The sequence below is a fragment of the Haemorhous mexicanus genome, chromosome 24, assembly GCF_027477595.1.
Source record: "Haemorhous mexicanus isolate bHaeMex1 chromosome 24, bHaeMex1.pri, whole genome shotgun sequence".
Lineage (NCBI taxonomy): Eukaryota > Metazoa > Chordata > Aves > Passeriformes > Fringillidae > Haemorhous > Haemorhous mexicanus.
Window position 1 is genome coordinate 5335613 of NC_082364.1, and position 107109 is coordinate 5442721.

Below are 107109 nucleotides of genomic sequence, written 5' to 3' on the forward strand. Positions count from 1 at the left end.
GCACCAGAGGGACTCCACGGGGTGAGGAGTCAGAGCTGCCAAGCCCAACCTTCCTGTCTGGCCTGTTGGAGCATTCCCAGGCATGACTGCAGGATGGGTAAACAAAACCATTACGTTTTAATGGGCCTTGGGAACGTGGAGAGATGAAATAGGGATGGGATTTACTGCTCTGAGCAGGCATTTCATTCACACCCCTGGTGCTCCAGGTCCAGACTCAGAGCAGATAAGGAAGGGAGAATTCTGATCTGACAAAAGGGATTGACACTAGGAAGGCAAATATAATTTTAAAAGCAGCAATAATTACAGAACAATGAATAAATAATAAATAATAATAAATAACAAATAATTCTATGTAACATACACATACACAATAAATTAACAAGCAACATGCAATCATATATAAAATGACGTATTTCCCTGTATATTATTTTGTATTATCTCATATTATTATGTGTCTATACATAATAATAGATTCGATAATATCTATAATATCTATTAGAGAGATAATATATCTATTATAACATAAATAGATATTATGTTATAATTTGTATCACCGGTGGCAATAAGGCCCCGAATGAAAGCAGCCTCTACAATAAACACACACGCTTCAAAACCCGGTGTGCAGAACACCCCGAAAACGATTAAAACCCGTACGGGCAGCTCCAGCAAAGCACCGTTATCCCGTTATCCACATTTTTTTCAGTCCGAGCGGGAAGATGGAGGAGCTCACGGACCGTACCGACAGCACGAACCGCAGCCGCGGGCACCGCCTGCGCACACCCGGCCCGTCCTCCGCATCCCGCGGCATGCAGCGGCCCCGGCCCCATCGCACAGCCGCTCCCGCGTCCCCTGGGGACGGGGACAGCGACGGGGACAGCGACAGGACCCTTCCCCAGCACCCACCTGCCGGGCCGCGCTGCCGGAGCCGCCCCGGATCACGGAGCGAGCGGCGGCGGCCGAGGGGCGCCTGGCGGCCGGGAGGAGGGACGGCAGGGATGGGGATGAGGAGGAGGAGGAGGAGGGATGGGAGGAGGGAATAGGGACGGCAGGATGGCAGGAAAGGCGACCCGCGGCCCCGCAGAGCATCCCTGGGAAGAGGCGCACATCCCTGGAACCCGCACATCCCTGGAACCCGCACATCCCTGGGAAGGGACGCACATCCCTGGGAAGGGGCGCACATCCCTGGGAAGGGGCGCACATCCCTGGGAACCCGCACACCCCTGGGAAGGGGCGCACATCCCTGGGAAGGGGCGCACATCCCTAAGAAGGGGTGCACATCCCCGGGAAGGGGCGCACATCCCTGGAACCCGCACATCCCTGGGAAGGGACGCACATCCCCGGGAAGGGGCGCACATCCCTGGAAAGGGGCGCACATCCCTGGAACCCGCACATCCCTGAGAAGGGGCACACATCCCTGGGAAGGGGCGCACATCCCCGGGAACCCGCACACCCCGGGGAAGGGGCGCACGTCCCCGGGAAGGGGCGCACACACCCCCGGGGAAGGGGCGCATCCCTGGGAACTCGCACACCCCCGGGGAAGGGGCGCACGTCCCCGGGAAGGGGCGCACACACCCCCGGGGAAGGGGCGCATCCCTGGGAACCCGCACATCCCTGCCCTCCCTGCTGCGTCCTGGGATGCCCCGAGCTGGAAGGGATCCACCAGGATCGTGAGCCCAGCTCCTGCTCCTGCACCCCGGCAATCCCAGCCTGTGCCTCAGAGCCGTGTCCCAAAGCTCCTGGGGCTCTTGGGGCCGTGACCCTTTCCTGGGGAGCCTGGGCAGTGCCCAGCACCCTCTTTTCCCGATATCCAACCGAAATCTCTGCTGGCACAGCTCCAGCCTGTCCCTGCTCACAGAGATCAGCTCCCCCCGTGAGGAAGCTGCAGAACCCAAAGGTGAAACCAGCCAGGTGCCCTCAGCCTCTCCTCCTGTGGCCCCTCCAGACCCTTCCCCCGTTCAGCCCAGCTGCCACACCAGCTCGTGTCCCCACGGGGCACACCTCCAGGAGCACGGTGGCAGCCCGGGGACACAGAAAGCAGTGCCACACCCGCCCCCCCGCTGCAATGGCCCCGTGTGTGCCGCAGAGATACGGGCACGGAGCACACCCAGCGTTTGCCCTCCTCGGCGCGGTGAGCAGACCTTCTGCAGAGCTCCGGGCTGTGTCAGGGCAGGCGTCGCCATTCACCTCCTGGTGCTCCAGGTCCAGACTCCGAGCAGAGAAGGAAGGGAGAATGCTGATGTGACAAAAGGGATTGACCAGCTGGAGAAGGCTGTGGAAAGAGGAACGAGTTGTAAAAATACTGAGGTCTTTTCCACTCCTACTCATGAAAAAGATATGTCTCCACACCCTGGGAATTTTGGGATCCAGGGGAAGCAGGAGATTTCTGGAATAAGATGATCTTTAAGGTCCCCTCCAACCCAAACCATTCTGGGATTGTATGAACAGCCAGGAAGAAAAACAGAGATGTGAAAAACATCCCCCGAGGGGTTTTGTCAGCCAGAGCAGAGCTGTGCAGCCACAGCAGGCCGGGAGAGCTCACACCCTGCCCTGCACATCCCCTCCAGCCCCTGCTCATGCAGCAGTTACAAAGCTGGGATTCTGTGAGCAGCCAGCAAGAAAAGAGCAGCAGAGATGTTCACAGAGAAGCCCTCAGAGCAGCAGCAGGTCCAAGGTGACATCCCCCGAGGGGTTTTGTCACCCAGAGCAGAGCTGTGCAGCAGGCCGGGAGAGCTCACACCCTGCCCTGCACATCCCCTCCATCCCCTGCTCATGCAGCAGCTCCCAAGCCCAGCAGTTTCTTCTCAGGGCAGGCATTCAGCACTCCTCATTCCCTCTGCTGCTTCCCACATCCCAAGCTCAGGGTTTGAGCAGGACACCTAAAGCAGCTACAAAAGTTCCTCCACCTTTCATGAGTTACAGCCCAAACAACATCTCACACCCAGAAACGTGGGGTTTGGTTTTTTCCTTCATCCCATCAAGTTTTACCTTTTGAAATGCCCAGGGTGGGAGTGCCTTGACCTGCCTCTTCCAGCACTCATAATTAGTGCTCTCAGCTGGGTGCTCACCAAGATACAGATCTTACTTTTCCAGTTCAGGCCAGGTGCAGGTTCCTACTGCTACAAAATGCTCGTCCTCCTGCTATTCCAGCACATCCTGGTGAGCATTAGTAGTGCATTTGCCTCTCTGACAAATCTGAGGTCTCACCTTGCCTCCCTCCACCCTTGCTGGCCCTCCAGTAGCCTCAGGAACACCTGAGCTGGAGCTGCTTTAAGGACAAAGAAAAGTGTGGACAGACAGGAGATTCTAGGGCTGATGTTTTCACACTAGGAGCATGGGTAGGTGGAATACTAGGGAAATAAAATTCTTGGCTGTGAGGGTGGTGAGGAGCAGGGATGGAATTCCCAGAGAAGCTGTGCCTGCCCTGGAAGTGTCCCAGGCCAGGGTGGATGGGGATTGGAGCAACCTGGGATAGAAGCAGGGGATTTTTGGGATGAGATGAGATGATCTTTAAGGTCCCTTCCAACCCAAACCACTGTGGGATTCCGTGAGCAGCCAGGAAGAAAAGCAGAGGTGTTCACAGAGGAGCACTCAGAGTCCTTACAAGGTACACATCATTCCATGCAGGAGGTGGGACACACAGAAATTGTGGAGGTTTGTTTTTGGTAAACTTTGTATGGTGAGCTGCAAGGCAGCAGTGAAATCATCTCCCTGTGGACTGTACCAGAAGTGAGGTGCAGCTTTATACACCAATTTTCCTGTTTGCTTTGTGCAGAGTCAGCCATTTCCATGGGCTGCACTGGCTCGTTTGGCCTGCAGATGAACAGAATTCAGCAGAACAGGGCAGGAGCCTCTGCAGACAGCTGTTTGCTCACTGCTGCCTCGTTCAGTACAGCCACAGCCTCCCCAGCCCTCCTGGAGCTGTTCTAACCAGAGCCCACAGCTCTGAAAAGCATCACAGAATGTATTTATTATCTTACCCACACTGGGAAACTCCTTGTCCACAATTAAAGTGGGAACAAACAAGAGCTGGAAACCTGGGAGTTCAACAGGCCGTTACTAAAGCTCAGCTCTGGTGGCTGCACAAGCCCTCAGGGGTATTTGACAGATCAAAAGCAGGAACCTCCATGAAAAATCACATTCTTTGAAATAAGAAATGCAGTGGGCTGGTGGAGCTGGGTGATTTTCTAGCATCACATTAGAGAGTTCAGCAGTAAACCTATCCTTGGGTGAGATTTGGCAGATGAGAACCTGAGGGCACTTCCTTTACACCAAACCTCCCCAGGTAACTCTGGTTGCACAAGCAGTCTGGGTGCCCTGGGATGCTCTCCAGTACTGTCCCCCAGCTAAAGGAAGAGGTTTTCCTCACTTGAAGCCAGTCCTGGTTCTCCTCCACTCCACACAGCAGAGTCCTGGCCCAGCAGGAGCAGAAACAACCAGAACCAGCCACTCAGGGGGGACTTGGGACATTTTATAACCCCCAAGATGTTCTCATGCTTTTGCTTCTCTAAACAAACCAGAGACAAGTTACCCTGCAACCCTTCAAAGTGGGCATTGCCCCAGTGAAACCAGAGAGGCAGAGAAAAAACAAAAGCAGCCTGGGGTGGAGGAGGCCATGGCCAGGATTTAAGTGGTTCTTGTGTCCAGCAGGAGCAAACCCCTCAGTCTGGGGGCTCCTAATCTCTCTGCAGCACTGATTCCTTGGCAAAGCAGGCTGTGGGTGCCCTGCTCACAAACCTGAGCTCCAGCTGAGCCTCACAGCCCCAGCCTGACCTCCAGGGCTCCTGGCTCAGCCTGGGCTCATTTCCTCAGCTGCACAAAGGGAATGCTCCAGTGACTTTGGCATCCTCAGCCTTCCCTCAAGCCCCTTGGCCTCAGCCCTCGCTGCAGCTGCCTCCTCCAGACCCAGAACAAAGGAACACCACAGCCATCGGTTCTTTGTCAAAAGAGAACATGTTTTTATTAGAAGTTCTGTGACTCAGAGGAGTTTTTGGAAGAACACAGAGCCTGGCAGGTGCCCACACCTCAGGAGGCCACTCTGGCTCCTGCTTTCCCAAAAACATTCCCAGGAACTTGCCCGGGTTCACAGCTGCAATGCCTTCAGTTGATGTGCCCAAAATGAGGTTATTTCAGGTTATTTTTTAATCTCTCCAGACACCTCGAGGAGCCCCAGCCACAGGCTGGTATCTGCCCTGAACAGAGCCAAATTCAGTGAGATAAAGGCAGTGGAGGAGCTGCATCCCCACTGCTCCCCTCCCTCACCTCTGCATTTGCTTCTCAGCTCTCAGTGAGGCTTTTGGAGGAGGCTAAATCTGAACTGTGGCCTTGAACAGAGGGAAATTCACATTAAAACCCCAGGGAAAAGGTCAGAACACGATTCTGAGAGGTAAAGAAAACGAGAGAACTGTTCCATGCTCCGAGACCTGCTGGTGTGGAGCAGATGTCACACCCAGATCTGCCTAAACATTCCTGTCACCCCTGGAAATTGTCACATTTTTGACTCATTAGCCATGAATTCAGCTTAAGGGGTTTGCAAATGAGCCAACCCAAGAACAGAAAGAGCATCCAGGGGGGCTCTTCACTACCCTCCCTCTCCCACAAAAATCCTGAATATTCTTCTTAAGCAATCCCAGCCCAGGCCAGCACCTGCTCACAGAGTTTATTGGCACAATCTAATTCCTGACTCTTGTTTGCCAGGGCCTGAGTCAGTCCCAGAGAAATCCCTCTGCCCTGAGATCAGCACCCAATGGAAGTGTTAAAAAAGGAGTAAAGGAAATGTGTCATTAAAAACAAGGAGGTAAAACATTGCCTCACCTTGAGTACCATCACTTCACACTCAAAGGACAACTCCACTACACCCCTGCAAGCACTTCAGCCTTGTTCAGAGTCTTTCACTCGAGCATTTAGCCAAGCACATTGTCCAAATCCAGGATTATTCAGGAGGGTGAGGCTTTGCCAGGTCACTCCCCTTACCCAGTCCCACTGGCAGGAAAATGGGATTTTTTCATGTTTTTCTCTACTCTGCATTGGAAATGAGGACAGAACATACAAACTGTGCAATTATTGGTTGCAGATTGATCATCTCTGGCATTGCTGGAGAACTCAGGGAATCAGTGCCAGGCTCCTCAGTCTCCACTCCAATCCCTCTTCTCTCAGCTTTCCGTGTTCCTAGCACCGATCCATCTCCTCCAGGGGCAGCAGAAAGTCAATTCCGTGTCATTTGAGGAGCTCTTTTCACAGGAACAAGCTCCAGCAGGCAGGCCCCAAACCCAGGGGAACATCCTCCACAACCCATCAACGAGCAGCCAAGAAGTTTCCACTCCTACTCCTGAAGAGACTGTGCCTGCAGGGAAGGTGCTTTTTCCCACAATTTCCTCCTCACAAAGCGACAAATTTCAACCATGAACCCCAAGGACACCACGTACATGGCCAGGCCCCCGGCCTTGAGGAGCCAGTTGGGCTCAGGGGATGTCACCATGCCGTACATGATCCACGCTCCCGCCCCGATCCGCAGCACCAGGAAGAGCAGCACGAAGAGGAAATCCACCAGTTTCCCCAGGGAAGTGTGGTAGGAGCCCATTTCCCTCAGGAACCAGCGGGTCTGGAGCAGGGGGTTGGTGATTTCACTGACAAACACCACGGCGTTCACCTCCGTGGCGGATTTGCCCAGCCCCAGCACCAGGATCATGCCACAGATGCTCAGGGTGTGGTGGAGCAGCATCAGGTCCCCCTCGGTCTGGAAGTACAGGCACCAGCCCAGGTCAAAGATGAAGTAGCCCAAGGTCAGGGACAGCACGTGGATCTGGAGAGGGGTGTTTGGTGAACCTGGAATGGAAGATGTGCATGAGCCTGGGGTTTTATTTAAGGGGCTTTTCTGCTTTACAGATCAGTACAGGTCGATTGTGCTTCTCTCCTCCTGAATTTTCAGCCTTATCCAAGTGCCAGGAATTAGGGACATTCGGTTCTGCTTCCCCTTCACACCCCAGCCTGCCCAGCACACCCATCCCACCCCGCTGCTGTTTCCCTTCTCCTTCCAACTTTTGGAAAAGCCAGACCTCCATCAGCAGCACTATCTGAGATTTAACGAGCTAAACCAAACAGCAAAACCCTGCAGCTGAATTTCAGGGGTTATTATAGACCCTTCAAGATGTGAAAGCACTTTAGTCTCCACACCTTGCTACACCTGATGCTGCAATAAATTCAACCTGCCAACCTGGAAACTTCCAATTTGTACATGGACAAGCCAAAAAAAAAAAAAAATAGCAAAAGGATGAACAGTGAGAAGTGGTGGAAAAAGAAGCAGCAGAATAAACAAAATCTGGCTCCTAACACACAGCTGTAAGGGGAGAGATCAGCCCCTACCTCCACCTGCGACAGGTGAGCACAGGTGAGGGTGAGATTCCAAACATACCTGCGTGGGTCAGAGGCCAGGGGCCATCCAGGAACATGACATAGCCAGAGAGGCAGGTGACAATGAGCCCGTGCAGGAGGGTCACCAGGCGGCAGCTCCACTTGCAGGAACGCTGCCTGTTCCAGCGGCACAAGCAGCTGTAGAGACACAGCCAGGCCACAAAGCTGCAGGTCACCTCCAGGACGATGGGAACCATCCTGCTGGACACGGAAGGACAGAGCCCCTCAGAGAGCCGTGCTCATCCCGGCCACCCTCCATATCCATCCATATCCATCCCGGCACATCCACGGAAATCCCGGACAGGGTGGGGAAAAACCCCACAAAAACCGGAACGAGCAGAACAAACCCGATTCCCCTGCCGTGAGCACCTCTTCCGAATCCCCCAACGGGAAAACCACAACCCCAACCCTCCCGCTGCCGAAGAGCCTCTGCTACCGGCTGGGACCAGACCCCCTCCCCATCCCCCTCCCGGCACGGGGGTGGGGTACCCGAGACCCCCAAATCCTCACCCCGCTGCGGCTCTGCGCGCCCGGGACCTGCGCCCGGCTGGGGCTGCCCGGGCGGGGAGGCGGTGCTGCTGCTCCTGGAGCTTTTTATCGTCCCTGCCCTGCCCTGCCCTTCCCAGCCCTGCCCAGCCCGGCCCAGCCCGGCCCAGCTCGGCCCGGCCCCCGCCGCATCCCCGCTGGCTCAGCCCCGCTCACCTGCCCCGGGGGCGGACCGGGATGCGCCGAGCGGAGCTGCGAGCCCCGGGGCAGGGCCAGAGCCGGGGCAGGGCGGGCAGGGAAGGGGAACGGGGCGGGGGAAGCGGGAACAGGCGCTCGGTACCTCCGCCCAGCCCCGGCCCGCCCGGCTGGAGCCGTCCCGGAGGGCGCCCAGACTTTATTTTGGCTTGGCGTTTTCCTCCCTGGTGATGGAGAATGAAGCTGGATCAGGCTGGATGGGAGGTGCTGGTGCTCTTTATCTTCTTTTCTTCCTTTTCTTTTTTTTTTTCCTATTGTTTTGCCGAGTGTCCTGGAGTCTTCTTCCAGTCTTTCTCCCCGCTGGGGGTGCAGGGAGCGCCTTTGTGCGGGCTGCAGGGAGGGGAGGCTGAGGCGGGAGGGCTCAGAGGGTTCGGGACGGGCTGGGGGTGGTGCTGGACACTCGGTGCTCAGGGAGAGCTGACACAGAACGTGCAGAACAGGATGAGCGAGCCAGGAGCTGAGCTGGGGCCAAGCTCATGGCTAGGAGTGAGTAACCAGGACAGGGCTGTGCTTCTTCCAAGCCCTGCCAGCCAGCTGGGTGTCAGCACTGTGTCACCCCTGAGTCAGTTTGCTTTAAAATCTGATACTGTGTCCCCCAAACAATCTCAATTTCCTCTGCAGCCAGAGCTCTGCACTGGGAGTGAAACCACTGAGAGCACAAGAGATCTGCTGTGTGTGCTGCACTCCACAGGATGCTCCTGTGAGTTAAACACTCAAATATCCTTTTAATTGGGTAGTAGATTACAGGTTGCTCTCATATTTGAGCTAAAACTTGCTGATTTTTGTCTCTTTTTCTAGCATTTTGAAGCAGGAGCCCCAGCACAGAGGAAGAGGGCCCCACTGCAGTTTGAGCATCTGTGAAGCTGAGCCTGAATTTAAGCTAAAATGTGTTATTGGACAGTTAGGATCCATTCCAGTTCTACCAGAGCTGGAAATCCCGAGGCTGTGAGCATCAGGAGTGATGAGGGACCTCGGTGACATCATTTGGGCACTGGAAAATGCTCAAAATCTCCCTTCAGGTGACAGGGAAACCTGGGAAGGACAAGGAATATTCCCCCAGCTTGCACTCCCTCTCCTCACAGGTGGAAATCAGAGGAGGAAAGAAATGAATGAACGAAAAATGAATTAAATACCAACAACAATTTGTTCATTTTCCAGTTCTCCCCCAGCCTTGCTTGAACTTGGGAAGTGCTAAATGTCAATTTATGAGGTAGCCCAGCTGCTGGTGGCCCAGCAGCTCTCCCTGGAGAGGGGCAGGCACAGCTCAGCTCAGGAGGTCACCGAGTTCCCACAGGGAGCAGTTGCTCCCTGCATTGTTGCCCGTGGCCGTGGGAGGTGACTCCTGCTCCTGGAAAGCTGGAATTTCCTGCTCTGTTGATTTGGAATCCCTCAGATGCTCTCCTGCGAGGCTGGAAGCATTCCTGGGTGCCAGGGGAACGAAGCTCTTCCCCTTCCAGCTGCAGCTTTCTGTGGAGCAAACAAACTGCTGGTGTTTGTTTTCCCACTCGGGGCCAGTTTGTCAATAAATCCCAGGGATCTGTCCTTGTGTTTATAAACTTTGGGGAGGAGAGGAACCCTCAGGATGTTTTTGCACAATGTCTGGCACAGCTTGGCCTTGATCTCAGCGGAAATATTCACGTGCAGGTGCTGCTGTTCAGCTTTTAACACATTGGTGGTTTCCCTGCCAGTTTTCAGGAACATTATTCCAAAATTCACACAGGTGGGAGCAAATGGCTTGGAGGAATTCCTGAGAACCAAATGGAATGGTTTGGAAGAGAAGCCAAAATTGGATTTTAATGTATCTTCTCAAGGCTCTAAGAGCATGTGGTTGTACAGTAAATTGTAAAGAGATTATTGGAAATAGCTGATTTAAACTTTATTTTTGATCCCTTTTGACCAAGGGGCTCACAAACCTCTGTGAGCCTGGACCAAGGCACTTGACTCTGAAGGCAAAATACAAATTACAGCTCAGCTCCCAGGAGTTAATTCAGGAATTCCTGGCTAAAGCATGCAGGCTGAGGTTATGAAGACAATCAGAGGTCACTGTTGAAATAATTGCTGATAATCTGTGAAATAATTGGAGATTTTCACAGTAGAAACAAGCTGGAAACTACAGCTGTGCTGAGCTTTGGGTTAATAAACATCCTGGGTGATGGGTAGCAGGAGAATCAGCTGGGAGGTTCATCATTCCCTAAATTCTGCTGTTTGGCACAAATTGAGCTCTGGGAGAAGGAAATTGGATTTTCATCACCATTGCCTATCCAAGGTCATGCAGGAAGTAAAATAAGAGAGAGTGGCCCAAAGGTTCAGAATGGTGTTTGAATTTGTCCTTCTCTGCTAATCTTAAATGTCCATATCAGCCAAAATTAATTAAAAATAAAGGAGACAAGAGTGGAATTGTAACCATGATTTTCCTGGGGATAGGCTGTGAAAATTGTCTTCTCCTTTGGAATCTTATGGAATTCTCAAGCACTTGCACACACCAACCTCAAGCAATATTATGTGAACACAAAAACACAGAACAGAAAATAAATTCCTTACAGGAATTTAGGCATCTCAATAACAGCTTGTTATTAAAACCCAAAAAAGAGAAAAAAAATAAAAAAGAGAAGGTCAAGACTCCTTTTCATCCCATTCTTTGTGTAAATCAACACAAATCACAATTTCCCCCAAAGTTTCCAGCAATAACAAGACCTGGACACAAGTTTTGCAAAAGACAATTTTTTTTTTTTTGGTTGGTTGGTTGGTTTTTTTTTTTTAAAGGAAAAAATAAGATAGCTCTAAAATACTTTATTAAAAAAAAAAGGAAGAAAAAAAACAAAAAGCACCTTTAGAAAGGGAGCAGGAGCAAAGCAAGTGGAAGGGGAGCCCGGGGCAAACCAAGGCTCCCACCCAGCCACGGGGCTGCGGTGAAATGAACTCAAACCTCGGCTCAGTTTGGGGGCTGTGCGTGACAGGAACAGCAGGAGGGACCCTCCTTCCTTTTGGGGACCTCTGGGACGGGATGGGGACAGAGACAGAGAGAGAGGAGAGTCCTGCACAGGAGCCCTGCCCGGGAGGATGCGGAGCTGCAAGCGGAGGAGCCATGCGAGGACAGCCAAGGACTGCAGGGACAGTGCCACCGTGGGGGCTTGGCCAAGGGGACAGTGCCACCGTGGGGGGCTGGGGCCGAGGGACAGTGTCACAGGGGGGCTGGGGAAGGGCTGGGCTGCAGTTTGAGTCCCTGCACAGCCCCGTGCCGGGGGGTCCTGGCGCGGCCGGCGGTGGAAGGCGCTGGAAGGCGCCGAGCGCGGCTCGGCCGGGATGGAGGCAGAGCTGCTCCTGCCCTCGCTGCTCGAGCTCTCAGTGGAGGTAGGTGGGCTGGTTCCATCGGTACCAGGAGCTGGTGGCAGCACAGAACAATAAAAAGTTTCACCTCGGGGTAAAAACCATCCTGATTTCCCTCTCAACCTTGTCACAGACATATTTTATGAAAAATCCCTTTTGCCAGGATCTTTCCTCCTGAGGAGCTTCTGCCTCTCCATGCTTTGCTGCTTTGGAATGTGATTTGGAGAAATGTTTCCATTCCATTGAATGGAAAACAATTTCACCCAGCATGTGAATAGTTTTTACTCGATGACCAATGACAGCCACCTGTGTCGAGGCTGTGAGCAGCCACAAGATTTTATCATTCCTTTCTATTCCTTGCCAGCCTTCTGCTGAAATCCTTTCTTCTAGTCTATTAGTAAGTTCTAATATATAATTTTCTTTTAATATAATCTATATCATAAAATAATAAATCAGCCTTCTGAAACATGGAGTCAGGATTCCCATCTCTTCCCTCATCCTGGGACCCCTGAGAACACCCCCACACAACCTGACCTTGGTCAGCACATCCTGCAGCAAGTGAGAGTGCAGAAATCACAAAATCACATCCTGACACTCCTGAGAACCCCAGAATATCCTGAGCTGGAAGGGACCCACCTTTTTTTCTTTTTTTCCCCACAAAAACTTTCAAACCTTTGGTACATTTAAACCTGGCATTGCATTTTGCACAGAACCTATTTTTCCAACCTGTTGGATCAAACTCTGAAGCCTGAACATTTGGGTCAGACTCTGACAGCTTTCACAAGAAGCAGTATTTTTTTTTATTCTGCTAAGAGACACAAATTAATAGAACTTGTATGAAGGCAGGAATGGGACACTTTCTAGCATTTAAACTCTGGATTCAAACCCATATTTTACAGCTTGGGTCTAGCCCACAATCCAACTCATTTGGCAACACTTTCTCTTCTAATTGAGATATCTCGTTCAAATTCAAGTATCTAGCTCAGATATCACCAAATCCAACTTCTGTCCCTGCACAGGACACCCCAACACTCCCACCCTGTCCCTGAGAGGTCACAGGTGAAGCCTCACACAGGAGCACTCCACACTGCTGGAATCCCTGAGGGTTTTCCTGTTCTTCCTGGAGATCCCAGGGTTTTTCCCTGATGCCCTGGCTTGGTTTGGGGTTTTTTGTGGCTTTTTCTGCCTTACCCTGAAGAGTTGAAGCCAGAAGAGTTCATGGCAGCTTTGGAGTTGCTCTGGGCTGTGCCAGGGCTGCTGGCATGGAGGGCACTGCCAGGGGACGAGGGCCTGCTGGAGTTCCCTGGGGAGCACGAGGATGTCACTGCAAGGGACAGAGCACAGTGAGCCTGGCATCTCCTCCTGCTGCCCAAACATCCCCACCCCACCCCTGCACCCACCCCGTGGCTCCTCTGATTCCCTGCCCTGGGGAACATGGGGGGACCCAGGAATGTCCCCTGCTCCTATAGAGGGGAATTTCTGGTTTCCAAGGAGATCTGACACTGACCCATCCTTCATCTGGCTCTGATTCCCTGCCCTGGGGAACATGGGGGACCCCAGGAATGTCCCCTGCTCCTATAGAGGGGAATTTCTGGTTTCCAAGGAGATCTGACACTGACCCATCCTTCATCTGGCTCTGATTCCCTGCCCTGGGGAACATGGGGGACCCCAGGAATGTCCCCTGCTCTTATGGCTGGGAATTTCTGGTTTCCAAGGAGATCTGACACTGACCCACCCTTTTATTTAGCTACTCTGATTCCCTGCCCTGGGGAAGGTGGGGGACCCCAGGAATGTCCCCTGCTCCTATAGCTGGGAATTTCTGGTCTCCACCCTTTATCCTTTATCTGGTCTCCACCCCTAGAGATCTGACTCTAACCCCCCCTTTATCTGACCCCCCCAATTCCCTGCCCTGGGGAAGATACCCAGGAATGTCCCCTGCTCCTGTATCTGGGAATCTCAGCTCTCCAAGGAGATCTGACTCTAACCCCCCCTTTATCTGACCCCCCCAATTCCCTGCCCTGGGGAACATGGGGTACCCCAGGAATGTCCCCTGCTCCTATAGCTGGGAATTTCTGGTCTCCACCCTTTATCCTTTATCTGGTCTCCACCCCTAGAGATCTGACTCTAACCCCCCCCCTTTATCTGACCCCCCTGATTCCCTGCCCTGGGGAAGATACCCAGGAATGTCCCCTGCTCCTGTATCTGGGAATCTCAGCTCTCCAAGGAGATCTGACTCTAACCCCCCCTTTATCTGGCTCCAGTTGTGCCTGGCTCCCAAACCTGAACCCCCCAGCCCAGGGTTATGTGGAATTGTTCTTTTGCCCAGTGTTCTCTCCCAGCTGTGTGGGGCCACAGTCCCTGGGCAAAGCCAAGGCTCTGGTGGAGATTGTCCTGCAAACGTGACCCAGAAATGGAGGAGTTGGGGAGAAGAGGGCAGAGCAAGGAGGGAAGGGAGGTTCCCAAGGCTCACCAGTCCCAGGCATGGTGCTGTGCACTGGATTGACGGAGAGGGGCCCCAAGGAGCCTGAGGTAGAGACCTGCACAGGAACAGAGGCACTGAGAGGGAGAAATCACACCCAGCCACTCCTTTCCCAGCCCCCTGGAGTGTGCTGGCTCCCAGGGACCACCACCCACAGCTGGGGCTCTCCTGGGTATTTCCAGTCATGTGCCAGGGTAGAAACACCAGTCCCATATCCAAGGAAATATCTATATCTATATCATCTATATCTATATCTACCTATATCATCTATATCTATATCTATCTATATCTATATCATCTATATCTATATCTATCTATATCATCTATATCTATATCTATCTATATCATCTATATCTATATCATCTATATCATCTATATCTATCTATATCATCTATATCTATCTATCTCATCTATATCTATCTCATCTATATCTATCTCATCTATATCTATCTCATCTATATCTATCTCATCTATATCTATATCATCTATATCTATATCATCTATATCATCTATATCATCCATATTTATATCATCTATATAATCCATATCTATATCATCCATATCATCTATATGTATATCATCTATATCTATCTATATCATCCATATTTATATCATCTATATAATCCATATCTATCTATATCATATCTATATCATCTATATCATCTCTATATCATATCTATATCATCTATATCATCATCTATATCATCTATATCATCTATATCATCTATATCATCTATCATTTATATCATACATCATCTACATCATCTACATCATCTACATCATCTACATGTATATCATCTATATCATCTATATCTGTTCTATATCTATATAACTATATATTTAGTTACTATTGTATTTATATGCATTATTATATACAATATTGTATGTCTCTATCATTATATATCATCGTTATATTATCTCATAAATATCTCCAAGGCCATGGGAAGAAAGCAGAATTAGTGTTGCACGTGCCTGACAGCCCCCTCATCCATCTGAACTCATGGATCAGCTGTGGAAAAGCCTGAAATGATCTCATTTTCTGGAAGTCTCGAGATAAACTTGTCATAGCCACTGTCTTGCTCTCAGCCTGGGCCTTCTCAGCCTGAAACTTCCCAGCCCCCTCTGGTTCTGGGCACCAAAAAATCCCAATCTCCTTCAGGGAGCTTGATTCTCAGGTGACAATGGGCAATTTGGGAGCTGCATCCGAATCAGCATTTATCCTGAAGGCAGCACTTTGTTCAGGAACAGCAGGCTCAGGGGAATAATTCACCCAAGCTCCTGCTCTGGGAATCCAGATGTTTTTTTTGGGGACCAAACTTCCCCTGATGTTTTCCTGCCTTCTGATGGAGGATTCCAAAAGCCAGGAGATTTCAAGATAAAATTCACATTCTGCCTCCCACTCCTGTTGGAGCTGCAGAACCTGAATTTTATCTTGAATTTCTGAAATTTTATCTCTTATGCAGTGAGGAGGCTGCTGCCACTTTTAAATGGCAAAGGCACCAAGCAACTCTTAAATGCAGCTAAATTGAAATCAGTGTATGCAATCCTCATCCCCCATCAATTGGGAAAGATTTCCTTCATCAATCTCAAGGGAAAAGCTTTGGGATCATGATTTGACTAAATTATCCCACAATTAAACTAATCAATTCCTCCTAGGAAACTTTTCTTTCCAGTGTTTTCAATAAACAGAATTATCACTTAATGAATTGTTATCATTTAGCTGATTGTTTTCAATGGATGGAATAAGAAGAAATGTTCTGGGTGAGATTCCACTCCGGTGGCTGAATCCCAAGCCCCTCACCCTCCCTCTTTGGGGAAAGATTTTCCTTCATCCATCTCAAGGGAAAAAGCTTTGGGATCATGATTTGACTAAATTATCCCACAATTAAACTAATCACTTCCTCCTAGGAAACTTTTCTAGTGTTTTCAATAACAGAATTATCACTTAATGAATTGTTATCATTTAGCTGATTGTTTTCAATGGATGGAATAATAAGAAATTAGATATATATATATATATATATATATATAAAAATAATAAATTCTGGGTGGGATTCCACTCTGGTGGCTGAATCCCAAGCCCCTCACCCTCCCTTTCTGGGGAAAGATTTTCCTTCATCCATCTCAAGGGGAAAAGCTTTGGGATAGCATCATGATTTGACTAAATTATCCTAATCAATTCCTCCTCAGAAACTTTTTTTTCTAGTGTTTTCAATAAACAGAATTATCACTTAATTACTTGTTATAATTTAGCTGATTGTTTTCAATGGATGGAATAATAATAAATGTTCTGGGTGAGATTCCACTCCGGTGGCTGAATCCCCTCACCCTCCCTCTTTGGGGAAAGATTTTCCTTCATCCATCTCAAGGGAAAAAGCTTTGGGATCATGATTTGACTAAATTATCCCACAATTAAACTAATCACTTCCTCCTAGGAAACTTTTCTAGTGTTTTCAATAAACAGAATTATCACTTAATTACTTGTTATCATTTAGCTGATTGTTTTCAATGGATGGAATAATAATAAATGTTCTGGGTGAGATTCCACTCCGGTGGCTGAATCCCAAGCCCCTCACCCTCCCTCTTTGGGGAAAGATTTTCCTTCATCCATCTCAAGGGAAAAAGCTTTGGGATCATGATTTGACTAAATTATCCCACAATTAAACTAATCACTTCCTCCTAGGAAACTTTTCTAGTGTTTTCAATAAACAGAATTGTCACTTAATGAATTGTTATCATTTAGCTGATTGTTTTCAATGGATGGAATAATAAGAAATTAGATATATATATATATATAAATAATAATAAATTCTGGGAGGGATTCCACTCCGGTGGCTGAATCCCAAGCCCCTCACCCTCCCTCTTTGGGGAAAGATTTTCCTTCATCCATCTCAAGGGAAAAAGCTTTGGGATCACGATTTGACTAAATTATCCCACAATTAAACTAATCACTTCCTCCTAGGAAACTTTCCTAGTGTTTTCAATAAACAGAATTATCACTTAATGAATTGTTATCATTTAGCTGATTGTTTTCAATGGATGGAATAATAATAAATAAGATATATAAATAATAAATTCTGGGTGAGATTCCACTCAGGTGGCTGAATCCCAAGCCCCTCACCCTCCCTCTTTGGGGAAAGATTTTCCTTCATCAATCTCAAGGGAAAAGCTTTGGGATCATGATTTGACTAAATTATCCCACAATTAAACTAATCACTTCCTCCTAGGAAACTTTTCTTGTGTTTTCAATAAACAGAATTGTCACTTAATGAATTGTTATCATTTAGCTGATTGTTTTCAATGGATGGAATAATAAGAAATTAGATATATATATATATATATATATAAATAATAAATTCTGGGTGGGATTCCACTCCGGTGGCTGAATCCCAAGCCCCTCACCCTCCCTTTCTGGGGAAAGATTTTCCTTCATCAATCTCAAGGGAAAAAGCTTTGGGATCATGATTTGACTAAATTATCCTAATCAATTCCTCCTCAGAAACTTTTTTTTCTAGTGTTTTCAATAAACAGAATTATCACTTAATTACTTGTTATAATTTAGCTGATTGTTTTCAATGGATGGAATAATAATAAATGTTCTGGGTGGGATTCCACTCCAGTGGCTGAATCCCCTCACCCTCCCTCTTTGGGGAAAGGTTTTCCTTCATCCATCTCAAGGGAAAAAGCTTTGGGATCATGATTTGACTAAATTATCCTAATCAATTCCTCCTAGGAAACTTTTCTTTCTAGTGTTTTCAATAACCAGAATTATCAGTTAATTTATTTTCTTTCCAGCGTTTTCAATAACCAGAATTATCACTTCATGAATTGTTATCATTGAGCAGGTTGTTTCCAGCAGGTGGGATAAAAATCCATGTTCTGGCTGGGATTCCCCGGGGTGGCTGGAGCCCCTCACCAGTCTGGAGTTGTAGATGGGTGATTTGATGGGGGATGGCATCGGGCAGCTGATCCTCTTTTCCTTCTGGCGCCGGTTGCAGAACCAGACCCGAACCACTTCCTTCTCCATGGAGAGCTGCTCTGCTATCAAGGAGATCTCCTCTGAGCTGGGCTTGGGGTTCTGCTGAGAGAGGCAGCAGGTTAAAAAAGCCCCAAAACCCCAATAAATCTCCTCTGAGCTGGGCTTGGGGTTCTGCTGAGAGAGGCAGCAGGTTAAAAAAAACCCAAAAAACCCAATAAATCTGCTCTGAGCTGGGCTTGGGGCTCTGCTGAGAGAGGCAGCAGGTTAAAAAGCCCCAAAACCCCAATAAATCTGCTCTGAGCTGGGCTTGGGGTTCTGCTGAGAGAGGCAGCAGGTTAAAAAACCCCAAAACCCCAATAAATCTGCTCTGAGCTGGGCTTGGGGTTCTGCTGAGAGAGGTAGGAGGTTAAAAAAGCCCCAAAAACCCAATAAATCTGCTCTGAGCTGGGCTTGGGGTTCTGCTGAGAGAGGCAGCAGGTTAAAAAGCCCCAAAATGCACAAGGAAATCTCTGAACTGGGCTTGGGGTTCTACTGAGAGAGGTAAGAGGTTAAAAAAGCCCCAAAAAGCACAAGGAGATCTTTGAACTGGGATCTCTAAACAGAGATCTCTTAACTGAGACCTCTGGGCTTGGGGCTCTGCTGAGAGAGGCAGCAGGTTAAAAAAGCCCCAAAACCCCAATAAATCTGCTCTGAACTGGGCTTGGGGTTCTGCTGAGAGAGGTAGGAGGTTAAAAAAGCCCCAAAAACCCAATAAATCTGCTCTGAACTGGGCTTGGGGTTCTGCTGGGAGAGGTAGGAGGTTAAAAAAGCCCCAAAAAGCACAAGGAAATCTCTGAATTGGGATCTCTGGGCTTGGGGTTCTGCTGAGACAAACAGGAGGTTAAAAAAGTCCCAAAAAGCACAAGGAGGTCTTTGAACTGGGATCTCTAAACAGAGATCTCTTAACTGAGACCTCTGGCTTGGGGCTCTGCTGAGAGAGGCAGCAGGTTAAAAAAGCCCCAAAAAGCACAAGGAAATCTCTGAACTGGGATCTCTGGGCTTGGGGTTCTGCTGAGAGAGAAAGTAGGTTAAAAAAGCCCCAAAACCCCAATAAATCTGCTCTGAGCTGGGCTTGGGGTTCTGCTGAGAGAGGTAGGAGGTTAAAAAAGCCCCAAAAACCCAATAAATCTGCTCTGAGCTGGGCTTGGGGTTCTGCTGAGAGAGGTAGGAGGTTAAAAAAGCCCCAAAAAGCACAAGGAGGTCTTTGAACTGGGATCTCAGAACAGAGATCTCTTAACTGAGACCTCTGGGCTTGGGGCTCTGCTGAGAAAGGCAGGAGGTTAAAAAAGCCCCAAAAGACCCAATAAATCTGCTCTGAGCTGGGCTTGGAGTTCTGTTGAGAGAGGTAGGAGGTTAAAAAAGCCCCAAAATGCACAAGGAAATCTCTGAACTGGGCTTGGGGTTCTACTGAGAGAGGTAAGAGGTTAAAAAAGCCCCAAAGAACACAAGGAAATCTCTGAGCTGGGATCTCTGGGCTTGGGGTTCTACTGAGAGAGGTAGGAGGTTAAAAAGCCCCAAAAAGCACAAGGAGGTCTTTGAACTGGGATCTCTAAACAGAGATCTCTTAACTGAGACCTCTGGGCTTGGGGCTCTGCTGAGAGAGGTAGGAGGTTAAAAAAGCCCCAAAGAACACAAGGAAATCTCTGAACTGGGATCTCTGGGCTTGGGGTTCTGCTGAGAGAGAAAGTAGGTTAAAAAAGCCCCCAAAAACCCAATAAATCTGCTCTGAACTGGGCTTGGAGTTCTGCTGAGAGAGATAGGAGGTTAAAAAGCCACAAAAAGCAGAAGGAAATCTCTGAACTGGGCTTGGGGTTCTGCTGAGAGAGACAAAAGGTTTTAAAGCCCCAAAGAACACAAGGAAATCTCTGAACTGGGCTTGGGGTTCTACTGAGAGAGGTAAGAGGTTAAAAAAGCCCCAAAAAGCACAAGGAAATCTCTGAACTGGGATCTCTGGGCTTGGGGTTCTGCTGAGAGACACAGGGGGTTAAAAAAGCCCCAAAAAGCATCAGGGGCTGCTGGAGGACAGGGGTGGGGCTGGCTGCGAGCTGGGGAGGAGCCAAAAGCTCTGTCTGAGGCTGAGGGTAAATATTTGGGTGAAGGATTACGTTCTGTGAAGCACAAAGTGGTTCCACATCAGCTCCTGGGCTCAGGGGGATGAGTCACAGCTCCTGCCCCGGGTACTGCACAAATCTCTTCCCTCTTTGACCTTAACAGCACCAAAATCAGAGCTGGGCTCACCTAAACCTGGTGGCCTTGCCACTGTCCAGGGGACAGGAGCTCAGAAAAGTCATTGCCTCTCTCTTCCCTTTCTCATCTAGAAAGGGAAATAAAGAGCCCAGCCTGCCCCCTGAGCCATTTATTTTCATTCCTTTTGGCTCTGTGGGGTTTGCTCAGAGCTGAAGCTCAGAAATGTCAAAGGCACCTGGCACAGAGGTGCCAAGATAATATTCCCATGGCAGAAAATGCCTTCTCCCAGCTAAAAAGGAGCTGCTAAAATGATCTGATGATGACTGAGCAAGTTTTGATATGAGGGAGAAACCAGGAAAAAACAGGAACAGTTTTGATTTGAGAAATTTCCAAGGCACAGTTTAGTGCTATTGATTAAAACTCTGTTTGATGCCTGAAGTGATTTTTCTTGAAGTTCTTGGAGCTTAAAAAGTAGAAGGGTTCAACTTCTGAACAGGTTCAGGAAAAAGATTGGGAGCAGCAAGGTCTGGGGTCTCCCAAGAGCTGCTCAGTTGGGCACAGAGCTCCTGGGGCACATCTGCACCTCACAGAGAACAGAGCAGGGCGCAGAGATCAGCTCTGGCCCACCGGGTGATAATGGGGAAAGTGGTGCTGAAATGGTGATTTCCTTAGGATAACATTCAGCAGGGAAATAATTGAGAATTTCTTTGGGTTTATCACTTTTTTCTTGTTAACTCCTTCAAGCATTTTTAAACCTATTGTTAAATAATTGAGAATTCCTTTGGGTTTAACACTTTTTTCTTGTTAACTCCTTCAAGCATTTTTAAACCTATTGTTAAATAATTGAGAATTCCTTTGGGTTTAACACTTTTTTCTTGTTAACTCCTTCAAACATTTTTAAACCTATTGTTAAATAATTGAGAATTTCTTTGGGTTTAACACTTTTTTCTTGTTAACTCCTTCAAACATTTTTAAACCTATTGTTAAATAATTGAGAATTTCTTTGGGTTTAACACTTTTTTCTTGTTAACTTCTTCAAGCATTTTTAAACCTATTGTTAAATAATTGAGAATTTCTTTGGGTTTAACACTTTTTTCTTGTTAACTCCTTTAAACATTTTTAAACCTATTGTTAAATAATTGAGAATTTCTTTGGGTTTATCACTTTTTTCTTGTTAACTCCTTCAAACATTTTTAAACCTACTGTCAAATAATTGAGAATTTCTTTGGGTTTAACACTTTTTTCTTGTTAACTTCTTCAAGCATTTTTAAACCTATTGTTAAATAATTGAGAATTCCTTTGATTTTATAACTTTTTTCTTGTTAACTCCTTCAAGCATTTTTAAACCTATTGTTAAATAATTGAGAATTTCTTTGGGTTTAACACTTTTTTCTTGTTAACTCCTTCAAGCATTTTTAAACCTACTGTCAAATAATTGAGAATTTCTTTGGGTTTAACACTTTTTTCTTGTTAACTCCTTCAAACATTTTTAAACCTATTGTTAAATAATTGAGAATTTCTTTGGGTTTATCACTTTTTTCTTGTTAACTTCTTCAAACATTTTTAAACCTATTGTTAAATAATTGAGAATTTCGTTGGGTTTAACACTTTTTTCTTGTTAACTCCTTCAAGCATTTTTAAACCTATTGTTAAATAATTGAGAATTTCTTTGGGTTTAACACTTTTTTCTTGTTAACTCCTTCAAGCATTTTTAAACCTATTGTTAAATAATTGAGAATTCCTTTGGGTTTAACACTTTTTTCTTGTTAACTCCTTCAAGCATTTAAAAATAAAGAGTTAACAAGGTTTGATGCTACTGTCAAATAACTGGGAATTCCTTTGGGTTTAACACTTTTTTCTTGTTAACTCCTTCAAGCATTTAAAAATAAAGAGTTAACAAGATTTGATGCTACTGTCAAATAATTGGGAATTCCTTTGGGTTTAACACTTTTCCTGTTGCTTCTTCAAGCATTTTCTAACCTGCTGTCAAATAAATACCCCAAAATAAAAAAAACCTCTTTTCTTGAGAGGACTCAGTGCCACAGGTTTGCAAGGGCCAGGCTGAGGGAGGGCTCCCAGCAGACAGAAAGATTTTCCCCTCACATCTTGGAATCTCTTCTCCAGCGTGGAGCGGATGTTGGTCTCAATGCTGGTCCTCTTCTTCCTTTTCCGTCCAAACATCTCGTTCACTGAGGGGTAGGAGTTGGGGGTGCTCATGGAGGAATCCAAAGGAGCAGATTCTGGGGGAGGAGGGAGGGGGAAAAGAGATATCCAAGGAGATAATGAGTTATTTCCATTTCCAGATACTTCCTGTGAAACAAAGATGCCTTCTAAAATAGATCAATAAATTAATTTAATTTAAATTAAATCTAAAATAGATTAATTATTCCTGCATTGTGGATCATCCCTTTGATAATAATTAAAATTGCTCCAAATCCATCAATGAGCTTGTCCAAATCAAAGAAGGGAAATGTTTTAAGCCACACACCATTTCTCCTTTGTGAGCCAGATTCCCAGCCTGCTCTGACAGGACCAGGGGTGTTCCAATAAATTCATTTCACACCAAAAAGGATGTGACCAAAGCATTTGGCTCGGGGTGGCTGAGATGTGACCAACGACCCAGACATCCTGAAGGGTGAGGTCAGCACAGGACACCTCCCCAAATCCTGCTGCCCCTGGGAATTCCCCTCTCACTGAAATCCTTCCTTTTCCAGCTCCTCCTCCTGGGCTGATCCCTCAGCACCTCAGCACCTCCTCCCCTCCTTCTCCAGCTCCCACAGGGCGGGGCTGAAGGGATTTGAGGTTCCTGGGCGGATCCTCTCCTGCTGCTGGTGATGCCTCAGGTTTTGGCTTTTCTATTTTTCAGAATTTCAGGTTTCAGCGTTTCTATTTTTCAGGTTCTGTGCACAGAGCAGGGAGACAAAACAATTCCTGCTCCAGCTGGGCACCAAGGACAAATTATCTAAATCTCAGCCCAGGAGCACAAACCCCGTGGGCTGGAGAGAGAAAAACAAGGGTGGGACTGGCTGGGCTAAAGCTGGGATGGGACAATGAACTGCAAGGGGCAAATGGAGCAGAGCTGATCCCAGGGAGAGACCCCGGGAGCGCTCGTGCATTTTGGGACCATTTTGGGTCATCTTGGGTTCATTTTGGGGCCATTTTGGTTCATCCTGGGTTCATTTTGGGACCATTTTGGTTCATCTTGGGTTCATTTTGGGACCATTTTGGTTCATCCTGGGTTCATTTTGGGACCATTTTGGTTCATCTTGGGTTCATTTTGGGACCATTTTGGTTCATCTTGGTTCATTTTGGGACCATTTTGGTCCATCTTGGGCGCAGCCCTGGCTGGGCTCTGGTGCTGCCCAGGATAAATCCCTGCTTTATTCTGTAGCTCTGCCCAGCCTCTGCTCTAGGGCAGCCTTCCCAAGGCATCAGTGGCATTTCTGCCTTGATGTCACCCACCTGCATCACTGAGCCACTTCTCCAGCAGGGGCTTGAGCTTGCACATGTTCTTGAAGCTCAGGTTGAGAGCCTCGAAGCGGGAGATGGTGGTCTGGCTGAAGTCATTCCCGTAGAGCTTCCCCATGGCCAGGCCAACGTCCCCCTGCCAGGGGACACCCAAACCCCACAGTGAGCACAGGGAAAGCCCTCCCAGCTGTCCCAGCCCCAGCAGAATCACAGAGGCACAGAATGAACCAGCCTGGAGAGGAGCTCTCCAGCTGCACCAAGGGAAATACAGGCTGGATATCAGGAAGAAGTTCTTTACAGAAAGGGTGAGAAAGTTCTGGAATGTTCTGCCTGGGGAGGTGGTGGAGTCACCATCCCTGGGGGTGTTTAAAAAAGCCTGGATGTGGCACAGGGTTCAGTTGAGGGGTTGGGGCTGGGTTGGACTGGGTGATCTTGGAGGTCTCATCCAACCTGGTCGTTCTGTGATCCTGTGACCTTTGAGATCATCAAGTCCAGCCTATGACCCAACACCTCCTCATCAAATAAACCATGGCCCTGAGTACCTCATCCAGTGACTCCCCCACCTCCTTGGGCAGATGACTCCAGAGCCCACTCATCCTTTCAGTGAAGGATTTATTCCTCTTGCAGCCTCAGCTTCCCCCCAGGCTGCTTCCAGGATAGCTGCAGCCTTGTTTCCGTGACCTGCCTGCCAGGGAAAGGGGATTTATTCCCCCCAGGAATCTGCCCCCACCCCTGAATACTGGAGAAGGTGCAGACATCAAGGGTTTGGTGGGGACGTGCTGGGAAGGGTCTGTCTCTTCGTGTATTTGGAAGGGAATGCTGCAAAATAACCCAAATTTACCCAACCCAGCCTTTCCTTCACCCACAGCCCTGCCCCAAACTCCCCCCCTCACCTGTGTGAACCCCAGCTTGATCCTCCTCTGTTTGAAAGTCTTTGCAAACTTTTCCAGCTCCTCCAGGTCGCTGGGCTCCTCGGAAGCCCCTGCTGGGGTCAGGTGCTTTGCCACTTGCAAGTGCTGGGGGACGTCCAGGTGGGGCTCAACCGAGGAGCCAGGCAGGCCAGAGCGACCCACAGCCTGCCCAAAACACCCCAAAAAAGATGCCCAGGGTCACAGAAACAGAAAACCACACGGTTCCCAGGGCCACTGCCCTCCCCAAAGCAGCAGGGGGAGTTTGCCACGCCCTCAGGTGTGTTCTCACCTGGGAGGCCAGGCTGGGTCCGGGCTGGGAGAGGAGGAGGCTGCCCTGCTGCTGAGGGAAGGAGAGGAGGTTTGGCTGCAAAGCTGAGGAGATAAACAAGAGACACGTGTGGTCAGTGGGCAGCCCCAGGAGAGCTGGGAGTGGGAAGCTCCATTTGTTATTTCTTGCCCAAAACACCAGAATTTCAGCCCTTAGGAATGTGTCTGGCTCTGAGTGGATTATGAGGAAGAAAAGGATCCTCCCGTGGCTTTTTAGCCTGCAAGGGATCATTACAATAATGATAGGAGTGGAATCTCTCATTTGCTGGTCCCTGCGTGTCACTCATCACACTCAGGCATTTCAGAGACCTCTAATCTTGATTTTAGGTGCCAAGCAGCAGAGAATTTTCTACATCCTTCCTGGGGATTTCTCTCAGTTCTTAATTATTGCAGCTCTTAGAAAAATGGACATCTTATTTCCAACATAAGCCCTTGTGACTCCAACTTTCAGCCACTTGATCTTGCTGAAAAAGCCCCTGATCCTGCAGTTAATCTCGTGAGCCCTCCCACTCTGCTCTCAACTCTACATTTCATTTTCAAATGCCATTTGGAAGCCATCTGACCCCTTCCTTCCTACCCTACTGTATTTCAAACAAATTGAATTTCTTTCCGAACGTCGGAGCTGACACGAAATGATGAAAGGATGAAAGAAGGGAAATCCATAAAGCCAACAAAAACTGGGATTTATGGAGAGTGTGTAATTGTTTCGCTGACAAACTGCCAAGTACAAGCCTATATCTCTTAGAGGGAATGTCCTACAGGATTAGGTTGTGTAGTTCCCTAGAAATTTAGTTGGTCTCAAGTCCATTGTGAGTGAAACCTATAGAATTTAGTGAGGATTTATCACCTTGCTCGGAGCAGTCAATATATTTAATTGATTATAACTGACAATTACAGGGAGAGCCATGGAAATTTATGGACTTCTGCTAATAAAAAGGAAAACAGATAATCTCCAGAATCAATCACTGCCCCCTCTCTCTCTGCCTTTTCTTATTTAATTTAGATCTGATGTGAAAAATCCCATTTATTTACTTAGGCTGGGGCTGGAATAAGCCTCCCCTTACACTGGAACAACTTCAAATTTCAAATCCAGGCTGGTAACGAGGTGCACATTTTTAGCAGTGCAGGTAATTAATCACTGCAATGGCTTTGCCTTGGGACATGGCAGATGCTCTGTCATTTGGAGTCTTTAAAATCATGATGGAACACCTCAGCTCCAGCTCGGAGGGAAATCAAGGGCTGGGTTCAGGAACCACCGGTCTGACAGCTGAGATGAAGATTTCAGCAGCAATGTTTAGGCTGACAGGATTCCCAAAATCTCTGTGGCTGCTCATTCCCACCTTTACAGACTCTCCCACCCCTGACTCCGGTGTTTTACTGGGAATGAGGAATAAGAGCTGGGAATTGATCTGACAGCTTCAAAACACAACCAAACTCGGGTTCATGTCCCTGTTGGAAAGGTTCAGCCCCTGGCCCAGCCCCTTTGGCCACAAAATCCATTTATGGACCCCCAGTCCAAAATCAGGAGACACTCAGAGCATTCCTTGATCACCCAGGGACAATTCTGGAATATTTTCTGCCTTTCTTCAGGAGGAAGAAAACTCCACCTGAACCAAATTCCTCTCCATTTTCACTCCCCACTGGCTGTGCATGCATGTGGCAGAAGGATCATTAATCCCTGGCAGTCAGCCATGCACAGGGAATTGTCCTGCACAAAAATCCAGCTCCTGGCCACAATATCCAGTCCTGGTCAAGCCTGGAACTGGAACGTGGGAGAAGTTGCCAAAAAAAAGTCCCTGAACAGAAAAATTCCAATCTCTCAAAGGCAGCAAGTTCTGCTTTGCAGTAAAAGATGTTTATTATTCATGAATAAAAGCAAGGCAGCAAGGAATAGATTGTCCTGACCGTATTTCAAACCAACAAATTCAAAATTATTTGTAAATATACATCAAGTGCCTCTATCCATCAGTGTCATTTGGCAGAGAGGAGAATTTATACCTTGTCAGGAAGAAATAAATTCCCCACTTGCTTTTGGAGTGTGTGAACCAGTGGGTTCAAGCTGCAGAGATTTAATGTTATAATCCTGAATCTTAGTTCATGTGCTGGGATAAATCAAAGCACAAGCAAAGGATCCAAATCCCCCCTTGGATCTGCCAGGTTATGAATGAAAGCCTAAAACATCCTCCATCCACATCTCCGGGCTGGGAGAAATGCTCTAAGAATATTGGGGGTACAAACAGAATTACAGGGGGTTTATCAAGCCTGGAGTGAGTGCTCAGCGCTCTCCTGGAGCTGATGTTGGGAGCAGGGAGACCTTTCCTGCCCTGTGGAATTCCCAAACCTCTCCCTCTCATCCCGGAGCTGCTCCTGGCTCAGCTGGACCTGTTCTGCTCCTTCCCTGCATTTCCCCTCCCTCCCATGGTCGGCCCGAGCCCTGCTGAGCTCTCTGGAATTCGTGAGGAGCGGGAGGGAGCAGCTCCTTGGCTGCTCCGCCGGAATTCCAGGCTGGGATCGCAGCTGGCCCCAAGGTGGCACTCGAGGAGCGCGCAAGGCTCGGGTGCCAGCAGCATCTCCCGCACGGATCCGGGATCATCCCGGGTGGGAACCGGCAGCACCACCCTGGGAGAACCCGACATCCACCAGAAGGGAGGCTTTTAGATAGTTATCCATCTCTGTCGCCTTATATTTTATATTTGGCGATTTGTATTTTTATATTTTTTATCTATTTGTAACCCTGCAGTTCTTTAGTGCAGAACCCCAAACCCCACACACAGTGGGAGCTGCTGCTTCCCCATTCTGGGCAAACACAACAATTCCTCTCCAGGATTTCAGCTTTTCTACTTTCCATCTATTTGAAAGAGATTTATTATATCTACTACTACTAGCAGTACTACTACTACCACCACCACCAATAATAATAAATTATATTTAATAACAGTATATTATTATATTTTCCCTCTATTTGTAACCCTGCAGTTCTTTAGTGCAGAACTCCAAACCCCACACTCAGTGGGAGCTGCTGCTGTCCCATTTGGGGCAGACACAACAATTCCTCTCCAGGATTTCAGCTTTTCTATTTTCCATCTATTTGAAAGAGATGATATTATATCTACTACTACTAGTAGTACTACTACTACCACCACCACCAATAAATTATATTTAATAATAGTATATTATTATATTTTCCATCTATTTTTAACCTGCAGTTCTTTAGTGCAGAACTCCAAACCCCCACTCAGTGGGAGCTGCTGCTGTCCCATTCTGGGCAGACACAACAATTCCTCTCCAGGCCTGGCAGTCAAGGACACCTCACTGCCTCAGGCCCCAGAGATGGGAACAAAAGGGAGTTGGGGGCAGCAAACTTGGGGTCAATGCCTTCATTAGCTGGAGCTGGAATTGGCAGATTCACCCCCAAAATGCAAATGGACCAAAGTTACAAAAGTGTGAAACCTCTGAGTCCATTTTTTGGGAGGGTTTTGTCTGCCCTAAATGTCCCTGAAGGCCCTTCAATAAACAGAACTGCTTTTTATTCTGTTAATTTTGTCTGTTTTTAGGTAAGCCCCAAAAAGGAATCATCTCAGCTTTTCCTTCTCTTACCTTGTTGTCCTGCCTGAGACTGGGACAGGAGGAACTGGGGGACTGACTGCATGTGCCCAGGAAGCAGCACCAGCTGCTGCAGGGTGTGGAGGGAGCTCATGTCCTACAGAAAAAAAGCAAAAGGAACAATAAAACTCAAGGATCCTCACAAATCCATGCTGAATTTGTGTGATTTGGGGGCTGCAGGACCAAAAGTTTCAGGTGTAAGAGAAGTTTCTGTGCATACAGAGAGCTCCATGTGGAGAACTGCCTGCTTTTCCCTGGAAAAGTTAACTCTCAGTGACATTTCTGAGCTGGAGATTCCAAGGTTTCAGGTGCAGGAGAGGAATTCTCACTGAATTTATGGAATTTGGGGGCTGGAGGGCTGCAGGTCCAGAAGTTTCAAGTATAGGAGAAGAATTTGGTGCAGACAGAGACATCCACGTGGAGAAGTGACTGCTTTTCCCTGGAAAAGTTAACTCTTGATAAAGACATTTTTGAGGCAATCAAACTCTGGTCGTTAGGGCAGTGAAACCTTTTGGATTTCAGTTTCTTCAGACAAAGCATTTCCAGAGTGAGCTGCCTAAAATCACCCAGCAGATTGCAGCAGGCTGTCCCAGCTCGCCAACCCTGCTCCCCACAGGACTGTTCTGAAGACTGGGGGGATTGAAGAGCCCCTAAATTGTGTCATGGATCTGGACACCCCATGAAAGAAGGAGGGAAGGATTCCTGAGCCCCTGTGTGGCCACCTGGCATCCAACTCCCACCAGGATTTACCAAGAGTTCAGTGCTGAACTCCACATTTTTTACCTTAGGGAAAAAAAAAAAAAAAATTCCCTGGAGGAATTAATTTCTCTGCTGGTGTAAATCAATTTGAGGCAACATCAGGCTGAGATTAGGAGTTAATCTGGTGTGGAGCCCTATCTCCAGCACTGGCATTAACCAGACACTCATGAATGAGGAAGAGCAGGGCAAACATCATCAGACATTCCCCACGGTGCTGTCTCAGCCTCCAGTTATTTCCTGTCCAAGGGATTTCCTGACCATGGGGTGGTTTCAAACCCTCAGAGGAAATCTCACCCCAGCACGTGTCCAGCCTAACTTTGAACCCACGAGGAAAAGCCGAGGAGGAAGAGGAGGATTCACTTTTCCAGCTCAGTGTTTTCCTCACCCTCTCTGGCCACAGGAATTTGGGGAGGGGGTCAGGAGCAGCCTCTTTTCCTGGGATCCAGGCACAGCCAGGTCACTCACCCCTGCAATTTGGCTCCCTGGCATCATGGATGATCCCTGCACCAGGTGCCCCGAGCGAGGGGGGAGGGCAGACTGCAAGGAGTCGCTGAGGTCCTCGGTTTTGATCTGCAAGAGAGCAAAGGAATCGTGGAATTAGGGAGCAGGGATGAGCAGTGGGCAGCTGGGATCCGAGGGGCTGCAGGAGGCTCCTCTCAGGGATTTTTCTGCTGTTTCCATCGCTGAAAATCAGGGTTGTTCCACACTCCTGCTCCCCACTCTATCCCATGGATGGTTTTCCTGCTCTGCCAATTAAAACACTTTGCTCAATTAAAACACTTTAGGAAAGCAACCAATTTCAAGCAGCTTTTCAAAGTTTAAGGCCTTTTGTGGAGTTTTAAGACAAGAAGCAATTCCCCTTTCCAGATCACAACTGAAGCCCCGACAGGAGGGCTGGACATGGAAAACCTCTCATTTTTCCCTGCACGAAACAGAGAATGGTACAAGGGGATGGGAGAGGATGGGTCATGGAGGAAAAGACCTCAAAAAGCAGAGTAATCTCCCAGAATTGAAAATGCAGCACTACAGGCACCAAATTAATTTGCTCCATTTCTACCAAAAAGCAACAAGAAATTGCAAGGAAAATCTCCTTCCTCAGTTACAAGCTGTGGAAAAAGAACTGGAAAACTTCCCAGGTGTCCAGTGGTCTTTTTGAGCTACTTTAATGTTCTTGCAAAGTTCTTGTCTCCACAAGAAAAGAATGACTTTTAAATCCTCATTCTTAGAAAAAAATGCACCCAGGGACCAGAACTGAATCCTTGTTTCTGGTTTATTCCACAACCTCCACCTTCATTTCTACCTTTGCTAATACATTTTTAAAAATTAATTTATTAGGAAACAGCAATAATAAAAATCTGTTCCAATGATTGTAGTAGCTGAAGTCTTTTGGTAGTGCTGACTGGGACAGGAGGGAGGGGAGGATTTTGGAAGTTTTTAGGTGAATTCCTGAAAGGTGAGTGAGGAGTGTCCATGCACAGGGGACAGGTAAAAGATACAGAAATCTCCTCCAAGAGAAGATTGACCCAAACCTTTTCTCAACACTGAACAAGGGTTGTTCCTCATCACGGCAAGAAGAGCCTCTAATTCCCAAAAACTGGAAAAACCAGGAGGACTCTACAAAGGACACAACTTGAAACTCCAGAAGATTCATCCTGACTCGAGTGACCATCCCCAGGTCCCACCAGCTCCCTCCAAACCCCACATCCCCAAAGGTGAGCAGGGTCTGCCCCACTGATGGGGCCTCTGGGCCCTGCAACCTCCTGCCAGCAGAGGGGGACAAGAAATCCAGCTCCACAAACGCCATCCCAAGTGAACATTTTGGGGTTGAAGGATCTTCTCTGCCCATTTGAGCAAAGCAAGGAAACACACGGAATAATTTTTGTCGGAAGGGATCTCTACAACCATCGAGTCCGAGCTTTGGTGGATCTCCAGGAGAGGAGAAAAGGAGGAAAACGGGATCACAAGAAGCTCAACAGCTGCAGAAAAGGGAGCTGCAATGTTCCCCTCTGCATTTTGGAAGGTGCTGCTCGGAGGGAAGGTGATTACAACACCCCCTTTCATTACAACTCGAGCTCTGGACACCGCCGAAACTCGTTTTGCAATAGTCCCAGCTCCTTGCAGCAAGAGGTAGACATGCTATGAATTCCAGCTCTTTCCTACCTTTCAGGTTGGCATGATCATCCCTCTTAGCCTGGCAGGGCAAAAAAAAAGAAAAAAAAATCAGGTGGAAAGATCTTCTCGATCGCTATCGGCAGCGATAAGTCACTGAAGGTCAGGCAAAAGGCTCAGGAGGACACCCCGTTACCCCTGAGCCATCCAGTCACTCCAGGCACGTGGTTCTTTGCATTAAAAAGAATCCATTGGAGGCAAATAAGAAAAAAAAATTTTTTTTTTAAAAAAGTTATTAGAAGAAATTTTAAAATTAACGTTTGCCTGCTTCATCCGAGGCTGAGCAGTCCCAAGAAATGGAAGTTTTTGGTGTCTCAGAGGGCCGGGCTGTGGATCCTGCCTGCGCCGTGATCCCGCTGGCAGTGGGGTGTTGAAGAGGCACGAGCCATTTCCAAACTGAAATCAATTTCTGCAGCTGCCAAGCGGGACGAGCTGGCGGCGCTCCAGGCACAAAGGGGTGTGTAGCTGCATCCCGGCATGGCTGGATGTGAGAACGGGAGGTGGGTTTGGCAGAGCACCGGCTCCCGACTCAAAAACAACAACAACATCTCCCACTGCTCCTTCCCCCGGCCCTGGAATTCTCCCTCCTGCGCAGTGGGCGGGAACCCGGGGCTCCTTCTTGACAAATCCTTCTCCCCCTTGCACCTATTTCCATCGGGTTTAGGCTCAAATTTACCTCACCCTCCTCTTCCTCTTCCCTCTCTGCAGCTGGCTAATTGTTCATTAGGAGGTCGGGATCTATCCAAAACTTCGGGGATGGTTTATGCAAATCCCGCTCTTTTGGTTTCTTTCCCTGGCTAAACCGGCAATATTGCCAAGTGTACATTAAAACAAAAAAAAACCAAACCCAAAAAAACCCCAAAAAACCACACACATTGTGGGCGAGGCCACTCAATATCATGAGACTCCCTTAAAATAATGTAAATTTTGAATTAATAAAACGAGGGGAGGAGTTGCCTCCTCCTTTCCCAGTGCATCTGCCTTGGATTTGCAGAAAATGCCTGCAAATATGGGAAGAGTTTTCCTTGATGAACCAAAAAAAAAAACAAAGTTGAAATTATGAAATCCTCAGAGAATCACCTTGTGAGGGTATTTGATGGGAGCTCTGCTGAAATATTCCTGTGAGAAAAACAGTGATTTGGGTAAAAGCAGGAGCAGATCCCACTGGGATTGCTCGGGATCTTGGTTTTATAGGGTGACCATAGATGGGGAAAGGGGAACGAGGAATCATGGAGAGACTTTGTTCCCACTGAACTTCACTCAGAAAAATCACAGTATTTAAGGAAAGGAACCTGGTCTGGTGGAAGCTCCGTTGCCCACGGCGAGGGGCTGCAGTGGGATGATCCTCCAACCCAAACCACGCCATGGAAAAACGAGCAGGGCAAAGAGCAGGACCTGCAAATCCCCACGGCTGGGGTGAGCTGTGGGGGCTCTTGGCTGTGAATCTGCAGCACCTTCCTCCCTCTGGGGCCCGAGGGGAGGCCCAGGGCAGGGCTGGGAGCAGGTAACGGCAGCTGGAGGCACGGGAGCTCCTCTGGGCCAGGGCAGGAATCACACTTGCAAATCTCAAGTGGATGTTTGGATGTTTTCACAGCCTCGAAACAGGGTCAGCCCCCGAGCAAGCCGGGTGAAAAACACAGGAAGGGTGACTGGCTGGAAAAGAGAGAGTCCCTTCCGAAGTTGGCTGGAACAGCTGCAAGGATGGATGGTTTCTTACCTATCTCTGGCCTAAACACAAAAACAAAAAGCAAAACAAACTAAGAAACACATTGAGGGTGATGGAAAATGATCAAAGCTCCGGAGCCTGCTTGCGTAACTGATTTGTGGAAGGTGTTTCATAAACATTTCATAAGAAGGAGAATTATGAAGAAAACATCTCCCAACCTGCCTGCAATTACTGCACAAACTCTTCCTTACCAGTAGGAAGAAGAGGAGAGGAAAAAAAAAAAAAGAGAAAGGTACATCTGTTTTGTAACTGATCTGTGAACTTCTGGCAAACGCTCGGCTCATGAAAACATCCTGCAGACATCTTGGAGAGCTCTGGAAAACTGGGAAATTGGGAAGATTCTCCTCAGCAGCCCTCCCTGCTTGCTGCTATTCCCCTCAGATTCCGTGGGCTGGTGGTTGGATCCCACTGGTTGGGCTGGAGCCCTCCATGGGGAATTCCCAGTTTAGGGATCATGTCAATGTGTTCCCCATCCATCAGAGCCCAGAACCCTCCTTGGGATGACACATACAGTGCTCCATCATCTTCCTCACTCTGCCACCAATTCAACCCTCTCCCAAATCCAGGTCTGGATCTGTCCTATCCAAGCCCTGGCAGCACTCTCCAGCCCCAGTTATCAGGCAGGAACCACATCAGTGGGAGATGGAGACACCCCCATTTGTTGTGAAGCTCCCATTTAGCCAGTGACCTCTTTGAAACACATTTATCTGCCTCCACATCTGCCTTATCTCACAGTCAGAGCCGAGTTTAAGAGTTTGACTCACTCCCAGCCCTGCAGAGCAGAGGGGAGAGGAGCATCAGGTGCACACAGAGGGTCTGGAGAAAAGGAAGAGCTGAGAAGGAACAGCTCTGAGTCACCCCAAAGTGCTCTTCAGCACAGCAGGGCTGCCTCAAGCTGCCTCAATCTGTCCCAAAACCCTTTGCCTGGGGCTCAGGGAGGAGGATTTAAGCTGGAAACAGGCATTAAGCTGGATCTAAGGCTCCTGCAGCTCCCTGAGCCTTCCCACCTTGGGATGGCGTAAGCGCTCCGCTGTGAATTACCCGCACACGTGGGCCCCATAAAATAAAAAACACACTAATAATAAATTATGGCAACAATAATAATAATAATAATGGGGTTGCAATTACTATTTCCACATGTACTATCCTGCACATACAGCAGGGCTTAACAGCCTCCTGAAAGAAGGCAGAAAACCTTTATGGCAATGCCACGATATTCACCCTGCAACGTTTATATCCCACTGAGGGCTGGGAATTTTTGGAAGCTGTCACAGTGGCAGAAGGGAATTCAGCGTGGGATCAACTCCCAAACAGGCTCTGTCCCAAAGTTCAGCCATGGCAAATTCAAATGCAATCCCAAACCTCAGCACACCTGCATCGCCCTCCACGAGGCCTCAGAGTTTATTAATTGAGGTGTGATCTGATAGGGTTTATCCTCAGCTCAGCTTGGGATGGAAATGGCTGTGCTGGAGTCAAGGTAGGGCTGGGAAGGCAAAACTTAAGGAGCAGCCAAGCTGCACACTCGCCAGGAGAAAACAAACAGAGCCACAGGCAGCTCTTGTGGGCTCTCTGATACAGCTCTTCCCTGGAATTCTTGCTTCCAAGCAAACAGGGAAGAGAGAGAAGTCCCCCCCGTGCTGTGCTGAACCTCAAACCATCACCTGTGGCACAGGGAGAGCAGAACCAAAGCAGAGGTGGGAAGAGCACCTGCCCTGCCTGGCCACACTCAGGGTGACACCTGCTCAGGTGGGAGGGTCCTGCCCCACAGCCTGGGGGGCTCAGAGCCTCTGGGTGCTCCCAGGGGCACAGACCTGCTGGAGAGATACTGAAAAAGCAACTCACAGCTCCTTCCCTCTCAGCAGGGGTGTCCAGGCACGTGGTGCCTTCCCTGTGGGCATCCCAGACTGGCAGCACTTTGACAGGAGGTGCCATTTCCTTGGTCAGGGTGCCCAGAACCTCCCCTCAAAGCATGGGGATGATTTTCCCACCATCAAGGCTGGGAGTTCTGCCCTGTCTCTCCCCCAGCCCCGTGGGTTGCAGCACTGCTCCCTGCACCTCTCTCTCTCCACATTTCACTTGCCCAACTCCCAAACCTCTCCAGAACTCCACCTCTGCCTACACCTCCGTGCTTATCTGCTCTGCTCCCACCCTGGGCTGCATCCCTGCCCCTTTCCTTATCACCCTGATTTCACACACACCACTCCATGGCTTCTCCCCTGCCCTCCTGCAAGCTCACACAGGTCCCCTGGAGCCCGAGCACGTTCCTGTTCCACTCCAAATTTGCCTTATTGGGATTTTCTGGGCTGAGAATCTGCCCTCCATGAAAAATGTCCTTTTTTTTGCCCATGGGGAGGAATCTGTGTCTGTTCAGGACTCTCTGTGCCTTTTGGCAGTGATAAATGCAAACACCTGGCACTGTGTGGGTATCCCTGGATTAGTCACCCGTGGGGACAGTGCCCACACTGCCCAGGTAGCCCTTGGTGGGGACACGCTCCCCACCACCTTTTAGGAGGAATTAACTCAGAATCAGGCTGGGGCTGGCTCCATCCCAGCTCCACAGGCCTCTCCTGCTGGTCCCTGGCACTTTTGGCACTGGCTGTCACACCCTGGGCAGGAGAAGAGCAGCTGGAGGGATTGCAAGAACCACAGTAGGCAGGGTGATTAAAAGAGAAAGGGAGAGTGAGGAAGATGAGAGAGTGGGGAAGATGGGAGAGCATCACACAGGGTTTCATTTTGGCTGGGGGGATGAAGTCCAAGCGTTGGGGGAGCTCAGAGCCAGCTCTGCTCCCAACCCACACAAATTCCAAAGGCTGGGGGTCAGCCAGGAGGGTCCCTGCTGGATAAACCCACTGATCCCACAGGGAGCACCTCTGGGGAGGGAGAAAATGCTGGATAAACCCATTGATCCCACAGGGAGCACCTCTGGGGAGGGAGAAAATGCTGGATAAACCCATTGATCCCACAGGAGGAGGGAGAAAATGCCCTGGGATGTCCAAAATTAGAGGCCTTGCTGGGAACACATCACCTTCCCCTCGGTGTGCTGGGACCTGCCCTGGTGCAGGACGGGTGCAGGGCCCCACCCTGGCTGGGTGGTGCAGGTTTGGGGGGAATTCGTGGAGCTCAGCAGATGAAAGGCCTGCAAGGACTCCGAGTCCTTCTCCTCATTAGTGGTGACTCCCTGGGAGTCACATCCAGCCCAGCAGTTCGTGCCACTCAGCCCTCAAAAAAGGTGCTGGGCCACCTGGGCTGGGGCTGGCCAGGGACAGCCGTGCCTTGGGCTGAGCTCCTGTGTGGAAAACAAGTTTTGTGACCCTTCAGACAGAGCCAGGAAACTGGGGCTGGTCCCTGGTGAGCACAGAAAGCGTTTCCTGAAGGACGAGCAGGGAATTTGCACAAAGATCTCTGTCTCTCCCTCTCAGACAGATGTGGAACAGCTGCACCAGGTGTTTTGCCAAGGAAACAGGTGTAGGAACCACGCTGTAAAGGAAGTTTGCTCTTTAAAAGCAGGAGAGCAGGAGTTTGGGAAAGGACTGCAGCTGGATGTTAAGGGACAGATAAAATGCAGCCCAGCTCTGGGCTGCTGTCAACAAATTAATTCAGTGGTTTCAGTCCACCTCTTGAGAAAAACAATTAAAAAGGCCAAATCCTGGCTCCTGATTGCATTCCCCTTTCCCTCCCAATTCCCCCAGCCTGTTTGGGAGTTCATTCCCAGCGAGCTCATCCGAGGTGCCAGAACAAACCCAGCCTGCAGAAGGGGTTCCTCTGCATATCTGTCCTAAGCAAAGCAGGGCCAGATTTAGGCACAGAGGACTTTCCCTGGAGCCAGGGCTTTCTCTGATGCCTTCCCAAAGGGCTGCATTTCAATGAGGAACCTGCACACAAACAAATTTATGCAATCAGCCTGTCCCTAGGACAGAGCAGGGAGACTTCAAAAGGGAAAGGCCAGGGCAGAGCTGAGCTTAGATCCAGTGTCAGACGAGGCAGGTACAAGGCCAGCCCTGACTTCCAGCCAGGGGAGGCTCAAGAGATGAAAAGCAGATGCAAGACTTAGGCTGATCCCCTGGGGCAACGGGGAGAAGAGAGAGTGAAATCTGAATTGATCCCCAGAGGGGAGAAGGAAGCAGGATGTGAACCTCCCCTTGAGAGGAGGGCAAAACAGGACTGGGATGGAAATCTGGAGGGCAGACTGAAACCTGAGCTACCCACGGGGGGGAAAAGCCAAGCAGGAACAGCAATGACATCCAGGGAGCACATGAGATTAGGGGGAGGTGGGAACAGGGAGCAGAATGAAAAACTGTGAGAGAGATCCCCGGGGGGAGGGAAGCCCTGGTGGAATGAAATTAAATGTGCAGGGAGTTTTGCATCCCAGATATTAATAACAAACTACCCAGCGAGCTGGGCCCTCCTGTGCACCTTCAAAAGGATGGAGGGGAGGAAGAACTCGTCTGTGGTTGAGCACAAGACGATGAATCAGAGGATGGGAGTCCATAACCCAGCTCTGCCAGGGAGCAGGCCCCTGGGTTTCAGTCCAGCCCAATGTCCACGGGCAAGTGGCCCACGAAGCATCCCCTGATCCCAGCTGCAATCCCAGAGCTCAGCATCTCTGGGAGAAGCCAGGGGGTCAGGCTGTGTCTGCAAGACACCTCCCCACCTCGCCGAGGCACCGAGGGATGCTAAACCCATTAGCCAAGAGCCTTCAGACGTGTGGGTGGAAGGTACCAAACGAGGTCAGGGTGCTCATTAATGGCACTGAAAAGGGATTTCACATCTCAGGTGCAGTTTGCCCACTTTGAATCTCTCACATCTGTGCCTACAGGACATCAGCTGTGGAGCCCTGACATAACTCACCCTGGTGCCTCAAAGGAACTGCTGGAAATCCCACACAAACCTCCAAAATCAAAGTTTCTTTGGGCAAGGACTGTCAGATGTGAGCAGGGCAGGGAGAGGAGTCAGACAAGGAGGTCCTGAGGGGAGGGAACCCCTTCAGCACCTCCTGGGAGAGCAGGGCAGTAACACACAGGATGCTTGGCCTGGTTTTAGAAAGGAGGAATTTTTAACAGACCCAGCTGGAAAGGCTTTCGAGGAAGCCTGCTGGAAATCCATGTCCTTACTGCATCCCCTGCCTGGGCTGAACCAAAGGCAGCAAAGAACAGGAAAAAAGAACCAGCACTAAAACTGAAACTGGGCCCTGCTCAGGCTGCCCAGTGCCTGCCTGTCTGTCCTAAACTTTGTCAAATCTCCCAGGCAGATCAGCTCCAGATTGATGTGATTGATGATAATGACAGGTTTGATAAACAAATGACAGCCTGTCCTGCAAGGTCAGCCTTTTGCTGGCATGAAGAATGCCTGGCACATTTGGGTAGGGAGCAGAGGCAGATCCTGCCCAGCTCTGCTCACACAAAAACCTGTGAGCTTCACTTCAAGGGGGACAAAAAACTCTGAGCTTCACTTCAAGGGGAACAAAAACCTGTCAGCATCACTTCAAGGGGGACAAAAACCTGTCAGCATCACTTCAAGGGGGACAAAAACCTGTCAGCATCACTTCAAGGGGGATATTTCCCTCCCAGCTCCAGAGAGCAGGCAGGGCTTGCAGAGGAGCTCTCATTCCCTCCCGGGAAGGAGGAGAGCTGGTGCTGCATTCCTCCCTGGACCAACAAGGTGCTGCCATCACCTCCCTGCTGGAAAGCACTGCTGCCTCCAGCAGCCATGCAGTGCCCTCTCTGCACAGAATGCAGCCGTGCAGTGCCCTCACTCTCTGCACAGAATGCAGCCGTGCAGTGCCCTCACTCTCTGCACAGAATGCAGCCGTGCAGTGTCCTCACTCTGCACAGAATGCAGCTGTGCATTGCCCTCACTCTCTGCACAGAATGCAGCCGTGCAGTGCCCGCACACTCTGCACAGAATGCAGCCGTGGGGTGCCCTCACCCTCTGCACAGAATGCAGCCGTGCAGTGCTCTCACCCTCTGCACAGAATGCAGCCGTGCAGTGCCCTCGCTGCACAGAATGCAGCCGTGCAGTGCCCTCTCTCTCTGCACAGAATGCAGCCGTGCAGTGCCCTCACTCTCTGCACAGAATGCAGCCGTGCAGTGCCCTCACCCTCTGCACAGAATGCAGCCGTGCAGTGCCCTCACTCTCTGCACAGAATGCAGCCGTGCAGTGCCCCCTCACTCTCTGCACAGAATGCAGCCGTGCAGTGCCCTCTCACTCTGCACAGAATGCAGCCGTGCAGTGCCCTCACTCTCTGCACAGAATGCAGCCGTGCAGTGCCCTCACCCTCTGCACAGAATGCAGCCGTGCAGTGCTCTCACCCTCTGCACAGAATGCAGCCGTGCAGTGCCCTCTCACTCTGCACAGAATGCAGCCGTGCAGTGCCCTCACTCTCTGCACAGAATGCAGCCGTGCATTACCCTCACCCTCTGCACAGAATGCAGCCGTGCAGTGCCCTCGCTGCACAGAATGCAGCCGTGCAGTGCCCTCTCTCTCTGCACAGAATGCAGTCGTGCATTGCCCTCACCCTCTGCACAGAATGCAGTCGTGCATTGCCCTCACTCTCTGCACAGAATGCAGCCGTGCAGTGCCCTCACTCTCTGCACAGAATGCAGCCGTGCAGTGCCCTCACTCTCTGCACAGAATGCAGCCATGCAGTGCCCTCACTCTCTGCACAGAATGCAGCCGTGCAGTGCCCTCACCCTCTGCACAGAATGCAGCCGTGCAGTGCTCTCACCCTCTGCACAGAATGCAGCCGTGCCGTGCCCTCTCACTCTGCACAGAATGCAGCCGTGCAGTGCCCTCACTCACTGCACAGAATGCAGCCGTGCAGTGCCCTCACTCTCTGCACAGAATGCAGCCGTGCAGTGCCCTCACTCTCTGCACAGAATGCAGCCGTGCATTACCCTCACCCTCTGCACAGAATGCAGCCGTGCAGTGCCCTCACCCTCTGCACAGAATGCAGCCGTGCAGTGCCCGCACTCTCTGCACAGAATGCAGCCGTGCATTACCCTCACCCTCTGCACAGAATGCAGCCGTGCAGTGCCCTCACTCTCTGCACAGAATGCAGCCGTGCATTACCCTCACCCTCTGCACAGAATGCAGCCGTGCAGTGCCCTCACTCGCTGCACAGAATGCAGCCATGCAGTGCCCTCACTCTCTGCACAGAATGCAGCCGTGCAGTGCCCTCACCCTCTGCACAGAATGCAGCCGTGCAGTGCCCTCACCCTCTGCACAGAATGCAGCCGTGCAGTGCCCTCACTCTCTGCACAGAATGCAGCCGTGCAGTGCCCTCACCCTCTGCACAGAATGCAGCCGTGCAGTGCCCTCACTCTCTGCACAGAATGCAGCCGTGCAGTGCCCCCACTCTCTGCACAGAATGCAGTCGTGCATTGCCCTCTCTCTGCACAGGATGCAGCCGTGCAGTGCCCTCCTGCAGCTGTGGATGGCTGCACAGCTCCCCGAGCTGGGCTCAGCCCTCACACCACTCACACAAGCCCTGGCACCTCCCAAAACCACCAGCCCTCCATCCCCGTGTGCTCCCTCTCCAGCAGGCAGCATTATCCCAGGGCTCCTCTCCAGACACCTGGCTCTCCAGAGCAGCTACACAAACAACCAGCCCAGAGTTTCCTGCAGGGGGATGGAAGCCCAGCAGAGCTGGGGAGACCGCAGCACCTGGGCAGGATCCCCGCACGGCAGCAGGGGCAGCTCCCACTGCAGCACCCCCAGCTCCCAGTTTGAGGCAGATTTGGCCAGCGTCACCCAGATCTGTCCCTGGCCACCATCCCAGCCCATCAGGAGGCTGATGATGTCCCTGTGCAGGCTGCCAGCAGCGAAGGTGAAAGTTTATTGCTGTGCCTTTGCATTTCCCTGGCCATAAACAGGAAACAGGCAGCATTAGACTCACTAAATAAAAAAGCCAAACCAGATAGGCGAGGCTGAAGATGCTGCTTTTTCCATCCACACCCTTTTCCCTCTCATTCACATACAAATTACTGTTGCATCCAGGTGGGAGGAGAGTTTGAAGAGGGGAGGGAAAGGGGGGGGAGAGCAGAGATGTTTGCCAAATAGGCTGAGGGATCAGAGGCAGCTTTCTCATAAAGCACAGGGCTGACCCACAAACTGCTAGAAAACCTCAAAATCCACAAGAGCTTCCCTCCCTCCCCGTTTGCAGGGTGAGAGCAGCCCCAGCAGGGAATTGGGAGGCAGGGAAGGGGTCTAACCAGGTCACTCCACCCTTCCCATCCTGCCTGGAGCACTGCACGGGAGGGAGGGAGGGAAGCAGACCTGAAATGTAGGCCATCTACAAAGGCTGGGGGAGAGGCTTAAACGATGTGAGATTTATGATCTTCAAAGTGATTAGAGCCCAGCACTCCAAATAAAGGCAAAGAGAGCTCCTGCAGTCAGTTTGGAGTTGGGTTTCAAACCATCCTGCCCTGGCTTCGGTTTGAAAACTTGAATTGCAAGCTAACAAAAAAAAAAAGAGAGAAAAGACATCCAAAACCAACCTCAAACCCCAAACCAAATTAAAAAACCCACCAACCTCCACCCCTAATGAAAGAGCACAGCACCTGATTTTACATGAAAACACTTTGATATTTCCAGCTCTCCTCTCTTCCTTTTTTCTCGTCATTTGAAATCTATTTGCTGAATTGAGGATGAATTCACCAACAGCTGAGGTCAACCCTAAATGTGAGTGTGGAGCCCGTGTGCATTCGGGCTCCTGCTCGTTTAAGAGAATAATTTAAAATAATAATTATTATTTTAAATAACAATACTTTCAAATAGTAATTATTATTTTAAATAATAACGATTTAAAATCACTCTGCCCATGGCCTTGGGAGGGCCAAGAGAGGGAGACAAAGAGCCTTGCACAGGCCTGTGTCCACTCAGGGACTGCTGCATCCCATCCCTGGCATCACTGCAAACCCCCTCGGGGGGCTCTGGGCAATCAGAGCAGATGAGAAATAAAATAAAACAATAAAACAAACTCATTCTGAGTATTTTGCTTTTCAAGCCTTGCTAAATGCCCAGCTAAGTTGGCTGATGAGTTACACAGCCAAGCTGGAATAAATTCATTGGATTTGGTGGTGCTGTTTTGATGGAAGGAGGAAAATAAAAGTGGAAATGCTGCAAGAACAAAAACAAAAACCAAAAATAAAACCCAAAAACCAAACACAAACCCACAATTTCTTTTTAGGAGGAGGATATTGCTACTGCCTGCAAGCCTGGCTGCCCCCACAGCTCCCCCAGCATCCCTGAGAGGAACCAGAGGATGGTGGGTCAGATCAGCAGGGGTGGAACTCAGCCCTGCTCCACCACCTCTCCTGGGTTAACCCCAGCCCAGCTGCCAGCCCCAGCCCCTCTGTGGTGCTGCCATGGCAGAAGGACCTGGTGCTCACTCCTGTCTCCCAGGAATTTCCTTTTCTCAGCCCTGGTGAGCAGGCTGGATCCTTCTCCGTGCTCTGGGCTGGAGACACAGGGCTTTTTGTTCACAGCTGGGGATTCCAAACTCCTGGAAGATGGCTGAGCGTGTTAAGACACCTTTGGTAGGAAAGGGAGACCCCACCCAAAGCTGCAGCAGCCAAAGCAAACAAACAAACAGATGTGGCTGGCACTTGTCACTGCACAGCCACCAAGGCAGGCTGGAGGCACAAAAAGCCTCGTGCAGGAGGTGCAGCTGCCCCAGTGCTGCTCACAGGGAGCCTTTGGGAAGGGCTGGAGCCCTGGGATTTGGGGAATGCACATGGGAAGGGATGGGGGGCTGTGCCAGCATCAGCCTCGAGCCTGTGCACGGAGCCACAGCCCCTGGTGCATCCCAGCTCCCACCCTGCAGCCGGGCAGGGCTTGGCTCTCCAGGCTCCTCTCCACCTTGCCAGGGCTCAGAGCAGCTCTGCTGGCCACGGGAGAGCTCAGCTCTGGGCTCAGAGGGCTTCTCCTGAAATCTCAGAATGCTTTCCAGAAACCATTCTCCTGAAATCTCAGATTGCTTTCCAGAAACAATTCTCCTGAAATCTCAGAAAGCTTTTCAGAAACCCTTCTCCTGAAATCTCAGAATGCTTTTCAGAAACCATTCTCCTGAAATCTCAGAATGCTTTTCAGAAACCATTCTCCTGAAATCTCAGAATGCTTTCCAGAAACAATTCTCCTGAAATCTCGGGATGGTTTGGGCTGGAAGGAGCCTTAAAGCTCCTTCTCTTTCTAAAGCCCATCCCATCCCACCCCTGCCACGGCAGGGACACCTCCCACTGCCCCAGGCTGCTCCAAGCCCAGTGTCCAGCCTGGCCTTGGCACTGCCAGGGATCCAGGGGCAGCCCCAGCTGCTCTGGGCACCCCGTGCCTGCCCACCCTGCCAGCACAGCTCCAAGGGCTCCAGAGGGCTGTCACCTCCTTATGTGGCACTCAGGGATTTTCAGAGCCACGCAGGAAGGTCTGCAGGCACTCAGGGAAGGCTTTCAGCTGGACAAAGCAGGGGGAGAGGAGCACCCACAGCAGGGACACGGCCCCTCAGCTGCTCTTTTTGCAGGTGGGTTTGCTTGCCCCATATTTCATCTGCTGCCTTGCAGACAGAGATTTGACCTGTGCACTCCAAGACCTCAAACCAGCTCATTCTTGGTGCTGGCTGACACTCCTGAGGCAGCCCCTGGCCTTTGTCCCTGCCCACCAGGGTGCTGCCAGTGCCCGTGTCCCAGCACTGGGGCTCTGGGGAGGGATTTGTGCCCTTGCCACCATCACTGAGGAGCTTTTTGTTTGATCTAAACAATTGTAAAAGCCAGAAAACCCCTCGAGCAAATGGTGATTTAAAGGAACTCTGTAATTAGCTGAACTTCTATGAATTAGGGAGAGGGAGAGCAGAGGTGCAATCTGTCACTGCATCCCACAAGGGGAGCTGGGAAAAATTCTGTGCTCTGTTTAATGCAACTTCTGACCTAACAGCTTTTATCTCTTTGCAGCATGATGAGCAAATAAAAAACAGCCATTCCAGGAAGGAGGAGAATACCTGGGAAGCCAGGGAGCATCTTACCTGCCTGTTAAAGTCCAGCCCATTCTGTTCATTCCCTGCAAGGAAACAAAGAGAAAAACCATCTCAGTGTGAATGACAGCACTGCTGGGAACTTTCCAGAACCTGGGACACACATAACCAAAAAATTGGCCCTGGGAGAGCAGGGAGAGGAGGAGGAGGAGGGTGCAGAAATGGAAGGATGAAGGCTTCTGCAGCATTTAGGTGGTGCCAGCCTTTTGCTGAGGGATAATGAAATTGTTCCTGCCTGGAAGACACCTGGCCAAGGGTGGGGGAAAGCACGAGGGAGATTCCAGCAGAGGTGAGCTGGAGGACATCACAAATGTGCAGGGGAGCCCAGGGCTAACTGTGGGCAAGGCCAGCAGGGAGGTGGCCAGGGCTGCTCAGCCAGGCCCTGCAGGAGCCCTCGTGGCACTGGGTAGTTGTGGGTACCTGGAGGAACACAGGGTGCCGTGGGGTTGTGCTCCAGAGGCGTCTCCTTGATTCCAAAAGAGATTGGCAGGCACAGAGGGAAAAATCAGACAGGTTTCAGCCTGAAGGTACCGCACAGGCCCTCACTCATTCCCCTTTGATGATAAACATCCCCCCCCTCCCCATCACACCTGCCAAATTCATCAAGAACATCACAGAGCAAAGGTTGTGCTCTCCACAGATCCGAATGCTTTAAGGGATTCCACGAAGCTCTCGAGCTGCAGAGGCAACCCCGAGACTCCCCTTCATTCCCCAGGCCTCTCCCTGCCAGTCCAGCCCAGGCTGTGATGAAGAGCCTGGAACTGTTCACATCCCACTGGCACAAGCCCCCAGGCCTCCTGCTCCTGCTGTTTTCCCCAGGATAACATTCCCCACGAAGCAGAGCCCTGATCTGATCAAGCTCCAACACATTTTCCAGCAGTTCAGGGCTCCTGCAAGGAGCTGGGGAGAGGCTGTGCAGGCAGGAGGGCAAATCCAGCTCTCCCATGGACTTTGCTCAGCTGAACGAGCCTTTATCCTTTCCCAGCACATATTTTTCCATGCTCAGAGCATTCCCAGGTGAATCAGCCTGGATCCTGAGGGGGAGCGTGCTTGGAACAATTATCCACGGATGGCAAAACATTGGAGAGTCAGGGATAACAGAGCTTCGTGGCTGCTCTCTGCTGTCTAGAGGCAGCCCTGGAGATTTAATCTGACATTTAAAAAGCACTGACTGTGGAAACAGAGCTGTGGGACTGTGCTATCGAGCAGGGCCACGGCAGAACGAGCTGCTGCCCTCTCAGTTTGACATCTGCTCACCCTCTGCACCTCAAGCAGCTCTGAGCTTCCCCCCAAGCTGAAATCTCCTCACCATCCACACCCCAGCCAGCTCTGAGCTTCCCCCCAGTTTGAGATCTCCATCTCCTCACCCTCTGCTCCCCAGCCCTCAATTTGAAATCTCCATCTCCTCACCATCCACACCCCAGCCAGCTCTGAGCTTCCCCCTCAATTTGAAATCTCAATCTCCTCACCCTCTGCACCCTGAGCAGCTCTGAGGTGCCTCCCCAATGCTAAAATCTCCATCTCTTCACCATCCACACTCCAACTCTGAGCTTCCCCTCCAGTCTGAGATCTTCATCTCCTCACCCTCTGCACCCCAACCCTCAATTTGAAATCTCATCATCCACACTCCATCCAGCTCTGAGCTTCCCCCCCAGTTTGAAATTTCCATCTCCTCACTCTCTGCTCCTCAAGCAGCTCTGAGCTTCTCCCTCAATTTGAAATCTCCATCTCCTCACTATCCACACCCCAGCCAGCTCTGAGCTTCCCCCTCAATTTGAAATCTCCATCTCCTCACCATCCACACCCCAGCCAGCTCTGAGCCCTCTCCCCCAGCCTGGCTGCATTTCTGCCCTGCTTTTCCTGCCTTCCTCCCATTCTGCTCTCTCCCAGCTTTTCCCCTCCCCAATCCCAGCCCTTTATCTCTTTTCCCCCGTGTAATTCCCTCGCTCCAACCCCCCCTGCTCCCTGTCCAGCTCTCTCCAGCTGCTCCCTCCCCAGGAATGGGGTTCATTCATTGCGTTCCAGCCCCAAAAGCCAAGGAGGGCACATCCAGCGATGGGAATGCTGATAGCCTTAATGGGTGATCACAATCAGCATCCACACACCTGAGCAGGACCGCGGGAGCATCTTCAAGGCCTGCAGTTTCTACCTTTGAAACCCCCACGGGGTGTGTGGGGGGGTGTTTGATTCCATCTGGAGGCAGCAGCTGAAGGGAAGCAAAGCCAGGAGGGAAGGAGGAAATAAAAGTTCCCCAGCTGCTAAAATAGAACAGGAAGGAAAAGGTAATCTCCTGGTTTCTTGGAGACAGGAGTTTCACTCACGTTCAGTGGTGATGAGGCAAGATTCAAAGAGCTGCAGGGGAATCCCTGGTCCCAGTGACGCCGGCTGAGTCACCAGCATTCACCCCAAAACTTGGAACCTGAGAGGAGCAGCTGGAACAGAGCTTCCCTGCACGGCCCCACATCCTCCTGTACAGCCTTCCTGCCCTGCTCAGCGCCACATCTCCAGCACAGCCTTTCCCAGCACAGCCCCACATCTCCAGCACAGCCTGTCCTGCACAGCCCCACTCCTCCAGCACAGCCTTTCCCTGTACAGCCTGCCTTCCCTGCACTGGAGAAAGGCTTCTCCATGGGAAAGCCTTCCCTGCACAGCCCCACATCTCCAGCACAGCCTTTCCCAGCACAGCCCCACATCCTCCTGCTCAGCCCCACATCTCCAGCACAGCCTGTCCTGCACAGCCCCACATCCTCCTGCTCAGCCTTTCCCTGTACAGCCTGCCTTCCCTGCACTGGAGAAAGGCTTCTCCATGGGAAAGCCTTCCCTGCACGGCCCCACATCCTCCTGCACAGCCTTCCCTGCATAGCCCCACATCTCCAGCACAGCCCCACATCTCCAGCACAGCCTGCCCTGCACAGCCCCACATCTCCAGCACAGCCCCACATCCCCAGCACAGCCTTCCCAGCACAGCCCCACATCCTGCTGCACACGAAGCTCTCGAGCTGCAGAGGCAGCCCCAGGACACCCCTTCCCTCTGCAGCACATTCCCCAGGCCTTTCCCTGCCAGCCCTGCCCAGGTTGTGCTAAAGAGCCTGGAACTGCTGAAGGCTGTGCCTGGAATTGAAGGCTCTGCCTTTCCCCATCTCCTGCTTTTCCCTCCCTCCACAGGCACATGACACACTCAGACCTTTCCTTTTCTCCTCCAAAGTCACACACAGCATCCTCCAAGTCCCTGCAGATCAACAGGGGGGGATTTGGAGCACCCAGGCCAGGAATTCTGTGAATTCTGTGCCAGCTGAGCAAATACTCCAGAGCCTGGCACGCTCTGGGGTGTCTAAGCCTGAGGGAGCTGCCAGGGCAGCCTGGGCAGACACAAGGAGCAGGAGGCACCTCCAGAGGCCATTCCTGCCCCTCTCTGAGCCACCCATCTTCCTGGCACCAATGGCCCTCTGGAGATGACAATTCCTCCTGGCTGACTCCACAGGGACCCAAGGGCAACCAGTTCAGCCTTAGATGTCCAAGAGGGAGAGATTTACAACTGGGAGGGGTGATTGCTGCTGCCAGTGGTTATGTAAATGGGAGCTGGATACACAAATCTCTGCAGGACCGACCAGTGTTTGGGCACAGATTTATTTGCAAACAAATCTGGCCTCCTTTTTTTTTTTTTTTTTTCAGTTGCAGCAAATGTAAGTCAAGTGATTGCAGCTGCCAGCCAAGGTCTGGGTGTGATAGGGATAACAACTCTGCTCTTTCAGTTCAACTGTAACTTTCCTACAAATGCTTTATAAAAATAGCCTCAGTTTCCTCCCAGTTTCTGTCAACATCGGGACTCACACTGCAGCAGTCATTGCTCTCCTTAAAGGAACGAGCTGTTCAAACAATCTGCACTTAAGATTTAATCTTTTCTAGCTCCAGGAGATAAAAAGAAAGAAAAGTGTAAGTGGCAGCAGATTCTCTCTCCTGCTGCAAACTGCCAGAACTCCGCTCATTTAATGGAGCTTCAGCCCAGCCAACAACTTGATTTTTTTTTGCTGCACGAGCCAGACACAATGGCATCCAGAACCTCCAGAATCTGCTAGATCTGTGCTCCCCTTGCTGAAATTCCACGAGGCTGGGGAATCCCTGGGATTTCAATGGGGAAAGGCAGCTTGGAGCCCCTGCAATTCCCAGCAGCTCTCCCATCACCAAGGCTTCCCCCTGCTGCTCTGGGTGCTTGGAAAAGCAGAGATAAGCTCAGCTGGCTCCCCAAGCCAGCAGCCCAGGGTTGTGCTGCTCCCCTTGGTTCACCTGGCAGCTGTTTTGCATAGCCCTGGCATCAGATCTGGTGCGAGTTTGCCTGGGGAGGTTTCTCTGGGGATGGGAGCAGCGCAGCAGTTCCGGGCAGTTCCCCCCACCCGCTGCCATTCCCTGGAAAACCCGGGCAGAGGGATCCATGGGGAGCTGCAGAGCCAGTCCAGCCCTGCAGGATAAAAGCACCCTCACGGGGGAAAAGGAAAATCAGGGTGGCCTTCATCTTCACACGGGCAGGTGTCACCTGCAGGGAGTGGCACCAGCAGGGCTCATCCCTCCTCCAGCTGCACCCTGAGCTCAGCCCGGGCTCTGCAGGGACAGGGGATGGGGAGGCAACCCCCGCAGGGACAGGGGATGGGGAGGTGACCCCCGCAGGGACAGGGGATGGGGAGGTGACCCCCGCAGGGACAGGGGGACGGGGAGGCGACCCCCGCAGGGACAGGGGGGACGGGGAGGTGACCCCCGCAGGGACAGGGGGAGGGGGAGGTGACCCCCGCAGGGACAGGGGATGGGGAGGCGACCCCCGCAGGGACGGGGGGGACGGGGAGGCGACCCCCGCCGGGACGGGGGGGACGGGGAGGCGACCCCCGCCGGGACGGGGGGGACGGGGAGGCGACCCCCGCCGGGACGGGGGGGACGGGGAGGCGACCCCCGCCGGGACGGGGGGGACGGGGAGGCGACCCCCGCCGGGACGGGGGGGACGGGGAGGCGACCCCCGCCGGGACGGGGGGGACGGGGAGGCGACCCCCGCCGGGACGGGGGGGACGGGGAGGCGACCCCCGCCGGGACGGGGGGGACGGGGAGGCGACCCCCGCCGGGACGGGGGGGACGGGGAGGCGACCCCCGCCGGGACGGGGGGGACGGGGAGGCGACCCCCGCCGGGACGGGGGGGACGGGGAGGCGACCCCCGCCGGGACGGGGGGGACGGGGAGGCGACCCCCGCCGGGACGGGGGGGACGGGGAGGCGACCCCCGCCGGGACGGGGGGGACGGGGAGGCGACCCCCGCCGGGACGGGGGGGACGGGGAGGCGACCCCCGCCGGGACGGGGGGGACGGGGAGGCGACCCCCGCCGGGACGGGGGGGACGGGGAGGCGACCCCCGCCGGGACGGGGGGGACGGGGAGGCGACCCCCGCCGGGACGGGGGGGACGGGGAGGCGACCCCCGCCGGGACGGGGGGGACGGGGAGGCGACCCCCGCCGGGACGGGGGGGACGGGGAGGCGACCCCCGCCGGGACGGGGGGGACGGGGAGGCGACCCCCGCCGGGACGGGGGGGACGGGGAGGCGACCCCCGCAGGGACGGGGGGGACGGGGAGGCGACCCCCGCAGGGACGGGGGGGACGGGGAGGCGACCCCCGCAGGGACGGGGGGGGACGGGGAGGCGACCCCCGCCGGGACGGGGGGGACGGGGAGGTGACCCCCGCCGGGACGGGGGGGACGGGGAGGTGACCCCCGCCGGGACGGGGGGGAGGGGGAGGTGACCCCCGCCGGGACAGGGGGAGGGGGAGGTGACCCCCGCCGGGACAGGGGGGACGGGGAGGCCATCCCTGCCTGCAGCAGGTGTTGGGAATTCCTGCAGGGACATCTGGGAGGGAAGTGGGGAATAGCTGGGGGAGCAGGGCCAGGCAGACACCAGGCAGGGGCTTCAGCCTGGGCTGACTCTGAAACTCTCAGGTGCCTCGCTGGGAGCCAATTGCTGCAGGCTCCCTTTGCAGCCCTGCAGAGGAAGCAGGAGCTTCCAGAGGGCAATTCCTCTGGCCCCCGAGATAGATGGCACAGGGGTGAATCACCCTCTGCAGATCCCTGTTCCCTGCCTGGGGTGAGCAGGTCAGGCTGCAGCCTCAGAGCATCCAATATCTAAAATTAAGATGAATCTCACCTACCCTGGAGATTTTAGCACCCCATGTGAGGGAGCACAATGCCACGGGAGATTGGCAGAGCAGGCTGGGTGCAGGGGGGCTTTCAAGGGGCATTTCTGATCAATTCTCTGCTTCAAATCTCTCCCCTCAAACAAGGTGTGAAGTTAAGAGATTGCCCAAGTGCTGGTAGAGAAGTGTGACAATTACTGTAACTGTAAGCAGTACTTGTCCCACGAGCTGTAAATGAAGCCAAATGCTCACCTGCACTGAAGGAATGCAACATATTCAGCAGGAAATACTCCTCAGGATTTCCACTGATTTTGGAAATTCAGGCAAAAACCTTCATGCTGCTGTTCCCAGCAGCCACACCAACGTTTCCCAGAGCCAGTAGGAAGCCCTGAGCTCTGGGACCTCCCTTAAATCTCCTTTTCCCCATGGATTGGCCACCCCAGATTCCCTCCAGCTGCTCCCACCGGCATTGGAGGGAGCAGGAACTGCAGCTGAGCAGGCACCAGGCAATTCCCTGGATTCCCACATGCTCTGCTGGGATGCTTGATGCTTCCAAGGCACTTTTAAAAAGTGCTTTTTAAAGTGTGAGCAGGATGGGACGTTTCTGAGCTAGGGCTGCAGTTTTGATCTGAACTCTCTGCTCCAAAAACCCCAAACCATCAGAGCATCTCCATGGGAAAGCCAGGGCTGGTGAGCAAAAGTGAATCTTGTGCTGACTCAGGCAGCTCCAGACTCCAGGGGAAGCTTTCACTGAGCACCCAAGTGCCTCATTTGGCTGGAAAGCCCTGGGTTATAGAAATGCCTTCCCTTTGTCAGCAGTGCCTGGGAGCAGCCCCGGGTCCCTGTGCAGCCCCTTCGTGTGGGGCAGGCGAGGGGAGAGCAGGACAGCCCGTGTGGGAGACCTGGGCACCTTCCAGAAGGAAACCCGAGGGCAGCAGTTGTTCCCACGGAAAACATTTCACCTGCAGGTGCTGGGAGAGGGCAAGTCTCTTCTCCTAGACCAGAGGCAAGAGGCAGATCAGACCAGCTCTTCCTTTGCCCCTCTAATTCAAGTCAAACCAGCCTTTTGTTCCCCTTTCCCCTCCCCATCCTTTTTTATCCTCTTCCATAATGGGATGTTTAAGAAAAAAAAATAAAATAACCCAACCTCAAACCCTAATCACCTTCATTTGAATTTCAAATATCCCCCTCCTGGCCTCCCCCACGCCCCAACTGACTTGGAGCTGGGAATATGGAAATTTCTCCTGCTTGCCTTAAATGTGGCTGTGCTATGAAAATCATCAGCCTTATGCAAATCCCGAGCAGCCCCGGTTGCCATAGCAACCAGCTGTTTGCAGCAGCTTTCCTTTACCAGGGACTTGTCCTGGGGCTGTGCATGGCTGCAGGGGGAAGAGAGCAGAGAAATCCTGGAGGCTTTGAGGAAAGTTTCACCAGGGAGAGCCAGCCTTGGGGAGCAAAGGCGTAGCCCAGGACCGAGCTCAGCGTGGGGCCGGGAGAGGCCAAGTTTCCTCAAAAGCCTTTGGCCTGGCAAGCTGCTTCCAGCCCGAGCTGAGCAGGGAACTACAAAAGGCAGGAGGAAAAAAAGCTCCTGAAAAGAAAAATAAAAAAAAAAAACCAACCAAGCTGGGAGAGAGCACGGGCTGAGCAGCCCAATCTGCCATCCCTTACCTGTGCTGGATCTTCTCACCTGAGCTAGGGGCTGACACAGAGGATGGAACCTCCAAACATTATCCCAGCAGGAGCCATCCTTGGAAGGAACCATCCTCTGGCAGGAGCCATCCTTTGGAAGGAGCCATCCTCTGGAAGGATCCATCCTTTGGAAGGATCAATCCTTTGGGAGGATCCATCCTCTGGAAGAGGCCATCCTTTGGAAGGATCCATCCTTTGGGAGGATCCATCCTCTGGGAGGATCCATCCTTGGAAGGATCCATCCTTTGGAAGGAGCCATCCTCTGGAAGGATCCATCCTTTGGGAGGATCCATCCTTTGGAAGGAGCCATCCTTTGGAAGGATCCATCCTTTGGGAGGATCCATCCTTTGAAAGGAGCCATCCTTTGGGAGGATCTATCCTCTGGAAGAGGCCATCCTTTGGAAGGATCCATCCTTTGGGAGGATCCATCCTCTGGGAGGATCCATCCTTGGAAGGATCCATCCTTTGGAAGGAGCCATCCTCTGGGAGGATCAATCCTTTGGGAGGATCCATCCTTTGGAAGGAGCCATCCTTTGGAAGGAGCCATCCTTTGGGAGGATCCATCCTCTGGGAGGATCCATCCTCTAGCAGGATCCATCCTCTGGCAGGATCCATCCTTTGTAAGGAGCCATCCTCTGGGAGGATCCATCCTTGGAAGGATCCATCCTTTGGAAGGATCCATCCTTTGGAAGGATCCATCCTTTGGAAGGAGCCATCCTTTGGAAGGAGCCATCCTCTGGAAGGAGCCATCCTCTGGAAGGAGCCATCATTTGGGAGGATCCGTCCTCTGGGAGGATCCATCCTTGGAAGGATCCATCCTTTGGAAGGATCCATCCTTTGGGAGGATCCATCCTTTGGCAGGAGCCAGCACCTTCCAAGCAGGCTCTACGCCATGGCAGTGCCACCAGCAGCCTCCTGCCCAGAGCCCAGCAGAGGTCAGGGCCCCAGCACCTGCAGGCAGCTCGCAGCCTGCCAAGAGGTGTGAGAAGGGAGCAGGACTCTCACCTGGGAGCTGAGGGCTGAACTCGCTGTGTGGCAGAGGCAGACTGAGGCAAAGGCTCTGATTTTCCATCTGCCCTGGCACGGATTTAATGCAAAATGTGCTGGCACTGGGAGGGGATTTGGCTGGGCTGGGAGCTCTGGTGTCCAGTTTCAGAGCTGCCCTCGCCCTGTCCCCACTGCCAGGGGACCCAGGGTGTCCTGTGGCAGCAGGGGAGGGTGGCTCATGCTGACACCTTGCCATGGGATGAAGGTGAGGATGAAGAAGGGCACCCACAGGGATGGATGCACAGCAGGCTCTCCTCAGAAGGGACACGGAGGGGCAGGTGCATCTCAGCCCCTTGGTGCTTGATTTTCTGGAGGTTTGAAGGGAAGGGTCTCTCCTGTTCCCACAAGGATCCCTGCATGAGGGCTCCCTGCAGGGGAGGCTGAGGGCAGAGCTCAGCTCTCTGAGGGGCAGCTCCAACCTCTGCTCTCTGTGACCAGGGCCCTGAGCTGTGCCAGGGGGATTTGGGGTGGATCTCAGGGAAAGGTTCTTCCCCCAGAGGGTGCTGGTACTGCCCAGGCTCCCCAGGGAATGGGCACTGCCCCGAGGCTGCCAGAGCTCCAGGGGAGTTTGGACAGAGCTCCCAGGGAGTTTGGGGTGTCTGGGCAGGGCCAGGAGCTGCACTGGGTGATCCTGTGAGTCCCTGCAGCTCAGGACATTCTGTGATCCTAAAGCACTCAGAAATGTTACCCAAGCTGCCATGGCCACCAAAAGCCCCAGCAATCCCCCGCACCCCTCTGTCCCCATCCCCTTCCCTCCAGCTCGCAGGCTCAGCCACAGAATTCAGGGAATTCACAGAACTCACAGAATCCCCAGGTTGGATGAGACCCTAAAGATCACCCAGTCCAGCCCCAACACCTCAACTGAACCCTGGCCCCCAGTGCCACATCCAGGCTTTGTTAAACACACCCAGGGATGGGGACTCCACCACCTCCCCGGGCAGAACATTCCAGAACTTTATCACCTTTCTGTAAAAAACTTCTTCCTATCATCCAACCTAAATTTCCCTTGGCACAGACAATCCCCCCATCCCAGGTGATGCCTCAGGTTTAGCTTTTCTATATTTCAGACTCTGTGCTGCTTTAGTGTGAGGGTCTGGGTTCACACCAGGGCATGGGGAGCTCTGTGCACAGAGCAGAGAGACAAAACAATTCCTGCTCCAGCTGGGCACCAAGGACAAATGATCCAAATCTCAGCCCAGGAGCACAAACCCCGTGGGCTGGAGAGAGAAAAACAAGGGTGGGACTGGCTGGGCTAAAGCTGGGATGGGACAATGAACTGCAAGGGGCAAATGGAGCAGAGCTGATCCCAGGGAGAGACCCCGGGAGCGCTCGTGCATTTTGGGGCCATTTTGGGTCATCTTGGGGTCATTTTGGGACCATTTTGGTTCATCTTGGGTTCATTTTGGGGCCATTTTGGGTCATCTTGGGTTCATTTTGGGACCATTTTGGTTCATCTTGGGTTCATTTTGGGACCATTTTGGTTCATCCTGGGTTCATTTTGGGGCCATTTTGGTTCATCCTGGGTTCATTTTGGGACCATTTTGGGTCATCTTGGGGTCATTTTGGGGCCATTTTGGGTCACCTTGGGGTATTTTGGGGCCATTTTGGTTCATCCTGGGTTCATTTTGGGACCATTTTGGTTCATCCTGGGGTCATTTTGGGACCATTTTGGTCCATCTTGGGCGCAGCCCTGGCTGGGCTCTGGTGCTGCCCAAGGTGGATCCATGGAGGAGATCCTTTCAATAAATCCCTGCTTTGTTCTTTAGCTCTGCCCAGCCTCTGCTCCAGCTCAGCCTTCCCAGGACATCCCAGGAGCCACCCAGCCCCTCCCCAGGTGTCCCACAGGACACCCCACATCCCCCCAGAGCTGGGGTGCCCAGCACAGCCAGCCCTGCTGGCAGAGCCCAGCTCCTGGGGGTTACAGGGTGGGGAGGGAAGATGCTGGGGCTGCCTGCAGCTATTCCCTTCCCCGTGGTTGTGTTTGAAGCGCTTCCCTATCGCCCTTTTTGTAAAAGCTTTGGCTTCCCCCCCATAGCCTCAACAGATGAAATCAAAGGGAAGTAGCTCTGCTTGGTGTAACCTGTTTTGATGGAGGAGATAAGCGGGGAACAAGTGTCTGACACAAACAAACAGACAGACAGGGGCAAGTCCCACCTCAGCGTTCTGTTGCATCAGATATCAGGGCTTAGATAAACCACAAGAAGGGGGAGATCTCTGCCCTGGGGCTGCAGGACCAGGGGCGACACTCGGCACTGCCAAGCCCCCACAGTTCCCATCAAAAAAATCAGCGTGGAGCTGGCTGGCATGGCTTTCATCAGTTGGAGAAAAGATGAAAAGAGCTCCCAGCCAAGCAGAAAACTCGCTGCTCTTCGTTACCCCCCATGGAGGCTCAGCCCCGCTGCCAAGGGGTGGAATCAGGCAGGGAAAGGGGAAAAGGAGCCCAAAAGCAGAGGGGTGATCCCTGCTCAGCCTGCCCTGCACCCCTGGGGTGATGGGGAAGGGAAACCAGCCCTCGTGGGGGCAACTGGTGCCTGTTCCCCCTCACACACAACTGAAAAAATTCAGAGCTGAAGTAAATTAATATTCACAGGGCTGGGCAGTGAGAACCCTTGGAAATTATATTTTTTTAAATTACAGGCTGTAAAATGCCATAATTTCACTGTAACCAGTAGATATGGGATCAAAAACCCAACAAATTTCTGGAAATTGTCTTTTTTTAAAAGCCCTGAAACAGCCCCAGCACCAAGGGGTGGAATCAGGCAGGGAAAGGGGAAAAGGAGCCCAAAAGCAGAAGGGTGACCCCTGCTCAGCCTGCCCCATGTACCCAGAGTGATGGGGGAGGGAAACCAGCCCTCGTGGTGCCTGTTCCCCTTCACACACATGATAAAAAAAAATTCAGAGTTGAGCAGTTAAGGATGGATGAATATTCACAGGGCTGGGCAGTGAGAACCCTTAGAAATTATATATTTCTTAATGATGGTTTGTAAAATGGCAAAATTTTACTGTAACTGGTAGATAAGGGATTAAAAACCCAACAAATTTCTGGAAAATGTCTTTTTTTAAAAGCCCTGAAACAGCCCCAGTGCCAAGGGGTGGAATCAGGCAGGGAAAGGGGAAAAGGAGCCCAAAAGCAGAGGGGTGATCCCTGCTCAGCCTGCCCTGCACCCCTGGGGTGATGGGGAAGGGAAACCAGCCCTCGTGGGGGCAACTGGTGCCTGTTCCCCTTCATATTTATGATTTTAAAAAATTCAGAGCTGAAGTAAAAGGGAGGATTAATATTCAGGCAGTGAGAACCCTTGGAAATTATGATTTTTTAAATAATGGTTTGTAAAATGCCACAATTTCACTGTAACCAGTAGATTTGGGATCAAAACCCCACAAATTTCTAGAAAATAAAATCCTTTCTTTTTTTAAAAGCCCTGAAACAGCCCCAGTGCCAAGGGGAAATCAGGGAAAGGGGAAAAGCACCCTAAAAGCAGAGGGGTAATCCTCTGATTAAATGATTAAAGAATGATTTAAAATGATTCATGGTTAAAAAAATTCTGAGCTGAAGAAAAGGGAGGATTAATATTCAGGCAGTGAGAACCCTTAGGAATTTTATATTTTTAAATAATAGTTTGTAAAATGGCAAAATTTCATCAATGTGAGATCAAACAACCACAAGTTTCTGGAAAATAGCTTTTTTTAAAAGCCTTGAAACATTTTCTGTGGAATTGGTGTGGATGAAAAAGAACAAAATTAAAAAAACAAAAGAGCACTGAGCTCTCCAAACCTCCCATGCAAGGTGAACGATTTAAATGATTTTCTCCAAAAAGAAAACCCCCACAATTATTTCAAACACTTCCAAAGCAGAACAATGCCCCAAATTACCCATTTGGGGTTTTTTTTCCCCCCTCTCAGCCTGGAATTGGCTGGGATATGAAAGGATGAGATTCTGCCTCTGCTCCTGCCACTTCCCATCAGACCTTGGATCAGTTTGAGATCAAGGGCTTGGATTCCAAAACCATTTTGGTATTTCACTCCTTCAGTTTTCTTTTCCTTTTCTTTTTTCTTTTATTTTTTCCAACTTCTTGGAGCCAGGTGATGAAAAACCTGCTCCTAGGAGGATTTCTGGGTGCAATCTTCATTTACTAAGAGCCCTCTCCTTTTTGGGGCGAGCTGTGTGGATTGGCTGAATTCGGTAGGAAATGGGAAATTTAATTAATGAGTCATCAGCAACCACCAGGAACCTTTTCCCACATGAAGCAGGGAACCCAAACGCTGCAGTAAATAAAATATTCCTCCAACAACGCCTGCAAAGGAGCACAAAACCTTCCCGGGGAGCACAAAGAGAGTTTTGTTGTTTATAAACAGAAAGGGCTGAGAAAACAACGCGGGGAAGGGTTGGGGGAAACACCTGAGCTGCACCTTGCACAGGTGAGGGATGGTGGTGCCACCCCCCAGGCTCCTGGAGGTGTCCCCAAGGGTGACAGCTCAGCAGGGGGTGGGCTTGCTGCTGGGGACACCCCAAAGGACATCCTGACACTCTGCGGTGTGTCATTGCCCAAAAGATCTGAGCAGATCCAAAAAATCACCGGGAGAGCCTCAGAAAAAAATAAAATTTAAAAAGTCCTCACCAGGACAGGCTCAGAAAAAAATTAAAAAATAAAAAAAATCATCAGGAAAGTCTCAGAAAAAAAAAAAAAAAAACCTCACCGGATCAGCCTCAGAAAAAAATAAAATTTAAAAAGTCCTCACCAGGATGGCCTCAGAAAAAAATTAAAAATCAAAAAATTCATCAGGACAGTCTCAGAAAAAAAAAATTAAAAAAAAAAAATCCTCACCGGGACAGCCTCGGAAAAAAAATAAAAATCAAAAAAATTCATCAGGACAGTCTCAAAAAAAAAAAAAATTTAAAAAATCCTCACTGGGACAGCCTCAGAAAAAAAAAAAAAAAATTAAAAAATCCTCACTGGGACAGCCTCAAAAAAAAATTATAAAATCAAAAAATTCACCAGGACAGTCTCAGAAAAAAAATTAAAAAATCAAAAAACCATTAGGACATACTCAGAAAAAAATCAAAAATTGAAACAATCATTGGGACACACTCAGAAAAAAATCAAAATATCATCACTGGGACAGCCTCAGAAAAAAATAAAAAATAAAAAAATCACCAGGACAGACTCAGAAAAAAATCAAAAGTTCAAAAAATCATTGGGACATACTCAGAAAAAAAAAATCAAAATATCATCACTGGGACAGCCTCAGAAAAAAAAACAAAAAATCACCAGGATAGCCTCAGAAAAAAGTACAAAATAATAAAGAAATCACCGGGACAGCCTCAGCAATAAAAGTGATTTAAACAGGTTCTTTGTGCCGCTCTTTGCAAATGAGGGAGATTTACTCGTCCTGATTTCCCTGCTTGATTTGAACGCTCCGAGCTGCTGCGAATATGTTTTGTTATTTTCAAACAAATGGACTTCACTGTTCTGCTTTCTTTTCTCAATTACCACTAGAAAGAGGCTCTGCAGCTCTCCTAATGCTGTCTGGGATGCTTCAGCTGAAAAAAAATCCAAATTTTATCCAAGCAAACGTGCTGCCAGCTTCTGGTTTAACACTTCTGCCTCCCACTACATTTAATAACAGAATTAAATCCCATTTTTCCTTCATCTTGATTAATCCTGCCACCCCTCAATGAGCACCAAATATTTCAGGGGGTTCCAGCTCCTGATTTCAGGCCCTCTGGCAGCTCTCAGGGGGTTTTGGAGGAGCTTGGGGTGTTTGGGATGTGGTTGGTGCTTGTTGATCCCAACCCCCAAATCTGGGGGGATTTGAGAGCCCCGAGCAGGAGCTGGGCTGGCCAAAGTCAGTCAGAGCTCACGGATGTGAGCAGAAGCAGATTTGATCTCTAGATTTTGTCACATAACTCAGTGATTTGGGTTTCTAAACCACAGGGTGGGCTTGGTCCCTTTAAAACCTGGAGTTCTCTTGCTTACCCAAAATCTCTTTTTTTTCCCCTTAAGTTACCTCAGATTTTATGAGAGGAAAATCATTCCATGCAAAGTTTTCACCTGCTCTTCCACATCCCCTTGGCCCGGCCTTGGGGCTCTTCATTACCCAGAGAATATTTCATTCCTCTGCATTTTCTCCCCCAGTTTTTCCTCCAAAAGGTGTTGATTTCTAAGTCACACAGCTTTTAATCATCTTCATTTGCTGCACCTAGTGGGTGCTGAAATGATTTCTGAGTGTTGCTGGTTTGCCTACCCAGGGATGTGACCCCTTTGGGGGATTGCAGGGCCCTGGAAATGGGATTCAAATCTCAGCCTCCAAATCTCACTTCAGGCAGCCCCAAAGCACAAACCTGATTTTTCAGGTGCCTGTTACACCTGGTGGTGGGCAAACCTGGCAGAAATCAGCGCTCACAGCATCACTGGCACCTTCAAAGGATCCCCCTGAGCCTCAGCTTTCCAGAGCTGAGGAATTTGGGGGCTCCACGAGGAGCTGGAGCCTGCTCAGCATCAGGTGTGAGGTGAGAAACCCAACCCCCTCTGCACCCGCTGCTGCTGGAACTCCCAGACTGGAGTTGGTTATTCCCAAAGTCCCTCCCATCCTTCTCCACACACACAGAACCCCAAAAAGGGGCTGTTTTCCCTGTGGGAAAGCTCCTGGCACAACCCTGGGGATACAGAGGTGAGAGCACCAGGAGTGCTCCAAAGCCATCACTGCAAATTTCAACATCAGAACCACTGGGGACATGGGGGAGGCACCCTGGGAGGGAATTCCCACCTGAGACCCACTGGGGACATGGGGGAGGCACCCTGGGAGGGAATTCCCACCTGAGACCCACTGGGGACATGGGAGAGGCACCCTGGGAGGGAATTTCAAACTCAAACCCACTGGGGACATTGGGGAGGCACTCTCTGAGCAAATTTCCATGTCAGACCCACAGAGGACATCGAGAAGACACTCTGTGAGTGAATTTGAGGACATTGGGGAGGCAGTCTGTGAGTTGGGGACATGGAGGAGGCACCTGTGAATGAATTTCCACCTGAGACCCACTGGGGACATGGGGGAAGCACCCTGTGAGCCAATTTGAGGACATTGGGGAGGCACCCTGTGAGTGAATTTCCACCTGAAACCCACTGAGGACATTGAGGAGACACTCTGTGAGCAAATCTGAGGACATTGGGGAGGCAGTCTGTGAGCAAATTTCAAACTCAGACCCGCTGGGGACATTGAGGAGACACTCTGTGAGCAAATCTGAGGACATGGGGGAGGCACCCTGTGAGTGAATTTCCATGTCAGACCCTCAGAGGACATGGGGGAGGCACCCTGTGAGCCCATTTCCATGTCAGACCTGCTGGGGGCATGGGGGAGGCACTCTGGGATTCGCTGCTGTCACACAGGAGGGATCTTGCAGGGCTGATCAAGATCCCAACGCAATCCTAGCCCTGAGCACATTCCTGATCAACTGCCAGGCTGCAAGAGCAGCAACAGGAGCCCAGAAAAAGCACGGGGGAGAAACTTCCAGCACCCACATTCCTCCTTTTTTTTTGTTTTTTTTTTTCTTTTTCTTTTGTTTCCCCTCCCTGTCCTGGCCCTGCCACCCCAGACCCTCCTTACCTGGCTCCACCTGGTCAGGCTCGTGCCGGGTGTCTGTGGAATCTGCAGCATCCCCGCTCATCTTGATCTCTGGAAAAGGAGGCACAACTGATTTTAATAACAGGTCACAGTCCCAGGCAACAGGCACATGTGGCTTCCACTAAACAGCACAAATGAATGTGTGTAATTATAATAAACCATCAGACTTTCAAATTTCTGATTCCTCAACATCCAGGCACTAGAATATTCATCAGCTCTGAGGATGCACTTTCCCTCCTGTTGCTCTTTGCAGCCCCCTCACTCCTGTCCCCCCTCCCCAGTTTGCTGGGGGGGTTTCACCCCTCTCATCCCTCCTCAGCCACGGGATCAAGGGGTGGATCCAGCACAGGGAGCTCCCCAGCCCTGGTCAGGCTTCCCAAACCTGCTGTGGTGCTCTGGCTGGGACAGCACCCTCCCACACCTGCTGAGATGGGGATCCCTCCAGCTTTCTCCCAAATCCTCCCCTTGCCCTTCAAGATGGCTCAAACCCAACTTGTTTTTCCCACTGCCTCTCCCTGCACTTTATTTCTCCTCTGTTTGTCCCACTGCAGGTGTCCACAACCCTCAAAAGCCACCCAAGATCTGCCTTGCCCCTAAGTGCTGTCCTCTGCATTTCCCCCCCATCCTCACCCAGGCTAAGAAATTTGTCATTTACCCTTGAAGTGATGGCTGCCACCACACCCGGGGCCACTTTCTCCTTCGGGGACAGCTGCAAGAAAAGGTGGGAATGGTCAAACTTCACCCGGGCTGCTCTTCCCCCCCTTACCAGAGGCCAAGGACACAGAGGTGGGAGAAGGGAGGATCTCTATTCAAATTCACACGGACACCCCTTCAGCTTTCCCCTTTCCACGGGAATTTTAACTGTTCCAGACTCGTTGCAGGGGGGGGACAAAAAAAAAAAAAAAAAAAAAGGTAAAAAAGGAGATAATTTTAAATTATTTGAGTGATTTGCATGTGCTTCCTGCAGCCAATCCCGGCCACAGACTCTTCCCATTTGCATCGGGGAATAACAACAGCGGGAAGCTGGGCCGGTGTTTGCTGTGGTTTTGCCGGGGTAGGGAGGCAGGTGGAAGCCACCTAAAAGCACCATGCAAACCCTTTTCCTCTTCCCCAGATCCACCTTTTGTTATTCCCAAAGGGGTGAGAGCAGCCCCGTTGGATTTTTATCCCCATTTCCCTCTTTTGCTCCCACCAAAACAGGCAGGGCTGTGTGTGTGTGAGTGTGAGTGTGTGTGTGTGTGTGTGTGCAGGTTTTCTCCTCCCATATCCAAAGCTGCCCTCGTGTGCAAACAGCAGATAATCTGCTTTTTTGGCCAAGATTTCAAAGCTTTGATCAAGTTGAAAGTCTGTAACTTTCTCCAGCAAATGAATAAAGGTAGGAAAAAAAAAAAATTAGGGATTTTAAACCAGAGCACAGAAACTTTCACATACTTCAGAAACTTCCTTTCCTTAAATTATATTAAGGAGTGAGGGGGGGAAAAGGAGGGAGAAAAGAGTTGTGGGATTTTTTTTTTTTTCCCCTTCAAATAAACCCTCTGCAATTAAGACATGAACGTTTAGTGGGGCTTCTAAGCATTTCTACTGCAGGAAGAGTAATTACCATCAGCTATAAACATCTTCTTGTCTTGTACCACTGCCAAGGGACCCTAACTTAGGCAATCTACAAAGCACAAAGTTTTGCTGGCTGCCAAAAAGTATTAAAAAAAAAAAAAAAAAAAGACAAGTTCTCATAAAATAGAGGAAGAAAAAAAAAAATCTAAAAGCCTGCAGAAATTTGGGTGCTTCCTTTGGTGAGAAAGCTTGAAAGCTTGTTAAAAAAAAATAAAATTAGGGAAAGCAAATATCTAATTCCCGAGAGAGAGAGCTGGAGCAGTTGAGACAGAGCTGAGGAAGAACAGACAGAAAAGCAGAGCAGGAAAAGCTCTGTCCCTGCTGCAGGAGTGACCCCCACACCCCCTGCCATTAAAAACTGGGATGGGTGGGGAGGGAAGGAGGAATTGCTGCTGCAACTTGATTGCATATCACATGTTATCCACCAGGTAAATCCCCTCCTCCTGCAGCTGGGAGATAAGGAGATGCCCTGGGATTCCCATGCACAGGAATTTTATTTGCAGTGAGATTCAAAAACCCCCTGTAAATGGGCACAAGGTATTACAGTTTGAATATCTTAAATTTTATTTGCAGTGAGATTCAAAAACCCCTGTAAATGGGCACAAGGTATTACAGTTTGAATATCTTAAATTTTATTTGCAGTGAGATTCAAAAACCCCTGTAAATGGGCACAAGGTATTACAGTTTGAATATCTTGAATTTTATTTTCAGCGAGATTCAAAAACCCCTGTAAATGGGCACAAGGTATTACAGTTTGAATATCTTGTCGGGAAAAAGAAAATAAAAAGGGAAAAATAAGCAGGAAGAAAAGGAAAGCTCTGCCTGCTGATCTGAGAGGTTTAAGGTTTAGGTCAGATTTTGTATCTGTATTTAGGATTTTTGTAATCAGATTTTGTATCCCTGTGGATGTCAGGGCAGCAGCAGCACCCTCCAAGGGATCCTTGGAACAAGGAGCAGACAAACAGAGCAATGATTTTCCAATCTAATTGCAGCCAACACCTTTTTATGGACACCCAAACCCCTTCCACTCCAGCCAGAGGATGCAAAGCCAGCTTTGACCCCTGCTCCATCCCAAAACCACCTTCAGCCAGGGCAGCCTGGCAGTCCAGCTCCTTCCACACAGCTCTGCCAGCTTAGCAATACACACAGGATCATCAGGCTTGGAAAAAAAATAAAAAAATAAAACCTCTCTGGGAAAAATAGCCCAGCTTAGGACAGCCTAACTCAAACCACAGCCCTATTAGGAGCCGCCAGTGTGGCCTGGGCCATATTAAAAATGTGCTGCTCTGCCCCAGCTCCCAAAGAGAGCAGGGGCAGGGGCAGGCTGGGTGGTTCAGCCAGACCAAAGGAGCTGTGCCCGTGCAGACACTTCTCCAGGATATATCTGCATCTCTATTTGTGCCGAAACAAACGCTGTCAGCAAATAAAGCCTTTCCCAAGCCCTCGCTCCCCGTGGCTGTTGGGGCATGGCAGGAGGCTGAGCCAGCCTGATGGCTGCAGAAGGGGAATCTGATCCTGGAGGAGGGGGAGCTGGGCTTGCCTGCCAGCATCACCCGGGGCTTTAGGTGCCCGAGCCCCTCTGGAGGCTGCAGGGAGGTGAAATATCCAAAATGCCCCGGGAGGGGGTGGTGGCAGCCAGCAGGGAGGTGTCTCAGCAGAGAGGAGGGTGTGAGGGGCATGGGCAGCCCCCTGGGGGCTGAGTCTTCTCCTAAAATCATTAAAGTTGGAGAAAAACTCTAAGATAAAACCTGGTGTTAAAGCTGAGCTCAGCCCTGCAAGCAGCTTGTTAAGAGGGAGCTGCTCAGGGCCCCCAAAACTGAACTGCTTTTGTGGAGGGGTGAAAAAAACCCCTCTCACTGTGCTGGGCTCCAAAGGGCTCCTGAAAGCTCCAGCCTCTCTGCCAGCACGGGGGGGTGAGCAGGGGAGTGGGAGCACAGCCCCAGCTCCAAACCCAGCCCGGGGGCAGTGCCACCAGCTCGGACAGAGGGTACAGGATCCAGCTGGGGAATGTCCCTGTGTGGAAAGAGTCACCCACGAGCCTGGAGGATGGCTGGAGGGATGGATGGCTGGAGGTATGGATGGATGGAGGGATGGATGGATGGATGGATGGATGGATGGATGGATGGATGGATGGATGGATGGGTTGGAGCCTGCAGGGGACACGTCCCCCAGAGACACCAACACAAGCACACCCAGAGCAGGTGCTCCAACCAGTCAGGCTCACATCCTGAGCCAAGACCCTCCTTGGCAGCCTCTCCTCGTGGCCAGGGCTCCCCAGGGCATCCCAGAGCCCTGCAGAGGTTGGGGCACGGCCGTGGAGCAAAGGCTTTGGCCACCTCTGTCACACCACTGAGCCTGGCTGAGGTGGTGGCATTGCTGCACCTCCCTGCAAGCCTGGCTGCGAGCCCACGGGCAGGCAGGGCTCGTGGAGGAGCTGCCAGCCCCCGGGTGTCCCCCGAGGAGCAGCACTCCCACAGGGGTACCCCAGGGAACGAGCCCAGCACAGAGCGATGGATGCATCCTCTCCTCCCTCCAGCAGAGTTTTGTGCTGCACAAAGCCCGGGACAAAAGTCACTAAGGTGGCTCCTGTACCCCAAATGGCACTGCCTGCCCAGGCAGGACGGGGCTCTGGGGGTCTGGCTGCTCCAGTTCCAGCATCACCCCAGCCCGGGAATGTGCTCCTGCCCTGGGATGGAGCTCTGGCAGGGTGAGCCGGAGCTCAGCACAGCTCCGGGGCATCGGGCAGGGATTGCTCCGGTTCCCAGCTCGCTGCAGGGCAGGGGCTGCTCAGAGGGGATGTGAGATCAGATCCCCTCTGGATCAGAGCCCTGCAAGCAGCTCCTGAATATCGCTGCTCATTCATTCCTGACCCAACCCAGCCTCCCTCAGCTCCCTCCTCATTCATTTCTCCCTCCTTTTCCCTCTTTGTCACGAACTTTTCTCCTTTCAGCCCGTGTCCCATCTCTCTCTCGCACACCTCCCTCCAGCCTTGCCGCATCCCTCCGCGGGTTTATCCCTTCTCCCTCCTCCCAGCTCTATCCCAATGACAGGAGGCGCAGGTCAGGCACTAAACTCTGATTTTCCAGGCTCCCGAGAGCCCTCTGCGCTGCTCCGTGACCCCGCCGGGGCTGGCAGCGCCAGCGCTGCTCCCACGTTGTGGGCATGGCTTGGCAGCCCCCTAAACAGATCCGGGCAGCATCCATCCCCGGCAGGAATGTGGGCACTCCACCAGGCGTCCCGGCGGGAGAACAGAGGAGGGAAAAGAGCGAGGAAAGGTCACGGCAATGAGAGCAAGCCCATTTTCTGCCCGAGCCCACGGCCCCGGCTGCTCCGCGCCGCGCTCCGTGCCCTTTACCTGCGTGCACGGACTCCAGGTTCACCATCCTGCCGGCGGGGGGAAATCCGCGGTGTGCCCAGCCTCCTGCCGTCAGCCCCAGGTTGCCAGGGGCTGCCAGTTTGCCCTCCCTCCTCTGCCACCCGCTGCCTCTCGAAGCGGCCGTGGGTCCGCAGCCCAAGGGACCTAGAGCTCCATTGCCTGTTGCCATGCAGGGCCAGGTGAGCATGCGGCGCTGCCACGCCTCGCCCCACCTCCGGCTCCCTCGGGTGCCCTGACACCCAGCAGCCTGGCGTCAGGCCCATGCAAACGCTGCCATTTGCATATTAGTAACTCGGGAATGGATGAGTCCCTGCAGCGCTGCCAGGCTGCGGGGTGGGGTGGGAAGGAGGGCAGGAAGGAAAGAGCCGCGCTCCGCTCCGCCCGCCTCGGCCGCGCTCGGGCAGCGCCCGCAGCACCTGCCCCAAAGCCCTGCCGAGCCCCCTTTGGGCCCTGAGCTCCTCCGGGTGGGCATTGCCCCCAGGGCAGGTGGGCGAGTGAAGGAGCAGAGGTTTGGGGTCACTCTGTGGCGTTGTGTCCTCTCAGGCTGGGCTGGACCCGCCCCCAGGGCAGGTGGGCGAGTGAAGGAACAGAAATTGAATCCCAGAATGATGAGGCTGGAAGAGACCTCTAAGATCATCCAGTCCAACCTGTGCCCTGACACCTCAACCAGACCGTAGCACCAAGTGCCATGTCCAGTCTTTTTTTAAACACCTCCAGAGATGGTGATTCCACCACCTCCCTGGGAAGAGAATTCCAGTGCTTTATTATTCTTTTGGTGAAATTTTTTTCCTAATATCCAACCTGTCCCTTCCCTGATGGAGCTTGAGGCTGTGTCCTCTGGTTCTGTCAGTGCTGCCCGGTGGGAGAGACCGACCCCACCTGTCCCCAGCCTCCCTTCAGGAAGGTGTAGAGAGCAGTAAGGTCACCTCTGAGCCTCCTCTTCTCCAGGCTAAACAGCCCCAGCTCCTAGGGTCACTCTGGCCATCCTCTCAGGCTGGGCTGGACCTCCATGATGAGCGAAGCAGCACGAAAAAGGAAAGTGAAAAGCATCAAAGAAACCTGTGTTGGCTGGAGATAAAGAGCAGGGTTAAATAATCAATAATAAAGATAAAGGCTGGCACATAGAGACCCTGCCCTCCTGATGTGCTCCATCTCCGTCCCCTAAAGAGAGGAGAGAAGTGGCAGCCAGCCTCTTCCTCCTCACCCCTGCTGCTTCAAACCGCAGTAAATACTGCGGGAATTAAAGTAAATACTTCCAGGGAAGCCAGGAAAGAAAAAATCCCCTGACATTGGCTTCTTCTGCAGAAAGAGCCAGAGGCCAGAGCCTGAACTGCGACAGGGACCGAGCCACCCCGACGGAGCCAGGCAGCTGCTCCCTGTCCCTGCCATGTGCCACCCCGGTGACCCCGGCAGCCCTGGGGACAGCCGTGTGACAGGGCCGAGCTCAGCGGCGCTCGGAGCCCCGCTGAAAGCGTTAACGCTCCATGAGTAGCTGCCAGGTACGAGCTATCGCACATTCATCTCTCGCTGGGTAATTCACGTTCCAGGGCTCTCGGCTTTCCCACATGCCGCTCTCCCTCCCTGGAAAGACAGGTTTCTCCGAAGGGATGGGTGGGCGGGCAGGATCTCCAGCCTCACCTGCAGCCCGGTCCGGAGCGGTGGGGCCGGAGCTGCCCGCGGCTTGGGCAGCGAGGACATCCCCGGGGCAGGGCGGAGGAGCCCAGCCAAACCCTAACGAGGAAAAACTGGAGGGAAGCTGGGGGTTCCCGGCTCACCCTGACATTTCTTTCCAGGCCAGGGGAGATTTCAGCCTCCAGGAAGCAGCGAGGTGGCACCGGGTGCCTGGAGCTCCTGGACTCCTGCCACCCCTCCAGCCACTGAGCCCTGGGGCTTTCCTGGGCAGCTGCCGCCCTCTTTTCGTGTGTTTTTCTCTGGGTTTTCCCCGTCCTGAAGCCTGACGCGATCGGGTGTCTTCACTGCGTCAAACAGGAATTTATTTGCTGGTGGCTCCCAGCCAGCTTGAAAGGCTGGCGACCACGGGAGCTCTCCTTCCCCCACATCAGAGCGCCTTTTGTTCACCAAGCAGGAGTTTCTCATCTCTCCCTGCTCTTCCTGGCGCTTTTCCCTTTCTCCAGAGCCCACCAGGAGGGCGGCTCTGCCGGTGGCATCTCCAGCCGGACAGGAATCCCGGGCATCCTCTGGGCAGGGATGCTGTCCCGGCCACGGGCAGGGCACCAGTGCCCTCTCCTGGCCCCAGACACGGCTGGGAATGACTTCTGGCTGTTACTTTGTGCTCAATGAATCAGCGGGGAAAAAATGGAATATTTAGGTGGTTTTCTCCCCAAGCGCATCCCCTTGGGTGCCCTGAGCTTTGGGGATGTGCAGGAGAGAACACAACCTCCTTACGAAAATTAAGGGATGGATCACAGCACCACCACTTCTTTCTGCTGTGGAAATGAGATGATCAGGCAAGGCAGGATTGGTTTTACCCTGATCACTGCTAAAATCACGCCCAGACACCATCAAACACTCTGCTCTACTTTTTTCCCGTGTGGTCATCAATGACCAATCCCCTCCCCTCCTCACTGCAGGCACCGCGTTCTTCCTCTCCTGCTGCTCCAGGTGTCTCTTGGAGGGAGATGAGCTCTGCAGGCAGCACCTGATTTATGGGACACGGCCTTGGGACGGGCCCTGGAAGCACAAACTGCAGGGAGACGCTACAAAAATCCCCAACGTGCTCTTCCGGCAGGGCTGGGGACATCTGCGATCCTGCAGGGACCGGCTGGACCACGAGCATCCCTGTCCCGACATCCCGACATCCCGACATCCCGGGCGCAGCCGCGCTCCGCCAGCACCCACTGCTGGAGGCCGGGGAACTGCACCGGCTACGGCCGCTCCAGAGCCTCGGAATTCCCAACCAAAGCCCACGGGGGCTCCTGGAGATGGGTCCCGACGCTCCCCGAGCGAGCCCGTGTCCGTCCCGACATCCCTGTGCAGGCGGGAAGGGACAGCAGCGCCTGGAGTCCCACCCGCCCTGCTCACAGCCCGCCTGCCCCAGAGCTGAGCTTAACCCCAATTCCCGGGACAAACCCCACAGAGAGCACAGAACAATCCCCTGTCCAGCCCAAAGTTCCCCCTTGCCCGGAAAAGGGTGAAATGTTGGTGGGTGAAGCAGAGAGCGGCAGGTGCTGGTCCCGAACCCGCATTCCCCACGCTAGAGGGAATCAGAGCTCCACATTTCATTTCTCCCTTCAGCAGCCACCGGCAGCTCCGGGCTCGCCCCAAAGTGCTGCCCTCTTCAGCTGGAGCTATTTTAAATTTAATCTATTTTTAATTTAATCTAATTTAAATTTTCCTGGAAGAATTCACCGGGTATATTTTCTCTATTCACCGGGAATATTTTCTCTATTCACCGGGAATATTTTCTCCATTCACCAGGAATATTTTCCACACCCAGAGAAGCCTCGTGGGACCACGGGGTGAGAGGAGCAGCCCCCAGCCCCCAGGACCTGCTTCTAGGGATGGGTTTATCCAGCAGAGCTCGAAGCCCCCACAGCTGCTTGGGATGAGCCAAACCTCTGCCTAAGAACCTCAAACCTGTCTCCCTATGGAGGGTCTGAGGTGCAGCATCACCTCACACCCAAAACTGAGCCCAAAATTTTTGCTGAGCCCAAAATTCCTGCATGTTCTCCCCCAGACCATGGCTTTTCACCAGGTGCAGGTTTGAGACTCACCCCTAAAGGAACACATCTGAATTCACACACAGCGGATCATGCACAGAGAAATTTTTAGGCCAAGGATGCTTTAAAAAATCAGTTTATTTTACCTTACAAATGATAAATAATTTGTCTTTAAAAAAAAAATCATTTCACGTGTGTTTTACTTCATGTTCCAATATTAAAATAGCTTTCCCTTCTCCCCCCACCCCCTTTAAGTGATTGATACAAAAATAATTGTGACCAAATTCTTTCTTTTCTTCTTCTGCAAAAATTCCTGTATTTTAGGCAAAAAGGCACATTGTGAAGGCTTTTCACCAGGAGGCACAGGGGTTCCTCAAGACCCCAAGAGCTTCTCTCCCCTCTGTGCTTGTCCTAATCTGAGTGGAAGAGGACACAGTCCCAAGCAGCACTTCCAGTGCTGTTTGTCTGGTCCCTCCAGGAATATTCCAGGGCCAAGGACAACTTCAGTGTCACCCTTGTTTAACATGTGGGGGAAACCAAGGCACAGCAAAGCAGTTCAGTTATTTAAGAGCTTCTTGTGAATAGCTGGCAGAGCAGGACATAAAACTGGACGTGGATGTAGAATCCTGTCTTCTCCAAAACCCACCTGGGATCATCCTCCCCCCTCTCCAACCACGAGTCTCCAGATGTTTCTTTCTTAGTGGAACACTCACAAGACCAACACAAAAAGTTGGGCCTTCACTAGTCTAGAAAGGGATTAATTAAAGCCCTAATTACCAGCCCTTCAGGGGCACAAGATGCTGGGCTATATCCCCCTGGTGCAGCTTCCATCCACAGGGGGATATAACAGCAAGTCAGGCACTAGGAAAAGCTACAGGCAGGCTCTTGCTTTGGGTGGGCTTCAAAGCCTCCTTGTTCAGGGGCTGTGGTCCCAAAAATCAGCTGTTTTCCCATGGTTATGTCACCAGGAGGTGGTGAAGGCAGCGAAGGGGGTTCTTCAGCAGCAGAGATGTCAGGTCAGCAAGATCCTCGCCCTGCCTGCTCAGCTCGAGGCTGGGAAGTGCCCTTGGAGCTGCAGAGCAGGGCAGCACACCCCTTTCCCTGTGCTTCACCCCAAAACCTGCACATCCTGCTCCGGGGAGCCAGAGCATCACCAGCCAGCGAGCTGAGCCCGCCTGCCACAGCACGAGGCAGCGTCCCGTGGGGAGGGAGGCCAGGAAAGGCCACGAGGAAAGGCACAGAGCACAAGGCACCACCGTGAACAGCATTCCTTCTTGGGAGCAGCCAGCTCCTCGCTGGGGCAGACGAGCCACCCCTGGCTGGCCCGGCTCTAAGTTTCCTCATCCCAGAGGCAGAGCTGCTTTTGAGGCACGTAGTAGTGGAAGGTGTAGCCCTTCTGGCAGCTGCGGATGCCGCACTTGTAGGAGCTGACCCTGCCCGCGGCGTCGCGGCTCTTGCAGTACTTGAGCATGCAGGGGTACCACTCGATGCTCAGCGAGTAGCTGCACATGCACGGCTTCCAGCGCTCGGCGCACAGCCCGCAGCGCTGCAGCTCCGGCAGCTCCGAGCCCTGCGGCAGCACCTCGAACATGGAGCCGTCCACCCCTGCGGGAGCAAGGACACACAGGATCAGGGTGGAGGGACTAAAATCTGAATGGGAACCACTGGAGAAATGAAAGACCCCAAGGAAAGCAAAGTCTGGCATGTCCGAGCCTTGCTACAGCACCTCGAACATGGAGCCCTCCACCCCTGCGGGAGCAAGGACAGACAGGATCAGGGTGGAGGGACTAAAATCTGAATGGGAACCACAGAAAAAATACAAGACCCCAGGGAAAGCAAAGTCTGGCATGTCCGAGCCCTGCGGCAGCACCTTGAACATGGAGCCCTCCACCCCTGCGGGAGCAAGGACAGACAGAGTTCAGGACGGAAAGGAGGGCTACCAAAGCCATCCCCACACAGCCCCAAGGCTGAGGAGGAGGTTGGACAATCCTTCCAGGAGTTGTTGGGATTTAAATCTGAATGGGAGCCATGGGAGAGTGAAAGACCCCAAGGAAAGCAAGGTCTGGCAGCACCTGGAACAGACCTCCCTCAGGGTGAAGAGACATCCCTTAGTGTGAGGAGACCTCCCCCAGGGTGAACAGGCCTCCCTCGGGGTGAAGAGACAACCCTCAGGGTGAACAGACCTCCCTCAGGGTGAACAGGCCTCCCTCAGGGTGAAGAGACATCCCTCAGGGTGAAGAGACATCCCTCAGGGTGAGGAGACCTCCCTCAGGGTGAAGAGATATCCCTCAGGGTGAACAAGCCTCCCTCAGGGTGAACAGGCCTCCCTCAGGGTGAACAGGCCTCCCTCAGGGTGAAGAGACATCCCTCAGGGTGAAGAGATAGCCCCCAGGGTGAAGAGACATCCCTCAGGGTGAAGAGATATCCCTCAGGGTGAGGAGACCTCCCCCAGGGTGAACAGGCCTCCCTCAGGGTGAAGAGACATCCCTCAGGGTGAGGAGACCTCCCTCAGGGTGAACAGGCCTCCCTCAGGGTGAAGAGACATCCCTCAGGGTGAACAGGCCTCCCTCAGGGTGAAGAGACATCCCTCAGGGTGAACAGACATCCCTCAGGGTGAACAGACCTCCCTCAGGGTGAACAGACATCCCTCAGGGTGAACAGACATCCCTCAGGGTGAACAGACCTCCCCCAGGGTGAACAGATCTCCCTCAGGGTGAACAGACCTCCCCCAGGGTGAACAGACCTCCCCCAGGGTGAACAGACCTCCCTCAGGGTGAACAGACATCCCTCAGGGTGAAGAGACATCCCTCAGGGTGAACAGACATCCCTCAGGGTGAACAGACCTCCCCCAGGGTGAACAGGCCTCCCCCAGGGTGCTGCCATGAGGTAAAGCCAAAGGAAGCAGCCACCAAAACCAGCTCTGGTATCTCTGCACAGTCCCCTGGTCAAGGAGGAGGTTGGACAGGGCATCTCCAGGAGCTTAAATCTGAATAGGAACCACAGGAGAACAGGAGACCCCGGGGACAGTAAGCCAAAAGACACAAACCGAGGTGCTTCCTCTGGGTGGTGGATCAGGTGAACGTTACTTTTAAAATCCCAAATTAGGTTCACTCAGGGAGCGCCAGCAGGAGGAGTGAGATCTGCTCACACACAGGCAGGGTGACACACGTGCCTCAGAGCCAAAACAATCAGTGCTGATCCCCAGAAACCTGGCAGGAGCCGCCACGGCAGCGTGCCAGCCCACTGACAGGAGCAGCTCCAGGGAAATCACCTTTCTCCAGCCAGAACTTGACATCCTCCTCGCGGGTGTAAATGGCCTCCCTGGCCTCGGCGCAGACGTTGTGGATGTGGGAGCTCAGCTGGGCTGCCTTGCTGAAGTTCACAGCCACGTCCATGCTGAGGTGCTCCAGGCCTCGCACCTCCTCTGCCTGCCTCACTGTCCGGGGGTTTTTCTGCAGAGGAAATCATCACAATCTCAATCCTGGGCACATCTCATTCCTTACAGATGTGGTGCCAACACCAGATGTGAGAACAGATGTGCACCTGCATCCTACCTGGGTGAGAGGCACCTTAAAATAACCTGTTGGTACTGAAACCATGATGTTTTACCCTTGACTGTGGTGGTGTCTCCATGTTTTGTCCTGATAAATCGTCCCAGATCAGTCCTGGCTTCACTGGGGCAGGGATTTTCACACCCCTGACACAAATTAGGCTCAACTAAACCACGACACAAACGAGGCTCAACTAAATCTGGATCAACACCACTGATAAACTCAGTTTAACACCAAACCCCTGAAGGAGAAGGGGTGGTCAGAGGTGGGTTGAAGAGCTGAGCAGCCAGGCAGGAGCCTGGGGAGGGCAAACAGGCAGGAAAACTCTGAGGATTCCTGGCTGGAGGGGAGGAGGGAGCCCCGTACCTGGCGCAGCTTCGCCATGGACTCGCTGGGGATGATCTCGTTGCGGTGCAGCCGGGTCACAAAGCAGAGGGCCTGGAACTGGCTCTGGCCCCTCTCCAGCTCCCCGAGGATTAAGGCACGGAAAATCTTCACCTCCTGACACAGAGAGAGAAATAACAAGAGTGAGAGCTGCAAATCTTTGGCATGGGCGAGGTGAACTGAAAGGTCGGGGTCAAAGAGAAAGGCTCCAGCCCTGAAACAAAGCCAAAGGTCTCCTACTGGTGCTGCCTGAGCACAGAGGGGTGATCCCAGCTCCAATCCCACCCCAAAGCCTGCAGCACAATCCCTGGTGTCCGTAGAGAATGAAGGGTTTTCCCAATCCCACTGTGGCAAGGCCAAATTGCTGCCAGGTCACATCCCACACCCACGAGCTGAGGGTTCCTGTGCTTCCCCAAGAAGGGAAGCAAAGCCCCAGGGAGCCTCGTTTGGTTCTGCTGAGCAAATATCACACAGCCATCATGGTCATGCCTTGCTGAGTAAGCAGCCCCAGATTCCCCCTGCTGCCTTCCCTCACTTGCTTCTTGACAAGTGGAGAAAAAGTTGCTCATCCCTGAGCGTGTGGAACAGAAGGGAAAATGGAATTGTTAAAGGCAGAAGGAGCCGTGATGATCAGCTGCAGCTGACTTCCTTTTCTGTCCAGGTCACTAATTTTGTCATTTTATATAACATGGACTGCAGTCCTTTCCAGAACCAGCTAGGAAATCACTCACAGTTACTTCATGTAGAGCCCCAGAAATCCTTGGCACCAAACCCTGATTTCTTTGCAGGGATCAATCCCTGCCTCTGGCTTCAGGGGCATCAGTGCCCTCTGTGGGAATCTGCCACCCCTTGGTGCCATCCCATCCCACTCCAAGGGCCAAGCAGGACTGGAACAGGGAGATCAACCCCTGCACAGAGAGCTGGGCAGACACTGGAGGCTGGAGGGCAGAGCTGTGCCAGCTGCTCAGATCCCTCTCCTCCTGCTGGATGGCTCACTGCCCTGGCCTCTGCCAGCCTCCCTGTACCCCAGAAGGGAGCATTCCTCTTTTCCAACCTCTCTGTGCCCCAGAAAGGAGCATTCCTCTTTCCCAGCAGAACTTTCCTGCTCACTAAGCCCACTATTTATTTCCTGCCTTCTCTCCCATGCCCAGAAGAGCAATGGGAATGCCATTCAGTGCACATCTGGACAGCTGCAAGAACAACAGCATTTCCACCCCCCAGGATGGGAGGAATCATCTTGCTGCTGCAATTGTTGACTTTGCACAAGGCAGAGCAGGGCGCTGAGAAGAAAGAGATTCCAAAAATTCTTGTGAAATTGCTGTGGAATTTTTACTTTTTTCCCGAGAGATTTCATGGGGAGGTGTCCCACTGAGGCACTGGAACAATCCACATTCCCCATCCACATTTGGTCCAGCTGCTTTCCAGCTTCCAGATGGGAGCTCCCCCAGCATGCAGGGCCCATGGATGAGTGGACTCAAACCAGCAGCTGACTCTGGCATATTCCTCAGCTGAGGGTTTAATTCTAATTCCCTTTGAACAGGCTGGGAGAAGCAAGCAGGGACAGCCACGTTTGGCATTCAGGCCAAAAACCTCCACAGGCAGGAGATTAAAAACAATGCAGCACTTCCCAGGTTGGAGGCAATTTTTGTAAAATGAGAACGTGCTGAGCAGCTGATTAATCCTCCTGATCCATCTATTTAAGAATTAGCCTTCAGCCAGGCAGCTCCTTCCTCCTCAGGGCTGATGCAGACGAGGAATTCCCAACTCCCTCTGCCCAAACTCCAGGTGCCAGGGATTTCCAGGGCTGACACCGAGGGAGATGCTCAGGGTGGGCTGCCAGCATTGAAACAGCTTTAAAAAAAGCTGTTTTTCAAGTTTTTTCAAGGATCTGGCTCCTGTAGCATTCTGAGGGGGGAAATCCCACCTTTAGCTGGACCTTGCAGTGAGCACTCCATCCTTCTCTTCCCTGCCCTGCCCCAAATCCTGGCCTGGCTTTGGTCCCTCTCTCCCTGCAGCCCCAGCTGGAGCAGGAACCAAACCAGGCTGCTTCAAGAAGATTCCAGAGGGAAAAGAGCTTTCCTAAGCAGATAGGACTCAGTTTCCTCATGCACAAAAGCCCCTTCTTTAGTCACAAAGCTGACATTTATAGGAAATATCAGAAGGAACGTGTAAGACTTATTTGGCTAACAATACACTCATTTATTTGTGTATCTTGGTCAGCAAATGGCCAGGCTGCATGTCTGTCAAATCTCTCTATTTGGTTAAAGAGAGTTAGTTTATATATTTTAAAGTTATAAAGTTTCCATATTTAAAGTTATTTCTATATTAATAATCTATATTAATATAGAAATATATACTTTATTATAATTATTATAAATATAATATAATTAATATAGTTATACATTTGTATTTACATATTATTTTATTGATTTATATTTATATTGATATTTTATTCATAAAGTTTATATATTTACAAGTTTATATATTATATATTTCAAAGAGTTAGTTTGGTTAGTTTATAATTTTCTTCACTGATTCTCATGGGACAGATTTATTGTTTATGCAGGTACAAACTTATTTTTCTTACTAGAATAGATTGTTAACTGCCTTTATTCTTATGGGAACTTATAAGGAACTTACAAGCTAAAGCCAGCTTAGCTGGAATAGCAAGGCCTAAACCATATTTTATAAAATAGAAAATATTTATAAAATAAAGATATATACATATAAAATAAATATAAATAATAACACAAAATATAAAATATTTGCTGTTATTTCTACTTGCATGTAACAAAGAGCCACCAAAGCTTGGAGAGCACCTTCCCCTCCCCAGCCTCCTTTTCCCAGCAGGGAAAGCAGAGAATCAGTGCCAAGGTGGGTCCCCAGCCAAGGCAGCAAACAGCACCTGAACTCCAGGTTCTGCAGAATTTCCCAGCAGGGAACAAGCCCCAGCAGAGCAGAGCAGAGAGGGACTCTGCAGAGAACTCAGGGAGGGGAATCCTCAGCCCTGAGTGGGGCAGTGACAGCTGGGGCTGGGTGACAGACACTGCAGGGGACAGCCAGCCCTGCAGCGAGGCCACAGCGGCTCCTCCAGGCAGGGGGGAAACCAGTGCTCCCAAAATCCTGGTGCTACACCATGGAAACCAGTGCTCCCAAAATCCTGGTGTTTTAGCACAGAAATCAGTGCTCCCAAAATCCTGCTGTTTTAGCATGGAAATCAGTGCTCCCAAAATCCTGCTGTTACACCACGGAAACCAGTGCTCCCAAAATCCTGCTGTTTTAGCACAGAAATCAGTGCTCCCACTCCCCAAATCCCATTGTTACACCATGCAAATCAGTGCTCCCACTCCTAAAATCCCACTGTTTCATCAGGGATATTGGTGCTCCTAAAATCCCATTGTTACAGCAGGGATATCAGTGCTCCCATTCCCAAAAACCCACTGTTACACCATGGAAATCAGTGGTCCCAAAATCCTGCTGTTTTAGCACAGAAATCAATGCTCCCACTCTCAAAATCCTGCTGTTTTAGCACAGAAATCAGTGCTCCCACTCCCAAAATCCTGCTGTTTTAGCACAGAAATCAGTGCTCCCACTCCCAAAACCCCACTGCTGCACCATGCAAATCCATGCTCCCAAAATCCCATTGTTTCAGCAGAAATCAGTGCTCCCCAAATCCCACTGCTGCCTGCCCCTACCCAAGGCACTCCCAAGGAGGAGCAGGGAAATCCTCCAGCTCCTTCCCTGCTCATCTGGGGCTGAGAGCACTCAGCCCCCCCTCCTGGGGTTTTTTTCCAGCAGGGATTTACAAGCCTGTGTGGTCCAGCTCCCAGCCCAGCAACGAACCCACGGCGAGCCGAGCAAAGCAGTTCCCAGGGAAATAAATCACTTCAGTGCCTTCCTCCCTGCAGCCCGTGCAGCTTTCCTGCCAAATTTCTCTGCCCTAAGGACATCAGTGCTGCTCTGGGGACCCAGTTGTGTCTTTGCAGTGGCACAGGCAAAAAGGAGAATGTGCTGCTGGGGACAGGGGGTGACACCAGCACTGCACCGCTGTCAGCAGCCTTTGCCCCAGGGATGGAGCACAGCTGGCCAGAATTCCAGGAGTTTGCACAGCACGGGGAACTTGGTGTTGCATCCACACCCGGGGTCCAGCCAGCTGAGCCACCCTGAATGGGTGGGGATTATGGTTTTTAACCCTTCTGTCTCTGGAATGGAGAATTTGGGTGTGCTGCCTCTTATATTCAGGTATCTGAAAAGGCAAATTGAGGATGTGGGAGAGGACAATAAAAAGGAAATTTTCTGAGCAATAAATACAATTCTACAGAGTAACAAGCACCAGGGTGTTTTAATGACCCCTCCCAAAGGCTCCTGAATGTCCCTCATTTCCTACTTTTGGTATCTGTTCAGAGAAGAAGCTCCTTTCCAGACCACACAGATAAAATCTGTGCTCAGATGCTTTCCGTGCCACCTGGTGATTTGTCACCTCACACGTGGCCCCCTGGCATGAGGAAATTCTGACACCACCACCCCAAAAACATCACACAGCAGCTTGGTCAACACGGAAAGGACTGGCAGTGCAAGGGTTAAAGCACTACCCAGGCTTCCTCCCTTGTGTTTCCAAGCCCAACTTTTCCAGCAATGGAAAGGGAAGAGAAACTTCTCCCTATCTTTGTGCTGACCTTGAAATAAACCCACCCACTTTGTCCTCAGGCCATGTTTAACAACCAGCAACCTCACTCCACTCCAATCAGACACAACACTCAGAGCTGCTGAGCCCCCTCATGATTTTTTTTTTGCAATAAAAAATTTCATTTTTTGCAATACATTTTATGCCTGACCACAGAAAAAGGAGCGTTTTCATTCCCTTCTCTCAAACTACAAGAAAAGAAGGGGGCACCCCTGCTCTGGCCAGAAAATGAGTCCCAGTTTGAGCTCTCACTGCCCAGTTTGTGCTGCACCAAGGAGAAAATAACCTGGTGTGCTCTGAGGACACAGCTCCAGATCTGGAGGCAGGCAGGGGTGGAAGAGCAAAGAAAATCCCAGCCCTGTGGAAGCCCCAGGCACTGCTCAAGTCCCACCAGTGTCAGAGCAAAGCAATGAACAATGATCTCATTTAGCTCCTTTCTTCTCCAGCCCCTGGTCTGGCAACCACAAACTGCCAGCAGAGAAAAAAAAAAAAAAAATAGCAAATAAACCCCTGAGTTTGGACAAACCCCCTGCAGTTTAAGCCAGAGGAATGGAAAACTCATTTGTGGAAAAACCCCAACATCCTGGCCACATCATCAGGCTCAAGGGCAGCAGACAACAACCCCAGCTGCTTTTGGGAACACTCCGAGCCCCACGAGCTCCAGAGCAGCAGGAGTTGTGTAATTTGGGCGAGAGGAGCAGCAGGGTAGAGCAGGAACTGTCTGGGTGCAGCTGCAGCAGGTCAGAGGGGGAAGCCCGGCCAGGCTGCTGCCTGCTCACACATTACTCACCTCACCACAAAGCAGCTCTCTGCTCCTTTATGTTCCCCTGGCTTTTCCCAGCTATTTCCCAGCAAATCCACGGAGCAGACAGAGCCAGCTGCCCTAAAACTGAGGATCAGGAATGCATTTCTGCAAGTTGGATGCTTGCAAAGCCCTCCAGGGACCATCGCTTCCAGGGAGCTCAAGATTTAACCCATGGACCCAAAACACCTCCAGAGAGCCCCAACCCAGAAGAAACTCAGCTCTAAAAAGGGTGGGAGGGAGAGAAGATGTAGCACACACTCAGTCGGGTTTGTGGGTGAGCTCTGAGCTCTCAGGAGGAGCTGAAGCAAATGAAAAATGCTGAAAGAATCACCAGGTCACACCCCTGGTTCCCAAAGGACCTGCCTAGAGGATCTGCAGGGAATTTGGATTTCCCTGGCTTGGGAATGTGCAAGTTTGCAATCCACAGCTTCAGAGCCCTTCCTAACCTCCCTGCTGTGCCATGGCTTGCAATTAATATTTAATATTTTCTTTAACAGGAGTCACAGGGCTGCTTCCCTGCACATGCGCTGGACTATTTGAAACATGCCACATTTGAAACATGCCATCACTTCCAAAATCACCGTGGCTTCTGGTGGCACCTCAGGGAGGAAAAGAGACCTCTGAGGGGCTTGGAGAGAGACTGAGATTGAACAGGGAAGAGGCACCAGAACAATCCCTGGCAAAAAGGCTCCAAGGTTCACAGCAGGCTGGGACACAGCACCTTCCTATCTCATGGGTCTGGGCTTCCTCCTGCTGCAAAGCAAAGTCCACCTGAGCAAAGAGCCAGGACGGGGGGTTGGAATGAGATAACACAGCCAGGCCACCCTGGGCAAACTCTGCTTCCCTGGGCAGTGGGAGCTCCCTGCCTCCAGCCAGGCTTGGCATCTCCATCTCCATGAGACGTGTGGGACTGGGGGCTTCAGCTCAGCAGTATCACCTTCCTGACTCCGGGCTGGGAGCAGAGGGTGCAGGGCTGTGCTCAGAACTGACAGCTGCCAGTCACACACGTCCCACACCACACACGAGCCCCCCAAGACGGCAGGAGCCCACCTGAGGAATCAACTGCACCCCATGGCATCGTGGAGAGAGACATCCCAGAGCTCCAGCAGGACATGGACAGCCCCACACCAGAGCCAGGAACCCGAGATCTCCCCAGCCCTGCCCCTGCTCCCTGCCTGGCTGAGCTGAGCCAGCCACGCAAAACTCTGAGGAATTGTGCAAAACTCTGAGGAATTGTGCAAAACGCTGAGGAATTGTGCCAAACTCTGAGGAATTGTGCCAAACGGTGCTGCTCACAACTCAGCCAGGAGCACCAGAGCTGCTGGACTCGGCTGGGAAGCTGCTGCCCGTCCCCTCTAGGATCCTTCACCCTCTGTTTCCAGCGTGGAGACAGCCCCGGCACAGGGGTGACACCGGTGGGGACAGCAAGCCTGGCTCACTGTCCTGGAGCTGTGTCGGAGAGCTCAAACAAAGCCCCCGACGGTGCGAGAGGATGGATGGACTTCTCCCTGCGCATTCCCAGGGTCCTTCTGGCTCCCGGACCCCCAGTCAAGATTCTCCAGCTTCCGAGTTGGGATGGACTCGGATGGGGAAGGAGGACGGGAAGGATCGCCACCCCCACAAAAAGCACTCACGGAGCGCACGAAAAGCCCTGACCAGACCCTCCCGCGAGGTGCCAGGGGCCAGCGCTCCCATCCCGCAGCCTTTACCCTCCTCCAGCCCCGCCGGGACCACCGCGGGACCCCGCGGCACCCGGGGATGCTCTCCCAGCTCCGCTGTTATCCGAAACCCCCGGGGATGCTGTCCCAGTTCTGTTCTTATCCGAAATGCCCGGGGATGCTCTCCCAGCTCGGTCCCTGCCCAAAACGCCCGGGGATGCTCTCCTCGCTCCATACCGGTCTGAACTCTCCGGGGATGCTCTCCCAGCTCCGCTCTTATCCGAAACCCCCGGGGATGCTCTCCCCCGCCCCGTACCTGTCTGAAATCCGCCGTGAGCGTGACGAGGGCGCCGTCGGCCGCCCTTAGCTCCAGGCTGACGCAGTCGGCGCCGCTGTCGGCCTGCAGGCTCTCCTCCGTCACCTGCCCGCCGGGCAGCCGCACCCGCACCCGCAGCTCTGCCCGCGCCGCGGGGCCGGGCAGCGGGGCCAGCGCCAGCCACAGCAGCGCCGGCAGCGCCGGCAGCCGCGGCCGCGGGCCGCGCATCCCCCCGCGGGCCGGGCTCAGCGCAGGGCGCGCATGGGGCGGGGGGCGCGGGCGGAGCGCGGAAGGCGGCGGGGGAAGGCGGCCCCGCCGCGCCCCCGGCCCCGCGGGGGTGGCTCGCTCGCCCGGCTCATTCAGCGCCCGCTCGCTCGCTCCGGCCGTCGCTCCGTCCCTCCTTCCCTCCCTCCCTGCGCGGGCTCTGCCCTCGCCCCCCGCCCGTCACTTCCCCCCTGGACCCGGGACGGCCCCGCCGAGCTGCGCCCGCCCCGCGTTAAAGGAACAGCGCCGGGCCGGGCGGGGGAGCGGCGAGCGGCGGCCGAGACCGGGCTGCGCACCTGGATCCATCACCCAGAGCCCTGGATGAGCACATGGATCCATCAAATACAGCCCTGTATGAGCACATGGATCCATCACCCAGAGCCCTGGATGAGCACATGGATCCATCAAATACAGCCCTGGATGAGCACATGGATCCATCACCCAGAGCCCTGGATGAGCACATGGATCCATCAAACACAGCCCTGGATGAGCACATGGATCCATCACCCAGAGCCCTGGATGAGCACATGGATCCATCACCCAGAGCCCTGGATGAGCACATGGATCCATCAAATACAGCCCTGGATGAGCACATGGATCCATCACCCAGAGCCCTGGATGAGCACATGGATCCATCACCCAGAGCCCTGGATGAGCACATGGATCCATCACCCAGAGCCCTGGATGAGCACATGGGTCCATCAAACACAGCCCTGGATGAGCACATGGATCCATCACCCAGAGCCCTGGATGAGCACATGGATCCATCAAATACAGCCCTGGATGAGCACATGGATCCATCACCCAGAGCCCTGGATGAGCACATGGATCCATCACCCAGAGCCCTGGATGAGCACATGGATCCATCACCCAGAGCCCTGGATGAGCACATGGGTCCATCAAACACAGCCCTGGATGAGCACATGGATCCATCAAACACAGCCCTGGATGAGCACATGGATCCATCACCCAGAGCCCTGGATGAGCACATGGATCCATCACCCAGAGCCCTGGATGAGCACATGGATCCATCACCCAGAGCCCAGGCTGTGCACATGGATCCATCAAACAGCCCTGGACGTGCACATGGATCAGGGATGCACATTCTCATCAAACACAGCCCTCACCCCACAGATCCATCATCCAGAGCTCCATCCAGGCCAGCCTTGAACACCTCCAGGGATGGGGCAGCCACAGTGAAATACACTCAGAGTTTTCTGAACGTGTTCTTGCTGCAAGTCAGTCGATATTGATGTGACTCCTCAGGCTCCCAGTGCCACAGGTCTGGTGTGAGCCGTGCTGGAGGCATCCCTGTCCCTGAGGATGTCACTGGGACACCTTCAGAGTCCCTCTCCCAGACATGAGGGACCTGTGTTACTTCAGAGCCTGCACTCGCTCTCCAAATGCCCCCAGTCTGCCCTTCACCTTCCCGGCTCTGATCATTTCCAGATGGGCAGATGCTGCTGAAGGGCCCCTTTGATTTCCAAAGGTCTCTCTGCAAACACAAAGGTCACCGTGGCAGCAGGATCAGGGCCTTGGAGAAAGAGCTTTGTGAGCAGGAGCACAGAAATAAATGGAAACATCCATTTAAAGCCACGCTTCCAGGCAGGGAGATCACTCTTGTCCAAACAGTGCTTTTTGTGTGACCTCCCATAAGCTTTAACCCTAAATTTTCACAAAATTGGCTCCTTGAAACGTTTTTCAGGACAATAGCAGTGCTGAAAAAAAGAGAAGGAAAAGTTAAGAGGTGGAAAGGAGGGAGGAAAGCAATGGATACAAAAAGAGAGGGAGGGCCCACAAGGTAGGAAGGCACAGAAAGATCCTCATGACAAAAGCTGCAGAAGGAGAAGGCCCCACTCACACAGTGAATTTATTCAGAGGAGATTATGCAAAAAACCAGGAGGATCCCAGCAGGGGCTGGAGGGAAGAGCCATGAGGTCAGTGGGCACAAACAACCCTTAGAGGACCTCCAGTCCAGAGAGTTCCTCTCATCCCAGATCTGGAATCCACATCCCTGTGGCACTAATGCAGATTTATCTGAGCCCTGGATCCCGGGGTGTGAGAGGTGATTTGGGACCGTCCCTCTCTGTGCTGCTGCAGCCAGGCTGCCTGGGAGTACAGGGTGTTCTTTTCCTCCTGGTAGCTCCTGGAGCAGAGGAAATCATCAGTTTGGCTCAGCAGCTTGCCAGGAATGCTGGAGTGCTCCTGCAGATTGCAGTTCCGACCCGGGCACGGTGGGTTTGAGCCCTGTCCCAGAAATGAACGGACACACAGATAAGAAATACAGACAAGGGATTGAAAATGCTGCCAGGGAACAGAATTAAAGAGCAAAGAGCTGTTTGGGAGGTAGCAGGGAGCAGAAAAACAACCAGGGAGCACAGGAGGGACAGCTTTGCTGAGGTTTGGAAGGGACTGGAAGGTGCCAAGGGACAGATTGGTCAGCAGGTGACAGTGAAGAGAATTCCTGAAGAGCAAGTGCAGCTCCACGACTTTGGGGCAGGCCAAACCAAGGCTTTGGTGTCTTCCTGCCTTTGCTGGGGCAGCTGTGTGGATGGAGCCTCCCCTGAAGCCCAGGGAAGGTGAAACATTCCCCCCAGCTCCATGTACTCCCGGCAGGATCAGCCTGGCTGAGTGTTAATGATCTGCGCCAAGATTTTCTGGTATGTGAGCACATTGCAGCTTTTTACCGGGGGAAAACTTCCATTAAAATACCTCAGCCACGAGGCTGAGGGGGAAAAATGTGCTGCTAAAATCCCAGCTGGGCTCTGCTGTGCAGCTCCAGTGCGTGGGAGCGGGGAGGTGCAATCTGACCCAGGGCTTGCCCCGGTGCCTCTGTCATCCCCGGGGAAAACCACGGGGATTTGGCCAAGCTCCAAATCTCCACTGCCTCTTCCTCAGCTCAGAGCTGGGTTTGCAGGAGCTCCGTGTCATGCTGGCACCTTGGAAAACGTGAAAAACGCCAATCGCTTGTTTTTAAAATTTTAAAAGTTGAATAGTAATCAAATGGTTATAAAAATAGCAATACAATTAGAGAAATAATAATTTGGACAATTTGGATGAGGACAATACAAGACAATAGAAACAAAAAGTTAAAACCCACCAAGAACAAGCTTTTACTGCCTGCACAGTGCCTGAATTTCACATTTTGTTTACTCTGGTGTTAATCCCAGCTCCAGTTGGTGTAACTGAGGTCAGGGGTCAGGCCCAAACGTTCTGCCTTGAGCCTTTTAATGTCCCATCCTTCATTTTTCGTGCCAAACCGCTTTTAAAGCTACACGAAAGAACCATCAGTGCTTTTTGAAGGATTCAATCAGGGCAAGTATTTTGGGGAGCTGAACACACAAAACCCAGCTATTTGCCATTGTTCCCAGCACTACAGAACTGAAAGAGCTCGGGGAGAGTTAATTGGATTTTTTTTTTTCACTCCCCCAACTTGTAGACTAAATCCCAGCTATTATCACGAATATTACTACCGAGGACCTGTGGCTTGATCTGAAGCCCTGGGAAAGGATTTGTGTTGTGGTGTTCAGTGGAGACCTTACTGCTGCAGAAAGGAATCAGGTTTTGAGTCATTTCTCATTAATTAAAAGCATTTCCACCTCCCTTCCGAGCGTTCCCTGCTGCCCCTCCTGAATGCCCTCCTTCCCTTGGCAATTACATAAACCAAGCTCCTGAAAGGGGGTGAAAAAACAGCTTTAGTGGCTTAGAACAATGCCCAGCATCTCCTGGCTCTGACCTGGTTACCACCCTATTCTCTGTCCTGGGCAATTAGGGGGCTGAGCAGTGCAGCAGCCTGGGTGTAATTAAATGAGCAGAGCCCTGGGAAGTTGATGGAGTGCTTTAAAGCTGCTGCAGATGCTTGTCCAGAGATGTTGTCCTGATTAGAGTCACGTTAATTGGGATTCCACACTCTTTGATGCAGCTGCAGGGGAAGGGCAGCAGTGGGGGAGGGTTTGGGGGTGTGCAGGAGGGGTTCTGCCCCTTTTCTCCTGCATCAGTTCATGAGAAGGGACTCAAAAGCACAAAGCTGGTGTTACCTGGTTCAGGAGGAAGAGGGGAATTTTTGTTTTTGGGGGGTCTCCTGTGGCAGGGAGGAATGATGAATCTGACTCCATCTTCTCAGAAGGTTCATTTATTATTTTATGATACTATATTATATCAAAGAATACTATACTAAACTATATTTAAAAATACAGAAGGGATACAGACAGAAGGCTAAAAAGATAATAATGAAAACTCCTGACTCTCTCCAGAGTCCTGGCAAGACTCAAAAGGCCAAAGAGTCAAAGCAATTCTCATGAAACCAATAAACAATCACCTGTGGGTAAACAATCTCCAAACACATCCCAAAGCAGCAAACACAGGAGAAGCAATCAGATAATTATTGTTTTTGTTATTCTCTGAGGCTTCTCAGCTTCCCAGGAGAAGAATCCTGGGCAAAGGGATTTTTCAGAGAATGTGACAGGGAAGTGTCACCAAATAATCATCCTGAAGGCCCAGCACACAATGCAGGTGAGGATCCCTCACAGGGCTCCCAAAGCCCTGAGAGAGAAACCCTGAGTTGTGGGAGCTGGTGGAGATCAGCCAGCCAAAACTGGGCTGCCCTTTCTCAGGAAGGCCAAGAGAGCTGGCAGGGTCTGGTCCTCCAGGAGACCCTTCAGAGTTCCCCCTGACGGTGGGGATTGGGGAGGTACCAGGAGATTATTGGAAAAACCTCCCTCGTGGTCAGCACTCGTCCTTGGATGAGTACAAGCTCCTCTGTGGATGCCTCCTGTGGCACTGGAGATTTGGCAGGTGCCCCTTTTGCTCCCCTGCCCTCTGCTATGGCAGAAGTTGCAGCTGAAGGGTTCAATTCCCATTCCCTTTGTGTTTAAGTCAGGCTTGGTGCTCCTGATTTCCCTGCTCCCACAGCCCTGCTCCTTCCCTGAACATCTGGATCCAACTACCCAGCAGCAGGATGTCTGCAGCACATTCCTCCCCTCCCTCCTGCCTCTGTGCTGCTCACAGAGGGAGCAAACACAAAGAGGGGGAGGTCAGAGACAGAAAAAGGAGAGCAGGGCATGATGAAGAGGCTGGAACTTGAAATGGTTTTTTTCTTTTCCTTTCCTGGATTCAACTCTTGACCTGTGTGTCTCTCAAATGCTGCTGGAATTCAGGAATCCCATTAAAGCCCACTGAAAAAAAGTCTTCTGAAGCTGCTCCCATGCCTGGAAGTGTTCAAAGCCAGGGTTTGGAGCAGCCTGGTTTGGTGGAAATGGGACAGAATGAGTTTTAATGTCCCTTGGAACCCAAACTGTTCTGGGATCCTCTGAAAGCTGCCCTCAGCAGGCAGAGGGAAAACCTGCCAGGCATTTGCAGGGATGGAAAGGTTTGGGAAGGTTTTGGAAAGGTGTAAAGCTCTGCAGGGATCTCCCACAGCCCAGTGCCCCCCTGGGGGAGTGCAAAGCCCTGGGCACCCAGAGAGCTCCGTGCTGGTTTGGGGAATGAAGCAATCCAGGAAGCCAAAGTTCATTAAAGTCCACCAGCTCCTGCCCTCGGTGTGTTTGGAGATAAAAACAGCAAGGTCTGGGAGCAGGAACTGCTCTGAGCCCTGGGTGACATGTTCCCATGAACACAAGCAAATCTCCTGCTGGGAACAGCTGAAACAGCCCCCAGGGACAGCCTGCAGGGGAAAGGAGCTTCCATGTCCTCTCCAACCCAATCCACTCCATCCTGCAGGGGGAAGGAGCTTCCATGTCCCCTCCAACCCAATCCACTCCATCCTGCAGGGGGAAGGAGCTTCCATGTCCCCTCCAACCCAATCCACTCCATCCTGCAGGGGGAAGGAGCTTCCATGTCCCCTCCAACCCAAACCACTCCATCCTGCAGGGGGGAAGGAGCTTCCATGTCCCCTCCAACCCAAACCATTCCATCCTTCAGGGGGGAAGGAGCTTCCATGTCCTCTCCAACCCAATCCACTCCATCCTGCAGGGGGGAAGGAGTTTCCATGTCCTCTCCAACCCAAACCACTCCATCCTTCAGGGGGAAGGAGCTTCCATGTCCTCTCCAACCCAAACCACTCCATCTTGCAGGGGGAAGGAGCTTCCATCTCCTCTCCAACCCAAACCATTCCATCATTCAGGGGGAAGGAGCTTCCATCTCCTCTCCAACCCAAACCATTCCATCATTCAGGGGGGAAGGAGCTTCCATGTCCCCGCCATCCCAAACCACTCCATCCTGCAGGGGGAAGGAGCTTCCATGTCCCCTCCATCCCAAACCACTCCATCCTTCAGGGGGGAAGGAGCTTCCATGTCCTCTCCATCCCAAAGCATTCCATCATTCAAGTGTCTCCTGCACTCCCCAGGAATCCAGGCAGGAGATTGTCACAGACATATTTTATGAAAAATCCCTTTGCCAGGATCTTTTCTCCTGGGAAGCTGAGGAGCTTCAGCTTCTCCATGTTTTGCTGCTTTGGGATGTGATTTGGAGAATTGTTCACCCAGCATGTGAAATTGTTTTTGCTCGATGACCAATGACAGCCACCTGTGTCGAGGCTGTCAGCAGCCACAAGATTTTATTATCATTCCTTTCTAATCCTTTCAAGCCTTCTGATGAAATCCCTTCTTCTATTCCTTTAGTATAGTGTTAGTATATAATTTTCTTTTAATGTAATATATATCATAAATTAATAAATCAGCCTTCTGAAAGATGGAGTCAAGATTCTCATCTCTTCCCTCGTCCTGAAACACCACCACAGGAGATGCTCCCACCACATCCCTGCTACTGCTGGCATGGGAGGGGTTAATTCAAACCAGCACAGTTTAGGCTGGAATGATTCCTGTGGAAATTAAAGGGAAAAAAAAAAAAACAACCTTCAAGTGGTGAATTTTTAATTGGGAGGCTGACCAAGGAGCAGATAAAGCAATGCCAGGGTGGAGTTAAAATCCCTTAAAACAAAAAGGATGTGAACTTTCAGTGCCTGGTGTGAGGGATATTATAAATCTCAAATTCTAAAAGGATATAAATCTAATTAAAGTGCTATAAATCTAACAGGGGGAATACACTGCAAATCCAGCCAAAGTGATATCCATCTAAGGAAAGCAATGCAAATGCACCAGAAACACCATCAATAAAATCCAAGCCATAGAGGAGATGTAACAGAACCAATCTGAACCCTAAATCAAGGGTTAATACAATGCTATAAATACAGCAGGATGATCTAAAACTAATTCCAGTGATTTATAAAATGGACATTTGGAGAAGAATCACAACCCACAGAAGAGGAGAGGAGCTGGAGAGGGGGACCAGGAGAGGTTTATGAGCAATGAAACCACAAAGAATCAGCCAAGGTTAATGAGGTGCTGTGCTCCAGCTGCAAAAAGGCTCAGGGAAGCTCCTCGTGCCCACTGCTCTGAATCCCATTTTTAGCCACATCTTATTTTCCCAGTAATAAACTGGAAATTATATTTGTTATATTATTTTTCCAATAATATCCCATATTCTGAGCCACATTTCACAGGTCAAGGCAGCGAAATGGGGAAGGTTTGATGGGGTAGATGGTTAAAATAATGCCATTTTTGGCATTTTTTTGCATGCAGGAGAAGCCAGAATCCTCCAGCCCAAGGTCCTGGGAGCTGTGGGGGATCCTCAGCCATGCAGGGATTTGGGGCAGCTCAGGAGATCTCAGCCAGCACAGCCCTGACATTCCCCCTGCTCATTCCCAACCCAAATTTTCCAGCGTACAGTGAAACAACAAAAAGAAAATGAAGGATTTGGGGATTTTCTCCACCCCCTTCCCCTCCTGTGTTTAAAGGCAGAACTGTCCCAGATCTGCTGTCAGAGACAAGCAGACACAGTGGGGACTATTTCTGCCTTAAAGTGGAAAGATCTCATTTGTAATTTCCATTTTCCTCCACTTGTACACAAAGTAAATTCCTAAAGCTCTTTTTTGGTTTTTTTCTTTCACTGAAGTGTTGCAATAATTGACCTAATCCAGCCACAATCCAAATAATCACAATCAATAATGCTGTTTGTCTTTGGGGGGGAAAAAAAAAAAATCAATTCCAGAAAATAACCAGGTCTGCTTAAAATTCTGGCTGCCTTTAGCAAGAAGAAAGTATTTTCATTCTGAATAATAAAGCACCCTCCGTTCAGCTTCACAATTGTGCTTTTCCCTTCCAATCTTCCTCCAAAGTGCCATATGTTTTATTCTTGCAATTCCAACATTTTCTCCTGCTTGAGATTCATTTGGCATTTGAGCATCTGCAGTGGCCTGAATTTATTTATTTTTGGTTTTCCAGAGCAAAAGAAAATATCTATTTTGGGGAAACTCACTGGGAAGCAGCAACCCCCTCCCCAAACCCCCAGCCCCAAAAATTTATGTTCAAAAATCAGCCTGGAGGCTCCCAAACCCTGCTGTAACCCCAAACCCTTTCCCAGCTCCCAAACCCTGCTGTAACCCCAAATCCTTTCCAAGCTCCCAAACCCTGCTGTAACCCCAAATCCTTTCCAAGCTCCCAAACCCTGCTGTAACCCCAAATCCTTTCTCAGCTCCCAAACCCTGCTGTAACCCCAAACCCTTTCTCAGCTCCCAAACCCTGCTGTAACCCCAAACCCTTTCCCAGCTCCCAAACCCTTTTCCAGCTCCCAATCCCTGCTCTTATTCCCAAATCCTGTTGAAGCTCCCAAACCCTGCTCCTTTTCCCAAACCTACCTTAACTCCCAAACCCTTCTGTAATTCCTAAACCCCACTCCAGCTCCCAAACCCTGCTCTAACCCCAAACCCTTTCCCAACTCCCAAACCCCTTTCCCAGCTCCCAAACCCTTTTGCAGCTCCCAAACCCTTTTCCAAACCCTCTCCCAGCTCCCAAACCCCTTTCCAAACTCTTTCCCAGCTCCCAGCCCCTTTCCCAGCTCTCAAACCCTTTTCCAAACTCTTTCCCAACTCCCAAACCCCTTCCCATCTCCCAAACCCCTTCCCATCTCCCAAACCCCTTTCCCAGCTCCCAAACCCCTTTCCAAACTCTTTCCCAGCTCCCAACCCCTCTCCCAGCTCCCAAACCCTTTTGCAGCTCCCAAACCCTTTTCCAAACCCTTCCCCAGCTCCCAAACCCCTTTCCAAACCCTTTCCCAGCTCCCAAACACTTTTCCAGCTCCCAAACCCTTTTCCAAACCCTTCTCCAACTCCCAAACCCTTTCCCAAACCCCTTTCCCATCTCCCAAACCCTTTCCCAGCTCCCAAACCCCTTTCCATCTCCCAAACCCTTTCCCAGCTCCCAAACCCTTTTCCAGCTCCCAAACCCTTTTCCAGCTCCCAAACCCTTTTCCAAACCCTTCCCCATCTCCCAAACCCTTTCCCAGCTCCCAAACCCTTTTCCAAACCCTTCCCCATCTCCCAAACCCTTTTCCAGCTCCCAAACCCTTTTCCAAACCCTTTTCCAGCTCCCAAACCCTCTCCCAGCTCCCTGCTGACGTTATCCTGACTCGTGGCTCCTGGAACCAGCCCAGCCTCCCCCTCTCCCTGTCCCCAGCCCAAGGCTGATGTCCCCACAGGCAGGAGATGGAGGCAGGCCAGGGGACAATCTGTTCCTCATCGAGGTCATCCTGCAGATGCTGCTGATGTGGCGTTTGGGGGATGGAGCAGAGCAGAGGAGCAGAATCAAATAAATAATCCCTTCCTCAGATAAAGCAGGAGAAGCACGAGGCCAGCCAGGAAAACTAAACTCTTTCAGGTGACCCTCTGCCCTGCTCCCACAGCCCTGGGGACACCAGAGCAGCTCCAGACGGGCACTGCATCAGACTTCACAGGAATATTTTTCATATCTCCAGTCGGTCTTTCCAGAGGGTTCTTTTTTCTTTTCTTTTTTTTTTTCCTTTTGGTGTTGTTTTTTTTTTTTTTAATTTTGTTTTGCTTTGTGTGTTTTTTTTTTTTTTGCTTTGTTTTTTTTTTCTTGTTGTTGTTGTTGTTTTTCTTTGGTTTTTTTGTCTCTCTCCCAGCCCTTTCAGAGCAGGGGCTTCCCCCAGCCCTGCTCTCCAAGCTCTCCCTGCTCCCCTGCAGCCCAGCCCAGCTGCTGTGACATTTTCACCACCCACCTCAAAGCACAGCCGCCAGCTCAGGCATTCTGTCGGGTCCTGGTGAAAAATCCCAGCTGCCTGAGAGTTTCCTGCTCGCCTCCCTCACCCTCCCCCTTTCAGGAGCTGGGGGAAGCAGGAATGCAAAAGCTGAGAAGCCTCCAGAGCTGCGAATATTTTTTTTTCCCCTTTCTGTGTCAAGTGAGAGAAATCAGCAGCACCTCTTGAGAAGCCACCCCCAAAAAATGGAGACTCAAATCCCAGAGCTCCCAACCCTCCCTCAGGAAAGGCCCAAACTCTGAGTTCCAGATGCTCCAGAGGCTGGAGAGGTTTGGCTGTGACTCAGGAGTTTGGGATGAGCCTTTCTGCAGGGTAAAACCAGTGGGCTCCACGGTCAGCTGGTGACTCAGGGAAGCAGAAAAAGCAGGAAAGGAGACAGCAAGGGGGCTCAAGAGCTGGAATCAGACCAAGCTCCAGTGGGAAGCTCCAGTGTTTGCCCAGAGCCCCGTGGCAGGAGCTGAGGGATGGATTCAGGACAAGGCAGGATGCTCCTGCTTGTGGCTGCCCTGCCAACACTGCCAGGCCAGGCAGACTTGGAGCTGCCAGTGCCAGGCTGGAGAGAATCCCTCCTGCTGCTGGTGGGTGAGGAATTTCCTGCTGGCTCTGAGGAATTCTGCAGCCCAGGATTAACTGAGAGGAGAAATCACATCAGATTCCCTTCGCAGCTCAGGGCCAGGAGTGCCAGAGAATTCCTGGCTGGGATGGAGCCAGAAGGGTCAGGGCACTGCTGTCAAGGAAAGAGAGACCTGCTGGAGATGAGAGGCATTGGCACAGCAGGAGGGAGGCAGAGCCTGGGGCACTGGGCTTTGCTCAGAGCAGAGACAGGAGGGAAAACACGCCTGAGGCTCAAGGAAGAGAAATCTCTCCTTCCCTGCTTCCCACCACACTCCTGAATCTGCTCTTCGGACCTTCTGGGATTCCCTGGCCCTGCCCAAAAGCTGCTCCAGCCCTCCCAGGAGGTGAGGAAGGAGTGACCCCAGTGTCCAGCTCCAGGAACCACCCCAGCACCCCCTGAGGAAGGAGTGACCCCACTGTCCAGCTCCAGGACACTCAGCAGCCCCTGAGGAAGGAGTGACCCCACTGTCCAGCTCCAGGACACCCAGCACCCCAGGAGGAAGGAGTGACCCCAGTGTCCAGCTCCAGGACACCACCCCAGCACCCCCTGAGGAAGGAGTGACCCCACTGTCCAGCTCCAGGACACCCAGCAGCCCCTGAGGAAGGAGTGACCCCAGTGTCCAGCTCCAGGAACCACCCCAGCAGCCCCTGAGGAAGGAGTGACCCCACTGTCCAGCTCCAGGAACCACCCCAGCAGCCCCTGAGGAAGGAGTGACCCCACTGTCCAGCTCCAGGACACCCAGCACCCCAGGAGGAAGGAGTGACCCCAGTGTCCAGCTCCAGGACACCACCCCAGCACCCCCTGAGGAAGGAATGACCCCCACTGTCCAGCTCCAGGACACCCAGCACCCCCTGAGGAAGGAATGACCCCACTGTCCAGCTCCAGGAACCACCCCAGCAGCCCTTGAGGAAGGAGTGACCCCACTGTCCAGCTCCAGGACACTCAGCACCTCCTGAGGAAGGAGTGACCCCATTGTCCAGCTCCAGGAACCACCCCAGCAGCCCTTGAGGAAGAAGTGACCCCACTGTCCAGCTCCAGGAACCACCCCAGCACCCCCTGAGGAAGAAGTGACCCCACTGTCCAGCTCCAGGAACCACCCCAGCAGCCCCTGAGGAAGGAGTGACCCCACTGTCCAGCTCAAGGACACCCAGCACCCCAGGAGGAAGGAGTGACCCCACTGTCCAGCTCCAGGACACCACCCCAGCACCCCCTGAGGAAGGAATGACCCCCACTGTCCAGCTCCAGGACACCCAGCACCCCAGGAGGAAGGAGTGACCCCACTGTCCAGCTCCAGGACACTCAGCATCTCCTAAGGAAGGAGTGACCCCACTGTCCAGCTCCAGGACACTCAGCAGCCCCTGAGGAAGGAGTGACCCCACTGTCCAGCTCCAGGACACCACCCCAGCACCCCCTGAGGAAGGAGTGACCCCACTGTCCAGCTCCAGGAACCACCCCAGCCCAGCAGCCCCTGAGTCAGGATTTTGGCACTGTGGCTGTGGGCTCATCCCAGCCAGGATGGGGCTGGGGGAGGTGGGGAGGGGATGGATTCCCCTTCCCTGGCTCCACCAGACTCTGATCCAGCCCTGGAACCACGTGTGGGACAGGAGCCCCTCCATCCCTCCTGTGACCTCAGGCAGAGCCCTTCCCCAGCAGCACGTGGGGAGCGTGGCTCCGTTTCAAGGGACAAAGTGCAGGAGTTTCTCATTAACAGGGAATGAAAAGTTCCTGCTGGGATCCAGCTGGGCCAGCTCCCTCAGAAAGAGGGGGAAGAAAGGTGGAAAAGGAAATCAGAGCAGCACAGCTGCCCTCAGAGCTCTGAGCCTTGCTGTGCTGTCCCTGCTCCCCCCTCCCTGCTGGAGCCACACTGAGCCCAGCCTGTCCTGCTCCCAAACCTTCTGGGGGACTGTCACCCTGGTTTTTAAAGTTTTTCTGAGCCTTCTGATGTTTACATTCTTGTAAGGAACTCTCTCACACACTTTCTGTAAATAACTGATTGGTTTGCATTCTTTTATGGAGGAGGAGAAATTGGATGGGCTGTTGGTTTGTCCAGTGTCATTGGAGAGGTGGCACTGTCACCCTCCAGTCCACTGTCACCCTCCAGTCCACTGTCACCCTCCAGTCCACTGCCACTTCTGGAAATCTATAAATGTTATCTATAAATCTATAAATGCTGGAGTCAGAAGTTAAAAACCCTCTTTTTACTTTGAGAGAGCTGCGTGTCTGCATCATGTAAATAACTCATTGTTTGGCATTATTTTCTGGAAGAAGAGAAATTGGACTGTTGGATTGTCCAGGGTCATTGGAGAGGTGGCACTGTGACCCTCCAGTCCACTGTCACTTTTGGAAATCTATAAATGTTATCTATAAATCTATAAATCTATAAATGCTGGAGTCAGAAATTAAAAACTCTCTTTTTACCTTGAGAGAGCTGCGTGTCTGTGTCATGTAAATATTTTCTTATTTTACATTCTTTTCTGGAGGAGGAGAAATTGGACTGTTGGTTTGTCCAGTGTCACTGGAGAGGTGGCACTGTCACCCTCCAGTCCACTGTCACTTTTGGAAATCTGTAAATGTTGGAGTCAGAAATTAAAAATTCTCTTTTTACCTTGGGAGAGCTGCGTGTTGGTGTTGTGTTATTTTGTGTCACAGCTGGAGCAGCCCTGACCTCGGTGTCACCCCCAGGAAAACCTCTCTGCACAGGAAACATCCACCTGGCACCCAGAGCCAGCCCAGGGTGCTGCAGTGGGGAGCAGGAAGGGCACAGCCTGCCCAGGGCAGAGGGAAGGATGGAGAGGAGCAGCCCTGCCCTGTTTCACTGCTTACATCACCTCCAAAAAGAAGAAGCTGAACTGTGATTCCCCCGAGGCAGCTCCCAAGGAATGTACCCGACATTCCAAAAAAACCAAAAACTTTGTTTTTTTAAATTTTTTTTCCCACCTACAAGAGCTGGCTGCAAAAGCAGCCTCTCACTGCAGAAGAGGAAAAAACCCATTTTGTTGGGGAGAGCCCAGTCCTGCCAAAGAGCCCGGCCCACGTGGGCCAGGCTGGGAGCAGGAGTGGGACAGGAGGGAATAAAGAATAAAGTGGCTCTTTCTGTGCTGGGGCTGGCCAGGGCTGGGGGAGATGCACGGGCAGCAGAACTGGAAAGGTCAAGTCTCCCAAGAGCCCAAAGAGAGGGATCTTCCTTCTGGGGCAGCCAGAGGGGGAATGAGGAGGAGAATCTGAGCAGCAAGCAGGCCCTGGGAGCATGGGAGAGCCTCCCTGGGCAGCAGCACATTCCCGAGCCATGGAGGTGAAGGAGCAGAGATGGGGATGGCTGTGGGAGAGGTGAGGGGAAAGGAGGGAAAAAGCTGAGTTTGGATACAGCAGAACTTCCTTCTCCTTCTCCTTCTCCTTCTCCTTCTCCTTCTCCTTCTCCTTCTCCTTCTCCTTCTCCTTCTCCTTCTCCTTCTCCTTCTCCTTCTCCTTCTCCTTCTCCTTCTCCTTCTCCTTCCCCTTCCCCTTCCCCTCTCCCATCCCTCCCCCCTTTTTTCTCCACCAGAGAACCCCAGCCCCAGCAAAACTCAGTTTTGTTGATGGTGGAGGGAGATCTGCTTTGCTTTCCCCCCACCAACACCCACCCCTCAGCTCCTCCAGCCCTGCAGGGCCCTGCCTGCCCTGGGGAAGCTCCAGGAGCAGCAGCAGCACCAGCCCTGCCTGCCCTGGGGAGGCTCCAGGAGCAGCAGCAGCCCTGCCTGCCCTGGGGAGGCTCCAGGAGCAGCACCAGCCCTGCCTGCCCTGGGCTGTGCCCATCAGGGGCTGGTGCTGCTGCCCAGGGTGCCCTGCCCATCCCTGCCCACCTCCCCGTGCTCAGGGTGAAGGGCAGGCTGCAGAGACAAAGCCCTGGCCCCATTGCCATGGAGATGTTCACTCAAGCCGAGTTCAAAGGAAATTGTTCCAGCCAAAGCTAACGAGGCTGGCAGGAGAGCCGGGCTGGCAGCTGAAAGGGGCCAGCTCCTCGTAAAAGGGGGAAGGAGGTGGGGTCAGAAAGGGGGGCCCTGCTCCAAAGAGCAGCTCCAAAGAGATCCGGAGAGTTCCCTTGGAGCAGAGCCTCCCCCAGCAGCACAGGAGGGCAGGCAGCACCCCCAGCTCACTCCTGCAGGGCTGCAGAGAAGGGCAGGACAGAGAGAAAGGAAGGACAGAGAGAAGGACAGAGAGAAGGACAGAGAAAGGCGGGACATAAAGGCAGGACAGAGAGAAGGGTGGGACAGAGAATGCAGGACAGAGAGAAGGACAGAGAACAGCAGGATGGAGAAGAGCAGGACAGAGAATGCAGGATAGAGAATGCAGAACAGAGCAGGACAGAGAGAAGGACAGAGAAAGGCAGGACAGAAAGGCAGGACAGAATGCAGGACAGAAAGAAGGACAGAGAAAGGCAGGACAGAATGCAGGACAAAGAGAAGGGTGGGACAGAGAGAAGGGCAGGACAGAGAAGGGCAGGACAGAGCGCAGGACAGAGAAGGGTAGGACAGAGCAGGACAGAGAATGCAGGACAGGGAGAAGGGCAGGACAGCCCTCCCCTGGCCCTGCAGCCACCCGGGGCTCCCTGGAGGTGTTGCCCTTGGTGTAATGATTAACCCTGGCAGGGCAGGCTGCTCTGAAAGGCTGGGTTCTGTTGTGCTGTGTTGGGGCTGCTTTGTCTCTCAGACATTGCAGAGCCCCTCAGAGCATGGCTGGCACTGCCCTGGGCTCAGCTGGCATTTCTGGAGGCCCATGGGAGCACCTGGAGAGAAGGCAGGGCTGCTCTGAGGGGCTGCAGGGAAGGCAGAGCCATGGGCTGGGGCAGGCAGGAGAGTGCAGAGCTGCAAGGCCAGAGAGCAGCTCTGGAAGGGATGATGGAGCAGCAGCTGCCAACCCTTCCCCTGCCCTGCAGGAGCACTTTGAACACCTCCCCTGAGCCAGAGCAGGAGCAGGAGCAGGAGCAGACCTGCTCAGTGCAGGATCTGGGGAGCCACGAGCAGCACAGCTCAGTGCTGGAGAGGGGAACTGGGGCTGTAAATGAAAGAAAGAACAAAAACCCCAGAGTCAGGACAGGCTCTTCCAGCTGAGACAGGAGATCTTCCCATCTGCTCCTGCAGTGCCAAGAGGAGAATTGGGCTGGAGTGGAGCAGGGCAGTGAGAGGAGCTTTCATCTGCAGCAGGCAGCCCTGGCTGGCAAAGAGTGACCCTGGGGGAGCCCTGGGCAGCCTCTGGTCACTGAGGAGCCTGTGGGCAGCACAGCTCCCCTGCCAGGCCCCCTCTGCCCCCTCCCCATGCCCATCCCTGCCTCCCTGCAGCCCTGCAGGCTCAGATGTGCTGCCAGGGCAGTGCTGGGCAGCAGCAGAAGGTGCTGACAGCCCGGGCACTGCTGCAGCTCCCCCAGCCCACATCCCTCTGCCCCAGCCCTCTCCCACCTCTTCCTTTGCTTTCATCCTCCCCAGCTTCCAGGCTGGAGCTCCAGGCTGCAGCTGCTGCAGAAAAAAGGAGATTTTTTTGCTACTGCACAACGGGGAGATTTCTCACCAATTGGAATAAAAATGTTTTCTCTGCTGTTAACTTTTTCCTCCCCTTCTTTCCCCTTTTCCTGCCTCCTCTCCCAGGGTCACTCCCTTGCCAGCTGGCTCCTCTCCCCCTGTGCCACTCCAGGGGCTCCCTCCTGGAGCAGCTCTGACTTTTGGCCTCCTCAGGGACGTGCCCGAGCAGGAGCAGAGGAAAGTAAGGAAAAGGGGAAGGACAGGCTCGGCTTTCTGCTCTCTGCTGTGTGCAGGGAAGCAGAGCAGACCTGGATTTGCTGATTTTGGGAAGACCAGCAGGACACTGGAGCCTCTCTGGCCCTGTAACCTCAGAGCTGGGGTCACAGCTCACTCGTGGCCACGTGGAAGGAGGACACAGCTCCAGGGCTTGGATCTGCTGCAGTAATCTCAGAATAAATGATATCACAGCTGCCTTCCTCAAAACAGAGAGGTTTTTCCTTCCCTCCCCAAGGCTCTATCTGCAAGTTAAATTCTTTTAGAAAACAAAAACAACCGGTCAGAAAAACAACCTAGGCGGCCACAGTTACATTTGTTTTCCATTTATCTGTAATCTCAGCTCTTTTTTTATTGTATTTGCAGGGTTCCCAGACAAAGGGAGGGATGATGAATCTGACTCCATGTTCTTAGAAGGCTCATTTATTATTTTATGATATTATATTATATAAAAGAATGCCAAATAAAACTATACTAAAGAATACAGAAAGGATACAGACAGAAGGCTAAAAGGATAATAATGAAAACTCCTGACTCCTTCCAGAGTCCTGACACAGCTTGGCCCTGATTGGCCAAAGAGTGAAAACAATTCACATGAAACCCATCAAACAATCACCTATGGGTAAACAATCTCCAACCACATTCCAAAGCAGCAAACACAGGAGAAGCAATCAGATAATTTTTGTTTTCCTTTTTCTCTGAGGCTTCTCAGCTTCCCAGGAGAAGAATCCTGGGCCAAGGGATTTTTCCAGAGAATATGAATGTGACAATTCTCCCATGAAAAATTTGCTCTGATGGTGAGGGTGGGGAGGCCCTGGCCCAGAGCAGCTCTGGCTGCCCCTGCATCCCTGGAAGTGTCCAAGGCCAGGCTGGAGCACCCTGGGGTAGTGGAAGGTGTCCCTGCCCATGGCAGGAGATGGTTTTTAGGGTCCCTTCCACCCCACACCACCCCAGGATTCTGTGGCATCCTGCTGGGGAGTGCAGCAGCAGTTCTGTATAAATCTGCAATAATTTCTCCCAGCTCCATCCCCTTTTTTAGCTGCAGCTGAGTCAGGGGCTGACCCTGTGCTATGCTGAGATGCTGAAAACCCTGCTGGAGGAGCCCTGCTTCCCCCCACTCTTCAGGAGCAGAGGGAAGAAGGTTTCTCCCCAAATCCTCCTCCCCAGAGCAGCTCCCAGCTCTGCCTCTCCCAGGAACTTGGCAGTTTCCCTCGGGGAACCTCTGCCTGCACTTGCCCCGCACTCAGCCCTTTCCCAGTGATGGTTAAACCCTTCTGAGGCAATCCTGAACCCATCCCTACCCCTTCCTGATTGCAAAACCTCCCTTTCCCCCCTCCTGGTGCCCTTTTTGTTCTGCAGGAGGAGCTCGGGCTTCTTTTAGCGCCTCTTTCGAGGTTGCTCAGCCTGGCTTTGACAGCCGACCCCTCCACGCTTCACCTCTGCTCTCCCTGCTGATCCGGCCCGGTTCTCCATCCCTTGCAGGCATTCTGATGACTCTTAGCATCCTTTTGAGGTGGAGCTGGAGAACTCCTTTGGAAGGTGTCCTCTCAAACGGTTTGAACTCTGCTTGGCTTTTTCTTCTTTTTTTTTTTTTTTTTTTTTTTTTGGTTTTTATAAAAGAAAAATTGCACATGCTCCTCTGAGCTCCTGAGTCCAATATTCATTCCTGTGGATTTGAAATCGAGGATCTCGTCTGCAGGCTCTGTTTGCTTTTCCATTTCACTTCCATTGAATCAGCAGTTACTCCCTGAGCCCCAGGCTGCTTTCTCAGCGTGGTGCCCTCGCTGCTGACCAAAGCCCAGGACTGGGCAGTGCCTTTCCTCACTGCTCCAGTGAACACTGCTCAGGAAATTCATCTCCAGCCCGTGCCAGAATGGACTCCCTGCTGTTATTAATGTCATTGATTTCCAGGATAAGTAAGAGCCTCTCTTCCTAAGAACACATTTTCTCAGGCTGTTTCAGGTGAATAATTTTGCAGAATTCTCTCTCCACGTCCCAGTTTGACCCTGGGAATGCACAGAACCCCCCCTGACAGTGCCAGGACCTGCCCAGTTTCTTTCCCCACTGATCTTCAGCCTTATAGATTCTTTTAACAGCATGCCAGGACTTGGAGTGCTCTCACTCTCAAGCTCTGCACTGCCCCTTTTACTGTACATCCCTGAGGGGAATGGTAATTATTTCAGATCTGGTCTGAGTGCTCCTGCACTTCATCAGAGGTGGACTGCCTTTGGGGCAGTGTTGGATTTTATACTAATAACTACGTGTACTTTATTTACAATAATTTCCCAATACCCATCACCTATGTTAGACAGTTTGTCTCTAAACTAATTTAGAAGTGTCACCATCACTGCAGAAGATGGAGGACAAGAAGAAGAAGAAGAAGAAGGACAGGACACGCTCAGATTCCTCCATCTTGCTTCTTGAACCTCCATTCTAAATCCCCAAAATTCCACTTTTTCACCCTGTGACAAATTCACCATCATTCTACTCAAACCCTTGTGGCTTGTAACTCCTCACACAAAGTTGGGAATTGTTTTTTCCTTGTTAAAATCCAAGGCACAGGTGGTTTTGACTCCGTGCCAAGGTCTCTGAGCCCTCTGCCAGGGTCTGGAGCCCTCCAGGGCAGCCAAAGGAATGTCCTGGGTTCTGACAGAGCAGGACTTGGACAGGCTCCTGGAATCGCTGCCACCAGCTGGGAGACTAATTTCGTTTCTGTTCTTTGCCCCTTTCTCCCCATCCTCGCTCTTTCTGTGTCTCAGCGAGGGAGGAAGGCAGCCAAGGGCTCTGCTCCAGCCGGGCTGGGGCATTCGGAGGAGGAGGAAACAGCAGGGAAAGCTGGAGGGGCTGCCCCAGGCTGAGCTGAGGATGAGGAGCACTTGGAATCCCTGCCAGGTCCTGGCTGTGCCCAGCCTTACCTGGGGTGGGGTCATCCCACAGCAGGGGCAGGGAGTGAATGGAAGAAGAAAGAAGCAGGGCTGAGGATGTTGAGGGCTCTGTCACCTCCTCCTCTGCTCTCTGCTGTGCCCAGAGCAGCTCTGTCACCGCTGAGCCAGAAGTGACCCAGACTCGCCGGCAGGCTGGTCCCACAGCAGCAGCTTTGATACGAAATTCTCTTCTTTTCTAACTAGGCTCGACACATTTCACTCGATTGGCTCATTAACAAAAACATCTTTCTCACCAGCAGCCCTTGAGAAGAGCAGGAAAACAGAGTAGGAAAACACCACCTGCAGGTGGTTTATAAGAACAAGTTATCATCGTTTGTCCACAGCTCCCTCTCCCATTTCCATCTTCCCTCTCCAGCCCCCATGCTCACACAGACCCCCCAGATCCTGGGATCTCCACCAGGCAGGGATGATGACTAAAAGGCCTCACAAGTCCATTGTGAGAAAACCAATCCCGTTTTCTCTCTCTCTGACCAAGCTGTCACACCCTCACAGCTCCACGAATTTGTGATCCCAGCATGAGCAGCCCCTTCCCCACTCAGCCTGGCATCCCTGGTGAGAGCTGCCGTGCCACTGGAGGTGCCATCCTCTGGAACAAGACATCAGCCTGCCAGCCTGGAGTGTGAAAAACCCTCCCTTGGCAGCTCCTGCCCGCCTTATCTCCCTCCCTCAGCCAAATTCCAGGTTCGGAGCTGCACAAAGCAGCCCTGAGGAGCTGCCAGGATTTTAATGAGCGGTTCCCACAGACACCTTCCCGCGATGAAACCCCGAGCAGGTGCACGCAGAGCTCGCAGAAAAAGGAGCTCTGTTTGCTCCTGGCTTGTTCAAACAGCAGCAGGTACAGAAATCCTCCCTCTCAAGCATCACTCGAGCCGGGAAGTGGCTTTGTTTGGCGAGGAAATTGTCGTGGAGAGCGGTTTGCTGCGGGGATGTTTACACGGTGCTTCTGAGGGATAATGGGCGTGCTGATAAGATAAGGAGGCAGCCGGGGATTGCAGGCGGGAGGGAGCGCGGGGATGGGAACTGCTGGGTGTGCTCTGCGGGGTTGTGGCCCTGACTCTCCCCGCGGAGAGCAGCAGGCACAAAGTTCCCAGGGTTTCTCTCGGGGAAGGCAGTGAGAAAGCTCAGTGGAGTGCTACAGAAGTTATAACAGAAAATTTTGTTTTTCTCTTTTCTCTGAGTCCCTCTCCTCCCTGGAGACGGACTGCCCTGCAAGTTCTGGAGGGATTTCCCAACACGCCCGGATTTTTGGGGCCCCTGACACCCGTGTGTGGGCCAGGGAGGACACCTAGCGGCTGGCACCTGTGCGGGGTGCCAGCCCCACAGCACCTCTGCTGGCACAGCTCTCTCCCCTCGGCATCCTCTGCATCCTCATCTCCTCTCTCCATGTCCTTTTCTGTTCTCCATCTCCTCTCTCCATCCTCATCTTGCTTTTCCGTGCCTTTCCTCCATCTCCATTTCCTCTCTCCATCCTCATCTCCCCTCTCCACCATTTCTCCATCTCCCCCTTCATCCTCATCTCCCTTCTCCATCCCATCATCTCCATGTCCGTGTCCATCTTCATCTCCCCTTTCCATCCTCATCTTCCCTCTCCACGTCCTTTCTCCATCTCCCCTCTCCGTGCCTTCCTCCACCTCCATTTCCCCCCTCCATCTCCATCTCATTTCTCCATCTCCATCTCATTTCTCCATCTCATTTCTCCATCTCCATCTCATTTCTCCATCTCCATCTCATTTCTCCATCTCATTTCTCCATCTCCATCTCATTTCTCCATCTCCATCTCATTTCTCCATCTCCATCTCATTTCTCCATCTCCCCTTTCCCATTTCCATCTCCCCTCTCCTTTCTCCAGTTCCATCTCCCTTCTCCCATCTCCATCTCCATCATTTCTCCATCTCCCCTCTCCTTTCTCCATCTCCCTCTCCATCTCCAAGTCCCTCTCCATCCCCCACCATGTCCCCAATGTGTCCCCCTTCCAGGGGACTGCCCTGAGGAGCCCTGGAATGCAGGGCCAGGCCATTCCCTGCTCCAGCAGGGAGCTGCAGCTTCCTCTCCCGAGCTTCCTCCACGCCTTGGCTCCCCTCCCTGGGTGCCAGCCAGCCCCAGGACGCCACACAGGGCTGAGCTGGGACTCGGTGGAGCCTCCAAGCTGAGTGCAATTAATGTAATGAAGGCTGGCCAGGAGAGCAGGCCGGGCTCCGTGCCTTGCCCAGGCTCCAGGTGCTCCCTGCCCCTGCACAACAGGCAGCATCCATCCCTCCATCCCTGCCTGCTGGAAGCCAGGGCTCAGGGAATATTCCTCTGCCTGTGCTGAGGTGTCCTGACCCCCAGGAGAACACTGCTTTTAGCCTTCATCCAAGGAGAAAGCTGCCAAGGCTTTGGAAGAATTGGAATTTACGAGTGGGTGAAGTAGACAGTGGTGTAGTTTATCACAGGGTGAAAAACTGAGAGTTTTGGGGTTTTGGTATGGAGATGGGTAGGAGGCAAAATGAAACATTTGGGGCTTTGTCTGAGCTCCTCCTTGTTCTTCATCTGCTCCATTTTCTGCACTGTTGGGGCACAGGGTGATTGGTGAGAAAGAGCCACAATGCAGGTGTTGCATGGACAGACAAATAAGTAGTTATTGGTAGAAAGGTAGAAATAAAGTCCATTCTAAGAGTTAATTGGACAAAATAGCTTTAAAAAGCCTTGAACCTCTGTGTCTGGTGACTTTTGGTGCCTTCTCTTTGTACACTAAGTCTGAGATGTAGGCAGAGTGCAGAACTTCTGATAAGAGAAAAATAAACAACAACCTGAAAACCAAAAAACCAAGAGTCCCTTTTATCTCTCATTCCTAACACAAAACTTTTCAGGGGTGTCCCCATCAGGGGGAGCCAGGAGGGAGATTTCCACACCTGCCCCTCTCCCTGGCATTCCTGCCCCCGTGATTTTCCCCTTTCACACCCGTCCCACCCACGAGGAGCTGGGATCCTGCTGGAGGAGCAGGCTCTGCAGCCGGGGAGGCAGCAATGCAGCACTTCTTGCGCCCTCTGGGCACCTCCCAGAGCTGCCATGCAGCTGCACAGGAGCTCTGCAGCCTCGGTGGCCACCCTGGTGACAGTGGTGACAGGGTGACAGGGTGACAGTGGTGACAGGGTGACAGGCTCGGGCTGTGCCCTCGCTGCTGCTGGCAGTGCCCAGCCCGCTCCCTGTGCTTGGTTTTGGGCTCTTCACCCCCCACACGGAACTGCTGCAGTGACAGAGCTGCCACCGAGCCCAGAGAGAGCTGGGACACAGCAAATCCTGCCCTGGAGGGCTCGGGGAGGGAGGGAGGGACAGCAGGGATGGACAGGGATGGACAGGGATGGACAGACGGGGATGGACAGGAGGGATGGACAGGAGGGATGGACAGGGATGGACAGGGATGGACAGGAGGGATGGACAGGAGGGATGGACAGGGATGGACAGACAGGGATGGACAGGGATGGACAGACAGGGATGGACAGGGATGGAGGGGGATGGATGGGGATGGACAGACAGGGATGGACAGGGAGAGATGGACAGGGATGGACAGACGGGGATGGACAGGAGGGATGGACAGCAGGAATGGACACAGATGGACAGACAGGGATGGACAGACAAGGGTGGACAGACAGGGTTGGACAGGGATGGACAGCAGGGATAGACAGGGATGGATAGACAGGGATGGACAGACAGGGATGTACAGCTGGAATGGACAGGGATGGACAGACAGGGATGGACAGGGAGAGATGGACAGGAATGGACAGACAGGGATGGACAGCAGGAATGGACAGGGATGGACAGACAGGGATAGACAGGAAGGATGGACAGGCTGGAATGGACAGGGATGGACAGACAGGGGTGGACACATAGAGATGGACAGGGATGGACAGACAGGGATGGACAGACAGGGATGGACAGCAGGGATAGACAGGGATGGACAGGCAGGGGTGGACAGGCAGGGATAGACAGGAAGGATGGACGGGCTGGAATGGACAGGGATGGACAGGCAGGGGTGGACAGCAGGAATGGACAGAGATGGACAGACGGGATGGACAGACAGGGGTGCAGCAGGTGGTCACTGCTGTGCCACCCACAGCCTCACTGTGTGCCCTGACCTGGAGCCAGCTCCTGCTGGGGGTTCCTGGGGCTGGAGAACGCTCAGAGTTTTGTTTTGCTGGGTGGGAAGAGCTCTGTCTGCCACCAGAGCGGGAAGGAGCGGGGCAAAGAGGCCTCAGAGAGTTGCCAGGATGGTGGAGGCTGGGCAGGGGACTTTGGGCAGCAGGAACTGTCCAGGATGGAGCCCCTGGAGCAGGCTGAGAGCTGAAGGCCCTGCCACACCACGGTGGGGCTGGAAGAGACACAAACAGGTGCTGAAGGAGCCATGAGCTCAGCGCCACTGACGTCAGAGCCACCGTGCTCAGCTCCTTTCCAAGGCAAACACCAGAGATTTTCCATCCAGCTCCCCTCAGATGCCAAATTTCCCTCCCATTCCTGCAAGCCAGGGCTGGTGTCCACACGCTCCTGCTGGGCTGCAGATCCCTTCCTGTCACTGTAGGACACCAAACAACACGAGGGCACACACTGCTGCTCTCAAGGTGAGGAAAAGGGAAGTTTGATTTCTGACTCCAACATTTACAGATTTCCAAAAGTGGCAGTGGAATGGAGGGTGACAGTGCCACCTCTCCAGTGACCCTGGACAAACCAACAGTCCAATTTCTCCTCCTCCAGAAAAGAATGTAAAATAAGAAAATATTTACATGACACAGACACGCAGCTCTCTCAAGGTAAAAAGAGAGTTTTTAATTTCTGACTCCAGCATTTATAGATTTATAGATTTATAGATAACATTTATAGATTTCCAAAAGTGGCAGTGGACTGGTGACAGTGCCACCTCTCCAGTGACACTGGACAAACCAACAGCCCATCCAATTTCTCTTCTTCCAGAAAAGAATGCAAACCAATCAGTTATTTACAGAAAGTGTGGGAGAAAGTTTGCCACAAGAATGTAAAGATCAGAAGGCTCAGAAAAACTTAAAAAACCAGGGTGACACCTTCCCAAGCCTCCAGCACGGAGCAGCCCTGGCAGGGCAGATAAGGGAGCTGGGAAGAGGAGCTGTGTCAAGGACAGCCTGAACCCATTTCCAGCCAAATTCCAGCCACCAAACCCCTCTGTGTGCTGCTGCCTCGCTGGGCTGGCCTGCAGCCTGCTGATCCTGCTGGGTTTCCCTGCAAAAGGGGATGGCATCACACACACACTCAGAGTTGTTTCCCAGGCAGCTGCCACCACCCTCAAGCCAGAGGGTGGGATTGGGCTGCACAGGGATAATGCTGACCCAGGACTGCAAGCCCAGACAAGGCAGCTCAGAGCTGCTGCTGCTGAGTAAGGGTGCTGGATGCAAAATGAAAACCCTCCCCGAGGTCTGGTCCTGACCCTCCACCTGCCTCAGCTCCTGTCACCTTATCCTCAATTCACTGCCATGAGTAAGGCAGCTTCAGGCCCCAAGTTCATGCTCTTATCTAGATTTTGGATTTATATTTGTATTTATCTCTGATTTTTTCCATCTTTTTCCCAGTGTTTTCCCTCTTCCTCGCCCCTGTCTCGTATTTCTCTGGCTGCCCTATTTCTTCATTCTGTATTTACAGTGGGAAGGGAGAGGGGAGTAAATCAAGAGCCACACGTGCAGGCTCACACATGGGCTGGATATTTGTCTTGCTCAGTCACGGGGTGAATAAGTGTCCTTGTTCCAACACGTTTTCCCAGTTCCCTTCCCAGGGGCTCTGCAGAGCCAGAATTCCTCTGCACAGCCACACTCCAGGCCTGAGCTCACTCTCCTTTGCTGCTGGCCTCGCTCCTCAGCGTTTTCCCCTCCTTCTCCTCATTCCCAGGCACCCAAAGCCCACCCAAAGCCCCCCAGGGGCTGAGCTGGCTCCAGAGCAGGGCCAAAGCCACTGCTGGGGGTTTCTGGGCAGGGCAGGGCCAGGGCAGCAGGATTTTCTCTGCTGGGATGGCTCAGCCCTGCCTCCCACCCCCCTGAGCCTGCTCAGCACTCAGATCCCACCAGGGGCTTTTCCCAGAGGTGAAGGAACCTTTGGGGACACCACAGGTGCTCTGAGCAGGAAGGCAGTGGCCAAAAGCCCAGAGCTGAGCCCAAAATCCACAGTTCTGCCAGCATCCAACATCCCAGCTCCCCTCAGGGTCTGCTCAGCACTAAAACCAGCTCCAAAGCTGGGCTCAGCTGGGACACTGCTCAGCTGGGCTGGAAAAGGAGCACTGGGGATTTCCTGCCCTCTGCTTTGGCTCCTTGGGCCTGTGGCCAGGGGCAGTTTTCAGGCTCTGACTCTGGAGCTGGGATTTCATGGATTGCATCCCAAGTTCTGCCACTCCAGCTTGGGAGATGGAGACTCTGCCCTGCTCCAGCCTGTCTGAAGTGCTCTGGGATCTTTGGGAACAAAGAGAGCTGCAAGAGAGGCAGATTACTTATGTAAAATTGATCATTTATAGAATCTCCTGCTTTTGGGGGGGGTGTAGAAGTCTTACAAAACATTCTGCTCTTTTTCTTGTTGATTTATCCTTTATTTATCCTGCAGCTGGCAGAACTGACTGATTGAGAGCTGGCTGCTCAAAAAGAGGTTTTATTTCCACAGAAAGGTTTGGTCCTGAGGTGTGGCTGCTATCAGGGATTTAATTTCA

General features: G+C 52.0%; 3 protein-coding genes and 2 long non-coding RNA genes across 6 annotated transcripts; 2 read left to right on the plus strand and 3 right to left on the minus strand.

Moving 5' to 3' along the window:
* Positions 1 to 4931: 4931 nt before the first annotated feature.
* LOC132338077 (TLC domain-containing protein 5-like) lies at positions 4932 to 7993 on the minus strand. 2 transcript variants are annotated; one of them, XM_059867244.1, is made up of 3 exons: positions 7918 to 7993; positions 7409 to 7605; positions 4932 to 6822 (listed from the first exon to the last, which is right to left on the minus strand). In XM_059867244.1, the coding sequence occupies exons 2-3, from the start codon at positions 7602 to 7604 to the stop codon at positions 6320 to 6322; spliced, it is 699 nt and encodes a 232-aa protein (XP_059723227.1). In that variant the 5' UTR covers position 7605; positions 7918 to 7993; the 3' UTR covers positions 4932 to 6319. The 2 variants fall into 2 exon arrangements, with proteins under 2 accessions (XP_059723227.1, XP_059723226.1); XM_059867243.1 differs by having other exon boundaries at positions 7409 to 7608; positions 7918 to 7971.
* A 111-nt stretch (positions 7994 to 8104) lies between these two features.
* LOC132338059 (uncharacterized) lies at positions 8105 to 10002 on the plus strand. The gene is made up of 3 exons (XR_009489348.1): positions 8105 to 8352; positions 8770 to 8848; positions 8947 to 10002. It is a non-coding gene; the product is annotated as an uncharacterized LOC132338059 (long non-coding RNA).
* Positions 10003 to 10923: 921 nt separating this feature from the next.
* On the minus strand, positions 10924 to 65903 carry POU2F3 (POU class 2 homeobox 3). Its single transcript, XM_059867215.1, is given in 15 exon segments — positions 10924 to 11530; positions 12667 to 12799; positions 13946 to 14012; positions 17871 to 18032; positions 22263 to 22399; positions 23622 to 23763; positions 24521 to 24703; positions 24828 to 24910; positions 28463 to 28565; positions 29693 to 29797; positions 44134 to 44168; positions 60636 to 60704; positions 61309 to 61362; positions 65620 to 65831; positions 65833 to 65903. Coding segments are annotated over 15 exon segments (1596 nt in total). The 3' UTR covers positions 10924 to 11490.
* Positions 65904 to 66571: 668 nt separating this feature from the next.
* LOC132338004 (uncharacterized) lies at positions 66572 to 70192 on the plus strand. Its single transcript, XR_009489334.1, has 2 exons — positions 66572 to 67139; positions 68232 to 70192. It is a non-coding gene; the product is annotated as an uncharacterized LOC132338004 (long non-coding RNA).
* Positions 69441 to 80961, minus strand: OAF (out at first homolog). Its single transcript, XM_059867117.1, has 4 exons — positions 80719 to 80961; positions 73238 to 73372; positions 72592 to 72772; positions 69441 to 70925 (listed from the first exon to the last, which is right to left on the minus strand). Exons 1-4 carry the CDS (start codon positions 80944 to 80946, stop codon positions 70651 to 70653), a joined length of 819 nt encoding a protein of 272 aa, XP_059723100.1. The 5' UTR covers positions 80947 to 80961; the 3' UTR covers positions 69441 to 70650.
* Positions 80962 to 107109: the final 26148 nt, after the last annotated feature.

Coding starts and splice junctions, on each gene's coding strand:
- LOC132338077 (XM_059867244.1), bottom strand. CDS start 7,604: ATGGTTCCCATCGTCCTGGAGGTGACCTGCAGCTTTGTGGCCTGGCTG. Junction 6,823..7,408: donor CTGGCCTCTGACCCACGCAG/GTATGTTTGGAA, acceptor CTTCCATTCCAG/GTTCACCAAACACCCCTCTC.
- OAF (XM_059867117.1), bottom strand. CDS start 80,946: ATGCGCGGCCCGCGGCCGCGGCTGCCGGCGCTGCCGGCGCTGCTGTGG. Junction 73,373..80,718: donor TCACGGCGGATTTCAGACAG/GTACGGGGCGGG, acceptor TCTCTGTGTCAG/GAGGTGAAGATTTTCCGTGC. Junction 72,773..73,237: donor CCATGGCGAAGCTGCGCCAG/GTACGGGGCTCC, acceptor TTTCCTCTGCAG/AAAAACCCCCGGACAGTGAG.